Source organism: Tenrec ecaudatus, unplaced genomic scaffold (assembly GCF_050624435.1).
Source record: "Tenrec ecaudatus isolate mTenEca1 unplaced genomic scaffold, mTenEca1.hap1 Scaffold_138, whole genome shotgun sequence".
NCBI lineage: Eukaryota > Metazoa > Chordata > Mammalia > Afrosoricida > Tenrecidae > Tenrec > Tenrec ecaudatus.
This window is the reverse complement of record NW_027457907.1, coordinates 781839-926017: the sequence shown is the minus strand read 5'-3', so window position 1 is coordinate 926017 and position 144179 is coordinate 781839.

The window sequence follows — 144179 nt, the reverse complement described above, 5'->3', positions numbered from 1 at the left end:
TTTCTCTCCTACTCTGTTCAGGATCTTCGATTTTTACTAGAGTGGTAGCCAGGAACCTTCCAGTTCTCCTCGTCTTAAGGTTAGAGAGGTTGTGGGATACAGAAAGGTTTTCCCCAGGTTGTCACAACCTTATTATGACACATGGTAAATGACTGTACACTTGGAGGTCAGCTGCTTAGAGGGTATCTTGTCACAGGTGTATCCCCAGTGTTTCCCCCTTCCTATTGTGTGTGTATTCCTAGCTCGTCCCCTTCCTGTCACGCATAAACCTATTGTACAGCCCCTTCCTGTTACGCATATGGTTACCTGTCACTAGGGGGCTTGAATGTCCTCAAAATGTATATACAGCATGATTAGAAATATGATACATTTTCTCTCTGTGTGTGGACCTGGCTGTTGAGATCATGGCCGTCCTGAAGGTGAGCAATTGTATACTTTATTTTGTCTGTTGTCTCTTTAATTTTACCCCTCAATTACACAACTGGACCCGTTTGATTGTGGGAGTTGGTACCCCTCAGGAGGTAGGAGTTCATGTGGTCCAATAGTTCTTTAACCTAATTGTTTGGGTCTTTGATTTCAACTCTTTTCCAAATGGAAAGAGACTAACAGTTGGAACTTAACTGGTCACCACGCAAGCTTATAAGACTCCCTGTAACTGCTACTCATCCAAATAAAATGCAAAACATTCGGTTTAAAGACTGTTACACCAATTGCCCTAGACAGTCTCCAAACTATGGTCTTTACCCTTCCAGTCCAGTGCCTCAGAACTTGAAGGTGTTTTTGGATATGAATAAGTTTTCATAACTTTGTACCCTGTATGCTCTATCACATACGTGGACATATTGACATATTTACAGTACAAATAAGTATATCAAAATAGTCCCTGCCACACAGGTATACTCCCACAGACCACCGGTTCAACTCATATCTACCTATATATATACATACACTTATAAATTATTATTTGCTTTCACTGTTATTTCAAAATGGTGATTGGTATCTTTAAAAGGCATTTGAATCCAAAAACACAAGTAAATAGATAATGAATGATTGACTACAAGCTAAGCAACTCTAAGAATTGCTGGCAGTTCCCAAAAGCTGAGAAAAACGATATACGGACCTCCCTTATTTCAGAGAGAGAACAAGGTGCTGTCAACACTTGCCTTCAGATTTCTGGCCTCCAGAACCGAGAATAAACTTCCCTTTGTTTTAAGCTACCTTGCTTATGGCATTTAGTTGTTGCTGATGCACAAGTTTATTGATAGTCATGTGCCAGGCTAGCCATTACTGTCTGCCTTCGCAAATCAGATGATAAACAATTGTGGTTACACATTAAATATAGCAAGAGGTCTTACACATCATCGTAACTTGCTTGTGTGAAACATTAATAAATATTCAAGAATCTTGGGCTTCTTGGCTTCACCAGGAATGCTACAGCATCCCTGCCGAATGTAAGACCCATGAGGGTCTGCCTTCTTCTTGTACAGCCAAATGCAACTGTGTTTGGGGGGAAAAGAGGAAAAAGACTCAAAGGTAATTAACAAACCACTAATATAAAATGTTATATATATGGATAGAGATTACTGCAAGGATGAGAATTCTTAGGATTCTAATAAATTCTTAGAAATGAGCACTAAAACTATGTAGTCAAGTAATTCTGGTTTTACATAAAGAATGCCTGTAATTTTAACAATTAAACAGTGGTGTCAGGTAGATGGAAAGATGTACAGATGTCTCCAAGAGCTGGACTCTGTCTAAATGTGAAGCTATGACAGCACATGTTCCAGAATTCCTTGTCTGATTAACTGTTCACACTTCCAACGAGGTAAAAAATGCTGAGGGAAAAAAGGGACACAGAAAAGAAATTATTGGAAAATAACCTCTTGGATTATATTTTACATCAATAAAAAACAAACTAATAGCTTATTTTAAAATTCCAACGGTGATAGATCATAATCAACTCAACAGCAACAAGTAGTTAATAAGGAATTAAGTTAAGTTTACTATATTTATTGCTTTATTCAAATTTTGTTAAAGCTATTGGTATTTTAATCAGAATTACTTAAATGAATTGTATAGTTTAAATTAAATTCAATAAGAAACTTGTAAACACAGAAGTGGTTTTTTGCCCAACTTTAATAAACCCTGAATTTTCCAGGAGTGTAACTAGTATATATATTTTTTTAAAAAAAGAAGAACTTATGAATTAAGGACATCAGGTATAATGAATAACTATACAGACAACTTACAACAAAGATACAAGAGATCTAGTAAAACTAGGTAATCTTGGAACCTTGAGCTTCAGAAGAAATTATAGAAAAGTGGACTGAAAACTAACTAGAAGATGAAGGGAAACAAAAGTGGTGCAAGAACAGACAGGTGAATTGTCAGCTAGCCTGACGCATTCCATCCAGACAGAAGCCTGGCACATTGGTAGCTGGCACTAAGAAAGGATCCTCACTTGTTTCCCACACCCTCCTGATATCACAATTGCCAGCCCCTACCTTCACCCATACACCAGACAGAGATATCCTTGTAAGTCCATTTCTGCTTGAAGACAAAGCTATGCCCTCATGGTTTAACATCCCCATGCCTAGAGATGGATTATCACCCCCATGCCCAGAAATGCTTGAGATTCTCCTCATAGCACTAGCAAAAAATACAATGCTGGATCCCTCGCTGCTCTTGGACACGTGGAAAGTTCCCCCATGATTAGCCATTCTGACCCAGCTGCTTCTCTACCAGAAAGATTCCCCTCAGCTATCACCTAAGCTGTAAAAACACCCTACTGGATCAGGTACGTGGACCACAGAAAACAGATAGGCCTGCCAAGCTCCATCTGGAATCAATATTCAACCCCCTAGAGGCTGTGACCTATACAAAAAGGTCCTCACCCCAAGTTTTCTCTTTGTTTTTCCTTTTCCTTCACTTCCTTTTATTTATTTTAATCACTTCTGCACTCTGCTTTCTTCTTTATTTCTGCTTCTACTTCTATTCTTTCCATTTTAATTTACTTTTCCAGTTCCCTTCCTTTCCTTTTTTATGTTTTGATTAGCTTCTCTTTTATTTTTCTCTACCTTGGTTTTTGACACACACACACACACACACACACACACACACTTCTAGTTATTAAATTCCTTTCACTTGCTCTTGTTTGTCCGCTGTCTCTTGCTGGTTTCTTTTTCAAAAATTATTTCTTCGTTGGCAATTTTTTTTTGTCCCTTCCTGTTCTACCTGACAGTGGACAGCAATCGCAGGCCTAGCCACCTCTATGACTGTAGTCATACCTATACAGTGACAGACAATACATACTCCTGTACCACCTGATCATCTTTACGTAAGTGAGACCACCAAACAAACCATTGCTAACTGTGCTATAATAACAACAAACAGTACCACACACATTCTCAAATTATCCTTTACAACAACCAGTAGATAGGTGGAGTGTCTGCAGTCTCAAATACTAAGATCAATTAAACACAAAAACACTAATACTACAACATCTCAGTGGCAAAGGCAATTTAAGTTTATATGAAGAAACAAGACAGAACAGCTGAAGCACATGACCAATATAGAGCTAGAAGACCTTTTTTCAGGAAGAAAAGGCATTGAAATTACCTGATAAACTATTAAAAATTATACTTTTATACTATCAATGAACCGGGAGAAAGGAAAGATTGCGAAGCTAAAGAAAAACTGAACACACACACACACACACACACACTTTAGAGTAATTCAGGAAAGCACTAAAATAACACATCAATTGAAACTAGAAACCGTATACCACAGCAAAGAGAAATTCAGAAGATTAATACTAAGATGAGAGAAACAGATAACGCATTAGAAGAGCAAAGGACTTTGCGAGTAGAAGGAGGCAGGGGAAGGGAGTGGTAAGCAAACAACGCCAAAGACAGGGGAATAACTAAGGAATTAAAATCAACAATGAGGAGGACATAGAGATCCTGGTGGTGTTGGGGTAACAGCAATTTAGCTGAGAAGAACTACTAAGGTGGAAGAAGGGTGAGTGTGATGGTGAGGTAGAAGAAAGGTAAAAAGAAACAGGAAAGATCTAGGAAGCAAAGCTATAGATAGAGGTATAAGCATAAGTGTGTACCTATGTAAATACATTAATTCATAAAAATAGAGGTATTGGTCTATGTACATCATATATGGCAAGACATTGATGTAGTAGATGGACGTTAGGTCTCTGCTCAGGGCCTGCCTTCATACAAGAATACTTTGTTCTAAGAACCTGGCATGTTGTGATGCTCACCCTCCTGGCATGATCGGTGAAGACAAAATGGGTGCACAAGCAAATGTGGTAAAGAAAGCTGATGGATTGCCTGCAACAATGATGCAAAAATAGAGCGATACTGGGGATGGTTCAGGACTGGATGGGGTGTGCTCTCTTGTCTAGAGGGTCACTGTGAGGTGGAGCTGGTTCGACAGCACCCGACCACAACAACAACAGAAAACTAAGACTGGCTCTGACAAGTGTCAGATGCTGCTCACCCAGGCTTGGACATTAACTTTCCATCGCATTAAATGTAATCGCTTGGTGTCAGAGTTGGAGAAGCTGCTATTCATACTCTAGTGATCAAGTGTTATGTGAGAAAATTACTTGTACATTTACTAGTTTGCTATTCATACCTTATTTCAGTTTAGCTTAATAACCCATTCCCTTGTTTTCTTTATCTCTGGGGAAAATAAGTATCACTAATTGGAGCAGGATATGTGAAAGTACTGCAAAAATAAAACACACCATGCTAATATTAAAAAAAAAAAAAAGAAAGCTGATGGTACCTCTTCTATCAAAAGATATAGCATCTGGGATCTGAAAGGCTTGAGGTTAAACAAGCAGCTGTCTAGCTGATAAACAAACCCACATGGAAGAAGCACACCAGCCTGTGTGATCATGAGATGGGATCAGGTAACAGGCATCAGAAGACGCAAAACACACACACACACACCCCACACCCCCCCCCCCAAATCCATCTGTAGATAATGGAACATCTCCTTGCAAAAGGGTCACAAGGGATGAGTCAACTAGGATGCAGTATAACACCAATGAAATATACAATATTCCTCTGGTTCCTTGAGGTTCCTCACCCCCCACTACCATGACTCCAGTCCTGCCTTTCACTGCGGGCTAGACCAGAACATGTACACAGATACAGATAAGAGCTCGAGACACACACTGAATCAAGGAATAACAATGGAAGTAGTGATACCAGGAGGGCAGGAGAAAGGTGACTCCAATGATTGACACATAACCACACCCCCACCCCAGGGGGACGATCAACAGAAACCAAGGGTGATGGGAGAGAGTGGTTGGTTAAGATATGAAAATAATAATAATTTATAATTTATCAAGGGGTCAAGGTGGGGTGGGGAGGGAGGGGAAAAAGAGGGACTGATATTTTGACCCTGGCCTCTAAACCCCTGATAAGGCCTGACCGTGGCAGCCTGCTCTCTGCTGGCTCCTCTAAGCCCCATGTCCATCACATGGCTGGTTCATTTTCTGTCAGCGCCCACGTAACTGACATATCTCCCCCACTTGCCTGAAAAGACAGCCAGGAGATCACCTCGCTAGGGTTTGGGATCAACGGTGGCCCTCTCTCCTTTGGGGACTGCCTACACCAGTGGAGCTCTTAACACTGGTCTCACTTCATGCCCTGCCTTGCCCTAGGGGCTAACTGACCCTGGGGCACAGCAAGGCCAGTATCATCACAAGGGCATAAGGACTGCACCTCTTGGCCTCCTAGTACAATCCTGCCCCTTGAGAGTCCCTGGGGTCTAATAGTAAGGGCTCAAATAGAAAGTAAATGTTTAGAAAATAATCTTGGCAACATATGTACAAATATGCTTGATACAATTGATGTATTGATTGTTATAAGAGCTCTAAGAGCCCCTTTATTAGTCTAGGTACTTTGGAGAAGTAAATCTACAGCAACTTGTGTATAAGAGAGAGTTGTATGTAAAGGTTAAGTGCGCATCAAGAAAATATCCCAACCCAGTGCTGCCCAAGCCCACAAGTCCAACATTAACCCATTAGTCCAATAACAGTCCACAAAGTCCTGCTCCATCTCACAAAACAGACACAATGATGTCGACTGCAGAGGAAAGCTGAGTCAATGAATATGTAAGCATCTCAGCGCTGGCAGGGGTCTCCACGTGGGTGCTCCAGCACCCAGGGCTGCATCGGGGTATGTTCATGTGGCTTCTCCCTGGGGATGTCTTGCAGGAAGTCTGTCTTGCAAGCTGAAGCAGGGAACTGCGAAAGCAGTTGCACCCTGGTGTGACCACAAAGCAAGAGACCCGAGAACTAGAAAGGTGAGGCTCACTGAGCCATTTATCCCTCTGCCCTTCAATTAACCCCACATGTGTTTATCAGCCAGGTTGGCACAATAAACTAACTGAGTCCCCAGTAGTATGATCTTTTAATTTTAAAAAAGAGCAAATGGACTAGAATTGAATCAGAGAGAGTTCATCAGTGAGATTAAAGAAAATCTCTCAACCTAATTTGGTAAAGGAATAATTTTTAAAATAGACAAGAAAATCTAGAGAAAATCACAGAATTCTGTGGGACAACATCAAGTACATTATGTGTGATTGGACAAAAAAACAGGAAGAAACAAACAAAACAATCAAAAGAGCAGAGAGAAGGAAACTTCCTTAATATATCATGACATGGTAACAAATGTACTCATGAAGCTAAACAAACCAAAAGCAGGGCTGACTGAAATAAAATAATCATGACATATCATGATGAAAGTTACAAATGACAGGAATCCTGACAGCAATTGAGGAAAAATAAGTTACTTAAAAAGAGGAACTGAAAACAAAAATTGTCTTAGAAAAAGTGCATCCAGAAGGCTCTGTAGCAGAAAATGACGAGACTTGGTTTAATGTACTTTGGACATGTTGTCCAGGGAGACAGACCTTGGAGACGTGTCCCACGCATGATAAAAGTACCGGGTTTTAGAACCGAGGAAAACCTTCAACCAGATGGATTGACACAGTAGCTGCATCACTGGGCTCAAAGATAAGAACAATAGTGAGGACTGCACAGTATGGGGCAGGGTTTTGCTCTATTGTCCATAGGAACACTGAGTTGGAATAACTCCACAGCACCTTCCAATAACAGCAACAACACCACCATCTATCATACACGAACACACTGAAGCAGGAAAAGTAAACATACATATTGAAAAGAGAAACGAGTCATGCAATTAAAAACTCCCAATACATTCAAAGAAGAGTTGACACCAATTTTATTCAAACCATTGTAGGACATAATAAAAATGGAAAGTCCCCAAATTCATTTTATGAAACTTGTAAAATCATTATACCCAAATCAGACAGAAACATAGCCAGGAAAGAAAATAATACAGCAATATCCCTTATGAACATAAATGTAAAAATATCTCAACAAAACCCTACCTAATAAAGCCAACAATAAATATCTCAGTAAAGTAAATCATCATGACCAACATGAATTCATAACAAGGGTGCAATGATGGTTACATATTAGAAAAACAATCAATGTTATCCACTATATAAACAAAACAACAGGAAAGAACTTTATAACCATATTAGAAAAATTCAAATCCTACAATCCTGAGAAGAAAATGGGACCGACGGTTCCAGGGGATAATAGAAAGGGAGAGCTAGGGAAGGGGGAGGGGAGCCAACAGACCCACGGACAGGGAACAACAAGAGATCTAAAATTGATGGAGAGGAAGGTGTAGAATGCCTGGTGGGGTTAGATCAAGTGCAATGTAGCTGAAAGAGGAATTACTGAGAGCCAAATGAAGGTCAAACATGATAGTGGGACAGGAGGAAAGTAAAGGGAAATAGAGGAGGAAAGGAGGCAAAAGACATTTTTTTTTACATTTTATTAGGGGCTCATACAACTCTTATCACAATCCATACAAATACATACATAAATTGTATAAAGCACACCCCTACATTCTTTGCCCTAATCATTTTCAAAGCATTTGCCCTCCACTTAAGCCCTTTGCATCAGGTCCTCTTTTTTTCCCCCTCCCTCCCCGGTTGCCCCCTCCCTCATGAGCCTTTGATAATTTATAGATTGTTATTTTGTCATATCTTTCCCTATCCGGAGGCTCCCTTCCTCCCTTTCTCTGCCGTCCATTTCCCAGGGAGGAGGTCACATGTGGATCCTTGTAATCGGTTCCCCCTTTCCAACCCACTCACCCTCACTCTCCTAGTATCACCCCTCAGACCCCTGGTCCTGAAGGTATCATCCACCCTGGATTCCCTGTGTCTCCAGCTCCCATATGCACCAGTGTACATACAACCTCTGCCCTATCCAGTCCTGCAAGGTAGAATTCGGATCATGGTAGTTGGGGGAAGGAAGTATCCAGGATCTGGGGGAAAGCTGTGTTCTTCATCGGTACTACATCACACCCTGACTGACCCATCTCCTCTCCTAAACCCCTCTATGAGGGGATCTCCAGTGGTTGACAAATGGGCTTTGGGTCTCCACTCTGCACTTCCCCCTTCATTCACTACGGTATATATATATATTTTTTTGCATGATGCCTTTGGCACCTCGTGATTGCACAGGCTGGTGTGCTTCTTCCATGTGGGCTTTATTGCTTCTGAGCTAGATGGCCGCTTGTTCACCTTCAAGCCTTTAAGACCCCAGACACTATCTCTTTTGATGGCCGGGTACCATCAGCTTTCTTCGCCACATTTGCTTATGCACCCGTTTGTCATTGGTGATCGTATCATGGAGGTGTGCACCCAATGATATGATTTTTTTGTTCTTTGATACCTGATAACTGATCCCTTCAGGACCACGCGATCACACAGGCTGGTGTGTTCTTCCATGTGGGCTTTGTGCCTTCTGAGTTAGATGGCCGCTTGTTTATCTTCAAGCCTTTAAGACCCCAGACACTATCTCGTTTGATAGCCGGGCACCATCAGCTTTCTTCACTACATTTACTTGTTCACGCACTTTGGCTTCAGCAGTTGTGTAGGGAGGGTGAGCATCGTAGAGTGCCAACTTAATAAAAGAAAGTATTCATGCATTGAGGGAGTGCTTGAGTAGAGGTCCAAGGTCCTTCTGCCACCTTAAAACTAAACCTATAAATACAGAAACATAGATCTATTTCCCCATCCTCATATATATATTTGCATGTACATGTCTTTGTCTAGACCTCTATAAATGCCCTTTGACTCCTAGCTCTTTCCTCCATCTCCCTTGACTTTCCTCCTGCCCTACTACCAAGCTCCATCCCCACCTGGGTTACAGCTATACCTCTTCTTTATGTAACCTTACCCTTGATCATTCCCTACCAGGCCTGCCACTCCCTCCTCACTACCATTTTGGGTCCCATGTTGTTCCCTTGTCCCTGGGTTTGTTAACACCACTTCCTTACCCCCCCACTTCCCCTATCCCAAGCCCCCCCCGGAACTGTCGGTCCATTGTTTTTCCTCCAGATAGTTCATCCAGCCTGTCTTATTTAGACAGACCTGTGGAGACAATAACATGCACGAAAATAAGACAGAGGAAAACAAAGCAACAGTATACAACCAGACAACAAAACAACAACAAATCACTGACAAAGAACAAAACAAAACACATCAAGAAAGAAAACTTGTAGTTAGTTCAAGGATCGTTTGTTGGAGGCAAAAGACATTTATAGAGGTGTAAATATACACACATATATAAAAATATACTTATATAATGATAGGGATATGGGTCTATGTTCATATATTTATGTTTAATATCAAGGTTGCAGATGAATATTGGTTCTCTATTCAAGTCCTCCCGCAACGCAAGAACACTTCCTTCTAATAACCTGGCATTCTGTGATGCTCACCTTCCTGACATGATAGCTAAAGTCAAATGGGTGCATTAGCAAATGTGGTGAAGAAAGCTGATGGTGCCTAGCTATGAAAAGATACAGTGTTTGGGGTCTTAAAGGCTTGAAGTTAAACAAGCGGCCATCTAGCAGGGAAGCAATAAAACCCACATGAAAGAAGCACACAGCCTGTGTGATCACAAGGTGTCAACAGGATCAGGTATCAGATGACCCAAAACAAACCATCATATAGATATGAATTGGGGGGGGGGGTTTGGAGTGGAGACCCAAGGCCCATTTGTAAACAATTGGACATCTCCTCACAGAAGGGTCAAGTCAGTCAGGGTGAAGTTTAGCACCAACAAAATACACACTACTCTAGCTCTTTAATTGACCTTGGCACCCCACTATCCTGACCCCAGTTCTAGCTTACAAATCTGGCTTGACAGGAACATGTACCCTAGTACATATCAGAGCTCTTGGTACACGGAATCCAGGACAGATAAATCCCTCAGGAACAGTAATGGGAGTAGCAATACCATGAGGGGAAGGGGAAGATGGGAGAGGAAAGGGAGAAAAGGAAAACCAGTCACAATGATCGACATATAAGCCACTCCCCACCTGCAGGGGACAAGCAACAGAGTAAAGGGAGACTGCAGACAGTGTAAAATATGAAAATAATAATAATTTATAATTTAACAAGGAGTCATGAGGGTGAGGGAGGGAGGGAGGGAAATAAAAGAGGAGCTGATACCAAGGCCTCAATTAGAAAATGTTTTGAAAATAATGGTGACAACATATGTACAAATGTGCTTGATACAATTGATATATGGATTGCTATAAGAGGTGTAAGAGCCCCTAGTAAAATGATATTAAAAAATACATCTACCTCTCCGTCTCTCTGCCACCCCGAGTGTGGTGGTGCTCCGACTTCACCATGTCATCTCATAAGACTTTCAGGATCAAGAGATTCCTGGCCAAGAAACAGAAGCAGAATCTGCCCATTCCCCAATGGATTCGAATGAAAACCGGTAATAAAATCAGGTACAACTCCAAGAGAAGACATTGGAGAAGAACCAAGCTGGGTCTGTAAGGAGCCCCCTGAAGGATGGCACGCATGGCCGCATTTTCCCAGGCTCAAATCATGAATTAAGATTTTTGTCCCCATCTGATGAATTGAACTTCAATCGGCAAATAATCTGGTTTATTCCTTGTTTTTTTGCTTCCTAATCAAGTTTAACAATAAATAATGTAAGGTTGTTGTTGTGAGAAAAAAAATACATCTATACTACTATAATACCTCAAGTAGAAAAAGACAGAAAATGGGGTAAGATGGCCACCATATAACAAGCCCGGGAAGATGTGCTCAGCAACTACCAAAGAGTTTCCACTATGAGAGAGATTCTGCACTTCCTGGTAGCAAGAAATTCAACTTAAAAGCCAAGTTGACCCAAGTTTCTCAAAGTGGAAAGCAGCAAGGCCTGCTGACAGACTCCCCTTTACGGATGAGCAGCAACATGAGTTGCTTCTACAAGCATCGTGATTCTTCGTGGCCCCTGAGAAAAGACAGTCAGCCAGCCAACCCTCTACCTCCCTGGCCTCTAGGGACACAGATAGCTAGCAGATCACTTGGGCAGCTTGGTACACACATGCTCAGTACCCAAGGTATGCTTTGTACCATTTCCCCATCTTCCTCCTCTTTTCCTGCTTTGTTCTACAAGGCATTCCATCCCGTGTGCCAGCGCCGTGATACCGCATACATGTACACACAGACTACTAAAAGAGCAGGAATCCCCACCCACAAGGTAGCTTTATTATATATATTTTTGGATTTTGTACTTTTGTTCTATTTTAATACTCTCTCTCTCTCTTTTTTGATCTCCTACTTCCTCTTCTGGAGTGACTCCACCCTCCTGAGAATCCACATTCCTCCCAGGAAGAGACAGGTCTGTGTATCCCAGCATACCCACTCTAGCATGGGCTTTCCAGGACCTCCTAAGTGCACAGATATGCTCACATTCATTCACATTGCCACAATAGCAGAATCTGGTACCCACAACCATACCCAAGTCTTTTTTTTTGATCCTTGTACTTCTATCAATTATCTTTCTATTTTCTTGCTGTTCTCTCGTTAAATATCTTTCCATGAAACCTATTAATTGAGATTAACTCTCTGCCCGCAAGTGTCAACTCACAGTGATCCTATAGGACAGGGTAAAACTGTCCGGTGAGTTTCTGAGACTGTAACTGTTTATGGGAATAGAAAGTCTCCTTTTTTTGGCGGAGCAGCTGGTGGTTTTAAAATGTTGACCTTTCGGATTACAACTCAATACATAACCATTATATGACCAGAGCTCCTTACTGTGATTACCCCTCTGAAAATATTTTCCCATTATTTTTGCAAGTCTGTTGGCTTATTCACAGTCACTTATTACTATCATTACTTTATTCTTATCATTACTTTTATTTTATTCTATTTTTCCCAGCCACTATCCCCACTTAGGCACCTTTCCCCTTCTTTTCATTTCACCACTGTATGTTTTCCAGCTCCTATTAGAACTCACCTGTGTCACTAGACAAACTCTACCTCTGTATGACCAGCAACTCACACACCACAATGCTGAAGAAACAGCAGTCAAGCACAGAAAGCTTCCAAATTTAAGAAAAACAAACATGAACAACCAAGTAGCACTCAAACCAATGGAATAGTCTGAAGATGTGATTGTGAACCACCAGTAACAGAATTCAGAAGAATGATGCTTAGGTCAAGAGATCTGGGGAATGTTCATGAGAAAAACAGAAGAAATTGAGAAACTAAAATCCTTAAACCAAAGGATTCTAGAAGACAAGCAATGAGATAACTGAATTAGGCAACAATAGTAAAAGGCTAGAGGAATAAAATGGAAAAGGAAAATAAAATAAATGAGCTTGAAGACAATTACCCTCACGACAGTAGACAAGAGAAGCAATCAACAAAAAAACCCGGAAGCATCCAAATAAATCCTGTAGGACACTATCATAAGAACCCATCTAAGAAAAGAAAAAAGAAAAGAAATGCTGGGAAAAGAACACCACCAAAAAAAAAATCTACAGAGAATAGTACAAGAAACCATGGAAGAAAATTTCAACATACTATTCAACAAGCTGAGAAGAATGGACAACCAAAGAGAAAACATCAAGACATAAAGAAAAGGAGAGAATCTGAGGGCAGCTAGAGAAAAAGGAAAAGTCATCTACAAAGGAAAGTTGATAAGGATAAATTCAGACTTCTCAGCAAAAGACCTGCAGGCAAGAAGACAATGGAATGACATATATACAATTGTGACGGGTGGAAGGGGGGGTGGGGCGGAAGGAAGCCAGCCAAGAATATTATACTGAACAAAAATATCCCTCAAATACAAGGGAGAAATAAAGGTTATTTCCTGAGGAGGAAAAAATAAAGGAATTTTGAATTCAACAATTCATTTTCTCAGATCACAATGTTATAAAACTGGAAATCTACAACAGAAAGAAAAGGAACAAAAAGACAAACACATGGAGACTGAACAACATACCATTTCAAAATGACTGGACACTAGAGTAAACGAAAACGAGAAATTAAGAAACTCCTTAAAACAAGCAAACCTATAACACATCATACCAAAAACTCGGATACAACAAATGCAGTTATCTGAAGTCAATTTATAGCAATCAATACACACACGAAATATGAGAGAAATCCAAAACCAATACTAATAAAACACTTCCAAGAAGTAGAAAGAGGGAAACCACATAAGTCCTTCAACAATAAAGGGAAAGAACTAATAAAAATTGAAGCAGAAATAAATGAACTGAAAAATGGGGGGGAAATCAACAAGACAAAAAGTTGGTTATGAAAAGATTAACAAAATCGACAAACTGCTAGAAAACTTAACAAAGGAAAAGAAAGATGCAAATATCTAGAATTTGAGATGAAAAGGGTGCCATCACAAAAGATCCAAATGAAATAAAAAGATACATGTAGAGCAAAAGAAGAATTAGAGGTCACCAAGAGACTTCCAACCAAGAAAGATTCTAAAGAAGTATGTATGTTGCCTTCACAGGAGAATGCTAGCAAGTATTCAGGGAAGAGCCATAACTAATTCTGTGCAGACTATTCCAAAATATAGAAACTGACAGCAAACTCCCACACGCATTCTATGAAATGAGCATAATCCTCAAAACCTGATCACGATCATTTAGAAAAAATGAAAACAGGAAGTAGATAAGAGTGTCCCTCATCAATATTCTTATTCAACATTGTACTACAATAAACATCTTAGCCAGACAGACAGCAAAAAAATTTTAAAATAAAAGGAATATAATTGGGCAAAAAATAGGTCAAGCTGTCACTATTTGCAGATAGTATGATTTTACATAGTGAGAGCCCCAAGGACTCCACAGAAAGATTGTTGGAAAGTACTAACGAATCTGTTAAAGTAATGGCATACAAGATTAATAAGCAGAAATCAATTTTAATATGCTATTGAAGAGCTCCAAAATAAAAACATCAAGAAAAAAAATAAAAAAAGAGAAAACAATATCATTTATAATATCCATACAAAAGATGAATACCTGGGAATAAACTTAACCAAAGAAACAAAAGACCTGTACAAAGGAAACTACAGAAAAATCAAAATGTGAATATTACTGAAAGCAATAAATCTATAGATAGAACACAATTCTGATCAAAATCATTTTCTTGGGGGCTCATACAGCTCTTATCACAATCTATGCATCCATCCATTGTGTCTAGCACATTTGTTCATTGTTGCCATCATCATTTTCAAAACAATTTCATTCTACTTGAGCCCTTGGCATGGGCTCCTCATTTTTCCCTCTTCCCTTCTTCACGAACTCTTAATAATTCATAAATTGTTATTAATTTTTCATGTCTTACACTGTCCGAGGTCTCTCTTTACCCTCTTTTCTACTGCCCATGCCCAAGGAGGGGTTACATTGTGATCAGTGCCCCCTCTTGTTACCACTACTCTCACAGCTGTCTACAAATGGGTTTGGGGTCTCCAGTCCACCCTCCCCCTCAATCACATCAATAAGGCTTTTTGTTCTGGGTCTTTGATGCCAGATACCTGATCCCTTCGACACCTCTTTATCACACAAGCTGGTGTGCTTCTTCCATGTGGGCTTTGTTGCTTCTTAGAGAGAGTCACTTGTTCATCTTCAAGCCTGTAAGACCCCAGATGCTATATCTTTGCATTGCTGGACACCATCACCTTTCTTCATTACATTTGCTTATGCACCCATTTGTCTTCAGCAATTCTGGCGGGAAGGTTATCACAGAATGCCAGGTGACTAGAACAAAGTGTTCTTGCGTTGAGGGAGTACTTGAGTAGAGGCCCACTTAATTGGACCTTTTGGACCTACTTTCTATCCAGCTCTTGGTAATCCAGGGTGTGTGCTACAGACTCGTGGACTTAATATTGTTCTTTGGAGGCACACAATATCTTTCATAGGCCACACCAGAAAGAATCCTTGTGGAAGCTACATTCACTGGAGTTTGTAAACTGGGCTTTCATTCAAACTCATCAGGAGCCCTTTGATTTAAGACTGAAATTCATCAGTGTGAGAAGATGATGACTGCTATCCCAAGTTATGGAATTGGCAGTTATTGGACTTTGGTTTGACTCTCTGGCCTTCAGGGTGCCTAATGAATGGTGATCCAGGAATACCAAATATTTACTACTTTAATGCTCTTCTTATTTTGTTATGACATGTATTAGTCAGGTATGCATGTTGCTACCTTTTGGAATGAATTTTGTTGAAAGTTTTGTTCCAACATCAACCCTAATTATTTGTGTAAATAGTGTCCAGCCCAGCCTGTGTGATCACGAGGTGTCAATGGGATCAGGTATCAGGCATCAAAAAACAAAAAGTCCTATCACTGTGATGAGTGGGAATGCGAAATGGGGACACAAAACCCATCTATAGGCAACTGGACATACCCTTACAGAAGGGCCTTGGGGAGGAGACAAACCAGTCAGGGTATAGTATAGTAAAGATAAAACATACAGCTTTCCTCTAGTTCTTTAATGCTTCCTCCCTCCCACTATCATGATCCCAATTCTACCTTACAAATACGGGTAGACTAGAGGATGTACACTGGTACAGACAGGAACTAGAAACAGAGGCAATCCAGGACAGATGACCCTCTGAGGACTAGTAGTGAGAGTGGCGATACCGGGAGGGTGGAGGGAAGGTAGGGTAGAAAGGGGCAAGGGATTATAAAGATCTACATATAAACTCCTCCATGGGGGACAGACAACAGAAAAGTGGGTGAAGGGAGACGTTGGACAGTGTGAGATATGCCAAAATAATAATAATTTATAAATAATCAAGGGTTCGTGAGGGAGGGTGGGGGAAGGAGGGTGAAAATGAGGAGCTGATACCAAGGGCTCAAGTAGAAAGAAAATGTTTTGAAAATTATATGGCAACAAATGTACAAATGTGCTTGACACAATGTATGTATGGATGAATTGTAATAAGAGCTGTATGAGTCCCCCCAGAAAAGATTTTTTAATAAATTGTTCAGAAACTTGAATTTAATCTATATAAGTCAACAATTCAAGCATGAATTGATGTCTGAAACCAGCCTATACTTCTATATGCTTTTCTCAACCGTGTTTTAAATTCTGTATCATTAGCTAAATGAATAACACTATCGTTACCTTATGTCCCAGGAAGATGGTTTGAAAAGTTTTCGTTATCATAAAATGATAATGTTGTTTCTAAAGTGAACCAGAGACATATATAAACCACAGATATGTGAATGGATTTTGTGCTCCCATTTAAATCTAGCCCCAATCTAAGAACTATGCGTTCTTAGGATGTGGCCCTCTTTAATGCTTAAAGAAGTCACTAAAGATATAGGTGCTATAGAAAAAACAAAACAAAAGAGAATGAAAAAACAACAAACAAAGCCCAAGTAATATACTCATAAAAATTATATCTGTTTGTAATTAATAGATAAAAATTTTACTAGTACATTGCTTAGAACACATGGTAGATAAATGGAATCACAGAATGGAATTTTCCCACTTTTTGCAGTCCATTGTATATTCAATATTTGTAAGTCTTAACATTTACAAAAAGTACAAAACAAGGTGATCTATATTAAACATAATGCCTGTGCTATAAATTGTCATCACAAGGTAATTATTTTACTATTGATTCGAACATTTTCTTCATTCAATACTTTTATTGAAGTTCAAAGTATACATTCTTAAGACAATAAATACCTGGCTGTTTTTTCTTAGTATCACAGAGGTACCATCATCAACTTCAAATTCTCCATAGTCTCTTAGACACCGTACCTGAAAAGAAAATCAGATATTTTATCCAAATTACCTTTTAAAATATGCAGTGATCATAACATGAAGTGGGATTATATAAATGCCCGAACAGTAAAAGTACTGTATTTTATGTGTCTGTTTCCTCCTCTGTGTACTTAGGACCCTTACTATTCCCAGATATTTACTGTGGTCCTAAACCTAAAGATCTCAATTTCCTACGTCACCGGGAAGGGAAAAATAAGCTTTGCAAATGTATACATGGATGGTATTACCAATAAGGAAACCAGGGATTTAGATAAAAGGAGACTACATAGTTGGACGTTTTCCTCTCAAACAATGCACTATATTAATCAGAAGGAATAAAAATGAGGGACATAACAGTGGCAAACAAGAAAGAAAAGAGCATTTTACCTCAACTAGATTGACCAGATCCTTCCCATAATCCATCAGGATAAAAGAACATACACCTAAAAACAAACTGTTTTTCTTTTTAACAATTTATTGGGGCTCATACAATTCTTATCACAGTTCATACATATACATACATCAATTGTATAAAGCACATCTGTACAGTCTTTGCCCTAATCATATTTTTCTCTTTTCCTTTTTTACATTTTATTAGGGACTCATACAACTCTTATCACAGTCCATACATATACATACATCAATTGTATAAAGCACATCCATACATTCCCTGCCCCAATCATTCTCAAGGCATTTGCTCTCCACTTAAGCCCCTTGCATCAGGTCCTCTTTTTTATTTTTTCCCCCTCCCTCCCCTTTCCCCCCTCCCTCGTGTGCACTTGGTAATTTATACATCGTTATTTTGTCATATCTTGCCCTATCCGGAGTCTCCCTTACCCCCCTTCTCTGCTGTCCCTCTCCCAGGGAAGAGGTCACATGTGGATCCTTGTAATCAGTACCCCCTTTCCAACCCACTCACCCTCCACTCTCCCAGCATCGTCCCTCACACCCTTGGTCCTGAAGGTATCATCCACCTTGGATTCCCTGTACCTCCAGCCCTCATATGTACCAGTGTACAGCCTCTGCCCTATCCAGCCCTGCAAGGTAGAATTCGTATCATGGTAGTTGGGGGGAGGAAGCATCCAGGATCTGGAGGAAAGTTGTGTTCTTCATCGGTACTACCTCGCACCCTAATTAACCCATCTCCTCTCCTAAACCCCTCTATGAGGGGATCTCCATTGGCCGACACTTGGGCCTTGGGTCTCCACTCTGCACTTCCCCCTTCATTTAATATGGTATATATATACATATATACATATAAACATATACATATACATATATACATATACACACATGTACACATACATACACACATATCTTTTTTTTTTGCATGATGCCTTATACCTGGTCCCTTGGCACCACGCGATCGCACTGGCCGGTGTGCTTATTCCATGTGGGCTTTTTTGCTTCTGAGCTAGATGGCCGCTTGTTCACCTTCAAGCCTTTAAGATCCCAGACACTATCTCTTTTGATAGCCAGGCACCATCAGCTTTCTTCACCACATTTGCTTATGCACCCATTTGTCTTCAGCGATCCTATCATGGAGGTGTGCAGTCAATGATATGATTTTTTGTTCTTTGATGCCTGGTAACTGATCCCTTCGGGACCACTCGATCACACAGGCTGGTGTGTGGCCGCTTGTTTATCTTCAAGCCTTTAAGACCCCAGTCACTATCTCTTTTGATAACCGGGCACCATCAGCTTTCTTCACCATATTTACTTGTTCACCCACTTTGGCTCCAGACGTTGTGTCGGGAGAGTGAGCATCATAGAGTTCCAATTTAATAAAAGGAGATATTCATGCATTGAGGGAGTGAACAAACTGTTTTTCAAAGGAAATCAAGTCTTCCAATCTCTTGTTTCTCAGGAATACTTAAAAATACATTTAAAAGATTCAGTTTCATGCTCTTTCATTTTGCTTACACAGTAACTTAGCAATCAATTAATTTTCATTTAGTATTTTAAAAATAAAACAAAATTTATGGAAGATGGAATGTTAGATTACATTAAGATGCTTGAAATTAAAGTGCCAACATCCAATCATTTTTGACCTATAAAATATAAGCTTAATATAGTTCAGCTCACACATCACTATTACCTTAAAACTGTGAATCAAAGTTTGTTGCAGAGAGGGCACTATAAGTATTTCCATACTCCTGTCCCTCTATAGCAGTGTTTCCCAAAGTGGGGATACTGCAATGATCCAGGAGGAGTATAAAGCAGATAGCTACACTTTATCCTGGAGTATAGGCTATTGTATAAAAGTTTTTAATTTTACACACACACACACACACACACACACACACACACACACACACACACACACACCATAGTGAATGAAGGGGTAAGTGCAGCGTGGAGACTCAAAGCCCATTTGTCGGCCACTGGAGATCCCCTCATAGAGGGGTTTAGGAGAGGAGATGGGTCAGTCAGGGTGCGATGCAGTACCGATGAAGAACACAGCTTTCTCCCAGATCCTGGATGCTTCCTCCCCCAACTACCATGATCCGAATTCTACCTTGCAGGACTGGATAGGGCAGAGGTTGTACACTGGTGCATATGGGAGCTGGAGGCACAGGGAATCCAGGGTGGATGATAACTTCAGGACCATTGGTATGAGGGGCAATGCTGGGAGAGTGGAGGGTGAGTGGGTTGGAAAGGGGGAACTGATTACAATGATCCACATGTGACCTCCTCTCTGGGAGACAGACGGCAGAGAAGGGTGGGGGGGGTAAGGGAGACTCCGGATAGGGAAAGATATGACAAAATAACAATGTATAAATTACCAAGGGCACATGAGGGAGGGGAGAAAAAAAAGAGGACCTGATGCAAAGGGAAAGTGAAGAGCAAATGCTTTGAGAGTGATTAGGGCAAAGAATGTAGGGATGTGCTTTATACAATTGATGTATGTATATGTGTGGATTGTGATAAGAGTTGTATGAGCCACTAATGAAATGTAAAAAAAGAAAGAAAAAAAAAAAGAACACAGCTTTCCCCCGGATCCTGGATGCTTCCTCCCCCCAACTACCATGATCCTAATTCTACACTGGTGCATATGGGAGCTGAAAGCACAGGGAATCCAGGGTGGATGATAACTTCAGGACCAATGGTATGAGGGGCAATGCTGGGAGAGTGGAGGGTGAGTGGGTTGGAAAGGGGGAACTGATTACAAGGATCCACATGTGACCTCCTCTCTGGGAGACGGACGGCAGAGAAGGGTGGGGGGGCGGGGGGTAAGGGAGACTCCGGATAGGGAAAGATATGACAAAATAACAATCTATAAATTATCAAGGGCTCATGAGGGAGGGGGGGCAAGGGAGGGAGGGGGGAAAAAAAGAGGACCTAATGCAAAGGGCTTAAGTGGAGAGCAAATGCTTTCAAAATGATTAGGGCAAAGAATGTAGGAATGTGCTTTACACAATTGATGTATGTATATGTGTGGATTGTGATAATAATTGTATGAGCCCCTAATAAAATGTAAAAAAAATGATTAGGGCAAAGAATGTACAGATGTGCTTTATACATTTGATGTACGTATATATATGGATTGTGATAAGAGTTCTATGAGCCCCTAATAAAACAATTAGGAAAAAAAACAGGCCCAAAGAACAAAAGAAAACTGGGTTAGCAATATATATACATAAATTAAAATATCTATAAAGAGATTCTATCACCGCCCTCTAGTTGATTCTAACTCACAATGACCCTATATTGGTTTTCCAAGGCTGTAAATCCTTACAGAAACTAAGAGTCTCATCTTTCTCCTGAGCAACAGTTGGTAAATTTGAACCTTAAGAACCTCAGAACCCTGGTGGTACAGCAGTTAATCACTGGGTTGCAATCTGCATGGTCGACAGTTCAAAACTACCAGTACCAGTAGGAGAAAGCCTGGGCTTTCTACTCAGAAACCCATAGGGGATCCCTAGGAATCAGCATTGACTCCATACCAGAGAGTTTGGTTCTGGAACCTTATGGTTAGCAGTCCAATCAATGCCTATCCTACAATGTCAGCAGGGATCCTAAGAAAGAGATGAAGAGATGTAGTCAATGAATAAGGCCCATCTAGCCATCATCTCTTATGCATTGTATTATCAATTCTAGCCTATATGGCTATGGTTAAAATCCCATTTTGGAGGGATGGTTATGTGGAAAAGCCATCTCAGAAGCAGGAACACAGAGAAATGCTGGACCATCAAGGTGTAAGAGGCCCTAGTGGGACATACTTGAGATCTTTGTCTGAAGTGGTAGAGACTGAGATGGAGGCATCAAAGGCTGCAGCACAGAGACCATGGGACAGAACAGAGGGACTAGGCCAAGACCAGAGGCTGAGGCAAGGCGTCCATGACATAAAACAGAGGAGCAATACTGAGACTATGATACTTTGAGGCAGAGCAGTGGGCTGCCTTTCTGGCCCAAAGAGGCAAAGGGACTATGTGACTGAGAGGCTAAGGACTAAAGACTGACATGACTGCTGGATGACAGGAGAGGTACACTTACTGTTTCCTGATGCTGACTTGTGGTAACTAGTTACCTTCCTTAATAAGCCCACTAAATTGTGAATATTGTCTGTGAGTTCTGTGAGGCCAACTGGGACCGATAATTGAACCCGACAGAAAGGCAGTGTGTGAGGGAGGAGTGGGTGGTGTCAGAATAGATATTGAAGGATGAAGGATGGAGGCATGTCTGAACTCTGCCTCATGGAAACAGTGAAGCCAGAGAAAGTCAAATACGGCCCTCTGATATGTCTTCCTACATTTAAAGAAGCCAATCCAATTACTAGCACTAACAAATAAGAGAAACAACGTTACTGGATAACTCAACAGGATATTTGAGTTGGCAGAAGAACAGAACAGCTTATTGAGTCTGAGGAACAAAAGTAAAGAAACATGATCCCAAGGAACACCATCAAGCAAATCAATGCAAATATTATGGAAGTCCCAGAAGAGGGCAAAGGGTAACTAAATAAAACTTAATAGACAACAGCAGAACATTACCAAAACTTGACAAAGGACAAGAATGTACATATCAATGACACTTAAGAATTTCCAAATCAGAAGAAAGCCTGAGAGATCCACACCAAAATATCTTATCATCAAACTCTTTAAAAAAAAGATAAAATCTTGACAATATCAAATAAAATGAAGTACCAATTTACATATATAGAAACCCTGGAAACCAGGAGGTAATAGAGTCACATATTTAAAATAATGAAAGAAATGAACAGCCATCCAAGATTCCTATAGCCAGCAAAACTTTCCTTTATAAATGAGGATAAAATTCAAGAAAACAAATAAAACCTGAGGGAATGTTGAGACATTCCTTTAGATTGAAATACAAGGAGAGTAGATTGCAAGATGAAGCAATATAGAGAAAAAGGTGTTAGGTTCCTGGATTCAGGTACCTGAAAGAATTCACACAGCAGAAGCAGGTTTGTAATCCAAGTGATTTTATGGGGAAAAGGGAAGTTTCAGGTATTACAGCCTCAAATAATACACATTGTTTTAAGAAAGCATACAAGGATCCGCAGAACTGCACATGGGTTCACTGCTGAATGGGGAAAAAACACATAGAAAGAACAGGAACACGTAACCCAGCACGTGGAACCAGGAAATCCCAGGGGCCAAAAGGGCTCCCACCCCCCACTTGTGGAGAATGCTGGAATGGAAGGAAGTCAAGGCAGGGTCTTTATTCCCTCCTCTCCACAACGGCTGGGGGAAGCATGGTTGAAGGTATTGGTTGGTTCCACTGGCTTGAGTTTAGGCCCACCTGTGTGAGGTAATGTAACTGAGCCTAATCTGTGTGCCCTGGTGGACCTCCCCTCGGGGCGGAGGGAGCTCTTGTCTGAGCATGCTCAGTTTGATTGTTCTAAAATTTAACGGATGCCTGATTTCTTCCAATCCTTTTGCTTTAGCCTTATGCAGTTAGTGCGGAGACAACCCCCTTGTGGTGCTTATGTAATCTGATGTCAATTTGGGACTTGAGAGGATTAAGAGTGAAGTGGTGGAGTCTAGTTGGTCAATCAGGATAGCCAGTGAGGCCTCTGTGTGGGCATTGCCTTCGCCTGAGAATTCTGGGAACTCCAGTATTTCCTCCTTAAACAGGAGACGCTTCTCTCTCTCAGCTCACTTCCTTGGAGATGCTCTACTGGCAAGACACATGGCACTACGTCCTGGTAGCTGGGAAAGCCACACGGACCTACCCTGATGCAACAGACCTCTGGAGCCAGAGAAGCTACATAGAGAAGAACCCTGCCAGCGCTGAGATGTTTACAATGCTACTGGATCCAAAAACTTTCTACTCGCTGGTTCAAGATCGTCCTGCAATCGGAGTCATTGCATGTTTCGTGAGTCTGACGAGGCCTTTACAGATTGGTATCAGACATATGGGCTAATATTGGGCTCACGGACTTGACCTGGACTGGGCTGGGACGTTTTCGCAATATTCAGTTGTTCTTCTATATAAACCTCTTTCTTATAAACATGAGTTTCTATGAATTTGTTTCTCTTGTCTACCCAGACTAACACTCCCCCTTTATGGCCCCTATTCTGGCTACCTAACATATTTAGCCAACACCTAAGTTGAATGCAAACATTTTTCTTTGGTCTTCTTTATTCAATATTCACAAGTATACAAAAGAGGATAATAAAGATGGTTCAAAATCCAAAAATTAACTAAGCGCCAAAGTACGTGGTACTACTGGAAGAAATGAGGAGCAAAGAGAGGATAACCCACTTAACAAGTAACAAAATGACAACTATATGACAGGGACTTCAAGTGTGTGCAAATATGGAATTTAAAAACTGAAAAAAGTCCCAGAAACATTTGAAGCTCCTTGGTAAGTACTTCCTTAGTGGTAGTAACTTTCAATATGAAAGTATTAAAATGTCCAGTGTAAAAGCAGAGACCTTGTGATATGCATATGATACAACTTTGCTTATGGAAAGCTAAGAGGATTCAACACATTAATGAAGAACTGAGACTAAAGCTTTCTGTAGGGATTATGGCTCGATGGAAAAAAAAAAAGCCTCATGCTCGGGCCAATAAACACAATGATAAAAAGAGAAAAAAATAAATTGACACGGATTTCATTTATTTCAATGCATAATCAACATTCATGGAATTAGTGAAGAAATCAAGCCATGAGATAAATGCTGCAAAAGACTTCTTTAAAGTGTTAAAGAGCAGCAGAGTCAGCAAAATGACTGTCAGACAACAAACTCGGACAACTCTCAGCAATTATAGAGAAGGTCCACTAGGAGCGATATCCTAAACTTCATGGAAGAGAATCTCAATATGAAGTACATCCAAGCTTCTTAAACTGAGAGAGCAGTAGCAACTACTAACAGATTCCCCTCTTTGTTATAGGCTGTCCACACGCTGGGGAAGCGTCCCTCCTGCCTGGCATAGCCAATTTTTTCTGGTCCCTGAGCTAACCCAGCTGACCAAGCCTCTTGGCTTGCTGTCCTCTGGTGAAGAACAGCTTTGCAGAGTCAGCTTGGTGCAGACAGTCACTAGCCAAGCTTAACTTTTGCATTGTTCTACAGTTCCACCAGCCCTTGCTCAACATTCCTCACCTTGCCACCCCCAAGCAGGAAATGTGTTAGCAAAACAACACAATTAGGGGGCAAGGGGGAAAGAGAAGCCTAGCACTTCCCGCACCAATCTCAAAGTAGACTTGAGAGGTTTAATTTAACCCCCCCATTGGGTGAGAAATCCACACACCTGGCCTCTAGACCTGGCAGGAACCCCATCTTATCCCTCAAGGGGTGGAGTCAAGGGACAGAGTTTTTGTGGGTTTTGAACTGCGGACCATGCTGATCGCAACCCAATGTGTAACCACTGTACCACCAGGGGTCCTTTTATCTCAGTAAAACTATGAAAACTAGTCCTCGGTTTATCTGACCCCAGCCATGCTATTTTTTAATCACCTAATATGTATATGAAAGGTGAACAATGAATAAGACAGAGGTGAATTGATAACTATGAATTATGATATCGCAGAAAAGCACTGACAAAACATCAACAGCCAGAAGAGCAAACAAAGCTATGCTGGAAGAGCTACAGCGGGAGTGCCCCTTAAAGAGGCCGACTCCGTGTATATGTCATCTGGATGGCAAGTCCCTGGATGGTCAAAAAGAGGAAGCCTCTCAGTGGTACACATTGACACCATGACTGCAATAATGGGCTCAAACAGCAATGTTTGAGAAGAGGGTGCGGGGCAAGGCAGTGTTTCATTCTGTTGTACATCTAGTTACTATGAATAGGACTTGGTGGCACCTAACAAAACTATATTCATATCTCCTTCTTACATAATAGGAGCATAATCCACACATTCAATAAAATCCATTCTCAAGAGGTAAAACTTACTTCAATATATAAGCTTTGGGGAGGCTTCATATCCTGTGTTATGTCCAAACCTTCATTTCCTCCCAATGACCTCATGTAAGTAGCAAGGGACTTCTTATAACAATTGAACCATTCTATCTGAAAACAGAAAAATGGTCTTTTTACCAAGTGACAAAGAAAACAAGCTTGCCAACATTGTGTAATCGTGACTTCAAACAGCACATACGCCCATGTAGATCATGAGTGTGGCATTCCTGTATTTATATAGCGAACATTAATGGTTGTCTTCTACGAGTCAGGAACTGTCTGTGCACTTAGGATGGAGCATTCAACCAAAACAGACAAAATTCTTGTTATCACATAGCTTACAAACCAGTAGACCTAAGCACAGATCTAAAAAAACCATTCAACCAGAAACAACACTACGAAAAACACATGATTCAGTTATGGTCGCTTTAAATACTGCACGGACTCTTTTTATAAGAATGGAACAACATGCTTGAGCAGACAATGCAAATGTCCCCAAAGAGAAGGAAGGACAAGCAAAATGAGGAGTGCACACAATAGAAGATAGTGAGGCTTACTTTGGAATTCAGTTCTAAGTTGTATCTGACAAGGGTAAACCTTTATCACATGTAAAGTGGCGCAAGAGGTCACATTATTTTACGACTGCATTTGTAGGAAAGTCAGTCATCGGAATTCTATAAATGTAAAAAAGTAGATTAAGAGTTGCCAAAGGGCTGGGGGAAGGAAATAATAATAAAAGGCATTTGTTATTTTTTAAAGTCTATTATGGTTAGGGTGAAAGTTTACAGAGAAAACTCATGTTTTATACAATAATTTATATATATTTTGTTTTGTGACATTAGTTGCAATCTCCTCAGAATCTTATTTATGTATAATTACAGAAAGGTAGGCAAAACAAAGATGTACAGGTTAATGACATTATTAAGAAACAGCCTGGTCAAGGAGTAACACATCCTCAGCCCCAAAATGGAGACTTATCATTTTGTTCCATTCTGAAAATTTTACATTATCACCCAAGAATGCATCCCTAAAACACTAGTTTAGTGCTGTTCATTATTTGTACTTTAAATAGATCCACACAGTATTTATTATTTTGTGACAAATTTCTTTCACTAAACAGATTTTGGATTTCTGAAATTCTACTTTAAAGTGTTGAAGAGCAAGGATGTCACACTTTGAGGACTGAGCAATGCCATGGGATTTTCCATTGACCTTAGCCATGGGATTTTCCATTGCCTCATAAGCATATGAAAGTTGGACAACAATTAATAAAGACCAAAGAATAGATGCCTTTGAATTAGCATGTTGGCAAAGAACACCGAAAGTACCATGGACTGCTAACTGAACAAACAAATCTGTCTCGGAAGATCACAGCCAGACTGATCCTTAGAGATGAGTATGGCAAGACTTGTCTCACAAGTTTTGGGCATGTTTTCAGGAGACCAGTCCTTAGAAAACGACACAATACTTGGTACAGTGCAAAGTCAGTGGGAAAAACAAAAACAACTCAAGGAGATGAATTGATACGGTAACTCAACAATGGGTTCAAACATAACAATTGTGAGGATGCAGAGTCCAGTAGTACTTCATGCTGATCTAGACAGGGCCACTGTGAGGCGGAACTGACGAGAAGGCACCCACCACTACTATGTTGGTTAGTATTGGGTTATGTGTTGGCTAAAGCCAAGGTCAACAGTTTGACTCAACCAGTTACACCTAGGGAGAAAGGGGATTTCTGCTCCTATAAAGAAATACAGCTTCAGAAACCTAAAGAGCCAGTTCTACTTTGCTCATCCTTAAGGATTGTTAAAAGTCAATGGCAGTGGGTGTTTTACACAATTAATGTATGTATGTATGGATTGTGATAATAGTTGTATGAGCCCCAATAAAATGATTTTTAAAAAAGAAATTATGACATAAGATTATCTCTCTCTAAAGTGTCTTGGAGTCTCTAACTTGTAAACTACTATTTGTCTACCTTCATGGAAAAAAATAATACACTAATCTTTGTTAAAGATGGCATCACCTATCCCTTATCGGTGAGTTCAAAGTGAAATGTTCACATATAGAAACTGAATTTCGGTTTATGCTCTGAGAAGGAAAAGGCAGAGGCAGTGATTCTCTCCATAGACTAGACCTTGTAGAGACTCTATTAACACCGAATTTGGACCCCAGCTATAAGGGATTTCCATTGAACTCAAGGTCAAAATGAAGTCTAAAGTATGGAAATCTAATCTCAAGACTAACATTATAATTCTTAATTATAATTTTCTGGTTCGAAAATCAGCATCTTGAAGTCTTACTTGTGTGCCTTGTCATGACTACCTTGTACTAAACTAAAAAAGTTTATGCACGACAAGTTCATGTATTTATGTTTAAAATAAAATCCTCATCTATTGGTTACTTAAATTTTAAGATAAAATCCTACAAGAACTATTACTCTTAAACACTCTGTATGTTTTTAAAAAAATACTATAGCTATTGTTATTAGAGAAAGAACATGTTCTGTTCATTTCACCATAATAAAGAGGCACCCCTCAAGTCCACTTAATGTAAGATTCCGGCACAAAGACCATGGAAAAAGAACCTGAAAAATTAACTGGTAACGTAATTATTTAGTAGTTCCCTCAAGAAGCTGAGGTACTTTGTTTCTTTCTCCAGAACATGAACAGAATAAAAATAAAGCATGGAAATGTACTTAGCAATCCAAGATCAGAGGAGGCAATGGTATTAGAGATTAAAACCTGAGCAGACTGCGGATGACAGTGGAAGCCCAAACTCCATTTGCACAGTTCCCACACAGATTAAGCCTCCAGTGAATCTCCTTAGACCATGAACAAAGAATGGAAATAGTCTTGTTATACACTGAGTGCATTGGAAAGTAGATTAACACAGATAATTTTTAACGTTATTGTTTTTCTCTCTTTTGGTCCCTTTTAAATTTGTTCTAGTTTTTATATTTTCTTTTGGATTGAGGGCTGTTTTTTTTGCATATGATTTTCTTTCTTTTTTTTGGAGTTTTCAGTGGTTTCTTGAGCATTCAATATTTTGCCATGATGACTTAGGATAGTTAGGTGTTTTTTTTTATTTTGTGTTTTACATTTTATTAGGGGCTCATACAACTCTTATCACAATCCATACGCATATGATTTTCTTTAAATAAAATCTAGGATAGGACTTAGTTACTGTGAAGACTATAAATGGATTAAGTTTCTTTGGGTTAGGACAGGGCAGGCTGGGGCAAATGGTGAGTTTAAGACTGAAGAAAATGTTCTAAAATTGATGGAGATCATAACTGCACAGCTCTTTTTAATATATTTAAACCAGTGGGTTGTGTGGTATATGAATTATGTCAATTAAACTCAAGTTAAATTTTTTAAATGCAGTTAGCAAGTAAATTGTTTATAAAACTCATGGCAAATTTACTGAATACATGCCGTGGCAATTACATTATATCCTGTCAGCCTGTCAATAAAATTGCAGCTTGATGACCTCATTTTGAGGCATGACAGAAATAAGTAGCTCAATGGAGATCAAACCCAGTCTCTCTGCCTTCCTTTTCTGCGCTGAGACAGTCAGAGAGCTGGAGGAGACCCGTGCCAACACTGAAATGCATACACTGCCACTGGATCCACAAGACCTTCTACCCACTGGCCTGCGATATTCCTGCATTTGGCATCATTACATATACTGTGAATCTAAAGAGGAATTTATCGACTAGTACCGAACATATAGGCTAATATCGGACTTAGGAACTTGATCTGAACTGGGCTGAGATGTTTTCTCAATATATAATTGCTCTTTTATATAAAGTTCTTATACACATGAGTGTATGACTGTTCCTCTAGTCAACCCAGACTAACACTTTCTTTCATAAGTGATATACTATACCAAACTCACACAATAACAGCATTGATCACATTCCGTTCTATGCTATGTTCCAAATGGGCAGCCTTAATCATCCTGTAACAACCCTGTTAATACAGCAGTTCTCAACCTGTGGGTTACGACCTCTTTTGGGGTCAAAGGACCCTTTCACAGGAGTCACTTAAGACCATTGGAAAACATGTATTTCCAATGGTCTTAGGAACCAAGTCACTGCTCCTCTATCCATCTCCAGGAGGGTCTGCCCACATACGAGTACGCAGCGTAATGACATAATCAGACAACCCCATCACATTCAACTTGTACAAATAAAGGTGGATGTGACAGGGTTGGCACCACAATGTGTTTATGTGGACAAGTCACACATGCGTAGAGAGCAGCTGCTGTGTTAAAAGCAGCTACTGTGTTAAAAGCAGCGACAGTGTTAAAAGCAGCAGTATTGGTGGTAAATGACACTTCATGAATTATTATTTCTGGGTAAAATCATAAACTACTGCAAAAAATCGATATCTGTACCATGGGAACTTTATCTGGATGCTGATTGGTCTTTTTATATTCAGCTGTGGTTGATGTGAATACTGCTCCTTGTGATAGTAACAGGTATGTAAAAACACAACATAGAGAATGTTAAATCATAGGAAATTTTAATAAACTGTATTGACTAAATTGTGCCATGTATCATCTTTAGTACTATTTTTTTTTAAAATAAGAAATTTAAACAAGACGCTTGACTTGAAGGGAAAACTATCTAGGCTTCATTGAGAGTAATTTATGCCTACTTAAAGACAGATTGCCCTACATGTAATAGCTACATACAAAAATGTTATAAAACTGTCCTTGGTTTTACAATGATAAATGAAAAACATAAAAATTCTTCAATCGAACAAGGCATGCAAGGATTTTTTTCATGTCATTTTTTTTGTTTTTGTTAAACAGTGAGAGCAAAATAACCTACTGAAATACAAAGAGAGAAGCTGAATGAGCAAGCCACTGATGGAGAAGGGGAGCTTTCACAGAACCAGTGTTTTCCCCATCCCATCTCCACCTGATGTTGATCAAAACATACCATTGGTGATTTAGTAAACGAATAAATAAACAAAGGGAAAAATTTAATATGCTTGTGTACATGCACCAGTTACTTTGTGTACAATAAAGGAATGAGGAAGGGGAAATGAAATAAAGAGAAAACTATACTGTAGTTGTCAGGAGGTGGTGGAATCAAACTGTGGTTTTCTAATCGAGAATGGATTCTTGGTCGGCTGGAAGAGAGTTCTGGAGGAAAGGAGCAGGCTCCCTTAGAAGATGCCTCCTGTCTGCTGCTGGAACACATCAATTGTATCTTCATCCTCCATTTCCAACTGTGCAGGTGTGTCTGTTTCATTGATTGGCTGTCTGTCGAATCAAATCAGATCTGACTCATTGACAAACCCTGTTCACAATAGGCTTCCATTAGCTTACTAAGTGGGTGTGCCTCTGAATCTTAAACTGCACCACAGAACCATCCTGCCCTACCACCTTCAAGTTAATCTGATCATTGTTCTCAGTCTTGACTCCTCCCTTGAGTTTTTTGTTGGCCAGGGTGAATGCTGAAGTCTTCTCAAAAGAGGTACCAGGTCCGCACCAAACGAGCACACAGGCAGCTGCAGGAACAGCAGGAGGAGGTGGCAGTGGTGGAGGAGGGAGAGCCATCTTTTGTATTATTAAAGCTATGGTTATATATTATTTTCATTAGCCAACCATCCCATGACAATGGATCATGTAGAAGAACGTTAAGAAAAGATAGTGAGGATTTTTTATGGTATGGTTTTACTTCAATGACAGCAGGAACTGAGAAACTACAATGTCTTACTTGTTGTGAAGTTCTATTAGTTGAATCTATGAAGCTGAACAAACTAATATGCCATTTTGATAGCAAATATCCGAGCTTTGCTGGCAAGGATACCAACTATTTTAAAAGCAAAGCTGATGATAAACTCAAGAAAGCCAGACTTGACACTGGTGGCAAGTACCACAAACAAAACGTAGCAGTCATTGAAGTTTCATATTTGGTGGCACTCAGAATCACCAGCGCTATGAAACCCTACACCATTGCTGAGGATTCACTGTTGCCAGGGGCCAGTAAATTGTTCGAGTTATGATCAGAGATGAATTTGTTACAAAATTGAGCGCAATTTTCTTATCAAATGACACTGCCTGCAGAAGAATAGCAGACAAGGCTGCTGATATTCTTTATCAGATAATCCTGGAAAGTAAATCTGCTCCACTTCCAATATTTAGCATCCAGCGTGATGAACCTACAGACGTTGCAAACTGTTCACAGTTACTGTTTACCTGAGGCATATTAATGATGGCGACTTTAAATATGAGTTTCTTTTTTTGCAAACCTCTTAAAATGGCAACTACTACATGTGATGTATTTGATAGTTGGTTCATTCTGAAAGAGCATAAGATCTCTTGGGAAAAGGTTTGTGGTGTTTGCAGATGATGCTCCACTATGCTAGGATGTCAATCTGAATTTCAACGTTTGGTACTGAGTCACCGAAAGTCACCGGAACTCACTGTATAACTCCTCAGAAAATATTAGCAACAAATACACGGCCAAAAGAGTTACAAGAAGTAATGAGAAGCATCATAAATTCTGTCAATTTTGTAAAGGCGAGCACTTTAAACAGTCTACTGCTTTCGCAACTGAAGTGAGACGGTTGTCCAGAGGAAAAGTTTTAAAAGGTGTTTTTGAGCATGGTGATGAACTCAAAACGTTTTTTATCAGAAAACATGACCGCAGTTCAAAGCATTTTGCAGCGATAAAAGTGAGATACAGAAAATAGTTTGATTGCCATCTTTGCCATCTTGAATGAGTTACAATTTATTACTGCAAGGACAAAATGCAACATGCCTTGATTTATCTGAAAATATCTGATCATTCCAAAGGAAACATCAGCTTTGGGGGAAAAAATTGGATGAAAATAAAATTTACCAAAAAAATAATAAAAAGAAAATAAAATTTACATGCCTACCCTATCTGTTTTCTTTGAAGAACATGACACTGAACCAGACAAAAGGATTACAATTTCTGTGAAAGAACACTTGCATATGCTTGCAGATGAAATTTCATCGTACTTTCCAAATCTACCCGACACCTCATTTGCACTTGCCAGAAGCCCATTTGCAGTCAAAGTTGAAGATGTTCCTGAGATAGCACAAGAGACGTTTATTGAACTAACAGCGATGCAGCGAGAACTGATTTCTCTACAATGCCAGTTACAAAATTCTGGATCAAGTGTTTGCAGTCAGGTCCTGTTCTGTCGGAGACTGTGTTGCACCTTTTTCTTCCATTTCCAACAACTTATCTTTGTGAAACAGGGTTTTCCAGCTTGTTTGTTATCAAGTCTAAATAAAGAAGTAGATTTGTTGTGGAAGATGATCTTGTGCTCTTGCAAAGACTGGCTGGAGAATTTCTGATCTAGTGAGAAAGAAACTATCTCAACCTTCTGGCTTTTTACGCACACTGTCGCAAAATGTAGCAATGTAGTTCACTATTGTTATATTAAGACTGTTACTCATGCTACACCATGCTTCAAGACAAAATTTCATTTATTTATAATTAGAAATCAGTATTTCACAAGATATAATTACCTATTTTTGTGATTAATCACTATGCTTTAAATATGTTCAATTTGTAAACTAAAAATATATCCTACATATCAGATGTTTACATTATAATTCACAACAGTAGCAAAATTACAGTTATGAAGTAGCAACAAAAATGATTTTAAGATTGGGGATCACCACAACATGAGGAACTCTATTCAAGGGTCGTGGCATTAGGAAGGTTGAGAACCAAGGCTGTAGTAGGACACACTATGACCCCATTTTGTAAATAAAGGAGTGAACACAGAGCAATGAGGTTACTTGCCCAAGATTAGAAAGCAGTGTCAGGAGTTGAAACCAAGTGTTCTGACTCTAATGTTCTATCTTGAAATACTGGTCTAGCACCCTACCTTCAGTGACAAATACTCATCTTATTCTGAATATTTATTCATGCTGACTAGAAAACTACATATCTCCTAAGAATAATGTCGGCTTTTCAACTCCACTGATGAATCACTAATAAATAAAAGAAACTCCTTTTTTTATTGTTTGTCAGTTTTCCCTGTAGCACTAGAATTACTTACTACTACTCCCTTCCAGGAGGGTACCCCAGTGGCAGTTGCTACATTTGTCACTATTAATGGAAAGGTTGGCAATTTGAATCCACTTAGCTACTCTGTAAGAGAAAAATATGGCAGTTGGTTTCCATAAAGATTGATAGTGTATATGGATTATGTGCCAAATAAGACAGTTCAAAACAAAAATAATGTATAGCCTTATAAACCTCTGAGGCAGTTTTAGTCACAATCGACTTGAGAGTAATGAGTTTGGTTTTATACTTCCCATGCCTATCGCAGTAAGTACTAACTGCTTAAAAAACGCTGAAAACTTATTGCTGAAAAGGTGATCAAATCATGGATCAAATGATAGCAACTCAAAAGATTAGCTAGGAATCTTGGAGTAGTAAGCTTATGCTAGTGAGGAATAACTCAGAAAAGTATGGTAAGAATGGTTGCTTAATTCAAAAAGTATGTGTCAATAAATTATATATACAAACTGCTGAGTTAGTAGTTTATATTTACCTCTACACATTCTCACAAACAAAATATAGAAAATTTACATAAAACAGAGAAATACTAGTAAACATCATTGTAGAAAAAAAAAAGCCAGGATCTCAGTATTTTCCCAAAATCATTAACTTGAAAAAGTGCTAACTTACTTCTTCAGCAGACATGTGAAATCGTAAAGCATTAGGCAACACACTGCCATATTCCCACCTAAGTGCACGAATCCGCAGTAACCGGTCATACCTAGGACATTGAGAGAGTATTAGCATGCAAACAAGCAGGAAATCAGACACTGTTCTATCAGTAAGGACTCAAGGATCTTATCAACTAAACTGTCATTTGTGGATTTTTTTTTTTTAAGATTCTGATGCAAATAGATCTACTCTAAGAAGACATCTTTGGGACTACCAGAAATCGGGAATAGGAACTGGGCTGATGCCCCTAGCACTGTTCATTGTCGTAACTGTGATGGTGACACAGCAGTAATGTGGAAAAAGATCAGAAAGGCCCTTATTTCTTAGAGATGTATCCTAAAGTATATAGTGGTAAAATGTTATCTGATGTTTAGTACTTAGTTTTAAGTAGCCTAACATACATATGTCATAAATTATGGAAAATGTATTGTTAAATTTATAAGACAACTCCAGGAGCTTCACTATATTATTCTCTCTGCTTTCAAGAATAGTGCAATCTTTTACAATACAAATTTTAAACTGGAAAAACGAAGTTAAAATGCTTACATTAAATCAAACTTAAAAGAAATAACTCACTGCCACATGGAGTTGTTTGACTCATACTGACACTGTAAGGACAGGATAGAAGCGCACCAGTGAGTTTCCGAGATTGTAACTCTTTTTTAAGAGTAGAAAGCCTCATCTTTTCCCCGCAGAACAGCTGGTGGTTTTGAAATGCTGTTTCTGGTTAACAGTCCAGCGCATAAACACTGAAAACACTCTCACTTCCATCAAGCCAATGCTGACTCATAGCAAACCCCTGTGGGTTTCCAAGATTGTAATTATTTACAGGAATAGAAACACGGCCTTTTCCCCTCGGAACTACTAGTGGTTTTGAACTGTGGACCATGTAGATCACAGCCCAACAAGTAACCATGCTACCAGGGCTCCATGCATAACCACAGAGATAAATAAATCTGAGATCTGTTGCTATCAACCAGAAACTTAATTGAGAAACCCCATGGAAAACTCTTCTTTGTTTCCTGCTACTACAAGTAAAATCACAGCAGCTTACAAGTACGCAATAGTGCAGCGTCGATTTCTTAACAAAGAACAGTGCCGAAATTTGATGGTTGGTATCAAATTGCTTCTTCCGTCTGATTTTGCTTCATTACTAGGAAGAGAATTAAAGAGAAAATGGATAAATACACTGCAGAACAACAAAAAATTTTAAGTTTTATTGACATGTAACAATTCACATCAAACAATTCAATAGTTATTAAGAATTGTACAAAAAACTGTACAATTACCACTACAATCAATTTTAGAACATTTTCTTATTTCTTGTACTCATTGTTATTAGCTTCCTCTTTCCCACCAACCACCCCTACAATCCCCACAAGAAACCATTAAATCCAGTTCCTGGCACTACAGAACCAAAAAAATTAATTTTTCCATGATATTTTTCAAAGGACTGATACACGTACACATTTTTACCTATTTGTACGTAACAGTTTACCTAAGCAAATTGTGCTGCTTCTACTTCAGAACTTTTATTTACACATTACAAGATTAAAGTAAGAAAAAGCCAAGTTAACTAACTTGTCAATGCAATGATACTATAATAATTTAATCTCCTTTAACCAGTTGGTATTGTACAGTTTTGCACACTGATTGCTTTCTATTATTTCAAAAAACAAGTGTCCTATTTGTTCACTGAGGTAAGAGAAAACCTGACATCATGGCCCGAAGAAGGTGGTCTTACATGATGTTTCTATTGTATGAGCACTCCGCTTCTAGGAGCACTTCCGAATCCTCACCACACTACTGTAGCTGGACATGGAGTCAGCAGTTTATTCATTCAACAAATATTTGCTATTTCCCCATCTATATTTTTTACTATACTTTAGGGTTTTTTCATATACAGAGGAAGTAGTTTCACCCTATAAAATGCACATCTTCTTAGACACTTGATATGGATCACATTTTAAAACCAGAAGAACAAAAGGAGTATCTACTTTAGCATTTTAAAGCAATTAGATGAATATAAAAAGGGTCCACCATGCTTTGTTCCACATAATGCACTAGGCCCTGAAAACAGGAAAAATGCACACCCTGTGCTGTTAGGTTTTTCTATCTGCTGTCACTCTATGGGTACCAGATTATGGTCTACATTGTACAAACTAAGCACAAATACACCTAATACCAAGTACTTAAAAACATACATCAAATGTCCTAAACAAAAATCACATTTATAGGTGGGTAAATAAAAAGATTTCTTTTGATATATAATTTAACCAGACATTGCTTACAGTGATTGTTTTCTCAGAAGGACATCAGGAAGATGGGGGACAAATTTTTAAAACAAGAATTTACAAGTGTTATGAATACAAGAAAGTAGTTCAAAGTGGAACACATCCTGGCCCACCAAGCCCTGAGGACGATATTTCCACTCAGAGAAGTCAAAGCACAGAGAGGACCATATGGCCAGTCCACTATGAGACACGATGTACCTCATTGACCCATAGTGCTACCAGGGGACAACACTGGAAACACAGTGTGGGAACTGTGCCCAATCTGACCCTATCACACTGAGGCAAAACACTAAGAGCCATGCAACAGAACAGCAAAAGAAGCAGAGCAAAGAAGTCTTGAGGGAGTACAAAAAATAGACTTTGGGGCCAGAGTGTGCCACCCCATCAGACTCAACTGGAAAACACTCCTAAAGGTCAACAAACAGACCTTGAACTATTTACAGGCTTTTCTTTTTTTTTTGTCTTTTTTTGGTTTTCTTTTGTTGCTTCGTTTTGATCTGTCTTGTTTTTTGTGCATATTATTATCTCTGCAATTCTATCTAGAAAAAATAGGCGGGATAAACAATCTGAAGGAGAAAACAACGGACTGCTGGTTCTGGGGAGATATGGGAGCAGGGGAGGCGGGGGTGTGGGGGGAAAGGAAGTGGGTGTTAACAAACCTAGGGACAAGGGAACAATAAGTGATTCAAAATCAATGGCCAGGAGGGTGCAGGAGGCCTGGTAGGGCTTGATCAAGAGCAGTATAACCTAGAGGAATTACTGAAATCCAAATGAAGACTGAGCATGATAGTGGGACAAGAAGAAAGCAAAAGGAAATAGAGGAAAGAATTAGGAGTCAAAGAGTATTTAAAGGTCTAAATACAGGTGTGTACATGCCAATATTTATATATGATGATGGAGAAGTAGATCTAATGTGCATGTATTTATAGGTTTAGTATTAAAGGACATTGGGACTCTACTCAAATACTCCCTCAATGCAAGAACACTTTGTTCTATTAAATTGGCATTCCATGATGCTCACCTTCCCTACATGATTGCTGAAGACAAAACAGGTGCATAAGCAAATGTGAAAAAGAAAGCTGATGGTACCAGCTATCAAAAGATATGGCCTCTGGGATCTTAAAGGCTTGAAGATAGAGACCCACATGGATGAAGCACACTAACCTGTGTGATCACGAGGTATCTATAGGAACAGGTACCAGTCATCAAAGAACAAAAAAAATCATCATTGTGAATGAGGGGGAGTGCGGAGTGGAGACTCAAAGTCCATCTGTAGGCAAGTAGACATCCCTTTACAGCAGGGTCACAGGGAGGAGACGAGCCAGTCAGTGTGCAGTATAACACTGATGAAACACGCAAGATTCCTCTAGTTCTTTAATGCTTCCTCCCCCAATTATCATGATCTCAATTCTACCTTACAAATCCGGGTAGACCAGAGGCTGTACACTGATACAGATAAGAGCCAGAAACACAGGGAATCCAGGGCAGATAAACCCTTCAGGATCAATGAGTGCAGCAATACCAGGAGGGTAAGGGGAAGGTGGGGGAGAAAAGAGGAACCAATGATCCACATATAACCCCCTCCCTGGGGGTGGAAAACAGAAAAGTGGGTGAAGGGAGATATTGGACAGTGTAAGACATGAAAAAAATTTTATAAATTATCAAAGTTTTGTGAGGTAGGGAGGGAGGGAGAAGAAGGGTAAAAAATGAGCGGATACCAAAGACTCAAGAAGAAAGAAAATGTTTTGAGAATGATGATGGCAACAAATGTGCTTGACATAATAGATGGATTTATGGATTGTGCAAAGAGTTAGTTATACAAGCCCCCAATAAAATGATTTAATAAAATAAATAAACCTAACCAAACTCACTACCAAAAAAAAAATTTTCCTGTATCCATTGCTGGTAGGAATGTAAAATGGTATCGCTAATGTAGGTAGTAGTGTCGCAGCTCAACAAAAATCTGATCTACTACACCCAGATTTGAAAAGACATGCAAACAGACTTGTACACCAACATTCCTTGCTATACTATTTGCAATGGGTGAAGATAAGAACCACCTAATGCCCATGAATAGGAAAATGTGATATATATGTGTACACACTACTGCTGCTGCTGATGTTACTCAGCCAATCGGAGAAATGAAGAATTGGCACAATCTACAATATGGATGGGACTCGATGTCATTAAACTAGTGAAAGAAGTCAACCACAGCACGGGACTTGGTTTCAATCTCTTGCCACCAAGAACAGTGGCCCAGAACTACCAGTCTGTTTTAATGCTTCTTTGCTTTTTATGGCAGGTGTGGCTCTGCTGTTGTAAATATTATTGGAACGTTTGCCCTATCACCAACTCCTGTTGTTTCTGTAAATAGTGCTCAGTCACTTAAAGGTTTAATTTACACAAGTCAACAATTCATGTATTGCAGTTCACAGCTGGCCCATACTTGTATAATTTCCCTTTCTCGACAATGTTCTAAATTCTGTAACATTGGCTAAACTAATGACACCATCAAAGTGTACCGGCTACACATTAGACTCCTAAGTGAAACATCAGCAGTTTAAAGTCACCAGCCAAGTCTGTGGGGGAAGGATGAGGTTTTTTACTCCTGTGATGATGTGCAGGCTGGGAGACTCACAGGACAGTTCTACCCTGCCCTATAAAGTTGTCATGAGTCAGCAAGGGGATGATAATTGATAATGTTCTGTAACATAAAATGACAATGATGTCTCTTAGGTGAACCAGAGTCATTTATAAACCATGAGTGGATTTTAGGCTTGTACTTAATTCTAGTCCCAATCTAAGAACAGCTAGTTCTTATGACATGGTCCTGCTTGGTGGTTGCCCTCATGAAGAAATCACTGAAGATATGAGTCTACAGCAAAATGTGGTGAAGAACCTAGATGGTGCCCAGCTATTAGAAAAAATAGTGTTGGGGATTTTAAAGGTTTGTTTTCAAACAAGCAGCCATCTAAGTGGGGTGTCACATGGAAGGAGCACATCAGCCTGTGTGAACATAATCCAAATCTAAAGGCTGGAATGATATCAAAGCTTAAATTGTGAACAATTGGTTTGTAGAAGGCTATGGTTGTCAGTGGAAGCCCAAAATCCATTTAGAGGGTCCACAAAGAGATCAAGCCTCTTGTGAATTCCCTCTCGTTATAGCTGAGGGATGTGAAGAGCTCTATTATCAGACACTGTAAATCAATATGTCAGACATAGATCAAAATGCAGTATATCTTATTTGATTTTCCTTTGGACCCATTTTAAAGCTGTTTCAATTTAAAAAAAAAGTGAAGGGAAAATACTCATGAAGCAAACCCTTGGAGCCTCACTGTGACCATGGACGAGGGGTGGAGGGCCTCGCTAGCATGCAGAGCGCAGTGGATTCCTGCGGATGCGGTTAGGTTCAAACTCAGCACCCCACCATTTGCTCTCCCTTATGAGCCATCTAAATGTGTTCTAGTTCTTAAGATACTTGTAGCTTTCTTTTGACTGAGGTTTTTGTTTTACTTTCATAGTCTTGTTAGTGTTGTTTTTATTGTTTTCACTGTTTTTCTGTATATAAAATCCAAGATAGGTGAATCAGAGGCAGTAACTGGATTCATGGTTCCTTGGGGCAGGGCAGGGGAGGTGGGGAGGAAATGGGGAGCTAATAACAATGAGTCCAAGAATGAAGAAAATATCTAAACCTGATTATGGTGATGATTCTACAACGATATGTGAATTATATACCAATAAACTGTTAAAAAGTCCATCGCAAATTATATAATTAAATGGTTCAATCATATTAAGAAGAGTTGTACAATCATTACCACAACCGAATTTAGAACATTTTCTTCCTTCTTGTACTCACTGTTATTATTGTACTCACTTCCTTCAAACCGCCCCGGCCACAACTCAGGAACCATTAATCAAGATACTGTCTCAATAGATATACCTACCCTAGATTTCATATACACTAAAACATTTAAAAACAGCAAAAAACCTACTAAAAATAACAAAGTAAAACAAAAGTATCCCAACTGAAAAGATAGAAAATATAAAAAACTAAAATCAATTTAAAATGGGTCAAAAAGGAGATCAATGGCTATGGTGCTAAATTTTAAAGGAATTGCATCTGCAATAATCCACTTTCCAATGCACTCTGCATAACAGCAAGGCTAACCACAACACTTGTCTATGCTCAGAGAGGACTCACAGAGCTTTATCCATACATATTTCCCCTGCACTTTGTTTTTACTGAAGTAAAATGGGTCAAAACAGAGGTCAAATGATATCATGCTTTATTGTAATCATCTCTATAACACTCTCTGTCTGATAGCAAGACTACTGACATCCTTCAACTGAGTCAGAGAGGATTCACTGGAATCTTAAACCACTTGTGTGGAACTTGCAAATGATTTTGGATTTCCACTGTCATCTATATCCTTCTGCAAATCAGGTGTTCACAATTTAAGCTCTAATACTATTCCCTCCTTCATATTTGAGTTTTAATTATTCACACTCCTCTGGTCACAAAGGCTGATGTGCTTCTTCCATGTGGACTTAGGTGACATTTCACTCAGAAGGCTGCTTGTTGAAAAATAAGACCCCCATGCGCCATTCTTTCTAAAAATCATACCATCTAAATTTCTTTACTACACTTTGCTATAGCATCCATATCTTCAGTGAGCATCAAAAAGGGCCAAGTCACAAGAACTAATTCTCATATTGGGCTAGAATTAAATGCAAGTCTAAATCCCATTCATGTTATCTATGGTTTACGTACATCTCTGGTTAATCTTAAGAGACATCATTGTAATTTTATATTAGAGAACATTATCAATCACCCCCAGGGGCACATGGCAATTCTATTGATAGTGTGAACTTTTTGATTAAAGAATCTATAAACGAATGCTGATCAAAAGGGAAAAATTCAAAATTGAATTTCAAATTACCAAGAACTCTAGACTTTCTAGAGCCACGTAAACTGGAAAAACCCAAGTCCTAAAATAATCCTTAAACCAAAAATATCCTCCAAAGTGGGTCACTCCACAAAGAGGTGGGATATGGGATAAGACCATCCACCTGAAGGTCTACACCAAGACAAGGCTGGGGCAAATCCCCACAGAAATGAAAGAACCTTGCCAGGAAATCAAGTTTAGGCCAGGGGAGAGGAACATCACTGATAGTTCTGTTGGCGAGCATGGTAGGTGATTGGGGAGAAATATCCTCACATTGGGAAGGGGTGCTAAACAATGATTGTAGGGAACCTATAGGGACAGATTTTATGTTCCTGGGTAAACACTACAAATATGTCTCTAGCCAAAGCTCAATAAAACATGCCATGGACTAAACACCAAGATGTCACTGGATGCTGACCTTGTCGTACGGTAAACCTTGTGGTCAGCATGGCATCACTCGGGCTACACAAGCGCTTAACACAGAGGCCCAGCAGAATGAACTGAGCCTGGCCTCAAAGGTGCCTGTACCCTTGCACTGAGGACTGGGGTGCTTAGATAGAAGAGGAAGCAGAGTGGCTGCCCTGGACCTGTGGAAGTGATGGTCATTGGACCTTGGGGGGAACCCCATTTGGTTGGAGTCCATCAAAAGGGACTCAGAATCACCATATATTTAGTACCTTGATGCTCCCCTCTCAGTGATATGACTGGCTTTGATCTGTTGGGCAGGGATTTAAACTTGGAAGAATTGATCCAGGATGTTTCCCCTGGCATCGATCCCCCCTGCTTAGGGTAAACAGAATTCAACTGAATATGAGATCTAACTGTGTGGAGCAACAACTCATGGGTTTCGGCTCAAGTTAGAACTGTACTTGCAGACTCCTCAAACCTACAGCAGAATGATGTGTCATCGGAAAACTTGATGGTGTTGCCAGTGCAATCATCTTATACTCCAGGGGGAATGATTGACAATGTGTTACTTTTCTGTTTCTATGGGTTTTTTTCCTTGCCTTTCATTTGCTTGTTTTGTTTGTGTTTGTCTTTAGTTGTCTGCTAGTTGTTTTGTTGCTGTTGGTGGGGTAGTTGGTCTTACAGGGTATTAATTTGTCATAGTATGGCTGTCAAAGTAAACCCGAGCTATGCATATCCCAGGGACAAGCAGATGGATTCTGGCCCCAATTTAACTTTAGTCCCAATCCAAAGACAGTTAGTTTGGATAACATGGCCTTGCCCACCTCATGTAATGATCACTGAAGATAAGGGTGCTATAGCTAAGTGTGGTGAAGAAAACAAATGGTGCTCACTATCAATCGGAATAGTGTGTGGAGTCTTAAATTCAAACAAGTAGTCATCTAAACGAGGAGTGAACTATGTCCACAAAGAAGAAGCACACCAGCTTGCGTGACCCAAAGGCACGCAAAACAAAATTCAAAAATGACAAAGGGAAAAGTATCAGAGCCCAAATTTCGAAGACCCAATTTATAGAATGCTATAGAAGATAGGGGGGCCCCAAACCCATCTGCAGAGTATCTAGTCAGATTAAGCCACCAGCAGATCCCCTCTAGTCACAGGAAAGTGTCTCGAACAGCTTTTCTATCAGATAGAGATCATTGTAAGTGTGATTATGCTGGAATGAACTGGATACATGGTCAGATGACCTCCCTTCTAACCTGAACTTGTTCTTGGTCAGTGGTTTTCAACCTTCCTAATATACATTTACTACAGTCCCTCATATTGTGGTGACCCCCCCAACCATAAAATTATTTTTGTTGCTACTTCATAACTGTAATTTTGCTACTGTTATGAATCGTCATGTAAAACCTGATAAGCAGGAAGTATTTTCATTGTTACAATTTGAACACAATTAAAGCAGAGTGATTAATCACAAAAACATTTTCTATTGTGAAAGACTAATTTCTAACTACAAATGAAATTAATTTTGTTGTAAAGCATAGTGTAGCATGGGTAACAGTTTTCACGCCAGTTACTCGTATGTGGGCATATCTGCATATGGGCAGCCCTGCCTAGAGACAGCTAGAGGAACAGTGTCTTGGTTCCTAAGACCATTGGAAATGTGTTTTCAGGTCTTAGGTGACTCCTGTGAAAGGGTTGTTTGACCCCCAATGGGTCGTAACCAACAGGTTGACAACTGCTGTTTAGGTGAGAGCATTTCTTGCTTGTTCTAAGACAAGGTGGTCTTTTCTTTCTTACTCATTTTTGTAATTTTATCTCTAAAGAATTGATTGTGTTAATGATTATGTAAGTCTTCTTGATATGACTGAACTATTGAATTGTGTGATATATGTGGATTAAGTACCAATAAAACTGTTTTAAAAAAGGCTCAGAAACCCACACAGGCAGTCTATCCTGTCCCATAGAGTCACTATGAGTCGGCATTGACTCAATGGCAGTGAGCTTGGTTTGTTTTTTGACCAAATCACAGGGCACTATTACTTTGTCTTACAGCTCAAATTCTTCACTGTGCCAAATCCCAGGCTGAACTTTTACTATCTGTAAATCTAGAAACCTTTTGAGCTTTCTGCAGCACTAGTTCTGTATAAACTCCACTCCAACTATGAATAATCTCTACTGCGCCGATACTCAAACCAAACTCTGCCAGTGAGTTGATTTCCACCCAAAGCAGTTCTGCCCATAGGACAGGGTAGAACTGCCCCTCTGGATTTTTAAGACTGTCACTTTATAGGAGTAGAAAGCTTCATCTTTCCTCCTCAGAGTAGCTGATGGTTCCAAACAGCTGATCTTGCAGTCAGCAGCCCAACATGTAGCTATCATGTTGTCTATTGTCTATACTGCCTACTATATATTGTCTATTCTCTTTACTCAATGCATTAAAACATCTATTAATTTTTTTAAAAAGTAAAATGTATGTATTCCACTTTGTTAGTGCTTTTATTCACTTGTATCTCAATTTGGGTCTATCCTAATTCCGTCATATCAATCAACCAACAAATATGCATTAAAGCACCCAAAATGCAGATATAACAATAAGCAATATTAAGTCCTTTAGAGCTGGGCTAAATTATATAGTTAGAATATAATCAGGTGCACAGAGATTAAAAAAAAACCCAAATATGATGCAAAATCAACTAGCTAATATTATTTCTAATTAATTCTTAACTCTGATAACTTAAAAAAAATCTTATGAAAACTTACACATCGGATTGGTTTTGTTCATATAAAGCCTTCATCTCCTCCAGAATTTGTCTGAATCCATCCTCCTGGAATATATAAACTGCTTTTGATATATATCCATGGATTCCCCAATGCATTCAATTAATCCCCTAAGTCTATCTGTACTACATTTATCCTCAATTTATATATATAATTTATTTAAAATCCATAGCCATTGCATAAATTCTGGCTATTTATGTACCTATATCAAAAATAAAGGCTTAATCGAGCATGAAAGTATACATTTTCACTGCAAAAACAACAAATACAAGTTTTAAAATATTTCTCCCAATTTTTTCCCCCAAAGACACAGTTTTGGTTTGTACTGCAAGAAAAGAAAGGCCAAAGGAATTTTTCCTACCATCTACCTTAAGATAGAAATTTTTCACTTAGACAAATAAAATGTTTTAATTCTAAAATTCATAAATATTAATAATATAGTTGACCATTTGAAAAGAAGTGACATCACATATTCTTTCAGCCAAAATACAGTCTTGGGTTCAACCAACCCTGTAGCCAATTATATGTTGAAAATATTTGATGATGATGAATAGCCTTGTTTACTCTTGATGTCATTTATTACCCATTTCATCTCCACAATTCTAAAAGTTACAAGTCCTGCTAGTCTTCAATCACTTAAAAAACTAATTTATCAATATCTGTAGAATTGAGTTTCAATCATCCACATTTCTCACCACTAGCTCATCTCTCTGCCTCCATTAGTTCTTCTCTTCTGATGCATTTTCCATATTGCCAATAACCAAAACCACTTCCATTAAGTACATTTTGATTAAATGACCCTATAGGACGGAGAAAATTGCTCCCTATGGTTTACACAGCTGTAAATCTTTACAGAAGCGGCTATCTTTCTCCCTTAGAATGGCTGGTGTGTTTGAATTGCTGACCATTAGGCTAGCAGCCCAATGCATAACTCCAGGCCTCATTTTACTGCCAATAAGTACTCCAAAATATAAAAACATCCCGCCACACCCCTACCTGAAAACCTCTACCTGATTCCAAATGCCTGTGGAATAATGCCGAAGTTTTTCTAATCCTAGAACCCACCATTGACATCTCCATACATAATCTTTCCAGTTGTGATCATGAGTCTTAAGCCATTGTTTATCACCTGCCTGTGTGAGGGCTAATACTTCATACAAGGCTCGAACACCCACTCCCAACCCCCCAGTAGCATTTCTCTTTATGCTCCCATCTACGCAACACCAGTTTCACTTACCACATTGCATTCTATTCACTTGTGTTTCTTGGTCCTCTCACTGACATCTATCTAGTTGCTGCCCTATGATTGTTTACTACGATGCTTAAACGTACAGGCTCTTGAGCCAGACTTCCAGGGTTCAAGCTCTAGCTCTGCTCTTTACTGGCTATATCACCACTGACAAATCTCCTAACTTCAATTCTCCACTCACATGTTTGAGGTGGGGGGAGACAGCTCAGATCTCACACAATGATGAGGAGAGACAATTGCAAGCTAAGTGCTGAACATCATTCCTACTTCCATGGTATTGTAGTGGACAAATAATCATAATAGTAACAATACGACTGTTAGCACTATTATTATTTCTTGTAGAAACAGCATACAGGGACTCAGCCCTGGGTGTGTCAGGTACAGTTCCTCACTACACCAAGAGCTCTGTACCATCATCATGCCCATTTTTGTTGGTGAGAACACTGGACGCACAGAAAGCCTGAGTCCACAGTGATCGAACAGAGTATGAATCTCAGTCTGGCACCAGAGGCCTACTTCATCATCACATTTTGCTCACTGAGTGCGTGCGCGCACACTAACGCGCATAAAACGCTAGATCCAATAAAAACGACTGGTTCTGTGGGTTTCTGAGGCTGTCAATCTTTAAAAGAACAGAAAGCTTCCAGCTTTCTTCGGCAGAATGGAGGTGGATTCGAATTTACTTTAGTTCGTATTAGGCAACCTTTTACTTGGCTAAACAAAGGAAAAGCAACAAAGCTAAAAATGAAGCAAAACGGAAGGAAGTAGACTTTGAGGAAGCGCAATTGCTGAGTTGTACAGTAACTTCCTTCTTTCTCCCACAGTAACCTTTTGTTATGCTGTTACTTTCCCTTCCGGAACTTGGCTCACACCCTCAGGGGAATCTGAAGCAAACCGCGAAAAGAGCAGCCCAGGGGAGATCCCGCTCACCCTCCAGCCCCTTTCAGCCAAGCTCCCCGGACCTCCATCCCGCCCTCTGCCGTCCAGCCCGTCATATTAAAGGCGGGCAGCTGCCCTTCTGGCGTGTGGTGCAGTTCGCGGACCACCTCCGTCGCCTTTTCACAGAACATGGCGGGTAGACCTGGTACCGGGACCTCCTTGTCGGCCGCCCACTTGACCGAAGAGTCTGCGGGCTCCCTGCAGCCTAGTTCGCGCCGCGCTTATTAGCGCAGGTCTAGGAAATCGCCTGCGCTTTGGCGGTAAAAATCCCCAACCAATGGGAAGGCAAGGACGCAGGTTGCGTGGCTACGGTGGTTGCAAAGGGACAATTCCATACGCGGTAGAGAAATATGACCGGAAGTGGGGAGGCGGTGACCGGTGCCTTCTTCCGGTGGAACGCGGCCCTCCGGAAAGAGTCCTTGGGGTTCCATTTGACTTTATCCATGAGGTGAGACGAATTTTCCAATACTAATCTGAGCACATAGTTTAGGGAGCAGCATAGCTTGGAATAGATGTACCGCCCACACCCCCCGAAACTTCCTCTTTTCCCTTTTTTAAAAATAAAAATCATTCTATTGAGGGCTCATATAACTATCCATATGTACATACATTGTGTCACGCTCATTTGTACATTTTTGCCATCATTCTCAAAACATTTGCTTTCTCCTTACTCCCTTTATATCAGCTCCTCACTTTTTCCCCTGCTTCATGGAACCTTGATCATTTATCAATTATTTTGTCATGTCTTACAGTGCCCACATCTCCCTTCATCCACTTTTCTGTTGTGCAACTCCATGGAGGGGGTTATATGTAAATCCTTGTAATCAGTCCCCCCCTTTTTTTTAAATCATTTTATTGGGGGCTTGTACAACCCTTATCACAATCAATACATCATTCCATTGTGTTTAGGACATTTGTGCATTTGTTGACCTCATCATTCTCAACACATTTCCTTTCTAATTGAGCCCTTGGTATCAGCTCCTCGTTTTTCTATCTCCCTCCCTACCCCCTCCCTCCTAAACCCTTGTTAATATTGATAGGTTTAGAATTAAGGTAGCAGATGGACATTGGACCTCCACTTCTTTTCTCCCTCAATTGCAAGAACACTTTGTTCTATTGAACTGGCATGCCGTGATGCTCACCTTAAAAGCTTGAAAATAAACAATCCGCGATCTAGCTCAGAAACAGCAAAGCCCATGTGGGAGAAGCACACCAGCATGTGTGATCACGAGGTGTTGAAGGGATCAGGCATTAAAGAACAAAAAAAATCACATCATTGTGAATGAGGAAGGGTATGGAGTAGGGACGAGGCCAAAACCCATCTGAAGGAAAGTGGACATCCCCTTACAGAACGGTTGTGGGAAGAGAAGAGGTGTTCAGGGTGCAGTGGAGCAACAATGAAACATACAGCTTTGCTCTAGTTATTTTCTATTTGTTTATGTATTTGTTTGTATCATTTTATCAGGAGCTTGCACATCTCTTATCACAACCCATACATACATTGTGCCGAGCACATTTCTACATTTGTTGCCATCATTATTCTCAAAACCTTTGCTTTCTACTTGAGCCCTTGGTATCAACTCCTCATTTTCTCCAACCCTCCCCGCTACCCCCTCCCTCATGAACCCTTGATAATTTATAAATTATTATTTTTTCATATCTTACACTGTCCGACTACTCCCTTCACCCACTTTTCTGTTGTCCTTCCCCCAGGGTGGAGGTTATGTAGGTCCTTGTAATCGGTCCCCCCTTAATACCCCACTTTCCCTCCACCCTCACGGTATAGCCATTCTTAGCACTGGTCCTAAAGAGAGCGTCTGACCTGGATTCCCTGTGTTTCAAGTTCCTATCTGTACCAGTGTACATCCTCTGGTCTAGCCAGATTTGTGCGGCAGAATTGGGATCATGATACAGGAGGGGGTTGGGAGAGGAAGCATTTAGGAATTAGAGGAAAGTTGTATGTTTCATCATTGCTACACTGCACCGACTGGATCATCTCCCGACAACCCTTCTGAAAGGGGATGACCACTTGCCTACACATGGTTCTTGGGTTCCCAATCTTCACTGCCCTCATTCACAATGATATAAATTTTTTGTTCTTTGATGCCTGATACCTGATCCCTTTGAAACATCATGATCACACAGGCTGGTGTGCTTCTTCCATGTTGCCTTTGTTGCTTCTGAGCTAGATGGCTGCTTGTTTACCTTCAAGTCTTTAAGAGCCCAGACGCTATCTCTTTTGACAGCCAGGATTTGTTTCACCACATTTGTTTATGCGCCCATTTGTCTTCAGCAATCATATCGGGAAGGTGAGCACACAATTATATGACTTTTTTTGTTCTTTGATGCCTGATAACTGATCCCTTTGGCACCTCATGATCACACAGGCTGGTGTGATTCTTCCATGTGGGTTTTCTTGTTTCTGAGCTAGACAGCTGCTTATTTACTTTGAAGTCTCTAAGACCCTATATCTTTTGATAGCCATTTGTCTTCAGTGATCAGATCATTACACACCTCTTTTTAACAAGTTTAAACTATTGTATTATATGACATCTGAATTATATGTCAATAAAACTGAAAAAATTTTAAAGATTAAAGGAATATATGGAGTTGCTATACTAAAAAGAACTAGTCAATATTGCATCATGTTAAGAGGTATCATATAAGAACCAAAGGTACTGAAAGAAGAAGTCCAAGTTGCACTGAAAGCATTACTCAAAAACAAGGCTCCAGGAATTGTTGGAAAACCCACTGTAGGCAGTTACATAATCTAATAACTTGAGAAAGGGTAAAGTCTAGCCTGTCAATAGGGTCACAGCGAATGAGGCCTCTGTGGGGCCTGGCTTTCTCCAGAGGATTTTGGGTATTCCTGTATTGCTATCTTGTGGTGGAACACACTGTCTCTTTTCTACACAATCCTGTTGACAAACCACATGGAGACACACTGAGAGAGCCAGAGCCCTGGAGCTGGAGGAGCCACATAGTGACCCCTGCCAGCACCAAGATCCTTCACCGCTACTGGATCTACATGACTTTCCACCCACTGGTCTGTGATATTCTTGCATTTGGCATTATTGCATGGCTACATGAGTCTAAAGAGGAATTTATTGACCAGTATTGGACATAGGGGATAATATTGGACTTACGGACTTGATCTGGACTGGGCTGGGATGTTTCTCAATATACAATTGCTCTTTTATACAAAGCTCTTTCTTATACACATGAGTGTCTGTGAATTTGTTTCTCTGGTCTACCTGGACTAACACATTATGCTACCTGGAGTGGTGTACTAGAGAAACAAATCACAAAGATGGAGAGTGGATGCTTGTTTGACGTCTGCTCATGGTAGTACTTTTTTGGCTAGCCAGAGGTTAGATCTGGCCATTCAGTTTGCTGGGTTGTTTTATGGAAAAAATACAGGAAGTTAAACTTTTTATGATTTCCTTTGATTGCTGTCTTTGGTGATTCCTGTACTAACTGGTAAAAATGAATGTGATTAATGCATATTTGGAGCTCAGGGGTAGAAATCCAGATTGGAGACTGGAAAGTCAACTCGGTGCTCCTCAAGGGGACAGGCACTCCCCTCTCTGGATCTCACTTTTAACATCGATACACAAAGGTCGATTCTGTGAGGGTCACAGACTGGGGACTCCCATGGCCAAATGAGGACCTGTGTGGACTCTGGTTGGCCTGCTTATTCACTGCCATCTAGAAGATTCCAACTCACAGTGACCCTGTAAGACCGAGCGGAACTGCCCCTGTGGGTTTCCGAGGCTGAAATTCTATATGGACTAGAAGGTCTCATCTCTGCACAGCCCCCCACCCTATCCCCCAACCCCCGCTCCCCCAGTGTGACTGGTGGTTTCAAACTACTGACCTTCTAGTTAGCTGCCCAACACATAACCCACTGTGCCATCAGGGCTCTTTGGCCTACTTGGCTTCTATCCAATGTTATTGAATCGCCTTTGAAAAAATCAGGAGGTTTTTAAGAAAACAGGAATTTTGACTTTCTCTAGAAAAATCGATCTGGCATCACTGGAACCTAAACTAGAGGATCCACAATTCCACGTGGCTCTGGGAATCTCAACATTTCTTCCTCCTGCTCAAAGTAAAATGGTTTAAGGGGACCTTTCACAGCTGGTGGGCTGGTCTCCTTTCTAGAAAGTTGCCTCTGTAAAGAAAATGCATCTTTCTTCCCTTTTACCTAGTTGGGGGTGGTGAGGGTAGCAGGAGCTATTGGGTTAAGAAAAAACAGTCCAGGTAGCTTCAGTCTGCCCTGCCAGGGCTTTAGAGGCCAAGCCTTTTTTGCTCCAGCTGACTGACCTGCTGTTTCCAGGGCAGCCCCACCATCTGTTCCCAGATGCAGGGAGGGAGCCGACTTTCCTCCATCACACCTGCCCCAAACTCAGGCCCAGAACTACTGTCTAAACACAGAACAACTTTTGTCTGTGGCCAAATGTGGGACCCCAAATTTCTTCCCTCTTTCCCGATACTCCTTCAGTGACTTGATGACCTGGGCCAGGCTGAGATGAATTAGCTTGCTCCTCACAGCTGGCTGCTGGGTTCCAGTCAACTCCCAGAGGCCACTGGCTGTGCCCATCAGTAGAAGTGGGAGTTGAGAACCCTCAGCTCTTGGCTGAGCAGCTCTGTCAGTCTGTAGCTGTTGACTGTAGCTGCTTCTGACAGCCAGTCTAGCTGGTGCTTTAAGTCATTTCAGTCGCTCCACCTCAGCTGTGATTAGTCTAGTCTCTGTAGCCTCAGAGGGAGGGGAAAACAAAACACCTCAATGACTTTGAATCAGAGTGGGTTATCCTCTTTTAAAAGGCAGAAAGTCTGAATTGGAGGATATTTTTGGGGGGTCTCTTTTATGCATTTCACATTTATGAAATAAGAACTAACAGTATTTGTTCCAGTAAGTGGATCAGAACCACCTAAGGGCACACTCCTCCCACCAGGCCACGCCTCACTAAGAATAGAGGTCCATCACTTGTCTGGCATTTTGTGGTACTGTGGTGACTTTTGTTTTGTGAGATACTGGGAGCTATGTGATTGGCATTTCATATACCAGCAGGGTCACCCAAAGAGCTTCCAGACAAAGAACAGACAATGAAGAAGGAATTGGCTGCCTGCATGGGAAGAATGAGCCATTGAAAACCCTATGGGTAGCAGCAACACTGTCAGTTACTAGACCCCCCATGAACAACAGAAGAACATTGTCAGAACGTGTGCCAGAAGATGAGCTCTTCAACTTGGAAAGTACTCAAAATACGGCTGAGGAAGAGGAAGAGCTGACTTTTCATAGGCAAGTCGACCATAATGATGCAAATCGAGTATAGCCATCAGGACCTTCATTTGCTGATGGGGCACAACTCAAAATGAGGAGAAACAGTTCAAATCGTCATTAATAATTGAAACTTGGGATGTATGAAATATGAATCTAGGGACATTGGAAGTCATTAAAAATGAAATGGAATACATAAAGATTGATATTGTAAGCATTAGTTAGCTGAAATGGACTGATATTGACCATTTTGAAACAGAAAATCTTACGGTTTACTCTGCTGGAAATGACACAATCAAGAGAAACAACATTGCATTCATCATCAAAAGGACATTTTAAGATCTATTTTAATGTACAATGCTATCTTTGATAGGATGCTATCTATGCCCCTTCAAGGAGAACCAATCAATACAACTATTGTTCAAATTTATGCACCAACCACCCAAAGCTGGTGATGCAGAAATTGAATAATTCTACCACCATATTCAGTCCCAAATTTGTCAGACTTGCTATCAAAATGCTATTGGAATGCAAAAGTTGAAAACAAAGAGGAAGGATCAGTAGTTGAAAAATATGGTCTTGGTGATAGAAACCAAGCTGGAGATCGCATGACAGAGTTTGCAAGACCAATAAATTGCTGATAGCATATACTATATTTTCCAACTTCTGTTCTTTCCTCTTTGGTTCCAACATTTGCACTCCAATCACCAATAATTACCAATTTATCTTGATTGGATGTTAGAATTTTGCATGATTAATGATTTCTTCAAACATTTCATCAACAACAAAAAAGGTGACCATAAATGTGGACTTCTCCAGATGGAATACATGGAAATCAAATTGACTACACCTGTGGGAAGAGACAATAAAAGAAGCTCAATATCAGCAACTGAAACCAGTCCAGGGACTGATTGTGGAACAGATCAGCAATTGTTCATATGTGAGCTCAAGTTGAAGTTCAAGAAAATGCAAACAAGTACACGAGAGTCGATATACAACCTTGATAATAACCAACCAAATTTTGAGAACATCTCTGAATAAAGCACAGTGTCATTATAAAAAAAAGGAAATAAAGAAAAGATACAAGTGCATGTCCAAAGAGACTCTGAAACTTACTCTTAATCAGAGAGTAGCTAAAGCAAAAGGAAGAAATGATGAAGTAAAGAGCTAAATAGAAAATTTCAAAGGACAACTCGAGAATACAAAGTAAAATATTATCACAAAATGTGCAAAAGCCTAGAGTTAGAAAACCAAAACAGAACATATTCAGCATATCTTAAACTGAAAGAACTGAAGAAAAATGTCAAGTCTTGAGGTGCAATATTAAAAAATTCTATGGGCAAAATATTGAATGATGAAGGAAACATCTGAGGAAGATGGAAACAATATGGAGTCACTGTATCAAAAAGAATAGACCAACATTCAACCATTTCAGGAGGTAACATATGAGCAAGAACCAATGGTCAGGAAAGAAGAAATTCAAGATGCATGGAAAGCACTAGCCCAAAACAAGATGCCAGGAATTGCTGGAATATCTATTGAAATGTTTCCACAAGCTGATAAAGCACTGGCAGCACTCACTCATCTATGTCAGGAAATTTGGAATACAGCTACTTGGCTGACGGACTGGAAAAGATCCATATGTGTATACATACCAAAGAAGGGAGACCAACAGAATGGTCAAATTATGTAACACTATCATTGGCATCACATGTGAGTCAAATTGTACTGAAGCTAATACAACAACAGTTGCATTGATTCATTGACAGAAAGTTACCATATTCAGCATTCAAGAGCCATCGTGGCACAGTGGTTACAGGTTGGATTGCAAACCCCAAGGTCAGCAGTTCAAAACCACCAGTCACTCCGTGGGAGAAAGGCAAGGTTTTCTACTCCCATAATGAGTTACAGTCTCAGAAACTCACAGGGGCAGTTAGTTCTACCCTATACTATAGGGTCAGGATGAGTTGTCATCAACTACAAGGCAGTGAGTTGGTTTCCCAGAGATTTAAGCCAGATTCAGAAGAGGATGTGGAACAAAGGATATCAGATATCAGATGGATCTTGCCTGAAAGCAGTGAATACCCTAAAGATGGTTACTTATGTTTTATTAACACCCAAGCTATCTGACTGTGTGGATCATAAGAAAACATGGATAGTTTTGAGAAGAGAATTCCAGAACACTTATAGAACAAGGGTAGATTGCATGGTTTAAGAACCAAGAAAGGTGTGCATCCTGGTTGCACCCACTTATTATACTTTTTCAATTGTATGGTGAGCAAATAATCAGAGAAGCCAAATTATATGAAGAAGAACACAGAATCAGATTTGGAGGAAATATTATTAACTACCTGCTATATGCAGACGACACAGTTTGGCTTGCTGACAAGGATGGGGGACTTGAAGCACTTGCTGGTGAAGATCAAGGATTGCAGCCTTCAATGTGGGATACAACTCAACACAAAGAAAACCAAAATCCTCACAACTGAACCAATAGGTAACATGATGATAAATCGAGAAAAACCTGAAGTTGTCAAGGATTTTGTCTTGTCTGGATCCACAAGCAATGCTCCTGGAAGCAGCAGTCAAGAGATGAAAAGATACATTGCACTGGGTAGATCTGCTGCATAAGAGCTCTTTAGAATGTTGAAAAGTTAGGATGTTACTTTAAGCAGGAAGTACACCTGATCCAAACCATAGTATTTTCATTTGCCTCATCTGCATGTGAAAAGCTTGCCATAGAGTGAAGAAGACCCAGGTAAACTGTATGAATTTGAACCATGGTACTGGCAAAGAATATTGACAGTACCATGGACTGCCAAAAGAACAAACAAAATCTGTCTTGGAAGTACGGCCAGAATTCCCATTAGAAGTAAGGATGGTGAGACTTTGGACATGTTGTCAGTGGAGACCAGTCCCTGGAGAGGCATCATGCTTAGAAAAATGGAAGGGCTGTGAAAAAAGGTTGAAGGCCCTTGAAGAGCTGGATTGACACAGTGACGACAACAAGAGGACTGAGCATAGGAACACTTGGGTGGATGGAGGAGGAGCTGTTATTGTTACATTCTGCTGTGAATAGGTTTGCCATGGACCAGAACCAACTGGATGGCAAACTAACAACAACAACAACAACAACAGGGAGAGACATTAAAAAGCCAAACTCACTGCCATTGAGTTGACCTTGATTCAGAGCAACCCTGGAGGACAGGGTAGGACTGGCACCCGTGAGTTTCCCGAGAGTGTAACTTTTCACAGGAGGGGAAAGCCCCTTTAACCTACTACTTAGCAGCCCAGCCCATCACCAGGGCTCCACAAGGATAGAGAGAAACACTGTTAGGGCTGGATAGGGCAGAGGCTGTACACTGGTACAAATGAGGGCTGGAGGTACAGGGAATCCTTGGTGGACGATACCTTCAGGACCAAGGGTGTGAGGGGCGATGCTGGGAGAGTGGAGGGTGAGTGGGTTGGAAAGGGGGAACTGATTACAGGATCCACATGGGACCTCTTCCCTGGGAGAGGGACAGCAGAGAACCGGGGAAGGGAGACTCCGGATAGGGCAAGATATGACAAAATAACGATGTATAAATTACCAAGGGCACATGAGGGAGGGGGGGAAGGGGAGGGAGGGGAAAAAAAGAGGACCTGATGCAAAGGGCTTAAGTGGAGAGCAAATGCTTTGAGAATGATTGGGGTAGGGAATGTATGGATGTGCTTTATACAATTGATGTATGAATATGTATGGATTGTGATAAGAGTTGTATGAGTCCCTAATAAAATGTAAAAAAGGAAAAGAGGAGAAAAAAATTATTAGGGCAAAGACTGTACAGATGTGCTTTACACAATTGATGTATGTATATGTATGAACTGTGATAAGAGTTGTATGAGCCCCTAATAAATTGTTAAAAAAAATGATCCTCAATTCTATCTGAATCCTTGCCAGAGCTGCAAGTTGCCTTAATAAACACGTGCAAAAAAAGTACCTCTGGCAGCAGACCGCTCAGGTTCAAATCCAGGCTCTCTAACTTATTGACTATGTGACCTTGGGCAAACCTGGACCTCTCTGTGCTTCCAAAGACTCACTTTCCAAAAGGGAAGTCATAAGCCAACTTTTCTTATTCCTCACTGGGTTGCTTTGAAGATGAAATGAGACATCTGTCTAAAAATGCTTCTGACCATCCCTTGGTTCTCAGAGCTCCACAAATGCTATGGATTATTGTTATAAGATTATGAATGATTTTTTCCAAGGGTAGTGCAAAGATTAACATCAGTGCTACTTCTCTCTGACAAAATATCAATCCAAATTTCTAAATAGCAGGGTCTGAACGGATGCGCTGTTAACAGCATCTTGCTTTTCTCCCATCACTTGTCACAGTAAATCTGATAAGAAATGCTGGGCTAGGGCCTGCAGCCAAGCCCCTCACTGGCAGCGTGCAGGACCTCAGGTTGTTGCCAGGCCAAGGGACATCACAATGGCAAGAGGAGACTCCACAAAGGGCCCCTGCTTCCTCCCCCACGCCACCCTTCCCCACATTCAGGGTGAAACGTCAAAATACAATTTTTTTTGTCACCTGGTGAAATAATGAGCCCCCATTCCCGTTGCCTTGGTATCATCAGAGCGCAACAGCCACGTGGGGTAATCGCTGTCTCCGTGTTAATGCTGCTCAGTTCAAACATTTTCACAGGCCCTGGCGAAATGAAACCCGTGCTTTCTACCTAGGTAGAGTTTGAGGCGATTCAGCCCATTTGCTTCTGCTGAAGAGGCTACCTCAGAAAAACAGGAAATAAAAACATAGAGGGTGCCATTGACATTAGGTTTCTCGTTTTCTTCCTTTCTTCCTTACCTTCCTTTCTTCTTGCCCTTCTCTTTCTCTTTTCTTCCTTCCCTCCCTTTGCTCACGTCTTCCTGCCTGCCTTCACTTTCCATCTTCCCTCCCAAACTCCTCCATTTCTTCTTCGCTCCTCTCTCCCCACCGCCACCTTTCTCCTTTCCTTCCCTGCCTTTTCCCTTCAGCCTCCCAGTTTCCCTCCTTCACTCTCTCCTTTGCTCCTTCCTTCCCCCACCTTGTTTTGATCCAGTGATTTGTACTCCTTTCTTCCTCTCATCCCACCCCTCCCCATTGCTGGAGAAACATCAGTTCCTTGTGGTGCTGGTTTCTTGGCGCCAGACCCTGTTCTTTGGGTGTTCACAAGTCTGTGTCCTGTGTGCAAACATAAGACAGACATATGATCAGGATTGGACAGAAGATGGGATTTGACAGGTGTTCTGCATCCCAAATCTCCAGGAGGCAAAGGTAAAGTCAGGCTCCTGCCTTTAAGGTTATGTCTCCCATTGTAACTGCATCCCACAAAGGCTCCTGCCTCCTGGCCACCTGAGGCCTGCTGCCTGCCTTCCTCTAGCTCCTGGGGAATTGGGGCAGCAGTGGCAAGAACAACAAAAATCCCCAGGAGTTGACAAGAAGGGAAGCTGCCTTGCTCGAGAGACGGCCCCTCACCCACCTGCATGATGTTGAGATACAGGTTCTCATCCCTGTGACTGGGCAAGAAACACCCCCTCCCCAAACGCAGTGGCTTCAAACAAGGACCATCATCGTGTGGTTGCTGGGAGGCCACTGGGTCGTGCTTGGAGTCTCCCATGAGTTGGCAGTCTCATGGGAGCTGGGGCACTCAGAGGGCTGGCAGCTGAAGCTGGCCGTTAGCTGGGTGCTTAGCTGGGTTGTTGGTTGGAGTGTCTCCACGTGGCCTTTCCAGGCAGCTCAGGCTTCTTTCAGCATAGTGTCCGGGTTCTGAGAAGTGTCCTGAGAGGTAGCACGTGGAGCCTGGACATTCTAAGGGTGAGCACTCAAGAAGAAGTCTTTGAAGGGATTTTTCAGAAGCTGTGAAGCACTTTGTGGGAGGGAAGGGGGTTGCCCAAACTAGATGTCACAATGTCATCTTCTCCATAATCTATTGGTCACAGAGGTCATGAAACATCCCAATTTAAGGGGAAAGGGCATAGACTCTACCTTCCTATAGGTAGCCTGTCAAGGAATTTGGGGGTCACATACGAAGACTGGGAGACCCTGGGTGGCACAAATGGTTAAGGACTCAACGTATCAAGAGGTGGGCAGCTGCACCCCTCAGAAGAAATAACTAATGGCCTGCTTCTAGAAGCCCACAGGCTTGAGAATCCTGTGATGTGTAGTTTCTCCCTGGCACCCAGGGGGTCCTCGGGAACCAGAACCAACATAAGAGCAATGGGTTGGGTTTTTGTTGGTTTTGTTTGGGCTAATATTAAAACGATTAGTATGAAATTATATATGTATTGTGTTTAACTCTCAGGACTCTGATTATGCTGAAGTTGAACAAAACCGTCTGCCTCTTCTATGAACGCCAGCCGATGGAGGCAAAGGGTGAGGGTCTAGAGGAAGAATGAATGTCCCATTCCCGTCCTTATGTTTCAGTTGTCCTTAAAGGGCACAGGGGACAAACCAGACGTCTTTGATATGATTTTAGCCTAATGATGTGCTAGTATGATGATGAGCAGCCTGAAAAGTGGTTTTAACTAATGTGATCCAATATTTGAAAAGTTGACGATTTCACATCGAATTTTATATTCTCAGCATCTCAGTTACAAACAGAAAATCAGGCCCTAAAATCCTTGCATTTCCCCAAGGCAACAACAGTCTGGAGCTAGAATTTGAATGTCCCCTGTGGATGAGCTGACACGTGCCTGTTAACCACAGTCTCCATCCATCCCTATTGCCCCCAAAACAGAGGTTGGCTACAAGTATCCTTTATCTATATGGCTAAATAGGTTGGTTTGTTTGGATTGGGTTGCTAGTTTTTCCTGTTTTGTTTTGCTTACTTTTGATTTTTGGGGGGGCTAGGAAATGGTGTGTATTTTGGTACCATGTCTTCCAAAGCGAGAAAACCAAACCCAGTAAGCCAAGAAGGTCAAACAGTCTAGATTAATGATGAAAGGAGGAGCCCTGTTGGTGAGGTAGATTATGAGTTGGACTTCTAACTGCAAGATTAGAAGTTCGAAACTCCCCCCACCCCCACTCCACAAGAGAAAGATGAGATTTTCTACTCCTGTAAAGATTTACAGCCTTGGAAACCCACAGGGGCAGTTCTATACTCTGTCCAAAGGGTTGCTATATGTCAGAATTGATTCCAGGGTAGTGAGGTTTTCTTGATTGATATAAATAATTTTTGGTGAGTATTGAAAAAACCAGTCAATATTATTTTTAATACACATCAAAAAGGTCCACATTAATTGTTCCCACAACCCTGCCACCTTCTTTCTTTATTCCCTTGCCTCCCACTCTCCTTTCTTCCTCCCTATGGTCTTTTATCTCATTCGTTTTCTTTCAAGGGTTAGCCTAGGAGTGGGAAAGTCTGACTAATTCTTAACCAAAAGACTAAATTGGTGTTATTACTTGGGTTAAATTTTTTTCTTTTCTCTTCTTCTATTGGTTTGTGTCATGTAACCCAGAAAATGGGGAAACATTTGGAACATCAAAACACTATCCTTTCTCAGTAGACTACAAGCATTAAAGGCAACAGAGATAAATACTCCAATAATAACAATAACATACAAGGATAGCTAGAGAGATAAATAGATAGATAGAAAAACCACAAAATCTGAGCAGTTGTGGGAAGGAGAATGGGAATAGCCCCATGAATAAATATAGGTTTGCCAGAGAATAGTTCTATATACATATTAGCATATACTACAAATATGACCATGAATATAATAGTGCATCCAGGAGGCATAGTTAGGAAATGTCTTAGCTAGAACAAAACCCCTTGAGGGAGCGTGTCCTAAATATCGGGGATCAGGAACATAGCTCTGAGAGACCTCAAGATCAATTGGTACAAACTAGCTCACAAAGACAATGTTCTGTATCCATCAGGGAAGTGACTGGGGTCTTCAAAAGCTAGTGAGTAGCAAACTAAAAGTCGGTTCTTGGTCTCACCCTATGTGTTGGACAGGGTTCTCTAGAGAGACAAAACCATATTGCTAGTAATTATATATAAATATATTTATAAAGCTAGATATGCAATACAAGAAATGAACCACTAAATTATATACAGATAGATAACACAAGAAACTAAAAGTTAAATTATAAAACAGTGAGACACTAGCAGTCCTTTAAGGCTTCAGAGCCGCCAGTTGCCAGTCCCATTCTGTAGAGAGAGCTGGGCTATATATACCCAGGCAGCAAACAGCAAGGCAATTCACCAACTGTCACCAATTGTCGGTCCCCAGCTCCAGAGACGAACATTCCAATCCTGTGGGATTAAATGGACCTCAACTTACAGCGACAGAGTCCACAAGCTAGGCATCCCACAGGTAGTGTACCCCTTTAAATTGAGGCACAGAACAAGCAAGGCGAGGCTCACGAAGCCATTTATCCCTCTGCCCTTCGATTAATCCTACTTGTGTTTATCGTCCAGGCTGGCACAATAAACTATTGCACCCTGTCTGGAGCAAATACCATTGAAGAAGCTCAAGATGCCTGGCAACAATTAGTCCAAATCAGTAATGGACTATGCGTACCTCAGCCTCTATGATGCTAAGGTCAGAAGAACTAAATGGTGCCTGCCTATCACAAACAGCTGCTCTGAAAGGGATCATGGTACATGATCCTAGATAGAGTAGGGAGTAATGTGTAAGAAAACTGAAAGTCATACTACTACTACCAATAGTAATAATAATAATGATAAAAGATGAGGTTTATTGGTTAGATAGACTAGTGAGATCCCCACTACTATGGTCCTTCATCACCCTTCAGGTCTGGAACTGAATTCAACCCCCTGAAAAATAGACAGGTTTATAAAGTGAACCTTATGAGAAAAGATTGCAGCCCTCAGTATGGATTACAACTCAATGTCAAGAAGACACACATCCTCACAACTTGATCAATAGGTACCATGATAAATGGAGAAGTTTGTTGTTTTTTTTACTTGTTGTTATTTGTTGAAGTTGTCACGGATTTTTTGTCTTGATGAGGTCTATAATCAATGCTCTTGGAAGCTGCAATCATGAGATCAAATGACGCATTCCATATGGATACATTTGGTGCACAATACGTCTGTAGAGTGCTAAAAAGCAAGGATGTTACTTTGAGGACTAAGGTGCACCTTACCCAAGCCATAGTAATTTAAATTGCCTCATACGTATGTGAAAGTCAGACATTGAATAAGGAAGGCTGAAGAAGAATTGATATGTCTGAATTGTGGTGCTGGTGAAGAATATTGAAAGTAACATGGACTGCCAAGGGAACAAACAGATCTGTCTTAGAAGAAGTATGGTCAGAGGGCTCCTTAAAGGCAAGGATGGTGAGACTTCCTCTCACATACTTTGGTCATGTTCTTAAGAGAGACTAGTCCCTGGAGAAGGACATCATGCCAGGTGAAGTAGAGGGACAGTGAAAGAGAGGAAGCCCCTTAAGGAGATGGATTGACAGTGACTGAAACAAGGGGCTCAAGCTTGGGAACAATTAGGAGAATTATTCAGGGCTAGGTAGTGTTTCTGTCTGTTTGGCATAGGGTCAATGTGGGTTGCAACTGGCTCAATGGCACCTGATAAGAACAACTACACCAAAATGAATCATAGCACTGAGGAGCACACATTCCTCAGAACCATCAACCATTCAAAAGCTAATAGGCAGTATTTTCCCAAGGCCAAATTCAAAAGGCAGGCAAGGTTAGGGGAGAAGGGTGAATGAAAACAGGAAGCAGAGTTTCAATGGCATGAGTGATATTACATTGCAGGAGATTGTCATCAATGTCACATAACAAAACGTGTATAAATTGTTACGTGCAAAGCTGATTTTCTCTGTAAACCTTAACCCACCTTACAATAAAAAGTTTCTTTTTTTAAAACAAAGACACCATCGTTCATATTATAGACACAGCCAAAGAAAGATCTCCTGGACAATCCTAAAAGGATCTCCCAAATGATTTGGGTAGTTAGCCCTCCCCAGGGAGTTCTACCCATTGAAACGCTGGGCGGTTATGGCTGCAATTATATTTCAGGCCAGAAGAGGCAGCAGAGGCCTGGTTGTTCAAATGCTACAAAACTACCAGACAATGGGCAAACAGTTTCTTTCCACGGACGACTAGCGGCTCTGTCATATCCATGTCTGGTGTTCAACACTTGGCGACAGAATCCAGCCCGCTGGGTTTGGGTGGGGTCTGTTTCTCACCCATGCTTGGCTTGGGATTGTTCTATGGCATCCACAAAGTGGAGTCCTTTCCTTTCTGATGTCCCGAGAAAGCTGTTTTCTCCTTTTTCTCTCTCTGGCCCTCTTCCCAAGAACCCTGGGGTTCACTCTGCTTTCCTCTGGTTGATGTTTCTCAGGCAGTTACTTGACCTCGGTTCATCTACTGCAGGTGACCATTAGCAAGTAACTGTACCGTCCTTGGATGGTATTGTTCATGAGCTAGGCTGCGAACTACGGGTTAAAGGTTTGAGTTCACCCAGAGGTGCCTTCCAAGAAGGGCCTGGTGCTATGCCTCTGGAAAAAAACCCACCCCAGCCATGGAAAATTCTAGGGACCGGACTTCTCTAACACACTTGGGCTCTCCATGAGTCCGAGTTGACTCAATGGCAATTGGTTGCTGGTATTCCTGTAAGTAGAAGACAACAATCTTTAAGCAGTCCCTCTTGGATTCATGGGAGGAGGATGGCTTCCTCTGAGAGAACTTCTCAGGGCTCCAAGGGCTCAATGATCTTACAAAAAATGAGAGAAATGATGAGCCTGATGACAGATGATATTGCTATGCAGGCCTCGTTTCAGGATGCTCAAGTTTCCAGGTCTTTCCCTGACTCACAGTGTAGCCCTGTGAGGTTCCAAATAGAAGGGCACCCTTGCTCCCAGGACCTGGAGCCTTGTAGCTGAGCAGAGCAGTCATGATGAGAAAGAGGACCCAAGGGGGAATTCAGGGGGCTGCTTCACTTGTCTCAGTGTCAGGCAAACAAATGTTTTGGCAGGAAATTTCTCTTCAAGAGTGTTCTGATTTCTTGAAGGAAATATTTTTCTGAACCATTTCCTCAGGGGAAAACCACTCAACTACCTCGGGAAGGAAGATTTTTCTCCTTCCAAGCTTACCAGGCTGTGCTAACTCACAGAGGAGGTGTGACTAGCAGGCAATGAAACTGATTTCCAGACTCCTATGAAAATCAGCAAGTGCTCGGCTGCTAAGTGAAAGGTCGGCAGTTGGAAAACCCCAGCTGCTCTGCAGGAGAAAGTGGTGGCTGACTGTGTCTGACAAGATGACAGCTTTGGAAACCCAATGGGGCAGTTCTCCTCTGTGTTCTACAGTTGCTTTGAGTTGGAGTGGACTTGACAGTGATAGATCTGATCTTTTTCCCCATGAAAATCAACTTTCACGAATACATGTGCATTCATGGATGTCTGTGTCTGCTTTGGCATGCATGTGCACATATGTGCCTATTTACACGTGGATGAATACGTCTGTGAATGTGGGCGTCTCTGTTTACTTTGCCGTGTGTGCACATGTCTGCCTTTGTCAGTATGCATGCGGGCTCAGGCAGCATAAAGAGATCACAGAGAAACTTGGAGAGAAAGAGAAAAGTAACCTATTTTCTCATGGGTCTCCCATACCTGACGGTCTACTGGCATCCACCGCCACGAAGACCAGAGGTCACTTCATGCCATGTGTCCAGCTGCACATTGCTGGTTGAGGTCAGTCACCAGGGAGGCAAGTGAGACTGGCCTCGCCAACCTACCACCCACCTGCAGGAGTGATTCCCACCATCTGTCCTGGAGCCCCTCCCACCTTACTCAGCCTCCCTAGACCTTGAGTGAAAGGCGTTTCCAATGTTTTTACATAAAGATTTCTGAGATTGACTGAAGAAATGATTTCATTTGACAAAACAAGAAGCTTTGAATTTAAAGATTTGAGGCAAGTGCCCTTCAGAGAGGGGCCACAGGACGGGGCCATGCTCCCTTCCGGTATGCACAGGGGTTGCTATGAGTTGGAACCAACTTGATGAGCACCTGCCAGCAACAACAACAACCAGAAGTTGTCCAAACTTCTGTGGCCTCAACTCGGAAATGAGAATATTATTATTGCCTCCTAGAAAGAACTCAAGGTATGTACAATTGGTTAATAGGCGTTTGGAAAGTGAGTACATTAAGTGGACTGATGACATTGATAAGGCAATAAGAAACTGAGAAGGCTTCACTAACAGGTGCTTTCACATCTGCAACCAGTAGATTCCTTCCTTCTTCATCTCTTGCCATCTTAATCAGCTCCCACACTTTCCAGGCAGCTTGAGGGGTTAAATGTTCAGTCTGATCCTATTATAAGCCTCAGCCTCAGAATCAGAGGCTTTACCTGAGGTTTGAGGAGCTATACTGGGAATGAGGGAGAGTAACCTGTCTTTTCTATTGCTCTCCTATCGCTCCCTCTTCCCTAGCCCTTCCCTGTCTCTGGGCCTGCCTTTCCTCCCTAGAGCATTGGCTTCCGGGAGAAGGGGATGGAAACAATGAGCACAATGAGCACATTCCTGACCAGGCCTCTTACCATGCTATGTTCCAACCCTCTCTTGGAAGGGCCTCCACGAAGTCCTCTTATGTCATCTCACAATAACTTGTTAGATACCATTGAGTGAGCTCCTGACTCATAGCAAAAGTACACACAAGAGATTGAAGCACCACCTGGTCCTGCACCGTCCTCACAATGGTCCTTGTGTGTGAGCCCATGGTTGCAGCAGTGTGGAGGAGATCCTGTCCAAGAAGGCTGCCAGTGGGTGGGAGGGGCTGCAGCTTTCAGAGACTTTGGAGGATGCCAAGGTGGATAGTTCACGGCGTATCATATGAGGTCAGCCAGCGGGCCTTGGGGCCCCTTCCCATTATCCATAGATATATGAAATAAATGGAGGCCCTCAGCAAGATGGGCTGCAGACACCTCCAGGACTCACTTGATCCTTAGCAAGCTCCCTTAGCCTTAGGACACCACCTGCTGGAACTGTGGCTTTGCTGCCTCTCCTGGCTCTCAACTTCCCTCCTAGAGGACTCCAGCCACCCTTCTCCTTCCAGATCCTTCCAGCAGGAGGCAGATATTGGTCTCTATGCTTTTGCATGTGGCCAGTTTTCTAGGGACAGATCAGCCTCTCCCAAGAATTTGGGTTCACCAGAGTGAGCGTGCCCACAAGTCTGCAGAGCGTACGGCCAGGCCTCTGAAGAGAGAACTGCTGGAAGATTTGCCCCTTTTCAAAAGCGCTAATTCCACAGTTGAGAGCTCGTCTCCTGGGGACTCAGCTTGAGTCTCAAGGAGCACATCCCCTTTGACACTGCTGGCAACTCGAGGTACTGTGGGTCATTTTCTTGCCTTTGAGGAGTGCAAGGGAAATGCTACAATATGTCCCTTCACATGAACCACCAATCCTTATTTGGAGAACTCTCTGAGATGACAGGGATGAGAGGGAGATGTTCCTGGGGCACGCTTTCACCTGCACATCTCTCAGGTGAGTCAAACATTTGACCCCCAAAAGTTGAGTATGATGGTGAGAGTTCAGGCTGGGAGATAGAGTGTCTGGGTTCAAATCAAGAGACTGCACATCTCAACTCCCATGGTTCTCCTGCATAAAACCCAAGCCAAGCAGTTTATCACTTCCCGGCTGAGTATCCTACTGAGGCCAGCTAAACTCATTCTTTGCTGATGACAACGTTGCTTGTACCAAATGGCTTTGCCATGTAGCCCTTAGCAATGGCCAGAAGGGCTGCTCATCAAACCGCAGAGCAGGGCTTCTGGCACACACGTTAAGAAGGGGGCTATTCACAACAAGGTCAGTAGTTCAGAACCCACTAGCTGTTTCTCTGGAGAAAAACTGTGGCTGTGTGCTTCCATAAAGATGCCCAGCCATGGAACCCCCCTGGAGAGGGCCATGATGAGCTGGAGTGAGCTCTACAGGAGTGGGATTTTTTACTGTGGATGTAATCCCACCTGGGCAGAGATTTTCTTTGTGACTTAAAGAGGCTGTACCTTACACCAATGACTTGGCTGATACAAAAGGATTCAATTCAACACTGAAGCAAACCAACTCCAAAGGAAGAAGGCAGCTGCCATGCAGAGAGCTCCAAGGACCACCAACCATGGAGGTTATTGAAGCCAAAACAAGAATACCGCCCACCAGCCCTCAGCCCCCAGGGATGGACAAAGAGAGCGTGCCCATCAAGCTGGTGCACTGGCATGATGCTGTCAGCCTCCGGTGCTGTGAGAACATTGACTTTGGTGTGTTAAAGGCACCCACTTGCGGTATGTTTGTGATGTCAACGTGTGGAAACTATGGCAAGCCCCCCTCCCTGCCTCACCGCAGCAAAGCCTCGGCATTAAAACCCCGTGCCTTCTGTGGCGCTTGCCAGCTGTGAGAGGGCAGGAAATGCCCTTGGCTTTTCTGCTCCTTGTTGCGACCTCCCTCTGAGGCAGGGAGCAGAGGATGTGATGTTGGAATCTGTTTTGTTTCATCACTACCCTTTGTCATCTCTCTGAACACTGTCATGTGCTCCTCACCAGTGCTTCGCCCTCTCTATCACCAAGCCATGTGCTCTTTAAAACATGCACACACACACACACACACACACACACACACACACCTAATGTTCACATTTTGAGGCACATTTGTCTTTAATTCACTAATAATAACAATAATTATTCAAAGTCACTTTACCATCTGAAAAGAAATCACTATGCATACACATAGATCATGGATGCCAACTGCCTTCTTAACAACATTTCCCAATGAAATATTCAGCAGCGATTATTTTAAGCCTGAAGCTGTTCATCCAGTTTGTGTTAATCAAAACAAAAACAAGAGACGAAAGGATCCAAAAGGACATGTAAGATCATAGACTGAAAGTAGCCCCATCGAGCACCAAAGGCTTGTCCAGAAGGGCAGAGCCACAGGTAAAAGCTATGTCTCTCTGGAGTTGCTGGCATTTAACTAGATGCAAAATGTCAGCGCAGGAAATGGCTTGCCCAATGCAAATACTAACAAGGGAGGCATGTGTTCCTGTGTAAATGGAGCTTTAGCCAATCCGGGCCTTCAGGATCCAGCTCCCATCGCAGCATCCACGGGAAGCACCAGGGGAATGTTCCGTTTGCTTATTTTCCCTCTCTTTGCTAAGAAGAAAAAGAGCCTTTGTGGCCTAGTGGCTACAAGTTGGGCAGCTAATTTCTATATCAGCAGTTTGAAACTACCAGCTGCTTTGTGGGAGAAAGATAAGGCATTCTGCTCCCATAAAGAGTTCGAGTCTCAGACACTCACAGGGGCAGTTCTACGCTGCTCTATAAGTTGGCTGTGAGTCAGCATGGATTCGATGGCAGTGAGTTTTCTAAGAGTAAGAAGTATCTAGGGGTGTAAACAGTTAATGAGCTCTGCTATTAAGGGAAAAGTTGTCATGCCCAACCCACTTAGAGGAGCTGTGAAAGAGAAGCCTGGCAATCTTCTTCAGAATCCTCGGCCATTGAAAAGTTTATAGAATGTATTGACCTTGGTTTTTAAATAGATCCAGGTATATGGTGGAGCATACAGGGACCAATGTCATAAAACGGGGTGGGGGTGGAAAAAATCTCTGAGACAGATGCAAAAACTGTGAGGGAATGAGTTGTGAGGCTGGGGGATCAGGACCATCGTCTCTGGGATTTTCAAAGTTCCTGAGCAATCAGGAAAGGGGCAACAGTTGGTCTCTCCCCATCCAGAGGACAGCAGAAGAGGAGAACTGATTGGGCACAATGAATCAATGACTATTGACTCAAGCAACGATCACCCTCCACCACTGGAGACCAGAAGAACTAGATGGTGCCTAGCTCTCACTATCGACTGCTATGAAAGAGATCACATTAGAAGGGCTTGATTAGAGTAGAAGGGAAATGTGGGGCAAAACTCAAAATCATGATTGTCGCGTGCCAGGTCTCGCCAGCAAGAAAAGACGCACCACAACAGGATTCTTCCACAAGCATTTAATTTTTCATAATGCGGTAAAAGACCCCGAAACCCCAAACTACTGCTGCTTATATATGCTCTATGGGGACGTGCTGTGCCCTGATTGGTGCATTTGCCAAAACCTCATGCATTGATTGGTGAGTTCGCCAGAACCTTCGTTTGCATACTCCAGGGTGGAGTTATGACTACGTCATCTCAGCATCGCGCATGCGCTAAGTGGTTGTTTATCACTTAGTTGGACCACCGCCCTGACTGCCCGGCGCCATCTAGTAATGGCAGCGAGAGCTGCGGCTACCCACATCACGAGAGCTGTGGCTTCCCACATCTCGCGAGAGCTACGGCTTCCCACACATGATAAAACACCAAGCTTACTGTTTGGATAAAGGCTGGTGAAATTGCAAGACTATGGTGCTTAGTTACCCTGCAGGTCTAGAACTGAACTCATCATGGCTCGATGTTCAACCAAACAATAGACAGGTCTATAATGGGAACAATGACATTAGAGACATACAAATACCGTAGAATAATAGATCACATGAGATCAAAAGACAGCATTCCCCCAAGAACGAAGTTCAAAAAAGTTGAGAATGAAGGAAGCTTGGAGACAAGAAACAAGAAGATGTGGGGGAAGTGATGGTACATTGTGGGAATTGCTATCAATGACATGAAACAAAATGTGTATGCGTTGCTCAATGGACAGCTGAGCTGCTCTTAAACCTTCACCCAAATCACAATAAAAATGTTTTTAATCAAAGAAAACTTCATGGTTCACTTCTACTCTGACACACACGGGGTGATGAGGAAATAGTGTCAACCGGGTTTGCTGTGGTCCAACCACCAGACATGTGCTTATGGGAGAAAGAGCATGCTGACGCTGGCAATACCGAGCAGGACCAAGATGGTTTTATTTGCCTGCATCATGAAGATGGTAGCCCTGGTGGTGAGATGATTCAGAGCTCAAGTGCTAACCAAGAAGCCACCCAGTTTAAACTCACCCAGCCCTACTGAAGGAGATTTCCCTCCTCAAAGGTGTTGTTGGTTGTTATGTGCCATTGAGGCGATTCTGACTCCCTGTGACGGGAAGGAAAGGCACACTGTGCTATAGTGTAAGGGTTTTCAGCGGCTACTTCCTCTGAAGTGGGCAGTGGAAACCTTCTTTGTATTCTGTTCATAGCCTGGAAGTTTCCCTGACACCTCTTCACTTGAGGTAACCCTGCTGGCATTTGAAATACCAGTCACGTGGCTTCCAGCATCACAGTAACACACAACTCACCACAGCACCACAAATGGACAGACAACAACAGGATAGGAGTCTTCATGGGAGCAGGCAGTCACGTCTTCACTCTCTCGATGGGGATCAGTGAGTTCAAACTGCCAGTCTCTCTGTTACAGCCGCACATGCAACCACTGTGCTGCTAGGTACATTTCCTTAAAATTCTGCCTAGAAAAATCTGTGGAACAGTTCTTCTCTGTCACAGAGGGTCACTGTGAGCCAGGATGGGCTCTGAGACACACAAATGCAACACCATGAAGCCACCTTACTCTGTCCTGCTCTTATTTAACTCTATTCTTTTCTGAGCTATCTTTTCCATATATTGACAAGAGACTAGCACTGAGCAGTGTTAATTCCACCAAGGCCAGGAAGGAGGTCAAAGAGTCACAAAGGACTATCTCTTTGCTCTCATGCCACTGCACTAAGGAGGCTTGGGTGGCAGCTGGAAGCTGCACATTTCACTCCCTGTCCCTACACTCCTGGCTGAGTCTCCTCAGAGTGAGACTGCCCCTTTACCCAGCTCACTGCATTGGCTGTCTTGCTCTGAAAAGAGAATTCGCACATGTGAGTCTGACGGGGTGACAGATGGGAATCTTAATGCTGCTCTTTGGAATATGAAAGGCCTCGGATCAGAGTGCTGCAGGGGAGTGATATCTGCAGAAGACCTGCTGGTCTCCCAGTTAGAAAGAAGCCTTCCCCTTTGCCTCAGAGGTGCGTTCACTGTGGGTGGCAAGTCAGATCCTTGGGCTGGCACTCTCAGTAAACAGATCATATGGGCACCTTGAGAAGCGCTTGCTCACTGACCCAGCTCCCCAAGGATGTAAATATACCAACCAGGATGACTAAGGACACCAGTGCCAAGAATGATCACATTCTTTGCATGTGTACAAATGAGGTGGGCAGCCACCTTCGCTGATGGTGGCTGCACAGTGAGTGTCTGGAATCACACCTGGCTAGGTGGACCATTGAAAGAGTTGGTGACATGATAATAGGGAGTACACCCCCTTGCCAGTAAAGCTGAGGAAATGGCATTTGAGGAAGCAGGGGCAGCCGGGTCGCCAGCATGAAGTCAGCGAGAACTTTGCTTGTGCCTCCTTTGTTCACTGGTGGCTGCTGGCATCTGGGTAGTGAGGACACCATGGCTACTGCCAGAATTCTCCACGGTCCCTGGTTCCACTCTCAAGTCGCTGGCTTCATCACTACCACTGCCATCGAGTCGATTCTGACTCACAGCAACCCGAAAGGACAGAGTAGAACTGCGGCTGGTGGGTCTGGGGGGCTGTGGATCATTATGAGAGCATTTCTATCTCGCAGTAGCTAAAGGGTCCAAAATGCTGGCCTTACGGTTAGCAGCCCAACATAACCCACTTGGTCATGAACCCTTGCCAGCTGATCCAGGGAGTCCATTCCCAAGTGCATATCTAAAAGAATGAAAGACGAGTACCCAGATGGATGCTGCACTAATCACTATGGGCAAAAGGTAAACAATAAGCCAACAATACCCATCAGTAGAAGAATAGAGAAAATATGATCTACACAGAGTGGGATATACATATAGTCTGCCACAAGAAAACTAAGGCCTTTGATTCGGACAGACTCTGTAACACAGGTGAACGCAAGACATGAAGTGAAAGACACCAAACACCAAATGCCATGTATTGTGAGTCCATTTAGAGCAAAAATGCTGGACAGGTAAATCCCGTAGAGCCATAGAGTAGATTGGTGGTTTCCCAGGGTGGGGCGGGAGGGGCAATGGGGAATGACTGCTTAATGACTGCAGGGTCGATGAAAATGTTCTGGAACTGGATGGTGGGAAGCTTTCACAGTGTCCTTAAAACTACTCTTAAAAAGGGGAGAGAAAGAATCTGCAGAAAGCACAATTCTGATTGACTCACATGAATGTGGTCACCAAGAATTGGAATCCACTAGAATTGGAATGGCAGCTAGACTATTGTTTCCTTGGGAGGTGCCTCCAGGAAGGGCCAGTAGAGAAGGGTAATACTGATAGAGCAAAGGGAAGGGGCCGATAAAGAAATGTCATTGAGTAGGTTCCCAGAGACAGTATAAATCCTCTTGTAGTTGTCCCACCCAAAGGCTGAGGGAACTGGAGTGTGGCTCCACCTATCCCCATGTGTCATTGGTTAAAGTGGCATTAAGTTCTGGAGGATGTCAACTCCCCTGTCTGCTCAATGACTGTTCCCTGTGTGGGGAGTTACATGTGCTTCCTGTGAGACCATTGGCATTTATGGGAGTGGTGGGTGCCAAGTGCTAATACATGGGCACATTAGCAGCTGCTACAGCAAGTGCTGTACATTTTTAGCTGCTTGAGTGACAGGTGGGCCTTACCTCCTGCCTATATTCAGTGGTAGGGTGTTCAGATGGGGGCATCCGAAAAATAATAAGGCCCTATTCTTTGCAAATAGACATTATTATTATTTTAATCTGTCCCAACCCCCTTTCTTATCTGTCCCTGTGAACTACCTCACTGGCTGAAACATCAGTTCCCTGGGGAAGACACCACATTTCAATATGGTCACAAGGCTGTTTTCATTGACCCAGTGGAGACACTTACATAAGATGGGTCAACTAGACGCTTTTTCTGGAGCATTTCCAACCAAAAAACAAAAAAAGATAGTCCCGCTTTTGCAAGTGGCCTGGCATCTAAGAAGCATAATTCAGAAGCACATGTCCCGCCATGTGGAGGAGGCGGTCTATGTTGCGAGATTACAGCATGTGCCCTGAGAGACAGACACAAAGAACACAGGAACATGCCAGTGGTGGTCAGGAACCGTCGACAGAGCCAGCTGTCCTCTTGTTCTCCCCACCTTTCCATTTTCCTAGGATTCTCTCTTCCAAGTATTGGTCTCTGTGCCTGTTTACAACCAAATGAGCCCCAAATAAGATCCAGATCATAGAAATAGAAGGAGGAAGTTGGATGGAGACTGCAGTTCATACTCCCCGGAAGCCATTCAGACTCGCTGGAAGAAGGAGACCCTGTGATGGAATTAGCTCTGGATTCCTGACATTTATTGAGGAATGCTCAGGGAATAAGCACCTGTGGGGGGAATCAAGGAAGGGCACAAGAGGGAAATCTCAACAGAGGTCTCAGCCCTGCCTATGGAGAGTGTCATAGTCAGTGTTCCCTAGAGAAACCAAACCAGTTATATAGCTGTAACTGGAGATATCGATATATCCACCAGGGCTCCTATGGTTAACCACTGCACCGGCCACTCATTGCCATCAAGGTGGACTCAAAGTGACTGTGTAAAACAGTATAAAACTGACCTTTTGGGCGTTGGAGACTGTAACTCTTCAGGAGATTACGAAGCTTCATCTTTCCCTCAAGGGGCCCTTGGTGTTTTCAAACTGATGTCCTTGCTGTTGGATGCCCAAAGGGCCACCCACTACGACACCAGAGCCCCAGAGAGTGAGGCCTATTTCTAGCAATTGGCTCACATAGGGGAATGGCAAGTTCCAAATTCATAGGTCAGGCAACAGCCTAAAGAGCTCTGTAGATGTTCATCCTAAAATCCATAGGTTAGGTGATGGGAAAAGACAAGAATAAGAATGGTCAGAACACACCCTAGGGTGTGCTGAAGGCCTTTGGCTGATAGGTTTACCCCTTCCCACATTATGGAAGGTATTCTATTTTGCTTGAGACCCACTCCTTCATAAGAGCAAATAGATGAGGTGAACAAGCGGCCATCTAGCTCAGAAGCAATAAAGCCCACCTGGAAGAAGCACACCAGCCGGTGCGATCATGAGGTGCCAAAGGGACCAGGTATAAGGCATCATGCAAAAAAATAGAATATATATATATCTGTGTGTATATGGATATATATACCATAGAGAATGAAGGGGGAAGTGCAGAGTGGAGACCAGAGGCCTAAATGTCGACCACTAGAGATCCCCTCATAGAGGGCTTTAGGAGAGGAGATGGGTCAGTCAGGGTGCGATGTAGTACCAATGAAGAACACAGCTTTCCCCTAGATCCTGGATGCTTCCTCTCCGCAACTACCAGGATCCAAATTCTACCTTGCAGGACTGGATAGGGCAGAGGCTGTACACTGGTGAATATGGGAGCTGGAGGCACAGGGAATCCAGGGTGGATGATACTTTCAGGACCAGGGGTGTGAGGGGTGATACTGGGAGAGTGGAGGGTGAGTGGGTTGGAAAGGGGTAACTGATTACAAGGATCCACATGTGACCTCCTCCCTGGGAGATGGACGGCAGAGAAAGGGGGAAGGGAGACTCCGGAAAGGGCAAGAGATGACAAAATAACAATCTGTGGATTATCAAGAGCTCATGAGGGAGGGGGAGCGGGGAGGGAGGGGACAAAAAAAGAGGACCTGATGCGGAGGGCTTAAGTGGAGAGCAAATGCTTTGAGAATGATTAGGGCAAAGAATGTACAGATGTGCTTTATAAAATTGATGTATGTATATGTATGGATTGTGATAAGAGTTGTATGAGCCCCTAATAAAATGTTTAAAAAACAAGAGCAAATAGATGAATGCTTGTTTGACAAAAAAACTGGGCACCATAGCCTCGCCACATTGATATGCAAAAGGAGCCATCACAGGGAGCTCTGTAACTGGGACCTGGCCAAGTGGTGACCAGTAGCCTGGGACTTTGTAGCCTAATACGTTGCAGCGAATTGCTTACTAGTTCTCCTCTAGCTATAGTCTTTGTAACTCCTACCAATGACAGGGTGGAACTATGCCACCGAGGGAAGTAGATAGCATGCTAATAATATCAGTAAAGTGCATGGCATCCTCGAAGAGGTGAGACCATTCAAATAAGACCTGTAGACTGCTAATGTGGGGATTGGTCGGTATGGTCATCCTGGGTGAGTTAACTCAGAAACAGAAAGTGGAGTTTCAAGAGCACCGAGAAAGACGAGCCAGCAGTGGAGTGTGCTCTTTGGACCCAGGATTATTACTCTGAGCACCACCTCTGTCCAGGAGACAGAGATCCCTGACACTGGATGCATCAGGAGACAATGAAAAACAGTGGCAGATAAATAGCTCATGGAAGCAGAGGCAGCAGCACCAAGACCCCAGAACAGGGAGCTCGCCAGCACACAGAATGAGAAAGCTGAGTGTCTTTGGGCCAAGGCTTCCAGACAAAGCGGGCTGCCTCAACGCACTTATCAGCAGAGCTGAAAGAACTTTGCACACGGTCCCAAGCAGAGCAGAGGTCAAGGAGCTGCAGGGCAGAGGCCAAGGACCAGAAAAAGTTCTGCCTCTGGGCACCACTTGGAAGAGACTGTCCTGACTGGAAGATCTATATCCCCAGTCATTTCTGATCCTGAATTGTCACCTGCTAGGTCCCCAATTAACCCCAGAAACATAAGTATTGTTTGCGAGTTCTGTGTGGCCATTGCCACTTAAGGATTATCAAACCCAGCAGAGAAGAAGAGAGTGTCATGGTAGGGAAGGTTGGTGTCAGAAACTGTGAAAAGAAAGGAGGGCGGAGGCATTTTGATCTCTGTCTCATAGGAATCAGCCTTGGGTTGTTTATCTTGATTTTCCTCCATTGCCTTTTGTGAAGTTACAGGGGGGTCAAATGCCTCCACTATGCCATTTATACCCCTACATTGACAAGTCGTTGGATGAAGGTTAGTTTGGGGAAGGAGCAGACCTTGGATGAGCTCTCATCAGCTGAGGCAATCCTGATAGGGGCCAGACAGCTGGGACCTTTTCTATCAGTGGCTCTCTCGGCAGCTGGGGAAATCAGTCTCTTGGCCCTGAGAGGAATCTGGGTGACACACTCATCTATGACAATACCCTGAAGAACAAGCTCCCACAAAAACCTGGCTGAGAACTCTCGCCTAGATCACAGGAGTGCATGCCTAGCTAATAATAGCCATTTACTGAAGGCCCTATGATTGGAACTGTGCCTCATTTACAGATGGAAAACTAGAGGAAGGGATTTAAGGTGGCTAAGTTAATAAGTGACAGAGACAAGATTCAAATACAAGTTTGAAGCTGGTACTGTTAGCCTTTTTTCCAGGGCTGGGTTTTAGATGATGCAAATGAGACACTTGTCAGGCACACAAGGTAAAGAGGCCTTCCCTCTCCAGTGTGACTTTCCCCATAAGTCTGAATCATGGGCCTGGTGTGTCTTATTTGCCTTCCCTGAGTCTCAGAACCTGGTCTAGTCTGATTTGCTACTTTGAGGAATAAGCCAGAATGCTCAAGTACTCTGAGTCAAGACCCAATCTCCCCTGGAATTGTTCAGTGGGACTTACCAGCCTCTTCCTTCATGTTTCACTTTTCTAGAAACCTCCATGGAGGACTAGCTCTCATGAAGAGAGCTTCAAAAAGCTCATGGCAAAATTCCATTATTTTTTCGTATCATTTTTCCACACGCTTTTGGAAGCTCCCTCTTCATCCCTTTCCACAGTCTTTCTCAAGGAAAGAGACTGTTGCTGGTTGATGTCAGATGCCCCTGAGTCTGTTTTCTACTCAGAATGCTCTGCACAAACTCTATCAACAAATGACGTAGAGTCAAACGTGCTGTGTGTCTTTAAGTTGATGTCAGCTCATAGTGACCCTACAGGACAGAGTAGAACTGCCCCCAAAGGTGTCCTAGGCTGAGATCGTTATGGGACCAGCTCGTCAAGTCTTTTCCCCTTTAGAGCCCATGGGTAGGTTCAAACTACCAGCCTTTTGTTTAGCCACCCAGTCCTTAGCCATTGTACCACCAGGGCTCTTTAAAACAGGGATTAGGTTGATTAATTTTATAATCTCCAGGCACATTTGAAAGCTGCTTCCCAGAACACCCTTCCCCAGATTGTTGATTAAGACGGGCATTTGGGGACTCATTTCTTTCTCATTTGTGTAAGTGCACTCTATGAGAGGGGTTTCCCTTCATAGATAGGTGATCACATACTATTTTTCCAAATTGAACCACTCTTGGTGGTATATTGGGTTAAGAGTTGGGCTGCTGCTAATGGCAAAGTTAATGGTTCAAACCCACCAGCTACTCCTTGGGAGAAAGATGAGGGTTTTCTGCTCCCGTAAAGATGTGCAGTTCTGAAAATCAGCAGAGCCAGTCTATTGTGCCATATATGAGGTCAACCCCATGGCAGTGGATTTGGTTTTGGTTTGGGTCTGTGGGGGAAGTCCTTAAGAAATTCTTTAGTCACATGGAGGAGTCCCTGGGTGGTGCAGTTGGTTAACATACTGGCAACAAAGCCCTGTCACTCCTTACCTTAGGATTTACTCACTCTTTGAAACAGGCATTTATTTACACACAGTTTGACCTCATGATGGTGTTCAGTAGATGTGGATCTTACTTATTTGCATTGTTCTGTGACAGTTGCAAAATTCGTTAGTGGCTCAGGGATCAATCCGCTGTGGACTGCCCCGAAGCTAGATGTAGCAAGCGGGTTCTCCCTGATTCATCCTCCCTCCTTAGCAATGCTTGCTAGTCAGGATAACATAGTGCCCATTAAAGAAACTGCCTGTGTCACTTTAAATTTGTGACCTGGGCGGGAGGGAGGGTCATGATCACAAGTGACAGAAACTGATGCTTGACTAACTTAGGGGAAAAGGCCTAATGGTGGATAAATGTTGGGAAGACAAGAAAATGTGGCAAATGCCTGGGCAATCTCAGGGCTGTGAAGCAGGTAATGGCGAAACACTCCTCCTGAGGCCAAAGCGTGCCCTCTGTAGTACATTAAATCACATTCACACACACCCATTCATGTTCACATGGGACCTGAGGCTATGGCCTTACTTGGAGAGGAGGTCTTGGCAGATGTGCTTAGATAAGTATTTCAAGAGCTCCATCTTTCTGGGTTTAGATTTCAGATGGATACTACATGCACTGATTGGTGTGTTCTTATAAGAAGAGGAGTGGGCACACAGAGACCCCGTGTGAAGACACTGGCAGAGATTGGATCAGTGCATCTATAAGCCAAGAAATATCAAGGATTAGCAGCAGTGACCGGAAGCAGAGAGAGGCTACTTTGATTCTCCTTCAGAGTTCTCAGAAGGAATGAATCTTGCCCACACCTTAATTTTAACCCATTGTCCTTCAGAAAAGTGAGAGAACAAATGCCTGCTGTTTAAGTCACTCGATTGGTAGCCATTTGTTACAGCTACCCAAAAGAACCATTATGGATTGATCTGTAGCCCCCTCAAAATATGTGAGAAATTTGAACCTTGGTGGACATGATCCTGTTTGAAAAGAAGAGAGTTCTTTTGTAATATAAATGAAGCCGTATGGCCACTGGAGATCCCTTCATAGAGGGGTTTAGAAGAGGAGATGGGTCAGTCAGGGTGCGAGGTAGTACCGATGAAGAACACAGCTTTCCCCCAGATCCTGTATGCTTCCTCCCCCCAACTACCATGATCCAAATTCTACCTTGCAGGGCTGGATAGGGCAGAGGTTGTACACTGGTGCATATGGGGGCTGGAGGCACAGGGAATCCAGGGTGGATGATACCTTCAGGACCAAAGGTGTGAGGGGCGATGCTGGGAGAGTGGAGGGTGAGTGGGTTGGAAAGGGGGAACTGATTACGAGGATCCACATGTGACCTCCTCCCTGGGAGATGGACAGCAGAGAAGGGGGGGAAGGGAGACTCGGGATAGAGCAAGATATGACAAAATAACAATGTATAAATTACCAAGGGTACATGAGGGAGGGGGGAGCGGGGAGAGAGAGGAAAAAAAAAAGAGGACCTGATGCAAAGTGCATAAGTGGAGAGCAAATGCTTTGAGAATGATTGGGGCAGGGAATGTGCGGATGTGCTTTATATAATTGATGTATGTATATGTATGGATTGTGATAAGAGTTGTATGAGCCCCTAATAAAATGTAAAAAAAAGAAAATGATTAGGGCAAAGAATGTACAGATGTGCTTTATACAATTGATATATGTATATGTATGGATTGTGATAAGAGTTGTATGAGTCCTAATAAAATGTTAAAAAAAATGAGGCCATATGAGAATAGGCTTGAGCCTAAACCTAAACACTTCTGAGTTAAAGGCCAGGATAGACCCAGTAACACACAGTACGGGGAGAAAGATAGAGAGGAATGCCAAGGAACTTTCTGGTATCCACAAAGAAGGACCCTGACCTAGAGTCGCACCCCAAATTTGAACCTGTAAGCTCCAAAGCAGGGGGAAAAGTGTTTTAAGGCTACTGACTTGTTGGATAATTTTTGGTTAAGGAGATTAAGACAGGAACTTAAGACATCCTCCAATCCTTCCTCTGGCTTCGTTCCATTTTTCTCACATTCAAGAGTCCTCCTAGAGGATTCAGTCAGGTTGTTGTTGTTGTTGTTGTTGTTGTTGTTGTTCAGTGTCATAGGGAGGGTTTGGATTCATTGTGACCATACATACAACATAATCATACACTGCCCGGTCCTGTACCATTCTCACCGTTGTTCTTAAGTTTGAGCCCATTGTTGCAGCCACTGTGTCAATCCCATTTGTTGAGGGCCTTCCTCTTTTCATTGCCCCTCTACTTTCCAGAACACGATGTCCTGCTCCAGGGACTGATCTCTCCGGACAACATGTCAAAGTTAAGGCGAAGTCTCATTATCCTTGCCCTGAGGAACATTCTGGCTGTACTTCATCCAAGTTAGATGGGTTTGTTCTTTTGGCAGGCCATGGTACATTCATTACTCTTTTACATCACTACTAATCAAATATATCTATTCTTCTTTGGTCTTCCTTATTCAGGTTTCAACTTTCACATGAATATGAGACAGTTGAAAATACCATGGCCTGGGTCAACCCGCCCCAGTCCTCAAAGTAATCTCTTGCTTTTCAACACTTTAAAGAGGTCTCGTGTAGCAGATTTGACTAGTGAAATGTGTCATTTGTTCTCTTCTCTGCTGCTTCCATGAGAATTGATTGTGGATTCAAGCAAGACAAAATCCTTGACAATTTCGATCTTTCCTCCATTTATCATGATGTTATCAATAGGTCCAGTTGTAAGGGTCTGGGCTTTCTTTACATTGAGTCATAATCCAAACTGAAGGCTTTAATCCTTCATCTTCATCAGCACGTGAATCAAGTCCTTCTCATTTTCAGCAAAATTGTGTCATCTGTATAATGCAGGTTGTTAATAGGCCTTCCTCCAACCTGATGCTCCATCAGGCACTGCCCCTTAATGAGTTTAGGTCATGAAGGATAGTCCTCCATAGGCACATTGATTATTACACTACCACCCTCACATAATAAATTCAGAGAGAGAAAATTTCCCCAAAGCAATGGAAAGCTTACTAGAGAAGTGGAGGGTGCTAAAAGCCAAAGGTGACACAAACTGGAAATCAATACTAGTTTTCAATACCTGCAGTCATCTAATAGTTCACTGCACTATCTAAGGAAAGGTGAGGAGAACTGGGGCAATTCCATTAAAAAAAAGACAATGCAGGGTATATAAGTCCGTCATTCCTCTGGAGAAGAAAAACACATAGTTGGGTTGTAGAGCTTTGTTTGCTAATCAACCGAATGTAGTTGTAAGGCAGGGGTGTGTGTGTGCGCGTGTGTGTGTGTGCGTGCGTGTGTGTGTGTGTTGAAGGGAGGGGCTTGCCATTCTATTTCATAGCCAGGAGAAAGATGAGCCTCTTCCCATATCTTTTGCTCTGTGGCAAGTTACTGATCTACAAGGAACTTTTATTTGACAAGGACATTGCCGAGCAAAAAACGGGAAGCTTGTGTTCATCTCTGCTGAGAGGTGGAGTCAAAGAGATGGGCTTTATGACAGACACCCTGATCGTGCAACCAAACTATGAAATGGCCTCATACATTCAACACACATTTGCTGCACCTTCCCAGTGTGCTGCCCAGATATTACCAGGCAGAGTGTTTTATGGGCAGCATTTTAGAGTTAGGCAGGCAGAGGGAGTGTCTTTGTGGGTGTTGCCTTTACCAGTCCTTGGATTGTTCTGGGACAGGCATGTCTTTTTCCTCTAAAGTAACTGATTGCGTGTAAAGAAGGAGTCTCCTCAGTAAGACGGGTTGAACCAAACCCAACCTATGACAATCATCTCAATTGGAACACATAGCGACCCTATACAAATACCTGTAGGGTTTCCAAGTTTGTAACTCTTTTGGGGGGGTCAACTACCATATCCTTCTCTTGCAGAACCACTACAGAGTTGAGTGTTGTGTTAGCAGCTGAATGCTTAATCACTGTGCCCATTTTGTTTGCTGAGCCGCCCTCAAAACACTGAACAGGTTTTCTGGGTACCAAGCATGTCCACTTCTATATCATGCCTAGGGTGTTTTCTCCAAGTTGATAGGAGGTGCAAATCAGTTACTAGGGGTTTGGCAGAGTCAGTATGGAAACTGGGAGGGTGTGTGAAATTTGAACCAGAGTAGAACAATTCCAAGACACTTCCTAGGGATTCCTGGCATATAATATGCAAATGATAGTCAAGATATATAACTGTGTCTCTGTTCTTGGTTCTGTCAGTACCTGGTGTGGCCACAAAGGAGAAACCTGGTCTCCTGCTATTTTGAGCATCTAGTGTGAATGACAGGAGATAAGTCACATGCTAATGAACCCTGGTGGTGTAGTAGTTAAGCACCATGGTGCCCGGCTATCAAAGCATATAGCGTCTGGGGTCTTAAAGGCTGGAAGATAAACAGGGGGCCATGTAGATAAGAAACAACAAAGTCCACATGGAAAAAGCACACCAGCCTACACCAACATGATCGCTGAAGACAAAGCGGGTGCATAAGCACATGTGAGCATGTTTTCTTGATGTGCACTCACCCTTTACATACAACTCTCTTATACATACGTGTTTCTGTGGATTTGTTTCTCGAATGCACCCAGACTAACATAAGCAGCGTGGAACGCATTTTAGAAGCCTAGACAAGGGCAGGGCAGGATATTCAGAGGGACTGGATCCAGAATTAGAGAGGAAGGAGCCCTGGTGGCAAAACGGGCTGCTAGCTCCCTGTCCCAAGGGGGACAATGAGACTGCTGGCTCCCATGAACATTTACAGTCTTGAAAACTCCATACAGGGTCACTGTGGTTGGAATCCACTGGACGGCAGTGACCTTTTGGGATTGAAGGTGGAAGCCACCAATGACTTCCTGCCATTGAGCCAAGGAGCCTCCGGAGAGTGTGTGAACTTCTGGAATGCAGTGAACAACCTCTGCACATCTGCTTTTCGTGCTGCCCAAGTCATGCCCTTGGCCTTTGCTTAAACATATTCATCCAGAAGTGAACCATCACAGCTGCTCCCTCGGAAGCTGGGGGCTGAGCTCTCTGGTTCCACTCTGTCAGCATTTCTGGTACGGGTACCTCCCCTCTGCCCCGGCACAGGCAATGTGCTTTTGGAAGCAGTGCTCCCTGAGTAGTGGGTGTGATTTGCCTCCTCTGGCCTAACATGATGAATGCTGAGAGGGGGTGGATACTAGGGGGTTAAACTCCCTGAACTTTACCTAGCCCAGGGGAAAACTTATTATTTAAAGTAAGCTTTAGACAGAATCTTTAGAAAGAGAAATGGTTAACTTTATGTACACAATTACTCCCCAACACATAGGCTCAACCTCATAGGCTGTGGATGACCTTGAGCAGGTGCTCAGTCACAATGGGTTTCTATCAGGATTGAGAGTTCAGCTCTCTCAACTCTCCAACTGGTTATTGGCACCATAGTCTCGTTTCTATTTTTGTATTTACTTTGTTTTGAGGGGGAAAAGACTCCCAATCCAACTATATTTTATTAGGAACTCCTTTGCTAAGTTTTACACAAGAAAAAGGCACAAACTGCTGTTCTGGATGAAGGAGAGGATCCGCATGAGGCCACAATGGTGTCGGAAGGACCCACAGCCACAGTGACTTAAATAAAATGACACCCATTCTGTCCTGCTGACTCTGACTCATAGTGACTCTGTGTAGAGATCCTGAAGTTGCTACCTTTACAGGAAGCAATAACCTCATCTTTCTCCTGTGGAATGACTAGTGGCTTTGAACCAGCGACCTTGCTCTTAATAGTCCAACACTATCCAGTATTACCACCTGGGCTCCTGAAAACTTAAATAAGAAATAGAAAACAAACAACTTTGTCACAAAATTGTGACTGAAGACAGATCAATTCATGGAGTTTCAGGAGGGCCTGTGAGAGCATGAGCGGGACCTTCATTGGGATGTGCACACTACCGTATATCGTTGAGTGTGGCCCGGGGAGTGGATGCAAGCACACTGCTTGAGGGACAAGCTTTCCACTGCCAGTCAGCAGTAAGAAAGAACTCAATGGTGGCTGAATCTGTGGCCCCTCAAAATGGATGTAGCGTCTCCACATAGACTCTCACTGTGAGCCACAGCCTATTGCTCAAAATTTAAGCTCAAATACGACTTAAACGTCAAACATTCTGTTTCCTTAAAATAGGGTACTGCCAGGAACAGCTAGAAGTCTGCATGACCTATCAGATCTCAACGCCGATCTCAAATCACTTCACATGATCCATTCTACCAGGCATGTCAAGGACAACTAGAGGTCTGCATGAGCGAGCCCAAATCGCCTCCTCACTTACCCATTCCAGAGGCTGTGCCTGTATAACCTATCGACTAACACATTCCCATATGCCGTGGTTATGAAACCAACCATCATGCTGGAATAAGGACCAATCACGATGCAAGGGTCAGGGTCAATGGGAAAGCAAAATAGGGGCTGAGGGGAGCCAAGAGGGGTCGCTTCACTCAATCCCTAAACCTGATCTAATGTCACTAGACTGGGGTCTTCCTCACATCTCAAGGGCACCTGATTCATGATTGAAGTGAATTGTGCTTATTCAATCTTTGTTCTGCTTGCTGTCCTGCTGTGCTGCATCCTCTTCTTGCTTTTTTGTGCATGGCTCCCTCTGTTGTGGTGACAAATGGCTTGAGAGGGATTTGACATAGGGAGAAAGCCCACCCACATCAACTGTCACCAGAAGCAGACACTAAGTCCATTTCTCTCACCTCACAGAACTATGCACACCAGACACTGGTAGGGCTGTCTGGGAGGGGAACACTTAGTGCAGTGGTTCTCAACCTGTGGGTTGCGACACCTTTGGGAGTCATATGACCCTTTCACAGGGCTCACCCAATTCATAACTGTAGCAAAATTACAGTGATGAAGTAGCAAGAAAATCATTTAATGGTTGGGGGAGGGGGGCATCACCACAACAAGAGGACCTGTATTAGGAAGGTTGAGAACCACTGCCCGAGTGTGTTTAGGACTTTGCTGCCCTCAAGGTCATCAGACATTCCTGATGGCAGAGCCACTGCAGGAAGCCCTTCTGGGAAATGCCCTGAAGACAGGTCTCAACCAACTCCACCCTCACCCTCTGAGATCCTAATCATAGGATGCATGGAAATGCTCCCTGCCTCTTCAAAGGCTGTAAGTCCATGGGAGCAGAAAGCCTCCTCTTTCTCCCTTGGAGTGGTGGCTGGTGAGTTCAAACTGCTCACTTTCTGGCTAACATAACCCACAGACCAGCTCCCCCTGAGCTCAGTTTGGTTTGCCGCACAGCACACATTGTTTGGAACCTTCTGAAATAGCTATGCACATGTGCAGGTTGGGGGGATTTCGCACAAGATGCAGTTTTCCACCCTCTCTTGGCAAAAATAATTTTTTCAAAAGGCTTGTATTCTCTTCTGGATCTGAGTAGCAGCTACTCTCATGAAGTCATAGCACATACATTCATGCTACAGTCCTCCCAACTCCCAAATGTCTTACGCCGAGTCTGCTCCATGCTTTTCTGTGTCCTACATGGCAGCTGTAGGCACCCAAGGCATGGGCTCTGCAGCCTGGGTCCAAATCTCTCCTTCCCACTTCCTCACTGTGTGGTCCTAGGGTCATGACTTTAGAGTTGTATGAGCCCCTAATAAATTGTTAAAAAAAAATGATCCTCAATTCTATCTGAATCCTTGCCATAGCTCCAAGTTGCCTTAATAAACACGAGCAAGAAAAGTACCTCTGGCAGCAGACCGCTCAGGTTCAAATCCAGGCTCTCTAACTTATTGACTATGCGACCTTGGGCAAACCTGGACCTCTCTGTGCTTCCAAAGATTCACTTTCCAAAAGGGAAGTCATAAGCCAACTTTTCTTATTCCTCACTGGGTTGCTTTGAAGATGAAATGAGACATCTGTCTAAAAATGCTTCTGACCATCCCTTGGTTCTCACAGCTCCACAAATGCTATGGATTATTGTTATAAGATTATGAATGATTTTTTTCCAAGGGTAGTGCAAAGATTAACATCAGTGCTACTTCTCTCTGACAAAATATCAATCCAAATTTCTAAAGAGCAGGGTCTGAACGGATGCGCTGTTAACAGCATCTTGCTTTTCTCCCATCACTTGTCACAGTAAATCTGATAAGAAATGCTGGGCTAGGGCTGGCAGCCAAGCCCCTCACTGGCAGCGTGCAGGACCTCAGGTTGTTGACAGGCCAAGGGGCATCACAATGGCAAGAGGAGACTCCACAAAGAGCCCCTGATTCCTCCCCCACGCCCTCCTTCCTCACGTTCAGGGTTAAACGTCAAAATACTATTTTTTTGTCACCTGGTGAAATAATGAGCCCCCATTCCCGTTGCCTTGGTATCATCAGAGCGCAACAGCCACGTGGGGTAATCGCTGTCTCCGTGTTAATGCTGCTCACTTCAAACATTTTCACAGGCCCTGGCGAAATGAAACCTGTGCTTTCTACCTAGGTGGAGTTTGAGGCGATTCAGCCCATTTGCTTCTGCTGAAGAGGCTACCACAGAAAAACAGGAAATAAAAACATAGAGGGTGCCATTGACATTAGGTTTCTCATTCTCTTCCTTTCTTCCCTACCTTCCTTTCTTCTTCTTGCCCTTCTCTTTCTCTTTTCTTCCTTCCCTCCCTTTGCTCACGTGTTCCTGCCTGCCTTCACCTTCCATCTTCCCTCCCACACTCCTCCATTTCTTCTTCGCTCCTCTCTCCCCACCGCCACCTTTCTCCTTTCCTTCACTTCCTTTTCCCTTCAGCCTCCCAGTCTCCCTCCTTCACTCTCTCCCTTTGCTCCTTCCTTTCCCCACCTTGTTTTGATCCAGTGATTTGTACTCCTTTCTTCCTCTCATCCCACCCCTCCCCATTGCTGGAAAAACATCAGTTCCTTTTGGCGCTGGTTTTTTGGCGCCAGACACTGTTCTTTGGGTGCTCACAAGTCTGTGTCCTGTGTGCAAACAAAGACAGACATATGATCAGGGTTGGACAGAAGATGGGATTTGACAGGTGTTCTGCACCCCAAATCTCCAGGAGACAAAGGTAAAGTCAGGCTCCTGCCTTTAAGGTTATATCTCCCATTGTAACTGCATCCCACAGAGGCTCCTGCCTCCTGGCCACCTGAGGCCTGCTGCCTGCCTTCCTCTAGCTCCTGGGGAATTGGGGCAGCAGTGGCAAGAACAACAAAAATCCCCAGGAGTTGGTGAGAAGGGAGGCTGCCTTGCTTGAGAGACGGCCCCCTCACCCACCTGCATGTAATTGAGATGCAGGTTCTCATCTCTGTGGCTGGGCAAGACATGCCCCCTCCCCAAACGCAGTGGCTTCAAACAAGGACCATCATCGTGTGGTTGCTGGGAGGTCACTGAGTCGTGCTTGGAGTCTCCCATGAGTTGGCAGTCACATGGGAACTGGGACAGGGTCCTCTGGTGACTCCAGTGCCTACACGTGCACTCAGAGGGCTGGCAGCTGAAGCTGGCCGTTAGCTGTGTGCTTAACTGGGTTGTTGGTTGGAGTGTCTCCACGTGGCCTTTCCAGGTGGTTCAGGCTTCTTTCAGCATAGTGTCCGGGTGCTGAGAAGTGTCCTGAGAGGTAGCACGTGGAGGCTGGACATTCTGAGGGTGAGCACTCAAGAAGAAGTCTTTGATGGGATTTTTCACAAGCTGTGAAGCACTTTGGGGGAGGGAAGGGGGTTGCCCAAACTAGATGTCACAGTGTCATCTTCTCCATAATCTATTGGTCACAGAGGTCATGAAACATCCCAATTTAAGGGGGAAGGGCATAGACTCTACCTTCCTATAGGTAGCCTGTCAAGGAATTTGGGGGTCACATACGAAGACTGGGAGACCCTGGGTGACACAAATGGTTAAGGACTCAACGTATCAAGAGGTGGGCAGTTGCACCCCTCAGAAGAAATTACTAATGGCCTGCTTCTAGAAGCCCACAGGCTTGAGAATCCTGTGATGTGTAGTTTCTCCCTGGCACCCAGGGGGTCCTCGGGAGCCAGAACCAACATAACAGCAACGGGTTGGGTTTTTGTTGGTTTTGTTTGGGCTAATATTAAAACGACTAGTATGAAATTATATATGTATTGTGTTTAACTCTCAGGACTCTGATTATGCTGAAGTTGAACAAAACCGTCTGCCTCTTCTATGAACGCCAGCCGATGGAGTCAAAGGGTGAGGGTCTGGAGGAAGAATGAATGTCACTTTCCCGTCCTTATGTTTCAGTTGTCCTTAAAGGGCACAAAGGACAAACCAGATGTCTTTGATATGATTTTAACCTAATGATGTGCTAGTATGATGATGAGCAGCCAGAAAAGTAGTTTTAACTAATGTCATCCAATATTTGAAAAGTTGACGATTTCACATCGAATTTTATATTCTCAGCATCTCAGTTACAAACAGAAAAGCAGGCCTTAAAATCCTTGCATTTACCCAAGGCAACAACAGTCTGGAGCTAGAATTTGAATGTCCCCTGTGGATGAGCTGACACGTGCCTGTTAACCACAGTCCCCATCCATCCCTATTGCCCCCAACACAGAGGTTGGCTACAAGTATCCTTTATCTATATGGCTAAATAGGTTAGTTGGTTTGGATTGGGTTGCTAGTTTTTCCTGTTTTGTTTTTGCTTACTTTTGATTCATTGGGGGGCTAGGAAATGGTGTGTCTTTTGGTACCATGTCTTCCAAAGCGAGAAAATAAAACCCAGTAAGCCAAGAAGGTCAAACAGTCTAGATTAATGATGAAAGGAGGAGCCTTGTTGGTGAAGTAGATTATGAGTTGGACTTCTAACTGCAAGATCAGAAGTTCGAAACTCCCCTCCCCACCCCCACTCCACAAGAGAAAGATGAGATTTTCTACTCCTGTAAAGATTTACAGCCTTGGAAACACACAGGGGCAGTTCTATACTCTGTCCAAAGGGTTGCTATATGTCAGAATTGATTCCAGGGTAGTGAGGTTTTCTTGATTGATATAAATAATTTTTGGTGAGTATAGAAAAAACCAGTCAATATTATTTTTAATACACATCAAAGAACGTCCACATTAATTGTTCACACAATCCTGCCACCTTCTTTCTTTATTCCCTTGCCTCTCAGTCTCCTTTCTTCCTTCCTATGGTCTTTTATCTCATTCTTTTTCTTTCAAGGGTTAGCCTAGGAGTGGGAATGTCTGAGTAATTCTTAACCAAAGACTAAATTGGTTTTATTGTTGGTGTTATTACTTGGGTTAAATTTTTTTCTTTTCCCTTCTTCTATTGGTTTGTGTCATGTAATCCAGAAAATGGGGAAACATTTGGAACATCTAAACGCTAACCTTTCTCAGTAGACTACAAGCATTAAAAGCAACAGAGATAAATACTCCTATAATAACAATAACATACAAGGATAGCTAGAGAGATAAATAGATAGATAGACAAACCACAAAATCTGAGCAGTTGTGGGAAGGAGAATGGGACTAGCCCCATGAATAAATATAGGTTTGCCAGAGAATAGTTCTATATACATATTAGCATATACTATAAATATGTCCATGAATATAATAGTGCATCCAGGAGGCATAGTTATGAAAATGTCTTAGCTATAACAAAACCCCTTGAGGGAGCGTGTCCTAAATATGGGGGATCAGGAACATAGCTCTGAGAGACCTCAAAATCAATTCGTACAAACTGGCTCACAAAGACAATGTTCTGTATCCATCAGGGAAGTGACTGGGGTCTTCAAAAGCTAGTGAGTAGCAAACTAAAAGTCGGTTCTTGGTGTGTGTGTGTGTGTGTGTGTGTGTGTGTGTGTGTGTGTAAAAAGACACCAAGTAAGACACCCTCCAGAGATTCTACCAGGGTGTGTGTGTGTGTTTGTGTAAAAAGACACGAAGTCAGAAGCCCTCTAGAGATTCTACAAGGGTGTGTGTATGTGTGTGTGTTTGTGTAAAAAGGACACAAAGTTCGAAGCCCTCCATAGATTCTGCAAGGTGTATGTGTGTGTGTGTGTGTGTGTGCATGTAAAATCACACGAAGTCAGAAGCCCACTATTGATTCTGCAAGGGTGTGTGTGTGTGTGTGTGTTGTGTTTGTAATAATTACACCAAGTTAGAAGCCCTCCAGAGATTCTGCAAGAGAGTGTGTGTGTGTATGTTTGTGTGTGTGAAAACGATACAAAGTCATAAACCGTCTGGAGATTCTGCAAGTGTGTGTGTGTGTGTGTGTGTGTGTGTGTGTGTGTATGTGTGTATGTGTGTCAAAAGGACAAGAAGTCAGAAGCCCTCTAGAGATTCTGCAAGGGTGAGTGTATTGTGTTAAAAGGACACGAAGTCAGAAGCCCTCTAGGTTTTCTGGAAAGGTATGAGTGTGAGAGTGAGGGAGTGTGTGTGTATAACAAGGACATGAAGTCAGAAGCCCTCTAGAGATTCTTCAAGGGTGTGTGTATGTGTAAAAAGGACACAAAGTTCGAAGCCCTCCAGAGATTCTGCAAGGGTGTATGTGTGTGGGTGTGAGTGTGTGCGTGTAAAAATCAAACGTAATCAGAAGCCCACTATTGATTCTGCAAGGATGTGTGTGTGTGTGTGTGTGTGTGCGTTGTGTTTGTAATAAGTACACCAAGTTAGAAGCCCTCCAGGGATTCTGCAAGAGAGTATGTGTATGTGTGTGTGTGTGTGTGTGTGTGTGTGTGTGTGAAAATGACACGAAGTCATAAACCGTCTGGAGATTCTGGAAGGTTGTGTGTGTGTGTGTATGTGTGTATGTGTGTCAAAAGGACACGAAGTCAGAAGCCCTCTAGAGATTCTGCAAGGGTGAGTGTATTGTGTTAAAAGGACACGAAGTCAGAAGCCCTCTTGGTTTTCTGGAAAGGTATGAGTGTGAGAGTGAGGGAGTGTGTGTGTGTAATAAGGACACGAAATCAGAAGCCCTCCAGAGATTCTACAAGTATGTGTGTGTGTGTGTGTGTGTGTGTGTGTGTTTAAAAAGGACACGAAGTCAGAAGTACTGCAGAGATTTTGCAAGAAAGTGGCTTTAGGTTGTGTGTGTGTGTGTGTAAAAAGGACATGAATTCAGAATCCTTGTAGAGATTCTACAAGGGTGTATGTGTGTGTATGTGTGTGTGTGTGTGTGTATGTAAAAAGAACACCAAGTCAGAAGCACTCTAGAGATCCTGCAAGTGTGTGTGTGTGTGTGTGTGTGTAAAGAGGAAACGAAGTCAGAAGCACTCCAGAGATTGTGCAAAGGTGCTTGTGTGTGTGTATGCGTGTGTAAAAAGATATGAAGTCAGAAGGCCTCCAGAGATTCTTCAAGGGTGTGAGTGTGTGTGCGTGTGTGTGTAAAAAAGAAAAGAATTCAGAAACCCTCTAGAGATTCTGCAAGGGTGTGTGTGTGTGTGTGTATAAAAAGGACATGAAGTTAGAAGCCCTCCATAGATACTAAAAGGTTGTGTGTGTATGGTTTTGTTTGTTTAAAAAGGACAGGAATTCAAAAACGCTCTGGAGTTTCTGCAAGGGTGTGTGTGTGTGTGTATATCTGTGTAAAAAGGACCCGAAATCAGAAGCCCTCTTGAGATTCTGCAACGGTGTGTGTGTGTGTGTGTGTGTGTGTGTGTTTAAAAAGGACAAAAATCAGAAGCCATCCAGAAATTCTGCAAGGATGCATCCATGTGTGTGTGTGTTTGTGTGTGTGTGTGTGTGTGTGTGTGTGCGTATAAAGGACATGAAGTCAGAAGCCCTCCAGAGATTCTGCAAGAGTGTGTGTGTGTAACAAGGACATGACGTCAGAAGCACTCAAGAGATTCTGCAAAGGTTTGTCTGTGTGTGTGTGTGTGTGTGTGTGTGTGTGTGTGTGTGTGTGTAAAAAGGACCCGAAATCAGAAGCCCTGTTTGTGAGCCCTGGCTCTGTTCCTTAGTGGTCCTTATCTCTCAATTTTGGACTCCCAGATACCTGAGGGTGTCATGGTTCTGTGTCGGGGTTCTAACGGCAAGGACAGCAGCTAGACCCCACCAGGCACTCCAAAGGAGAAAGATGACACTTTCTGGTCCCCTAGATAGTTCGTATCGGAAACCCACAGGGGCGGTTTTGCTGTGTTCTGCGGGGTCACTGTGAGTCAGAATCGACTCAGTGACAGTGAATGTGGTTGAGTGTTTGAACACCTTCCTTTCATCCTCTGTGCAGGCAGCTCTGTTTTAGAGGAGTTAGGCCAGTCCCATGTATTAGACTCTCCTTCAGAGCAACTGGGCAGGTGTGTGTCTGCGTGTTTCTAAGGTCATCTTGTTTTTCTCATTCAAGGAATGTGGAGAGCAGCGGTCTTCAAATCGGTTTAAAGAGAGAAAGGGGATAAAAAAGAGAACAAAGAAAAAGAGGGTGAAAAAGGATTGGAGGGGAGGGGCTCTGAGGAGAAGAGGGTGTTGCTCAGGCTTCTAAGGCTGTCAATCAGCCTGGTAGCCAGCTGTGAGCTTACCTGGTGTACCTCCAAGATCCCAGAATCCCTAGTTGACAGTGGAATTTGCATAGCGAACTGGCTCATTGAGCCGAGCCGGAGGCCTCTGTCTGCAGCAGAGACCAAGCCCTGTGCGGCACCTCCTGCTCCCATCTGCAAGCAGTGGGGTCCAGATGCGGGTCCTGCGGTCTGCTTCCTGTTGTAAAAGGCAGGGTTGGGACAAGTAGCCTTCTACTGAGTCTCTCCCCCATCTACCCAGTCGACCCCCTTACCTGGGGGAGCAGGTTCCAGGCTTGCTGTGGCCAGCTAATAGCAATTAGTAGGCATAGCGCTAATGAAGAGAGGGGACAGCTGGGCAGAGGGCCTAAACCTGCTGAGCACCATGGCCCCTGAGACACTGGCGAGCTGTTGGCTCCCAGCTCCTTGTCCCTGACTCTTACCTGCCTCCCTCTCTCGAGTTCACTCTTGAATTTCAGTCTCCATCCAATCTCACCCAGCCTTGCTGCCTGACTGGAGAGGGAGCCTGGAGGGTGTTAGAATGGCGCTGCTCAGGCTCATTGGGCTAAAGAGTCTGACGTGGGCCAGCAACTCCATGAAGTTCCCTCCCTCAGGCAGTTTTCTGCCCCTCCATCCCACTTAGTCTCCCTGCAGGCCTGGCCCTGGGCCCTGACCTTCCACTTGCTTCCTCATCCAACATGTGGTGGGCTAGCTCTTGCCAAGTACACACATGGGTGCAGACATGAGAGATCCCACTCTCTCCTGGAAACCAGGTCTGTAAACAAGGCCACAGCTGAGACCTGTTCTTACCCAAATCATGTGCATCCTTCTCTCTGCCCTCTGCCCTGGGGTAGGGACGAGAGCTCTGGGAAGACCGGCCACCCCATCGCTATGGGGCATGTCCCGACGGTGCTGGTGCACAGAGCACTGGGCAAGCAGGGCTCCCTACAGGACCTTGCGCCGTGTGGGGCTACAGAAGGGGAGAAAGGCAGAAGAGTGCTGTCAGAAGCCAGCTGCACTCTGGCAACGTGGGGTCCTCTGGGCTGGGCCGCTGAGGTGGGGTGCTAAGTCTGTGCTCCACTCTCCCTCTCCCTCTCCCTCTCCCTCTCCCCAGGTGTGTGGTTGTGCTCTTCAACCCCCAGAAACACAAGCAGCACCACATCCTCAACAGCTCCAGGTAAATGGGCTCTGGGGCTTTGGGGAGTGCCACCTTTCCCCAGGGACGGCCAGAGGGGTGCCACCTGCTTCTCTGTGGCATTGGGCCCTGTTGGGCCCCAGGCATATGAGGGAAGCAGCACAGAGACGGCGGGTTTGCTGCCCTTGTTTTGAGAGAGGACTGTGAGAGGCCAGACCTGGCCCAGGCTGCCAGTGCTCCTCTTGAGCCTGCCCGATTCCTTTCAGGAAAACCATCACTGCCCTTGCCTTCTCTCCTGATAGCAAGTACCTGGTCACCGGTGAGATGAGTGAGGAAGGAAGCTCAGGCACTGCAGAGGGGGTGACCTGGCCTTAGCAGAGAGTGACAGCCTGCGGCCCGCATAGGACTGGTGCCAATTTTGACTTTCTGTACTGGTGTCCACTTTGGGTATTTGGTCTGCCCTAGAGCAGTGTTCTTAGGCTGTAGCCTGCATCAGAAGTGCCATGGTCACCCCTTAGTACAGACTGCTGGCTCTGGGGTTCTGCAGGTCTGGGGTGGCTCTCTTTAGTTTGCAATGCTAACAAGTAATTCCCGGTGAGGCTGAAGCTGCCAATTTGGGAACCACATTTTGGAAAACACCTCCTTAAAACATCCCTTATCCCTGGAGTCCCCCTGCTGGTCACAGTGTGGAACAGGACTGCCCTCCCATAGACTTGCCCTGTGAGGCTGTGAGAGCAAACCGCAGGAGTGGTGGTTCTTGCCCATCCAAATCACGCCAGGAGCCCATCCCTGAGAGTCCCTGTTCCCCAACACTGATCACATTCCCTCCGGGGGTGTCCTTGATTCATGTGCAGGTGCATTAGGTTAGGTGTCCTTCATTTATGTGCAGGCTCTTGTCCAGTGGCTGGGAGGGCCAGGCCTCCGTGGATGGGGAGGGAGCTGGCTGCCTCTGGCCTTTACTTCGGGGTCTTAGGTCCCTGCAGAGTGGACACATGCCTGCTGTTCGGGTATGGGATGTGTCAGAGCGCAGCCAGATGGTGGTGCTTCAGGAGCATAAGTATGGCGTGGCATGTGTGGCCTTCTCACCCAGCGCCAAGTACATTTTCTCAGTGGGCTACCAGCATGACATAATCGTCAATGTCTGGGCCTGGAAGGTGAGTGGGCTGCTGGCCTCAGGACAGGCTGGGCCGGGAGGGGAGCCAAGAAATTGCTAACCGGTGGCCTTCACTTCCGCCTGCTGGCCTCAGTCCCTTTCTAGAGAACTCTGAGCAGAAAGGAGCAACTGGGTATCTAGGACGCTGAAGAAGGGGCAGAAGGAGAGGTCAAGTTCACAGCTTGTCTAACCTACTTCAGTGTGTAAGTTTCTTTTCCCTCAGCTCCTAGAAGCAGAGCCTTGATTTCCCTTGACTTTTACTCCAGAAAAACATTGTAGTGGCTTCCAACAAAGTGTCCAGTTGGGTGACAGCAGTATCCTTCTCTGAGGACTGCAGCTACTTTGTCACTGCAGGCAACTGGCACATCAAATACTGGTACCTCGATGACAGCAAGACCTCAAAGGTGAGGCAGCAAGTAGCCACTAGGGTGGGGTCTGCTCAGATCTGTTCCACCTGCGCCCCCTTCTGCATGCTCAAAAGCCCCTTGGAAGTCTCAGCTGGGCCAGGTGCTATGTCAATCTGCAAGGGAAGCCTTCTCCCTCTCTCCCCAGGGCCTGCTTTCCAGGGGATAGCCTGCAGGGTGGGTGGGTGGCACCTGTGGTGGGTCTCCACAGGTGAATGCCACTGTGCCCCTGCTGGGCCGCTCTGGGCTGCTGGGGGAACCTGCGGAACAACCTGTTCACTGAAGTAGCCTGTGTCCGCGGGAAGAAAACTGACAGCACCTTCTGTATCACATCCTCAGGGCAGCTGTGCGAGTTCAGTGACCGGCGACTGTTGGACAAGTGGGTGGAGCTGAGGGTAAGTGAATGCTTTGTCGGCACCCTCCTGTCTGTCACTTCCAGGCTCCGGGGCACCTGAGTCTGCATGCACGCTGGGGGAGGCCCCAGGCGGAGGAAGGTGTTTGGGAACCTCTCTGCTCGCTCGTGCTCTCTGTCTCTGCCTCTTCCTCTGCTTTCCTCTTCTGCTCAGCACACAGACAGCATCACAGTAAGTGTGCTGGCCCTGTCCGCTGCCTCTGCTGCCTTTCTCTTGGCCGGCCTTTTCTGGGTGTGTCTTTGCCCAAACCTCAGGTGCCTTATAAGGCTTGCTGACTCCTTCCCCCTAATTGCACAGGGCTGTGAGCCCTCTGGCCAGCTGCTGTTAGAGGGAGGGGCATTGAGGGGCTCCAGCCAGGGCAGCTGGCCTGCCTTGCGCTTGTCCTTGCCTCTTGGCTCATGGCTGTTGAGGTGTCGGGTGAAGGAGTGGGCAGACGCCCTTGCTGACTGGGGCTTCTGTGCTCACAGACCACAGTGGCCCACTGCATCTCGGTGAGCCAGGACTACATCTTCTGTGGCTGTGCTGATGGCACCGTGCTCCTTTTCAACCCCTCCAACCTGCACTTCCTCAGCACGCTGCCCCGGCCCCATGCCCTGGGGACAGACATTGCCAGCATCACAGAGGCCAGGTGAGCGGTGTGGGTGGGCCCCTGAGTCCTGTCAGAGCCCCACTCTGTGCCAGGCCATCCCTGGCATGCTGCAAGGAGAGGAGGGCACACATAGACCTCTGGGAAGACCCTTGCAGTCAAGCACAGGTGGGTCCTTTAGCATTTGTTGCTCACTGTGGGCAACCGTGGTAATCTGAGTCTGCACTGTGGTAATGCATTGTCCTGTAAAGACCACAGCTAGGACAGACGGGCAGTTCCTTAGGGTTTCTGAGAGAGACTGGAAACCTGACGGAGCAGGCCTTTCTCCCTCAGGGTGGTCCTGGGTAGCAGCTGCGGTAGGAGGGTCTTATTGTAGCCTCGGGCCTTGGGTTGGGTGATTGCAGGAAGTGAAGTTTTGCTCTGGTTTCAGTGCTGTCAGGAAGCGGGGCAGTTCTGCAGTTGGGTATATTAATTTCTCTTTCAGGGCAGGAGGGGGCTAAATCTGCAATTGGCAGGAAATGATATATGACCATGATTGTGGTTTGCACAGTGCCCTTCCTTGTCCTCTGACGTGAGTCTAGAAGGGCCTGACATCTGCTTGGCTGCATCACGGCCACACACTGTCCCCGCCTGACGTTGGGGGCTATGAAATAGCTTGTGTTCTTTTGGAGAGCCCCATGGCAAGGAATGCCAAGCCAGCTGCTGTGTTCTTTCTCCAGTGACTGCTGGCCAACCTGCTGCTCCTCCCTTTAGTGCCCCATTTCATTAGCGCTCACTCACCAGTTTGCCCTGTCTGCCCAGGACACCCCGCTCCCCTCTTTCCTCAGTCACCTTTTCGCTGGAGTGGCCAATGTGAAGTATCGGGACACCATCGCCTTGACCTTTGATCCTGCAAATCAGTGGCTGTCTTGTGTGTACAATGACCATAGTACTTATGTCTGGGATGTGAAGGACCCCAAGAAAGTGGGCAAGGTGTATTCAGCTCTGTATCATTCCTCCTGCATCTGGAGTGTAGAGGTACGTGGGCCAGGTCTGCTGAGACTGACCGTGTTTCCTGGGCTACCATTAGGAGCTGGGGTTCCTCAAGTGTGGAATTTGTTTCCTCCAGCACCCTTGCTCCCCCAGCAGTGCCCCTGGGTCCCTTCGTATCTGTTAATTGGCTCTGAGGATGCGAGGGGATATTAGTGCTGACTCATCTCAGACGTTTTTCAGTATGCCCCTGTGCAGTCTTAGCTTGGCCTCTTTGGACATGTTCCTGAACTTGACCAAACCTTAGTTTCTGCAATTGTGAAATGACATACCTGATGCATTTGATTTTTACGAAAAGGAGACAATGTAAGTGGGAGATTTAGAATGCCTAGTACTTACTAGGTGCTTGGTTAATGTATATTCCTTTACTTGTTAAAGACAAGAGCTAATCATTATGACTTGCTTGCATATGGGATAAGCCTGGGGCTAAGTCTTGACCAGCCTTTTCTCTACTCTCATTCCGTCCCATCTCTGTGGGCAGCCAAGGTCTGACCCGGGTCCCTCTGGTCCTTGTGCTCCTCCAGGTCTACCCTGAGGTGAAGGACAGTCAACAGGCCTGCCTGCCCCCGAGCTCCTTTATCACCTGCTCTTCTGACAGCACCATCCGCCTGTGGAATACAGAGAGCTCTGGGGTGCATGGCTCCACCCTGCACAGAAACATCCTCAGCCACGTGAGCCTGGTGCCCCCACACCACAGTCTCAGGATCTGGGTCTCCAGACCAGACTGTTCAAGATGTTGTTTGGCCAAACTCTGACAAGGATGTCCCCTTGGCCCGCATTTCTCTCCCTGACAGGTGTCCCGTATCAGGCCTTCCTCACCCACCTCTTCTCCTGACCTGTTTCACTATTACCTCATTAAGATCATCTATATGGATGGGAAAATGCTGGCCCTGCTGGTCACCGAGCTGCCTGGGGGAGACAAAGCCGATGGGTCCCTGATGGACCCCCATGTGGGCATCCGCTCTATGTGCATCAGCCCCAACGGGCAGCATCTAGCATCAGGGGACCGTATGGGCACGCTCAGGTAAGGCCATTTGTGGAGTGCAACCCGTTGCCTCCAGGGGACAGGATGGGGGAACTTTAGGCCCCCAAGGACAGAGGTTCAGGAGGCTTTAGCTCAAAAGGGTTGGGGACAAAATTTATTATCTTCAAGGGAAAGATACTAACTTGACAATGAAGAAACGGCAAAACCCACCCTTAGCCAAGTCATTAAGGTTAACATCCCGTGGCAGCAGCATGAATCTGGTGAGAGGGTACACTGAGAGGCTTCAAAATGTTCCCAGAAAATGTTATGACTCTTAAGAACTCCCAACAAAATGTTGAACAACAACCAAAGTTGATGGAAAGTTTCTTTTAGTTCTGTTTTTCCATGCAGCCTCCTCCTAGCATTGTGTCTGGTATTCTTGACCCAAATGTATAAGGAACTTAGGATAGTCATGAGGAAACATCAGGCAAACTTCATTTGAGGTACACCTGCCAGATTAACTTATCATACTCTCCCAGGTGTCACGGTAGGAAAGACAAGCAAAGACTGAAAGCCATTCTAGACTGGGACAGATGACACCCATGTGCCGTGGGGGCTCCTAGGATCCTGGAGCAGAAGAAGGACATTCATGGGATAAACAAACTCATTGGCATTGGGTTGATTCCAACTCAGAGCAACCCCCGCTGGTGACATTTAAATAAAGTCTAATAATGTTGTACCAGTGTGACCTCCGTGGTCCTTATCACTGTGTACTGTAGTACATAAAACATTAATACGAAGGTAGACCAGGTGAGAGAGTTGAATGTGACACATCTTGACTCATTTTTCTAAGTCTAAAGGTTCAACCCAAAAGGTAAAGTAAAACAGCTCTTGATGGAGAGGAAAAGGTGGAAGGGGGTGGGTGATGATTCTTGCCCCCGCTGCCTGGCACTGAACGGCCTCTCCTCTCTTCTCATTTTGCAGGGTCCATGAATTGCAGTCCCTGAGTGAAATGCTGAAGGAGGAGGCCCATGAGTCAGAGATTCTGTGCCTGGAGTACTCGAAGCCAGACACAGGTACCTGGCCCTGGCCTAGAATGGCCTTGAGTGAGCCCCTCCAGTCTGGCCAGAGCCACTGATACTTGTCCTGCCTCTTGACTATGGGGCTGATCGTTCTTTTGGCTACCAAAAGAGTTAGTGATCCTTCTTGATGTCTCTGAAGGCTTTGGGGAGGACTGCATCTCAACTCTGCCCGACTCCATGGCTCATGTGGCTTAAGGATGTGGGGCTCAGTTTCTCTGGGTGCTCTTTGCTGGGCACTCATCAGCTGACGGAGTTCATCCCATCCCAGGTCTGAAGCTGCTGGCCTCAGCGAGCCGGGACCGGCTGATCCATGTGCTAGACGCAGGGCGGGAGTATAGCCTGCAGCAGACGCTGGACGAGCACTCCTCCTCCATCACCGCTGTCAAGTTCGCAGGTGTGGGCAGAGCACTTAGACACACTCTGCCACCTACCACCCCTGCCACCTGCCTGCCACGCCCAACACTCCATAGATTCTGAAAGGGTGTGTGTATGTGTGTGTGTTTTTGTGTGTGTGTGTGTAAAAAGGTCATGAAGACAGAAGTCCTTCAGAGATTCTGCCAGTATGTGTGTGTGTGTATGTGTGTGTTTGTAAAAAGGACACCAAGTACGAAGCTCTCAAGAGATTCTGCAAGGATTTATGTGTGTGTGTGTGTGCGGGTGTAATAAGGTCATGGAGTAAGAAGCCCTCCAGAGATTCTGCAAGGGTGTGTGTGTGTTAGTGTGTGTGTGTGTGTGTGTGTAATAAGGACACGAAGTCAGAAGCCCTCCAAAAATTCTACAAGTGTATGTGTGTGTGTGTGTTTAAAAAAGGACACGAAGTCAAAAGGACTGCAGAGATTTTGTAAGAGAATGAGTTTTTCGTTGTGTGTGTGTGTGCGTGTGTGTGTGTGTGTGTGTAATGAGGACACGAAATCAGAAGCCCTCTAGAGATTCTTCAAGGGTGTGTGTATGAGTGTGTGTTTGTGTAAAAAGGACACAAAGTCAGAAGCCCTTCAGAGATTCTGCAAGGGTGTGTGTGTGTGTGTGTGTGTGTGTGTGTGTGTGTGTGTGTGTAAAAAGGACACAAAGTCAGAAGCCCTCCAGAGATTCTGAAAGAGTGTGTGTGTGTGTGTGTGTGTGTGTGTGTGTGAAAACGACACGAAGTCATAAAACGTCTGGAGATTCTGCATGGTGTGTGTGTGTGTGTGTGTGTGTCAAAAGGACAAGATGTCAAAAGCCCTCTAGAGATTCTGCAAGGGTGAGTGTGTTGTGTTAAAAGGACACGAAGTCAGAAGCCCTCTAGGTTTTCTGAAAAGGTATGAGTGTGAGAGTGAGGGAGTGTGTGTGTGTGTGTAATAAGGACACGAAATCGGAAGCAATCCAGAGATTCTACAAGTGTATGTGTGTTTGTGTGTGTGTGTGTCTGTGTGTGTGTGTTTAAAAAAGGACACGAAGTCAGAAGGACAGCAGAGATTTTGTAAGAGAATGAGTTTGGGTTGTGAGTGTGTGTGTGTGTGTGTGTGTGTGTAATAAGGACACGAAATCAGAAGCCCTCTAGAGATTCTTCAAGGGTGTGTGTATGTGTGTGTGTTTGTGTAAAAAGGACACAAAGTCAGAAGCCCTTCAGAGATTCTGCAAGGGTGTATGTGTGTTTGTGTAAAAAGGACACAAAGTCAGAAGGACTGCAGAGATTTTGTAAGAGAATGAGTTTGGGTTGTGTGTGTGTGTGTGTGTGTGTGTGTGTGAAAACGACACGAATCATAAAACGTCTGGAGATTCTGCAAGGGTGTGTGTGTGTGTGTGTATGTGTGTGTGTGTCAAAAGGACAGTATGTCAGAAGCCCTCTAGAGATTCTGCAAGGGTGAGTGTGTTGTGTTAAAAGGACACGAAGTCAGAAGCCCTCTAGGTTTTCTGGAAAGGTATGAGTGTGAGAGTGAGGGAGTGTGTGTGTGTGTGTGTGTGTGTGTATGTGTGTGTGTAATAAGGACACGAAATCAGAAGCCCTCCAGAGATTCTACAAGTGTATGTGTGTTTGTGTGTGTGTGTTTAAAAAAAGGACACGAAGTCAGAAGGACTGCAGAGATTTTGTAAGAGAATGAGATTGGGGTGTGAGTGTGTGTGTGTCTGTGTGTGTGTGTGTAAAAAGGACACAAAGTCAGAAGCCCTTCAGAGATTTTGCAAGGGTGTATGTATGTGTGTGTGTGTGTGTAAAAATCACACGAAGTCAGAAGCCCACTATTGATTCTGCAAGGGTGTGTGCGTGTGTGTTGTGTTTGTAATAAGTACACCAAGGTAGAAGCCCTCCAGTGATTCTGCAAGTGTGTGTGTGTGTGTGTGTGTGTGTGTGTGTGTGTGAAAACAACACGATGTTATAAACTGTCTGGAGATTCTGCAAGGGTCTGTGTGTGTGTGTATGAGTGTGTGTGTGTGTGTCAAAAGAACAGGATGTCAGAAGCCTTCTAGAGATTCTGCACGGGTGAGTGTGTTGTGTTAAAAGGACACGAAGTCAGAAGCCCTCTAGGTTTTCTGGAAAGGTATGAGTGTGAGAGTGAGGGAGTGTGTGTGTGTGTAATAAGGAAACGAAATCAGAAGCCCTCCAGAGATTCTACAAGTGTATGTGTGTTTGTGTGTGTGTTTGTATAAAAAGAGGACACGAAGTCAGAAGGACTACAGAGATTTTGTAAGAGAATGAGTTTGGGTTGTGAGTGTATGTGTGTTGTGTGTGTAATAAGGACACGAAATCAGAAGCCCTCTAGAGATTCTACAAATGTATGTGTATGTGTGTGTGTGTGTGTGTGTGTGTGTGTGTGTAAAAAGGACATGAATTCAGACTCCTTGTAGAAATTCTGCAAGGGTGTATGTTTGTGTGTGTGTGTGTGTGTGTGTGTAAAAAGGACACCAGGTCAGAAGCACTCTAGTGATCCTGCAAGGGTGTGTGTGTGTGTGTGTGTGTGCGTGCGTGTGTTTGTGTAAAAAGGACACAAAGTCAGAAGCCCTCTAGAGACTCTGCAATGGTGAGTCTCTTTTGTTAAAAGGACATGAAGTCAGAAGTCATCCAGAGATTCGGCAAGGGTGTGCTTGTGTGTGTGTGTGTGTGTGTGTGTGTGTGTGTGTGTGTGTGTGTTTAAAAAGGAAAAAAGTCAGAAGCCATCCATAAATTCGGCAAGGATGCATCTATGTGTGTATGTGTGTAAAAAGGACAGGAAGTCAGAAGCCCTCTAGGAATTCTACAAAGTTATGAGTATCAGTGTGAGGACAATGTGGTGCTTCAATCTCTTGTGTGTACTTTTGCTATGAGTCAGGAGCTCACTCAATGGTATCTAACAAGTTATTGTGAGATGACATAAGAGGACTTCATGGAGGCTCTTCCAAGAGAGGGTTGGAAGATAGCATGGTAAGAGGCCTGGTCAGGAATGTGCTCATTGTGCTCATTGTTTCCATGCCCTTCTCCCAGAAGCCAATGCTCTAGGGAGGAAAGGCAGGCCCAGAGACAGGGAAGGGCTAGGGAAGAGGGAGCGATAGGAGAGCAATAGAAAAGACAGGTTACTCTCCCTCATTCCCAGTATAGCTCCTCAAAACTCAGGTAAAGCATCTGATTCTGAGGCTGAGGCTTATAATAGGAGCAGACTGAACATTTAATCCCTCAAGCTGCCTGGAAAGTGTGGGAGCTGATTAAGATGGCAAGAGATGAAGAAGGAAGGAATCTACTGGTTACAGATGTGAAAGCACCTGTTAGTGAAGCCTTCTCAGTTTCTTATTGCCTTATCAATGTCATCAGTCCACTTAATGTACTCACTTTCCAAATGCCTATTAACGAATTGTACATACATTGAGTTCTTTCTAGGAGGCAATGTTAATATTCTCATTTCCGAGTTGAGGCCACAGAAGTTTGGACAATTTCTGGATGTTTTTGTTGCTGGCAGGTGCTCATCAAGTTGGTTCCAACGCATAGCAACCCCCGTGCATACCGGAAGGGAGCATGGCCCTGTCCTGTGTCCCCCTCTCTGGAGGGCACTTGCCTCAAATCTTTAAATTCAAAGCTTCATGTTTTGTCAAATGAAATCATTTCATCAGTCAATCTCAGAAATCTTTATGTAAAAACGTTGGAAACGCCTTTCACTCAACGTCTAGGGAGGCTGAGTAAGGTGGGAGGGGCTCCAGGACAGATGGTGGGAATCACTCCTGCAGGTGGGTGGTAGGTTGGCGAGGCCAGTCTGACTTGCCTCCCTGCTGACTGACCTCAACCAGCAATGGGCAGCTGGACACATGGCATGAAGTGATCTCTGGTCTTCGTGGCGGTGGATGCCAGTAGACCGTCAGGTATGGGAGACCCATGAGAAAATAGGTTACTTTTCTCTTTCTCTCCAAGTTTCTCTGTGATCTCTTTATGCTGCCTGAGCCCGCATGCATACTGACAAAAGCAGACATGTGCACACACATGGCAAAGTAAATAGAGACGCCCACATTCACAGACGTATCCATCCACGTGCAAATAGGCACATATTTGCACATGCATGCCAAAGCAGACACAGTCATCCATGAATGCACATGTATTCGTGCAAGCTGATTTTCATGGGGAAAAAAAGATCAGATCTATCACTGTCAAGTCCACTCCAACTCAAAGCAACTGAAGAGCACAGAGGAGAACTGCCCCATTGGGTTTCCAAAGCTGTCATCTTGTCAGACACAGTCAGCCACCACTTTCTCCTGCAGAGCAGCTGGGGTTTTCCAACTGCCGGCCTTTCACTTAGCAGCCGAGCACTTGCTGGTTTTCATAGGAGTCTGGAAATCAGTTTCATTGCCTGCTAGTCACACCTCCTCTGTGAGTTAGCACAGCCTGGTAAGCTTGGAAGGAGAAAAATCTTCCTTCCCGAGGTAGTTGAGTGGTTTTCCCCTGAGGAAATGGTTCAGAAGAAGATTTCCTTCAAGAAATCAGAACACTCTTGAAGAGAAATTTCCTGCCATAACATTTGTTTGCTTGACAACGAGACAAATGAAGCAGCCCTCTGACTTCCCCCTTGGGTCCTCTTTCTCATCATGTCTGCTCTGCTCAGCTACAAGGCTCCAGGTCCTAGGAGCAAGGATGCCCTTCTATTTGGAACCTCACAGGGCTCCACTGTGAGTCAGGGAAAGACCTGGAAACTTGAGCATCCTGAAATGGGGCCTGCATAGCAATATCATCTGTCATCAGGCTCATCGTTTCTCTCATTTTATGTAAGATCATTGAGCCCTTGGAGCCCTGAGAAGTTCTCTCAGAGGAAGCCATCCTCCTCCCATGAATCCAAGAGGGACTGCTTAAAGATTGTTGTCTTCTACTTACAGGAATACCAGCAACCAATTGCCATTGAGTCAACTCGCACTCATGGAGAGCCCAAGTGTGTTAGAGAAGTCCGGTCCCTAGAGTTTTCCATGTCTGGGGTGGGTTTTTTCCAGAGGCATATCACCAGGCCCTTCTTGGAAGGCACCTCTGGGTGAACTCAAACCTTTAACCCATAGTTCGCAGCCTAGCTCATGAACAACACCATCCAAGGACTGTACAGTTCCTTGCAAATGGTCACCTGCAGTAGATGATCCAAGGTCAAGTAACTGCCTGAGAAACATCAACCAGAGGAAAGCAGAGTGAACCCCAGGGTTCTTGGGAAGAGGGCCAGAGAGAGAAAAAGGAGAAAACAGCTTTCTTGGGACATCAGAAAGGAAAGGACTCCACTTAGTGGATGCCATAGAACAATCCCAAGCCAAGCATGGGTGAGAAACAGACCCCACCCAAACCCAGCGGGCTGGATTCTGTCCCCAAGTATTGAACACCAGACATGGATATGACAGAGCCGCTAGTCGTCCTTGAAAAGAAAATGTTTGCCCATTGTCTGGTAGTTTTGCAGCATTTGAACAACCAGGCCTCTGCTGCCTCTTCTGGCCTGAAATATAATTGCAGCCATAACCGCCCAGCGTTTCAATGGGTAGAACTCCCTGGGGAGGGCTAACTACCCAAATCATTTGGGAGATCATTTTAGGATTGTCCAGGAGATCTTTGGCTGTGTCTATTATATGAACTATGGTGTCGTTTTTTTTTAAAAAAGAAACTTTTTATTGTAAGGTGGGATAAGATTGACAGAGAAAATCAGCTTTGCACATAACAATTTATACTCGTTTTTTTATGTGACATTGATGACAATCTCCTGCAATGTAATATCACTCATGCCATTGAAACTCTGCTTCCTGTTTTCATTCACCCTTCTCCCCAAACCTTGCCTGCCTTTTGAATTTGGCCTTGGGCAAATACTGCCTATTAGCTTTTGAATGGTTGATGGTTCTGAGGAATGTGTGCTCCTCAGTGCTATGATTCATTTTGGTGTAGTTGTTCTTATCAGGTGCCATTGAGCCAGTTGCAACCCACATTGACCCTATGCCAAACAGAAAGAATCACTACCTAGCCCTGAATTATTCTCCTAATTGTTCCCAAGCTTGAGCCCCTTGTTTCAGTCACTGTCAATCCATCTCCTTAAGGGGCTTCCTCTCTTTCACTGTCCCTCTACTTCACCTGGCATGATGTCCTTCTCCAGGGACTAGTCTCTCTTAGTAACATGACCAAAGTATGTGAGAGGAAGTCTCACCATCCTTGCCTTTAAGGAGCCCTCTGACCATACTTCTTCTAAGACAGATCTGTTTGTTCCCTTGGCAGTCCATGTTACTTTCAATATTCTTCACCAGCACCACAATTCAAACATATCAATTCTTCTTCAGCCTTCCTTATTCAATGTCTGACTTTCACATACTTATGAGGCAATTTAAATTACTATGGCTTGGGTAAGGTGCACCTTAGTCCTCAAAGTAACATCCTTGCTTTTTAGCACTCTACAGACGTATTGTGCACCAAATGTATCCATATGCAATGCGTCATTTGATCTCATGATTGCAGCTTCCAAGAGCATTGATTATAGACCTCATCAAGACAAAAATCCGTGACAACTTCAACAAATAACAACAAATTAAAAAAACAACAAACTTCTCCATTTATCATGGTACCTATTGATCAAGTTGTGAGGATGTGTGTCTTCTTGACATTGAGTTGTAATCCATACTAAGGGCTGCAACCTTTGATTCTCATAAGGTTCACTTTATAAACCTGTCTATTTTTCAGGGGGTGGAATTCAGTTCCAGACCTGAAGGGTGATGAAGGACCATAGTAGTGGGGATTTCTCTAGTCTATCTAACCAATAAATCTCATCTTTTATCATTATTATTATTACTATTGGTAGTAGTAGTATGACTTTCAGTTTTCTTACACATTACTCCCTACTCTATCTAGGATCATGTACCATGATCCCTTTCAGAGCAGCTGTTTGTGATAGGCAGGCACCATTTAGTTCTTCTGACCTTAGCATCATAGAGGCTGAGGTACGCATAGTCCATTACTGATTTGGACTAATTGTTGCCAGGCATCTTGATTTTATTCACTGTTATTTGCTCCAGACAGGGTGCAATAGTTTATTGTGCCAGCCTGGCCGATAAACACAAGTAGGATTAATCGAAGGGCAGAGGGATAAATGGCTTCGTGAGCCTTGCCTTGCTTGTACTGTGCCTCAATTTAAAGGGGTACACTACCTGTGGGATGCCTAGCTTGTGGACTGTGTCGCTGTAAGTTGAGGTCCATTTAATCCCACAGGATTGGTATGTTCATCTCTGGAGCTGGGGACCGACAGTTGGTGACAGTTGGTGACTTGCCTTGCTGTTTGCTGCCTGGGTATATATAGCCCAGCTCTCTCTACAGAAAGGGACTGGCAACTGGCGGCTCTCAAGCCTTAAAGGACTGCTAGTGTCTCACTGTTTTATAATTTCACTGTTAGTTTCTTGTGTTATCTATCTGTATATAATTTAGTGGTTCATTTCTTGTATTGTATATCTAGCTTTATAAATATATGTATATATAATTACTAGCAATATGGTTTTGTCTCTCTAGAGAACCCTGTCCAACACATAGGGTGAGACCAAGAACCAACATTTAGTTTGCTACTCACTAGCTTTTGAAGACCCCAGTCACTTCCCTGATGGATACAGAACATTGTCTTTGTGAGCTAGTTTGTACCAATTGATCTTGAGGTCTCTCAGAGCTTTGTTCCTGATCCCCCATATTTAGGACACGCTCCCTCAAGGGGTTTTGTTAGAGCTAAGACATTTACATAACTATGCCTCCTGGATGCACTATTATATTCATGGACATATTTATAGTATATGCTAATATGTATATAGAACTATTCTCTGGCAAACCTATATTTATTCATGGGGCTAGTCCCATTCTCCTTCCCACAACTGCTCAGATTTTGTGGTTTTTCTATCTATTTATCTCTCTAGCTATCCTTGTATGTTATTGTTATTATTGGAGTATTTATCTCTGTTGCCTTTAATGCTTGTAGTCTACTGAGAAAGGATAGTGTTTTGATGTTCCAAATGTTTCCTCATTTTCTGGGTTACATGACACAAACCAATAGAAGAAGAGAAAAGAAAAAAATTTAACCCAAGTAATAACATCAACAATAAAACCAATTTAGTCTTTTGGTTAAGAATTAGTCAGACTTTCCCACTCCTAGGCTAACCCTTGAAAGAAAAAGAATGAGATAAAAGACCATAGGGAGGAAGAAAGGAGAGTGGGAGGCAAGGGAATAAAGAAAGACGGTGGCAGGGTTGTGTGAACAATTAAGGTGGACCTTCTTTGATGTGTATTAAAAATAATATTGACTGGCTTTTTCAATACTCACCAAAAATTATTTATATCAATCAAGAAAACCTCACTAACCTGGAATCAATTCTGACATATAGCAACCCTTTGGACAGAGTATAGAACTGCCCCTGTGTGTTTCCAAGGCTGTAAATCTTTACAGGAGTAGAAAATCTCATCTTTCTCTTGTGGAGTGGGGGTGGGGAGGGGAGTTTCGAACTTCTGATCTTGCAGTTAGAAGTCCAACTCATAATCTGCTTCACCAACAGGGCTCCTCCTTTCATCATTAATGTAGACTGTTTGACCTTCTTGGCTTACTGGGTTTTATTTTCTCGCTTTGGAAGACATGGTACCAAAATACACACCATTTCCTAGCCCCCCAACGAATCAAAAGTAAGCAAAAACAAAACAGGAAAAACTAGCAACCCAATCCAAACCAACTAACCTATTTAGCCATATAGATAAAGGATACTAGTAGCCAACCTCTGAGTTGGGGCAATAGGGATGGATGGGGACTGTGGTTAAAAGGCACGTGTCAGCTCATCCACAGGGGAAATTCAAATTCTAGCTCCAGACTGTTGTTGCCTTGGGGAAATGCAAGGATTTTAAGGCCTGATTTTCTGTTTGTAACTGAGATGCTGAGAATATAAAATTCGATGTGAAATTGTCAACTTTTCAAATATTGGATCACATTAGTTAAAAACACTTTTCAGGCTGCTCATCATCATACTAGCACATCATTAGGCTAAAATCATATCAAAGACATCTGGTTTGTCCCCTGTGCCCTTTAAGGACAACTGAAACATAAGGACGGGAATGTGACATTCATTCTTCCTCTAGACCCTCACCCTTTGCCTCCATTGGCTGGCGTTCATAGAAGAGGCAGACGGTTTTGTTCAACTTCAGCATAATCAGAGTCCTGAGAGTTAAACACAATACATATATAATTTCATACTAGTTGTTTTAATATTAGCCCAAACAAAATCAACAAAAACCCAACCCGTTGCTGTTATGTTGGTTCTGGCTCCTGAGGACCCCCTGGGTGCCAGTGAGAAACTACACATCACAGGATTCTCAAGCCTGTGGGCTTCTAGAAGCAGGCCATTAGTTATTTCTTCTGAGGGGTGCAACTGCCCACCTCTTGATACGTTGAGTCCTTAACCATTTGTGCCACCCAGGGTCTCCCAGTCTTCGTATGTGACCCCCAAATTCCTTGACAGGCTACCTATAGGAAGGTAGAGTCTATGCCCTTTCCCCTTAAATTGGGATGTTTCATGACCTCTGTGACCAATAGATTATGGAGAAGATGACACTGTGACATCTAGTTTGGGCAACCCCCTTCCCTCCCCCTAAGTGCTTCACAGCTTCTGAAAAATCCCTTCAAAGATTTCTTCTTGAGTGCTCACCCTCAGAATGTCCAGCCTCCACGTGATACCTCTCGGGACACTTCTCAGCTCCCAGACACTATGCTGAAAGGAGCCTGAGCCACCTGGAAAGGCCACGTGGAGACACTCCAACCAACAACCCAGCTAAGCACACAGCTAACGGCAGCTTCTGCTGCCAGCCCTCTGAGTGCACGTGTAGGCACTGGAGTCACCAGAGGACCCTGCCCCAGCTCCCATATGACTGCCAACTCATGGGAGACTCCAAGCACGACCCAGTGGCCTCCCAGCAACCACACGATGATGGTCCTTGTTTGAAGCCACTGCGTTTGGGGAGGGGGTGTTTCTTGCCCAGTCACAGGGATGAGAACCTGTATCTCAACATCATGCAGGTGGGTGAGGGGCCGTCTCTCGAGCAAGGCAGCCTCCCTTCTTGTCAACTCCTGGGGATTTTTGTTGTTCTTGCCACTGCTGTCACAATTCCCCAGGAGCTAGAGGAAGGCAGGCAGCAGGCCTCAGGTGGCCAGGAGGCAGGAGCCTCTGTGGGAAGCAGTTACAATGGGAGACATAACCTTAAAGGCAGGATCCTGACTTTACCTTTGCCTCCTGGAGATTTGGGGTGCAGAACACCTTTCAAATCCCATCTTCTGTCCAACCCTGATCATACGTCTGTCTTATGTTTGCACACAGGACACAGACTTGTGAACACCCAAAGAACAGGGTCTGGCGCCAAGAAACCAGCGCCACAAGGAACTGATGTTTCTCCAGCAATGGGGAGGGGTGGGATGAGAGGAAGAAATGAGTACAAATCACTGGATCAAAACAAGGTGGGGAAAGGGAGAGAGTGAAGGAGGGAGACTGTGAGGCTGAAGGGAAAAGGCAGGGAAGGAAAGGAGAAAGGTGGGGGTGGGGAGAGAGGAGTGAAGAAGAAATGGAGGAGTGCGGGAGGGAAGATGGATGGTGAAGGCAGGCAGGAAGACGTGAGCAAAGGGAGGGAAGGAAGAAAAGAGAAAGAGAAGGGCAAGAAGAAGAAAGGAAGGTAGGGAAGAAAGGAAGAAAACGAGAAACCTAATGTCAATGGCACCCTCTATGTTTTTATTTCCTGTTTTTCTGAGGTAGCCTCTTCAGAAGAAGCAAATGGGCTGAATCGCCTCAAACTCCACCTAGGTAGAAAGCACGGGTTTCATTTTGCCCGGGCCTGTGAAAATGTTTGAACTGAGCAGCATTAACAAGGAGACAGAGATTACCCCACGTGGCTGTTGCACTCTGATGATGCCAAGACAACGAATATGGGGGCTCATTATTTCACAAGGTGACAAAAAATAGTATTTTGACGTTTCACCCTGAACGTGGGGAAGGGGGGAGTGGGGGAGGAAGCAGGGGCCCTTTGTGGAGTCTCCTCTTGCCATTGTGATGCCCCTTGGCCTGCCAACAACCTGAGGTCCTGCACTCTGCCAGTGAGGGGCTTGGCTGCAGGCCCTAGCCCAGCATTTCTTATCAGATTTACTGTGACAAGTGATGGGAGAAATGAAAGATGCTGTTAACAGCGCATCCGTTCAGACCCTGCTATTTAGAAATTTGGATTTATATTTTGTCAGAGAGAAGTAGCACTGATGTTAATCTTTGCACTACCCTTGGAAAAAAATTATTCATAATCTTAAAACAATAATCCATAGCATTTGTGGAGCTCTGAGAACCAAGGGATGGTCAGAAGCATTTTTAGATAGATGTCTCATTTCATCTTCAAAGCAACCCAGTGAGGAATAAGAAAAGTTGGCTTATGACTTCCCTTTTGGAAAGTGAGTCTTTGGAAGCACAGAGAGGTCCAAGGTCACATAGTCAATAAGTTAGAGAGCCTGGATTTGAACCTGAGCGGTCTGCTGCCAGAGGTACTTTTTTTGCTCGTGTTTATTAAGGCAACTTGCAGCCCTGGCAAGGATTCAGATAGAATTGAGGATCATTTTTTAAACAATTTATTAGGGGCTCATACAACTCTTATCACAGTTCATAAATATACATACATCAATTGTATAAAGCACATCTGTACAGTCTTTGCCCTAATCATTTTTTTCTCCTCTTTTCTTTTCTTACATTTTAATAGGGACTCATACAACTCTTATCACAATCCACCCATATTCATACTTCAATTGTATAAAGCACATCCATACATTCCCTACCCCAATCATTCTCAAAGCATTTGCTCTCCACTTAAGCCCTTTGCATCAGGTCCTCTTTTTTTCCCCCTCCCTCCCCTTCCCCCTTCCGTCATGTGCCCTTGGTAATTTATACATCGTTATTTTGTCATATTTTGCCCTATCCGGAGTCTCCCTTCCCCGGTTCTCGGCTGTCCCTCTCCCAGGGAAGAGGTCACATGTGGATCCTTGTAATCAGTTCCCCCTTTCCAACCCACTCACCCTCCACTCTCCCAGCATCGCCCCTCACACCCTTGGTCCTGAAGGTATCGTCCACCCTGGATTCCCTGTACCTCCAGCCCTCATATGTACCAGTATACAGCCTCTGCCCTATCCAGCCCTAACAGTGCTTCTCTCTATCCTTGTGGAGCCCTGGTTATGGGCTGGGCTGCTAAGTAGTAGGTTAAACAGGCTTTCCCCTCCTGTGAAAAGTTACACTCTCGGGAAACTCACGGGTTGCTCTGAATCAAGGTCAACTCAATGGCAGTGAGTTTGGCTTTTTAATGTCTCTCCCTGTTGTTGTTGTTGTTGTTGTTGTTGTTGTTAGTTTGCCATCCAGTTGGTTCTGGTCCATGGCAAACCTATTCACAGCAGAATATAACAATAACAGCTCCTCCTCCATCCACCCAAGTGTTCCTATGCTCAGTCCTCTTGTTGTAGTCACTGTGTCAATCCAGCTCTTCAAGGGCCTTCAACCTTTTTTCACAGCCCTTCCATTTTTCTAAGCATGATGCCTCTCCAGGGACTGGTCTCCACTGACAAAATGTCCAAAGTCTCACCATCCTTACTTCTAATGGGAATTCTGGCTGTACTTCCAAGACAGATTTTGTTTGTTCTTTTGGCAGTCCATGGTACTGTCAATATTCTTTGCCAGTACCATGGTTCAAATTCATACAGTTTACCTGGGTCTTCTTCACTCTATGGCAAGCTTTTCACATGCAGATGAGGCAAATGAAAATACCATGGTTTGGATCAGGTGCACTTCCTGCTTAAAGTAACATCCTAACTTTTCAACATTCTAAAGAGCTCTTATGCAGCAGATCTACCCAGTGCAATGTATCTTTTCATCTCTTGACTGCTGCTTCCAGGAGCATTGCTTGTGGATCCAGACAAGACAAAATCCTTGACAACTTCAAGTTTTTCTCGATTTATCATCATGTTACCTATTGGTTCAGTTGTGAGGACTTTGGTTTTCTTTGTGTTGAGTTGTATCCCACATTGAAGGCTGCAATCCTTGATCTTCACCAGCAAGTGCTTCAACTCCCCCATCCTTGTCAGCAAGCCAAACTGTGTTGTCTGCATATAGCAGGTTGTTAATAATATTTCCTCCAAATCTGATTCTGTGCTCTTTTTCATATAATTTGGCTTCTATGATTATTTGCTCACCATACAGATTGAAAAAGTATAATAAGTGGGTGCAACCTGGATGCACACCTTTCTTGATTCTTAAACCATGCAATCTACCCTTGTTCTACTTGTGCTACTGCTTCTTAATCCATGTACAAGTTTCACATGAGCAAGACAAAGTGTTCTGGAATTCCCTTCTCAAAACTATCCATGTTTTGTTATGATCCACACAGTCAGATACCTTGGGTGTTAATAAAACATAAATAAACATCTTTTGGGTATTCACTGCTTTCAGGCAAGATCCATCTGATACCTGATATCCTTTGTTCCACATCCTCTTCTGAATCTGGATTAAATCTCTGGGAAACCAAACTCACTGCCTTGTAGTTGATGACAACTCATCCTGACCCTATAGTATAGGGTAGAACTAACTGCCCCTGTGAGTTTCTGAGACTGTAACTCATTATGGGAGTAGAAAACCTTGCCTTTCTCCCACGGAGTGACTGGTGGTTTTGAACTGCTGACCTTGGGGTTTGCAATCCAACCTGTAACCACTGTGCCACGATGGCTCTTGAATGCTGAATATGGTAACTTTCTGTCAATGAATTAATGCAACTGTTGTTGTATTAGCTTCAGTACAATTTGACTCACATGTGATGCCAATGATAGGGTTACATAATTTGACCATTCTGTTGGTCTCCCTTCTTTGGTATGTATACACATATGGATCTCTTCCAGTCCATTAGCCAAGTAGCTGTATTCCAAATTTCCTGACATAGATGAGTGAGTGCTGCCAGTGCTTTATCGGCTTGTGGAAACATTTCAATAGATATCCCAGCAATTCCTGGCATCTTTTTTTTGGGCTAGTGCTTTCCATGCATCTTGGATTTCTTCTTTCCTGACCATTGGTTCTTGCTCATATGTTACCTCCTGAAATGGTTGAATGTTGGTCTATTCTTTTTGATACAGTGACTCCATATTGTTTCCATCTTCCTCAGATGTTTCCTTCATTATTCAATATTTTGCCCATAGAATTTTTTAATATTGCACCTCGATACTTGACATTTTTCTTCAGTTCTTTCAGTTTAAGATATGCTGAATATGTTCTGTTTTGGTTTTCTAACTCTAGGCCTTTGCACATTTTGTGATAATATTTTACTTTGTATTCTCGAGTTGTCCTTTGAAATTTTCTTTTTAGCTCTTTACTTCATCATTTCTTCCATTTGCCTTGGCTACTCTCTGATTAAGAGTAAGTTTCAGAGTCTCTTCTGATAAGCACTTGTATCTTTTCTTTATTTCCTTTTTTTAAAAATGACACTGTGCTTTATTCAGAGATGTTCTCAAAATTTGGTGGGTTATTATCAAGGTTGTATATTGACTCTCGTGTACTTGTTTGCATTTTCTTGAACTTCAACTAGAGCTCACATATGAACAATTGCTGATCTGTTCCACAATCAGCCCCAGGACTGGTTTCAGTTGCTGATATTGAGCTTCTTTTATTGTCTCTTCCCACAGTTGTAGTCAATTTGATTTCTGTGTATTCCATCTGGAGAAGTCCACATTTATGGTCACCTTTTTTGTTGTTGATCATATGTTTGAAGAAATCATTAATCATGCAAAATTCTAACATACAATCAAAATAAATTGGTAATTATTGGTGATTGGAGTGCAAATGTAGGAACCAAAGAGGAAAGAACAGAAGTTGGAAAATATAGTATATGCTATCAGCAATTTATTGGTCTTGCAAACTCTCTCATGCGATCTCCAGCTTGGTTTCTATCACCAAGACCATATTTTTCAACTACTGATCCTTCCTCTTTGTTTTCAACTTTTGCATTCCAATAGCATTTTGATAGCAAGTCTGACAAATTTGGGACTGAATATGGTGGTAGAATTATTCAATTTCTGCGTCACCAGCTTTGGGTGGTTGGTGCATAAATTTGAACAATAGTTGTATTGATTGGTTCTCCTTGAAGGGGGCTAGATAGCATCCTATCAAAGATAGCATTGTACATTAAAATAGATCTTAAAATGTCCTTTTGATGATGAATGCAATGTTGTTTCTCTTGATTGTGTCATTTCCAGCAGAGTAAACCATAAGATTTTCTGTTTCAAAATGGTCGATATCAGTCCATTTCAGCTAACTAATGCTTACAATATCAATCTTTATGTATTCCATTTCATTTTTAATGACTTATAATGTCCCTAGATTCATATTTCATACATCCCAAGTTTCAATTATTAATGACGATTTGAACTGTTTCTCCTCATTTTGAGTTGTGCCCCATCAGCAAATGAAGGTCCTGATAGCTATACTCGATTTGCATCATTATGGTCGACTTGCCTATGAAAAGTCAGCTCTTCCTCTTCCTCAGCCGTATTTTGAGTACTTTCCAAGTTGAAGAGCTCATCTTCTGGCACACGTTCTGACAATGTTCTTCTGTTGTTTATGGGGGGTCTAGTAACTGACAGTGTTGCTGCTATCCATAGGGTTTTCAATGGCTCATTCTTCCCATGCGGGCAGCCAATTCCTTCTTCATGGTCTGTTCTTTGTCTGGAAGCTCTTTGGGTGACCCTGCTGGTATATGAAATGCCAATCACATAGCTCCCAGTATCACACAAAACAAAAGTCACCACAGTACCACAAAATGCCAGACAAGTGATGGACCTCTATTCTTAGTGAGGCGTGGCCTGGTGGGAGGAGTGTGCCCTTAGTTGGTTCTGATCCACTTACTGGAACAAATACTGTTAGTGCTTATTTCGTAAATGTGAAATGCATAAAAGAGACCCCCCAAAATATCCTCCAATTCAGACTTTCTGCCTTTTAAAAGAGGATAACCCACTCTGATTCAAAGTAATTGAGGTGTTTTGTTTTCCCCTCCCTCTGAGGCTACAGAGACTAGACTAATCACAGCTGAGGTGGAGCGACTGAAATGACTTAAAGCACCAGCTAGACTGGCTGTCAGAAGCAGCTACAGTCAACAGCTACAGACTGACAGAGCTGCTCAGCCAAGAGCTGAGGGTTCTCAACTCCCACTTCTACTGATGGGCACAGCCAGTGGCCTCTGGGAGTTGACTGGAACCCAGCAGCCAGCTGTGAGGAGCAAGCTAATTCATCTCAGCCTGGCCCAGGTCATCAAGTCACTGAAGGAGTATCGGGAAAGAGGGAAGAAATTTGGGGTCCCACATTTGGCCACAGACAAAAGTTGTTCTGTGTTTAGACAGTAGTTCTGGGCCTGAGTTTGGGGCAGGTGTGATGAAGGAAAGTGGGCTCCCTCCCTGCATCTGGGAACAGATGGTGGGGCTGCCCTGGAAACAGCAGGCCAGTCAGCTGGAGCAAAAAAGGCTTGGACTCTAAAGCCCTGGCAGGGCAGACTGAAGCTACCTCAACTGTTTTTTCTTAACCCAATGGCTCCTGCTACCCTCACCACCCCCAACTAGGTAAAAGGGAAGAAAGATGCATTTTCTTTACAGAGGCAACTTTCTAGAAAGGAGACCAGCCCACCAGCTGTGAAAGGTCCCCTTAAACCATTTTACTTTGAGCAGGAGGAAGAAATGTTGAGATTCCCAGAGCCACGTGGAATTGTGGATCCTCTAGTTTATGTTCCAGTGATGCAAGATCGATTTTTCTAGAGAAAGTCAAAATTCCTGTTTTCTTAAAAACCTCCTGATTTTTTCAAAGGCGATTCAATAACATTGGATAGAAGCCAGGTAGGCCAAAGAGCCCTGGTGGCACAGTGGGTTATGTGTTGGGCAGCTAACTAGAAGGTCAGTAGTTTGAAACCACCAGTCACACTGGGGGAGCGGGGGGGGGGGGATAGGGTGGGGGTTGTGCAGAGATGAGACTTTCTAGTCCATATAGAATTTCAACCTCGGAAACCCACAGGGGCAGTTCTGCTTGGTCTTACAGGGTCACGGTGAGTTGGAATCTTCTAGATGGCAGTGAATAAGCAGGCCAACCAGAGTCCACACAGGTCCTCATTTGGCTATGGGAGTCCCAAGTCTGTGACCCTCACAGAATCGACCTTTGTGTATCGATGTTAAAAGTGAGATCCAGAGAGGGGAGCGCCTGTCCCCTTGAGGAGCAACGAGTTGACTTTCCAGTCTCCAATCTGTAGCAGACACTCCCGGTGCTCCTTCTCTTCACTCCCAAATTCCTGATTCTGTGTACTCGCCTCAGTCACCAAGGGCCAGCTCTGAAGGTCCCTTTGCTGGTGCTAGCTGAATGTGCTGAGGAACATATGCCCCTGGGAACAGCCCTGACCAGACCCCTCACTCCTTGGATGGCAAAACTCTGAGAGGCGTTTGCTACACCCTACCCCTGGAGTCTTCCTAAGTGATTAAGCAGCAGTTTCCCAGGTTTGTAATTGGATTCACAATCTATTTGTTATCGGTGGCCCTTCCCTCCACTGGCTCACAACCCCACATCATTACCTGCATGCTCAGAGTTTCCTAAATAAGCTCATTGCCTTTAAGTCTTTGACCAGGGTCTGCTTCAGTGAGAACCCAAACTAAGCCCAGGTCTGAATCGTTATGTGTCCTTCCTGCCATCCAGTTGATGCCGACTCATGGCAACTCTATAGTTTGGGGTAGAACTGCACCTGTGAGTTTCTGAGACTGGAACTCTTTTTTTTTTAAACATTTTATTAGGGGCTCATACAACTCTTATTACAATCCATACATATACATACATCAATTGTATAAAGCATATCCGTACATTCTTTGCCCTAATCACTCTCAAAGCATTTGCTCTCCACTTAAGCCCTTTGCATCAGGTCCTCTTTTTTTTAACCTCCCTCCCCACTCCCCACTCCATCATGAGCCCTTGATAATCTACAGATTGTTATTTTGTCATATCTTGCCCTCTCCGGAGTCTCCCTCCCCACCTTCTCTGCCGTCTGTCTCCCAGGGAGGAGGTTACATGTGGATCCTTGTAATCTGTTCCCCGTTTCCAACCCACTCACCCTCTACTCTCCCAGTATCGCCCTTCACACTCCTGGTCCTGAAGGTATCATCCACCCTGGATTCCCTATGCCTCCAGCTCCTATATGTACCAGTGTACAACCTCTGCCCTATCCAGTCCTGCAAGGTAGAATACGGATCATGGTAGTTGTGGGGAGGAAGCATCCAGGATCTAGGGAAAAGCTGTGTTTTTCATCAGTACTACATCACACCCTGACTGACCCATCTCCTCTCCTAAACCCCTTTGTGAGGGGATCTCCAGTGGCCATAAATGGGCTTTGGGTCTCCACTCTGCACTTCCCCCTTCATTCACTATTATATATATATATATATATTTATATATATATTTATATATATTTACACATATATACCATATACATACCATATATATGGTATATATATATTTTTTGCATAATACCTTATACCTGGTCCCTTTGGCACCATGTGATCGCACAGGCTGGTGTGCTTCTTCCATGTGGGCTTTTTTGCTTCTGAGCTAGATGGCCGCTTTTTCACCTTCAAGCCTTTAAGACCCCAGACACTATCTCTTTTGATAGCCAGGCACCATCAGCTTTCTTCGCCACATTTGCTTATGCACCCGTTTGTCTTTGCCAATCGTATCATGGAGGTGTGCAGCCAATACTGTGATTTTTTTTGTTTTTTGATGCCTGATAACTGATCCCTTCGGGACCTCGTGATCACACAGGCTGGTGTGCTCTTCCATGTGGGCTTTGTTGCTTCTGAGCTAGATGGCCGCTTGTTTATCTTCAAGTCTTTAAGACCCCAGACACTATCTCTTTTGATAGCCGGGCACCATCAGCTTTCTTCACCACATTTACTTGTTCACAAGCTTTGGCTTCAGCAGCTGTGTCGGGAGGATGAGCACTGTAGAGTGCCAATTTAATAAAAGAAAGTATTCATGCATTGAGGGAGTGCTTGAGTTAAGGCCCAAGGTCCTATCACCACCTTAATACTAAACCTATAATTATAGACACAGAGATCTATTTCCCCATACATATATATATATATATAATATATTTGCATGAAAATGTCTTTGTCTAGACCTCTATAAATGCACTTTGACTCCTAGCTCTCTCCTCCATCTCCCTTGACTTTCCTCCTGTCCCACTACCATGCTCCGTCCCAACCTGGGTTACAGCTATACCTCTTCTTTACGTAATCTTACCCTTGATCATTCCCTACCAGGCCTGCCACTTCCCCCTCACTACCATTTTGAGTCCCATGTTGTTCCCTTGTCCCTGTGTTTGTTAACACCACTTCCTTGCCCCCCCCGCACCTCCCCCTATCCCAAGTGCCCCCGGAACTGTTGGTGCTGTTGTTTTTCCTCCAGATAGTTCATCCAGCCTGTCTTATTTAGACAGACCTGTGGAGACACTAACATGCACGAAAACAAGACAGAGGAAAACAGAGCAACAGTATACAACCAGACAACAAAACAACAAAAACAAACCACTGACAAAGAACAAAACAAAACACATCAAGAAAGTAGAGCTTATAGTTAGTTCAAGGATCATTTGTTGGACCTTAGGAGTGTTTTCCAATCCAGTCTGTTGAGGCACCACAACCTGGCCCCAAAGTCCACTTTCAGCATTCCCTGGGGACCTTGACACTCCATTCCCTTGCTGTTCCACTGCACTCCACCACACTTTGCCTCGGTGTGGTGGAATCAGGTTAGGTGCAATTCGCACACTGTGTCTCCAGTGTTGTCCCCTGTATCACCCTTGGTCACTGAGGGGCATCATGTCTCATAGTGGGGCCAGCCATGTTGTTCTCTTTGTGGACTGGCTGCTCTGAGACTAGAACTCTTTAGGGGAGTAGAAAGCCTCATCTTTCTCCCTTGGAGTGGCTGGGGATTTCAAATTTGCCATTTCAGACATTGCGTTTAGCAGCCCAACACATAACCCCTATACCCCACCATAGCTACAGAAAACAATAAAGAAACAAAATCCAACAACACTCATTGCCATTGGGTGCATAACAATCCTATCGAGAGAAAATACTCTGGCCTCCTGGGTTTCCAAGGCTATAACTCTTTGTAAAAATAAAATTGTGTTATGTTTACAGTGAAAGTTTACATAACCGATTAGATTCTCATTTAACAAATTCTCTACTTGGTTAGTGACATTAGTTACTTTTTTCAATAAAAAGGAAAGCAGAATATTAAAAAAAGAACAAATGAAAACGTGTTAAAAGTAAAGACAAATGATAAGATGTTAATGTTTAACCTAATCATATCTGCAACAATACACTTTCTGATGTACTGACGGTGAGCAGGGTTTAATCCCATCCCTGGTGAATGGTCCCAGGGGATTTAATGGAGGCTTATTCTCTGTGGAATCTCTGCCAATGCATTTTGAGTTTTTATACTCATCTAAGGCTATAACTCTTTATGGGAGAAGAAAGCCTCATCTTTCTCCAAAGGAGCGACTGGTGAATTCCAACTGCTGACCTTGCAGTTAATAGCCCAACACATAACCCATTATGCCACCAGATGAGAGATTTGTCTCTGGGTGCCTTCCAATGCAAGCACTACAATTATGCAAGGAGGATATTTTTTTCTGTACTGGAGCCAGGCCAAGTCAGAACCAGTGTGTCCATGGTTTGCAGCGAAATCAGAGGAAGAAGAGGGTAGACTGTCTATAACTTCTCATAGTCCAGGGAAATGCTAGGCCTGGAAGGGGGCATGCTGGCTCAACCATGTTCAGAAAGTCTGCACACTAACCTCCCCGGCTCAAATAATTACCAGCACCATGTCTCTGAATATCACCTAAAAGCAAAATAGTGAAAGCACCATTTCCATTTCATAATACTTTTATTAAAAGTAAAGTTCAATTCAGTGATGTGAAGAAGCTGGGAAAATTATCTTTTCATTTCTTTCTTTTTCTTTCCCTCCCTTTCCCCTTCTTCTCCACAGAACTGAGAGGCAGAGGGAATAAAGGCAGCATGGCACCAACTGGAGGATACCGTGGGGTCAAGGTCACCATTTAACTCATGCTTGTCCAGTTTGGAGGGGCAACTGGATGTCCTCATTTGTGAAATTGCTTGTTAATCTTTTTGAGTTAACAAGGTATGGTAAAAAATGATTGTTGGTGTTTTTGTTAGGAAACTTCTAGTCCAGTCCAACTCATAGTGACTCAATGCATCAGTGCAGAGCTCTCTAGACCAATGGTTCTCCACCTGTGGGACCCTTGCACAGGGTGACTGTAACAAAATTACAGTTATGAAGTAGCAATGAGAATATTTTTATGGTTGTGGAGGTCACCACAACATGAGGAACTGTATGAAAGGGTTGTGGCATTAGGAAGTTTGAGAACCACTGCTCTAGGCTTTTCTATGCTGTAATCTTTACAAGAATGAGTTGCCTGGCTTTTCTTCCAAGAACAGAGCCACTGGTGGGTTCAAACCTTCAACCTTTTGGATAGCAGCTGAGCACTTAACCATTGTGCCTCCAGGGCTCTTTGATAAACTCTATTAGAGGGTCTTAACCATTGCAACCCCATGGATCCTTTTGGCATTTAGGAAAGGCTATGGAACACCTGCCCACTCCCCAGAATAATATTTCCAAATACCTCCAATGAAATACAGAATCACAAAGGCACAAATTGTATTGAAATGCAGTGATAAAAATAAAAGACATTGGATTTGTGGCAAATATACATGTTAATAAAAACATTAAATATGATCTGATAGTGGGTCTAATAAACCAAACCAACACCATTGAGTTGATCCTGACTCACTGTGACCCTATATAAAATTCCTCAGGCTAAATCTGTACAGGAGCAGATCATCTCACCTTCCTCTCAGTGAACAACTGGTGCCTTTGAACTGCCAACCTTGAGGTTACCTGCCCAACGGCTCACCCACAGCGTCACCGTGAGTTCTAGATAGTGATGAGCATGAACTGTACTCAACGATGGCTGCAACGACTAGCATGGGGTGTGAAAGCATGTAGAATTTCTCTCGGTGGTAATCGCATGGCTATTCTGAACACAGCTGTGGACATGCTAAACTGCCCTGCGAGCTTAGGGAAACTAACTCAACCAGGATTGTCCCTCATCCAATTTGACATTGCTCCCCAGCCTGCTGGGGCTCAGTGGCTCAGTGTTAGGGTCCCTTGTCTAGATACCAGGGCTGGCATGGAGAAAGTCATTCCTCTGCAGCCTTCTAGTGTGTGGGGGAAGATATTAGTGTTAAGCCTTGGCAGGAAATTGCTGGATTTTCCTGGCAGCCACATTCTTAATAACCATTTACTGGATACATATTATATTCTGAGGGTAAATTGGTGGTTCAGTTGTAGAATTCTCCTTTTTCATGTGGGAGATCTGGGTTTGAGTCCAAGACAATAAAACTCATGTGCATCCAACACTCATTTGTCAGGGGGATGCTTGGTTATTGCTGAGGTACTGAACTGATTCTGTGTTGCTATGATACTGAAATGGGGAAGCTTGGTTGGGTGCGGCTTTGAGACTGAACCTGTTTCTGTGATGTGTCCAGGCTAAGATGAGCGATGAAGAAAAGCGTGGCTTTATTCTTCTGAAAACCAGTTAACGAAAACCCCTGTGAATCACAATCTGATGCACAACCAAAGAGATGGTGCAGGACCAGAGAGAATATTGCCCATGGAGTCACTGGGAGCTGGTTGTCACAGTGAGTTGGAATGGAGGCTGACTCAACAGCAGCTAACAACCATTGTGTTCCAGCCACTCGATTTGCTTTAAAAATCTAGCTCAGCCTTCTGGTACATGGAAGTGATTAATCATGCCTACTTTATAGCACACCGTGAACCCTGATCAATGTCAGGCCCTGCTTGTGTTTTGTCCCTCCTTTTCCACATTCACATCACTTCCATTCCCCTCTTCAGACTAATACCCTCTGCTGGGTGCTTGGTGTGTGTGTGTCCTTATAGGCATACAGCCATGTGCACTAGACCATGCTGCTTGGTGAATGGGCTTTCAGCTTCCATGAATGGTACTGCAATATAAATCTCATTCCGTTTTTGACCTTTTCAACTCCTTGCAATGTCATTAAGAGTTATTGCCATGCTGCATATCAATTGTATGTGCTGCTGCCTGCCACTTGGTCATGAGCAATCATCATCTTTCTTTTGTTTCCTTCTTCAGTTGTCTGTTGATTGGCATCCAATTCAGCTCCAACTCTTCTCTACTGCAGGTATCAGTGTGGTGACCATTCTTGTAAAAATGTCCCAAGGGCCCTGTGAATTGGATAAATAGCTTGGCCTATATACCCAGGAATTATGTGTTGGGCTGCTAACCCCAAGGTGAGCAGTTCCAACCCACCAGCTATTCCATGGAGCAAAGAGAGGCTGTCTGCTGTCGTAAGAATTTAGTTTTGTTAACCTAAAGCAGCAATTCTACTGTGCCTTGTAGGGTTGCTAATGAGGAAGAATCAACTGGGGTTTTGTTTGTTTTTCTACATCCAGGAGAGAGCTTTGATGGGGGAGATATTAAGTGCTTGGCTGCTAACCCAAAGGTCAGTAGTTTGAAGCCGTCTTCCACGCACTGTGGGATAAAGGCATGGCTGTCTACTTCCCAATAGAAGCCTTGAAAACATCATGGGACCATTCAGCTTTGTTTGATATGGTCACGAGGAATGAAAGTCAACTCAGTGACTGCGCTTCTTTGGTTGTACGCCCAGGAGGGGCTCACTAGGTCCTAGGGTCCATTCAATGGACTTTCACTAAGCTCTGCCAGATTGCTGTGCAGCAAACCTGCATCATTAGCAGTGTTTCTCTGCTTTCTCCGGATCTCCAATGACACTTGGTATGTTTGACTTTCTAACTGTTGCCCGTTTGATGGTTTTAAAAGGCCAAGCACAATAAACTCATCTATCCCAGGCACTTTCTGGTTCTGTAGCAGATTCTTAGGGTTGCCATGCCACATTCCTTTGATCCATCTCTGACACCATCTCACTGCCTTCCAGTCAATACCGACTCATAGCGATCCTGTGGGGCAGTGTACAATTGCCCCCTGCGAGTTTCAAACACTACAACTCTTTATTGGAGTAGAAAACCCCATCTTTCTTCCTTGGAGCTAGTAGTTTTGAGCTGCTGACCTTGAAGTTAGCAAACCAACTTGTAACCACTGCACTTCCAGGGCTCCTCCTGATATCCATCATAGCAGTGGCGAACGGCTCTATGTAAGTGCAGGCTCCTGCTGAAATGGTGTCTTATCACAACTGTGCAGCATGCAGCTCTCCATGTCCTTCTGACTCGAAGCCTTTTCAAAGGCATGGAAAGCCAAACCCAGGAAGGTAGGAGAGGTCACCTTACTAGGAGGAATGCTCAACACCACTACAGGCGAAGAAGAGCCCAGCCTCCTGTTTCTGGTAGACAATTCTAGGACAGAACCCATGTTCCTCAGAAGTCCTGGGGGAATCAAGCCCCTGTATCCTACATTAAAAGCCTCAACACCCCGTTCCCATTGTGATTGCTTCTCCCCCTAACTCAGTCTTGCGTCCGCTTTCCTATTCCCACTCCCTGCCATCAGATCTCAAATAGACTCCCTGCACCCAGGCCTGAGGAATAAGCTCGGCATGCACGGGCACTCAGTCAAAGACACACATATTACTCTGAATCTCCAAAAGAACCCTGTGGGCTACGTGTGTAATCCCCAGTTCACAGATGAGAAATGGATTGAAAAACAGTGACACACCAATGATCACACAGGCAAGGGTTCAAGTCTGTGTCTATCAGTTATTCTTTTATTCAAGTATGCCTGAGAAGACTGGGTCTTAACACTTGAGCAATCTTCTTGGAAGAATAAGGCAAACTACAGAAAACACAAAATGAATATCGCTTTTGTTCGTTTATCCATTTGCAAAAGACATAATACCTATAGTGCTAAGAATAGTATTCAAAGTATCTATTACTACCCCCTCAAAGCTTACATACTAGTCACCAAACTCAAACAAATACAATGCTATCAAGTTGATTACAACTTATAGCAACCCCATATAGGGCTTCCAAGACTGTAAATCTTTACAGAAGCAGAGAGTTTCACTTTTCTCCCGCTGAGTGACTGGTGCATTTGAACTACTGACCTTGTGGTTAGCAGCCCATTGCTAAATGATTAGTTCCATAATCATTACGCTTACTTAACTCTACATTCTTTTAATTATTTCTCTATCAGTCCAAATTGCATCTGCATACATGGGAAAAAAACAAACCGACTCTAGTGGTCTAATCACAAAAGCTTCATTTTTCTTATATTAACAGAAAAAATACCAAACCAGTTGCCACTGAATTGATTCTGATTTACAGTTACCCCATATGATTCAGGGTAGAACTGTGCTCCATGAAGTTTTCAAGGGCTGAATTTTTAAATGTAGATTGCCAGGTTTTTCTTCCAAGGCATCTTTGGCTTAGCAGTGAATTGTGTTAACCCTTTGCACCACACAGGGGTTTGTCTTATACAATAGTAAGTTGTGAAATAGGTAGCCTAGGTCTGGCATATTTGCTCAGGGACTCATCTTGGATATAGGAGAATGCATGCTTTTTGGTCTGCCAAACTCATGTAGCCTATGTGACTCTCCCATCTTTCAATATTCTGACTAGGGAGCATGACAGCAGAAGAGCCAAGGACAAAAATGAAATGGGTTATGCCAGACAAGTGTTTTGCCTTAAACAACAACAAAAACTTTCTGGGGAGTCCTACTCAGTATCTTTCACCTACACATATTTGGCCCAAACTGGGTCAAATGTTTATGCATAGCTGCAAGGCAGCCTAGGAGTGAGCGATTTAAGTAGGTACATTATCACCCTAAACAAAATTGAGCTTCTATTAGTAGTAAGAATGAGAAAAATGGATACTGTTTAGGCATATAGCAGGGTTGGGTAGAATTCTATTTTGTGTCTTAATTTATATTTTGAATGAACTCAGAAAAAGTCATAGAGAGTAGAACAAAGGGATGGATGTGCATCCAACCACCTCAACTACTCATTTCTTTTCATGCTCTCCCTCTAGCTTCCCTGAATAGTTCTTGGTTACACATTGGGCTGCTAATTGCACGGTCGGTATTTTGAAATCACCGGCTGCTCTTCGGGAGAAAGATGGGACTCTACTCTGTAAAGAGGTACAGTCTCAGAACCTCACAGGTACAATTTTACCCATGTCCTGTAGGGTCGATATGAGTTAGCATTGATTCAATGGCAGTGAGCTTGGTTTGGATAGATCTGTAGAATCTTAGGATGGAATAGTTTGAATACACAGAAAAAAATTCAGTGGAATCATAACCCTCCAAATAATTACCCTCTAAAGCCACAAAGATCAACTGTGTCCAGCATGGTGACAGTTTAGCATATGACATGGGGACATTGCTCATATCCCAGTGTTGTTAATCAACAAAAACTCACACACTGCCACTTATAGTGACCCTATGCACAATAGAATAAAAGCCTTTCTAGTCCTGTGACATCCTCACAATGGTCATATTTTAGCCTATTGTTACAGCCACTGTGTTGATCCATCTCATTCCGGGTTTACCTGTTTTTTGATGATGCTCTACCAAGTATTTTGTCCTTTTCTAGGGACTAATTTCTCCTGATACCATGTTCAAAGTATATGAAATGAAGTTTTACCATCCTCACTTCTAAAACACATTGTGGCTGTACTTCTTCAGGGACAGACCTCTTTGTTCTGCTGGGCATTCGTGGTATATTCAATATTATTTGCAACATCATATTTTAAAGGCATCATATTTTCTTCAGTCTTCCTTAATTATGGTCCATATTTCACATGCATATGTCAAACATTACCATCAAGTCTATTGTTATTCATAGTGACCATATAGGGTTTCCAAGGCTGTAAATCTTTACAGGGTCAAATAGCTTCCTCTTTCTTCTGTGGAGCAGCAAGTGGGTTGAACCACCAACCTTGCTGTGAGTCATCCAACCCATACCAGACACTGAAATTAAGACTCCTTTCACATGCATCTAAGGTGATTAAAAATATCAAGGCTAAAAGCAGGCATAACTTGCTAATCCCCAGAGTAAAACATTTGCTCTTTCACATTTTAAAGAGGTCTTTTACAACAGATTTTTCCAATGAAATACGTTGATTTATTGACTGCTGCTTCTGTGAGTATTGATTGTGGGTCCAAGTAAAATAGAGTTTAGCTACATTTCTCTATTTGTAATGATGTTGTGTGTTTATATTTGTCAAGTTGAGAAGACATTTGTATTCTTAGTGTTGAAGACTAATTTATATGAGCTTTATCAGTAAGTACTTCAAGGCCTATTGACTTTCAGCCAGTAAGATTGGGTCATCTGCATAACACAGGTTGTTAATGATTCTTCCTCCAATTCAGATGCCTCAACTTCTTCATACAGAGCAGCTTCTCAGATTATTTGAATAAGTATAGTGTGATAGATAGGTAGGTTTATAGTGCCAACCTGGCCAATAAGAACATGTGGGATTAATAAGTTCGCAGTTTGATTCGTGGGCAAAGAGATAAATGGCTCAGCAAGCCACACCTATCTCTCAGTTGCTCTCTGGTGATCAGACCAGTGTGTGGCTGCCTTACCTAGTTCTGCAGTTTGCTGCCTGGCTGTACTGCCATATTTACTGTTGCATGGAAGTGAGTTAAACTGAGTCCTCTGTACTGCTATGTGGACTAATTAGCTGTTATATTCCTTCGTGTTCTATCTATCTATCAAATCATAAATGTCCTGGTTTTGTTTCTCTAGAGAACCCTGTCTAACACATATGGTGAAAGGATATAACCACAACACACACTCTCCTGATTTTAAACCACGCAGTATCCCCTTGTTCTATTCGAACCACTTCCTGTTGGTTTATGTACAGGTACCACAGGAGCACAATTAAATGTACGGGAATTCCCATTGTTCTCATATGTATTCATATGCTACCCAAAGTTTGTTATGATACACAGTAAAATCCTCTGCATAGTCAATAGTACATAAGTAAGCATTTTCCTTGTATCCTCTGTTTTCAGCCAAGGTCCATCTGAAATCAGCATTGATATACCTTGCCTCATGCCCTCTTTTAATACAGCCTGGATTTCTGGCAGCTTCCTGTTGACATATTGCTATAACTACTTTTAAAGTTATCTTCAATAAAATTGTACTTGCATGTCATATTAATGTTACTTTAAATTAATTTGCAGATTTTGTTGCGTCATATTTCTTTAGAATGGACACAAATATTAATTACTTCCAGTTGGTTGGCCAGATAGCTATCTTCCAAATTTCTTGACATGGACTATCACTGCATGAGCGTGTTGAAATATTTCCATTCCTATCCCTTCCTTGCTTTTCACTAATGCTTACATTGCAGCTTCAACTTCTTCTTGGCCTTTTGAACTAGTAGAACCTCAACTAATTCTTGGGTACAGAGACTCTGTATACTCCTTCCATGTTCTTTGGATTCTCCCTGCATCATTCAATAGTTTGATAAATAATCCTTCAACATTTTTAGTCCAAGGCTTGGATTTTTTCTTCTGTTCTTTCAATTTATGATATGCTGACTGTACTAATTCCTTTTGCTTTCCTAATTCCAGGTCTTTACACGTTACAATATAATTCTTTACTTTATCTTCTCAAGCTGGCCTTTCAAATTTTTCTGTTCAACTCTTTTATTTCATCATTTCTTCCATTTGCTTTAGCTGCTTTAGGTTCAAGAGCAAGTTTCACAATCTCCTCTGATATCCACTGTAGTATTTTCTTTCTTTCCTCTATTATTAATGATCTTTTTGAGGAGCCCCCAATAAAATAATTTATGATAAATAAATAATAGCCCCAGTTGACATGACAAAAAAAAAAAAGATTGATGACCTTGATGCTATTTCACAAGTCTTCTGGTAGCTGATCATTAATGTTCAATATGTCCGAACCATTCTTGAGATAGGCTCTAAATTCAGGTGAGATATTGTGATAGTAAGGTTTGGTGTCAATTTAGTTTGACCAGGATCTTCAGAAGGTGCAGGTCACAGTCTCCTTGGGGGTGTGACCTATTTCATAGCTATAAGTAGACTGTGGAGAATGGGCTCACTCTTTTTCTTCCTGATGAAAAGACCCTGGACCCTACGTCTGGCTTCTTGGGATGGCAATCACCATGAGACCTGCTGACCCTAAGAGCTGTCTGTGGCCTGCCAACTGCCTGTTGACTTTGGATTCTCCCAACTCTGCCTCCACCAACCTGTGGTTTTCCTGTTTCTTGGGCTATTCCTCCAACAGCTTCATGAGTCTGGAAGGGCCTCTAGTTTGCATCTGATTTATGGGCTGGAGTTGGACTGGGGTTTCTTGTTGTGTGGACTTCTTAATGTAAAATTCTTTATTGATATAAATTTCCTTCTTCTACATGTATCAGTATCACTGGTTTGTTTCTCTAGAAACCCCAACCGACCACAGATATAATGTAGGCTGTATTTGGGCTCTTTTGCGTTCTTATTTTAATTTTCTTCAGGTATGACTTGAACTTGCATATTAGTAATTGATAGTCTGTTACATAGTTGGCCCCTGGTCTTATTTTGTCTCAATGATATTGAGCTTCTCTATCATGTCTTCCCACAGATTTAATCAGTTCCATTCCTGTGTATTCCACATGTATATATGCCGCTCCTGTTGTTGAATAAAGATGTTTGCAACGAGGCAGTTATTGCTCTTGCAGAATTTTTTCATGCATTCTTCAGCTTCTTTTCGATCCCCAAAGCCATAGTTTCTAATTACTCTTCCTTCCTTTTTGTTTCCATGTGTGCATTCCAATTGTCAGCAATTATTAATGCATTTTCAGTACATGTGTGATCAATTTCAGACTAAAGAAGTTGGTACAATTCTTCATTGGCTTTAGTGGTTTGTGAGAAAATTTGAATAATGGTTCTATTAACCGGCCTTCCTTGTGTGTGAAGATAGATATTATTCTGTCACAGGCAGCATTGCATTTCAAGATAGATCTAGAAATGCTCTTTTTGAGGATGAAAGAGACATTCTTTTGAATTTGTCATTGTCAGCATAGTCATTCTTATCATTTTAAGATTCAAAGGGACTATTTCAACTCACCAATGCCTAGGATACTGATCTTTATAGGTCAGATTCCGTTTTTTATGATTTCCAATTTTCCTAGATTCTTAATTTGCACGATTCATGTTCTGATTATTAATGAATGGTTGCAATGATTTTTCTCATTTTGAATTATAATCCATCAGCAAATGAAGGTGCCAGAAAGCTTTAGTACACTTTGTTGCTAGATGCCTTCAAGTCAGTTCTGTCTCATAATAATGCCTACACAACAGAATGAAACATTGCCTGGTCCTGCTCCATACTCAAAAATTTTGTTATGTTTGAGCACATTGTTGTAGGAATTGTCTCGATCCATTTGATCGGGTGTCTTCCTCTTTTTGCAACCCCTCCACTGTAATGTGTATGATGTCCTCCAGGGACTGGTCTGTCCTGATAACATCTGCAAAGTACAGGAGATGAAGTCTCGCCATCCTATCTGCCAAGGAACATTTAGCTGCACTTCTTCTCAGACAGATTTGTTTGTTCTTCTCTCCACCCATGGTACTTTCAGTATTTTTTTTGTCAGTACCTTAATTCAAATGCACCAGTTCTCCTTCAGTCGTTCTCATTCAATGTTCAAATTTCACATGCATAAGATGTGGCAGAAAATACCATGCCTTGGGCCAGGCGCAACTTAATCCTAAGTGAAATTCTTGATCTTCCGTACTTTAAAGTGGTTATGTGCAGTAGATTTGCCTAATGCAATATGTTATTTAGTTTCTTGATTGTTGTTTCCATGAGCATTAGTTGTGAATCTAAGCAACACCAAATTCTTGATAACTTCAATATTTTCTCCATTTATTATGATGTTATCTCCAGCTCCTGTTGTGAGGTTTTGAGTTATCATTAAGGTGGACTCTACTTTGAGGAAGCTCTCTTTCTCGGTGATATTTTGATTGTTTTGCAATCTGAGGGGCTCATTTTCTGGCATTATATCAGACAATATTTTACTGCTATGCAGAAAGTTTTCAATGGTGAATCCCTCAGAAGTGGACTGATTGTTTTGTCGTCCTGTCAGTTCTTAGTCTGGAAGCTGTGTTGAAATCTGTTCACCGTGGGTGATCCTGCCTGGTATTTGAAGTACTAGTGGACTAACTCCCAGCATTACAGCAAAGCACAAGCTACCACAGTGCAGCAAATTGACAGATGGGGCGGGGGAGGGGAGTTGTCATTGTTAGACACTGTTAATTTGGCTCTAACTCATAGCACCCACATCCTGTTTCCTCACAGTGAATGTTGGAGACCGTTTTTGCAGCCAGTATGCCAATTCATCCCATTGAGGACCTTCTTCTTTTTTTCACCACTCCAATTTATCAAGTATGATATCCTTCTCTAGGGACTATGCTCAGCTGTTAACATGTCCAAAGTATGTGATATGAAGTCTTGCCATTCTCACGTCTAGGAAGCATTCTGGCTCTACTTCCGCCAAGAAAGATTTGTTCCTTCTTCTGAAAGTCCATGGAATATTCAATATTCTTCACCAGCATCATAATTCAAAGACATCAACTTTTATTTTACCTTTCATAATTATTGTCCATTTTCAAGTACATATGAGGTGATTGAAAATGCCATAGTATGATAGTTATATAATTTTATGTCAGTTTGAAGATATGTAAAAGTGTAAGGTTGGTATCCAATCTGTCAATCACACCATAGCCTGATGGTGCCTCTTTGTGGCCATGGCCTTCTCATAAGGAGGGCCCTGGGAACCTCCCCTTCTTTTTGCATTCACCTGACTGCTCCCTGCCCACGTTGAGAGCTGCCAGAGTCTTGCCATGCTTCCATCGACCTTGGGTCCACAAGACATTGCAATCACTGGCCTTTGACATCCCTGCATTCTGCATCATTGCATGTAACTGCGTAAATTGGAAAGGAACTTATGGGCTAGTGTTGGACTAAGGACTTGAGTTGGACTGGCCTGGGATATTTCCTTGAAATAGAAATACTATAATGACTTCTTTATAGAAAACTATTTATTGCACATATATGAGTGGCACTTGATTTGTGTCTCTAGTCAGCCTGGCTTACATCCAGTTCACTGCCATCAAGTTGATTCCAACCCTTAGCAACTCTATAGGACAGGGGAGAGATATCCCTGTGGGTTTCCAATACTGGAACTTTGTATGGGAGCTGAACTGTTGATCTTGTGTTGAGCTACCCAACTGGGTTGGTTCTGACGCATTATATTTGTAACCACTATACCACTAGGGCTCAGCTGTGCCTTATTCTTCAAAGTGACATCTTTTAACACTGGAAATTGGTTTTCAGCAAGATCTACCAGTGTACTCGGTCATATGACTAATTTTCTTTTTACACTGTTTTGATTGTGATGTGAGGGAAAATCTACAGAGTATATTGATTTTCCTTACAATTCATGCAATGTTTTATGATATTGATTGCAATACCTACAATGCAATACTACTTTTCCTATTCCCTCCCTTTGTTTGTCGTTTCCATTGGTCTTTCGTTCCCATTCCTTCCTGCCTTCTGAGTAACTCCCTGACAAATGCTGGGCTCTGAATTGTACATCGTTGACAGTATAGGTCTCCTATTTGGGGGCTGAAAGTTGAGCCATGGAGGTGAGGTCAGGTGTCAAATGGGAATTCCACTAGTGCCTATCATATCCTAAGGTTAGTCTTCTTATTTTGAGTTCTACATTTTCCCAAGTTGATCCAGGGCCTACTACTGTGAGTACCCTCAGAGCAATCTGCAGTGAGAACCCTATGCTATCTTGGTCTTCTGGACTCAGCGCTGTGGAGCCTGGGCTTCATGTGGTCAGTGAATCCCTTTCATCTTCTTTTGATGCTATCTGTGTAATTCTGTATTTTGAATCTCTTCAATTTTTTCAGCTAGTGAAATGCACATGCTTTTCATTTTTGCTGTCCTAATTCCAGGTCTTTGCACCTTTTAATATAATTCTTTATTCCATCTTTTTGAATTCCCCTTTGAAATTTTATGTTCAGCTTCTTTATTCAGCGTCTTTACGTCATCAATTATTTCTATATTTCTCTCTCTCTCTTTTTCGTACTTCATCATTTCTTTCATTGGCTTCAGCTACTCCACATTCAACGTGACATCCATTTTGTCTTTTCTTTAGTTTCTATCTTTTTAATTATCTTTGAATTTCTTTATTTATGATGTTCTTGATATTATTGCAGAACTCGTATCATCTCAGGTGATTTGTGTTCAATGTGTCAACTTTCTTCTTGAAGTATCCTCTAATTTAGATGAGATATACTCAAATTCATACTTTGACTCTTGGGGACTTGTTTCAATTTTATTTGAATTCAAGTTGAATTTGCCATTGATGGTTTGTTCCACAGTTGGTCTCCAGTCTCGTGACTGATGATATTGAACTTCTTTATACCGTAAATACTTGAGTATAAGCCGAGTTTTTTTCTGCACATTTTTTATGCTGAAAAAGCACCCCAGCTTTGGGGGGTAAAATTAGTTGCCTTGGGTTATACTCGAGTATATATAGTAGTTTATTTCAACAGATGTAGTTGATTTAATTCCTGTGTATTTCTATCCAATATACATGATCCATGTCTATGGTTACTGTTTACATCACTGAAAAATAAATGTTCAATCAATAAGCCATCCTTATTGGAATATTCTGTCATGAGATCTCCCATGTGGCTTCCATCCCCATGGCCATATTTTCTAACTAGTGATCCTCCTCCTTAGTTTCCAATTTTTGCATTCAAGTCATCAGTAATCTTGATTGCATGTTTCATCAATTTCAGACTGAAAAGGTTGGTAAAAATCCTCAATGGCTTTATTGTTAGCATTAGTGGTTGGTGTGTCAATTTGAATAATAACTTTATTAATTATTCATCCTTGTAGGTGTAATATATCCTACACCTAACAATGGTGAACATTGGAATCGATGTTGAAACATTCTCTTTTTTAACATGAAAGTCATCCATTCCTTTCAAATTTGTTTCTCTGGTATGTAAACCATATTATTATGACATTCAAAATGGCCAATACCAGTCTATTTCAGTTCAATAACACCTAGAGTGTTTGATCTTTATGTGTTCCATTTTGTCATGGGTTCCAATTTTTCTAGATCCATATTTCATGCATCCCATCTTCTTGTTAGTGGTTATTGCAGTACTGCTGTTTCTTCTCATTTTGAGTCATTGCCACATCAACAAATATAGGTCCTGAAAACTTTATATCACTAAGGTCAACTCTACTTTGAGGAGACAGCTCTTCCCCAATTATATTTTGAGTGTCTTCCAACTTGAGGGGTTCATCATCCTGCACTATATGAAAAAATATTCCACTGCTATCAATGTGCTCCACAAACACCACTATTTTTTTCAGATGTAGATTGGCAGGTTATTCTTTCTAGTCTATTTAGCTTGTAAGCTTTTCTGAAAATTTTCCACCACGGGTAACTATGCTTGTGTTTGAAATACCAGTGGTATATCTCACAAGTTATGATAGTGCAAGAACCTGACATGTCTGACAACTTGGCATGCTAGCCTAATTCCGAATGGCCAGCATATCTCTCTTCCTGCTTTCTCTAGTTTCTGTAGACCACTGTACCTGAGCATGCATGGCTTAGGAGGTTGTGGAGTTAATTCTTGCTTCCTGGAGTAACCCTTAACCAATGACCCATAGGAGTTGTTGGACAAATAGCCACACTCCCTCACATTCTGGGCAGAATAACTAGTGGATTTTCTAGAGTGTCTCCAATAAGATTAACCTCCAGTTGCTCACTATTTTAAATTGTTTGATAATGTACTTTTCATTGGCTGCCTTCTTTCCCTTTTCTGTTTCCCATTTCCTTATTGATATCTCCCCCCAAAATGGCTTAATTAAAACCTTTGTCTCAGGATCTAATCCTATGGGGAACCAAAACTCAATCACACAAGACATTTGTCAAATCATGGACTTAGTGGTTATATCTATTATATGTGTAGGTCATGGAAGAGGAGAATTCATACCATCACTTTGAATAGTCATTCGGAGTGCCAACTGGGTCCCCAGCATAGATCCTGGACATCAAAACTCACTGTTTCCTGCATCATAACACTTCCTTTTAGACTTCTGTCATTCAAAAAACTCAACAAATAGCTTGCTGTCTCACTTCAAATTGTGTAGTGTGCAAATATGGCTATGTTTTCATTGTGTGTTTAGCACTGGACAAATCAGCTTTGACCAGGAAGGTGAAGTCATGTGGAGAAAAAAACCAAAAACACTAGCAGCTGTGTGTTGTGGAAGAAAACCCTGTGGATAAAGTGCAATTTTTAGGGAACAGAGACCAGCAAGAAAAACCAATAAGTGTCCACTGTTCTGATGTTAAGGAGAACCCTGGTGAGGCAGTAATTAAGCACTTAAGGGCTAATCAATCAGCAGTTCAAACCCCCCATCTTCCCCAAGGAAGAGTTACGATGTGGCAGTCTGACCCCCTTAAGATTTACATTTATTACCACTACCAACTGATCTGAGAGGGATAGCATTAGGGAATCCTGAATAGCATTCTTAACGAGCTCTAATGGCAGAGTGGACTCCTCATTGAGCTCCTAAACACAAAGTAAGTGGTTCTAACCTATCAGTTGGTCCATGTGAGATATATGAGTTTGTCTGCTCTGGTAAAGATTTAAGCCTTGGAAAATGAAAGTGTGAAGTTCTATTCTATCTTGTAGGGTCTCTATGAGTCAGCTTCAACACAATGATAATGAGTTTGCTTTGGAATTTTGGGATAGAAAGGAGAAATATGTGCAACAAAGTTTAAACTTATTTTAAAAGTTCAGGGGTATTGCTCAGAGAGAGATTCTTGGAACCCACAAGACTGTTGTCCTTAGGCACCTTCAGATCTGGAACTGAACTCACTCCCTTGGCTCAATCTTCAGCCAAACAATAGGTAGATCTATAAGGTAAAAAGTAACACTAATCAACTATTTGAATCAAAAGGATATAATTTATTCAAAGATAAAGTTCAGAACGGTCAGGAAAGAAGGGGGAATGGAAACAGGAACTACAAGGAGGAAGTGCAATAAGTGATATTACGTTGAGCAGACTGCAGTCAATATCATGAAGCAAAATATGTGTGAACTGTCACATGGAAAACGGATGTATTCTGTAAACCTTCACTCATCTCACAATAAAGAGATTTTTTTTCAGCCTTGGAAACCTATGAGGCAATACTATTCTGTCCTATAGGGTACCCATGAGTTGAAATCAACTCAGTGGCAATGGGATATTGATGCTGATGCTTTCTTCCGATTCTAAAAAATAGGGTTATTAGCAATTATTGTGGAAATAGCATGAATGAGACTATGTAAATGGGGTTGGTTACAGATAAATTCTTGTAAATGTTAAAGGATAAGTGATTCAGGATGGACTTACCCAAAAAGAGAAAATTATTGCAAGATTTTGTTCCAGGGATAAAATAAAAATAGGCTTCCTGTGGGTAAGACTTAAGCCTATAGATATGGAATTTAAGGAACTGGTATTCCATGATGGTCACCTTCCCGACACAATCACTCAAGACAAAAAGTGGGTGTATAAACAAATGAGGTGAAGAAAGCTTATGGAGCCTATCTATCAAAAGATAGTGTAGGGTTTTAAAGACTAGAAGGTTCAAAAGTGGCCATCTAACTCAGAAGCAATAAAGCGCACATGAAAGAAGCACACCAGCCTGTGTGATCACAAGATGTAGAAGGGATCAGGTATCAGGCATAAAGAACAAAAAGAATCATATCATTGTGAATGGGGGGGTACAGTTAGGGGATCCAAGATCTATCTGTAGGCAACTGGACAACCCCTTACAAAAGGGTCGCTGGGAAGAGATGAGCCAGTCAGGATGCAGTGTAGCAACGATGAAACATATAACTTTCCTCTCGTTCCTAAATTCTACCGCGCCCACTATCATGATCCCAATTCTACCTTACAAACCTGGCTAGACCAGAGAATATACACTGGTCCATATAGGAACTGGAAACACAGGGAAACCAGGACAGATGACCCCTTCAGGACTGGTGCTGAGAGTAGCAATAACAGGAGGGTGGAGGAAAGGTGGGGTAGAAAGAGGGATCTGATTACAAGGATCTACATATAACCTCCTCCATGAGGGAGGGACAACAAAAAAGTGGGTGACGGTAGATGTCATACAGTGTAAGATAGGACAGAATAATAATTTATAAATTATCAAGGGTCCATGAGGGTGGGGGAGGGGGAAGGAGGGGAAATGAGGAGCTAATACCAAGGGCTCAAGTAGAAAGCAAATGTTTTGAGAATAATGATGGCAACAAATGTACACAGTGGATTTATGTATAGATTGTACTAAGAGTTGTAGGAGCCCCCAATAAAATGATTCTTTTTAAAAAACCTCAAAGAGCAAAACACACTATGGTTTATTGTACACCAATGATACTTAAATAAAATTACATAAAAGAGCGGAAAAAGAAATGGAATTTAAGGTAAAGAAAGTATTCCCTTTGAAGACCATATTGCAAATATATATTTAGGCAGGCAATTAGATAAAGACATTTTAAGTCTGGGCTTCTATACCTGCCATCTGTCTGTTATGAAAAGTATAATTAGCAACTAGAATCTCTCATACAAAATCAACTCAATATGGTCTTTCTGGTCTGACTTCCGTGGTGTTCTACTGTGCTTTGATGGAGCTCATCATATCATGACTCTATAACAAGATTGAGGAGTTATTTGCATTCTTATGTGGAAGGTAAATCTGTTTGGCCATTCTGTTAGACTAGTTCATTTTCTTTCCTACCATCCCATCTGCCATTTTAATTCAAAACAAGGAGAAAGGCATGTATGTGCCTTTTGAGGAAGGAGAAGATTTTGGTGTGGAAGAAATTCTCTTCTAGACTGCAAGGTAAGTATTTACCCCCTCTAGCCCTGTTGGAGGAAGGGAAAAGGAAGAGAGACAAGGCAAAGAGAACAACCTAGTTAGCTTCGTGCCTCCTTACTTTACCTGGTGATTGAGGGGAATATCAGTGACTATGGACCTGTTGTGCTCCCCATTTGGAAGCATGAAGAATAGAGGCTGCCAGGCAGAGCAGCCCTATGGGAAGTCACTGAAGACAAACATATAGAGAGTGCCATCAAGTCTACTGTGATCCATGGAGACCTTATATGAAATGGAATGGAGTGCTGTCTTATCTGGCACCATTGTCACACATTCCTGAATGTTGAAGTCCATTGTTGCAGCGATTAGGTCAATCTGCCTCAACAAGGATCTTCCCTGTCCCTCTATTTCATCAAATATGGTGTCTTCCTCTAGCAATTGTCCACTGATAGTGTGTCCAAAACACATTAGTCAGTCAGTGTTCTCTTGTGATCCATAAGGTTTTCTTTCAGTAATTTTTGGAAGTGGACGGTCAGGCCCCTCTTCCTTGTCTGTCTTAGTCTAGAAGCTTCACTGAAACCTGTCCACCATGGGCAATCCTGCTGGTATTTGAAATTCTGGGAACAGAGCTTCCAGCATCATAACAATACACAAATCATTATAGTACAACCAACTTTCAGATGAGTGGAGGATATCTATATCTAAATCTATATCTAAATCTATATCTAAATCTATATCTAAATCTATATTTAAATCTATATCTAAATCTATATCTATATCTATATCTATATCTATCTCTATCTCTATCTCTATCTCTATCTATATCTATATCTATATCTATATCTATAGATAGATAGATATATGGAGGGAGAGAGTAAAACTGGCAATGCAGTCTGATTAGGCAGTATTCTGATGATCTGCTGCTAACAGAAAGTATCCCCACAATTAAGATCTTAAAGTAATGATAATATCAATTTTGCTCACAAATCTGCAATCTGGGCAGAGCTCAGTGAGGACACTAGTTTTGGCTTCATCAAGCATTAGCTGGGGTAGCTCAAAGACAGAGGCTGCAGCTCTCTTAAGACTCACTCCCTCACACGACTGATACTTCTATTGGTTGGAGCTCAAGAAGAACCCTATATGTGACATTTTCATTTGGCTTGGTCTTCCTTGCAATATCCTGACAGGGTCCCAATGCTGAACAACCCAATACGACCAGGTGGAAGTCACAGAGCAACACTTCTGCCATAGTCAAAGGCCTGCCAAGATGCAAGGAAGAGGGAAAGCAGGCCCTATTTCTGGAAAAATGAACACAAATTCATCTTGTAACAAGAGAATGTGCGATGTGCAACATTAGGACAGTCATCTTTGAAGGACACAACCTGCCACGAGCCAAGATACAGAGACAGATTTCTACGAAAGCGGAAGGGCAGGACTTATACTTAAAGATAAAGCCACAGACTTCATAGGACAATAGCAATAGGGAGACAAGCAAAGGAAAGCTCTAGGATGCAAGCCTAACATGGCTAAAGATAGGGACAATATCAGGACTGAACTGGAAGCAAGCAGACACCTGTGCAAGGCAGAACCCGTGAAGTTGTGAGTGCCTTCAAAGCTAAGTCAAAGTACCTTGGGGCGTAAGAAGGGAAGGAGCAGGAGAAGGAATGAATGGGTAGGTTTATGGAATTTGTAAGTCTGGGGACAGAGCATCAGGAATAGCTGGGTTCTGGCACTCAGTTGATACCATCAGAGTTTGAACCTTTTCCTTTCAGTGCTGTTTCCTTTTGAGTTTCACGAAGGCTTCCTGATGACAGCTGTAGTTTTATCTAGAAGCTCAGGAATTCTATTAGAGAGAGGCTCTTTTCCTTTCTAATCATTGGTGGTACTATCAGGTAAGCATTGGATTGCTAACTGCAAGGTTGGCAGTGCTACCCTACCAGCTACCTCAGAGGGAAAAAGATGGAACTTTCTGCTCACATAAATATTTACAGTCTGAGAAACCCCACAGGGGCCTTCTATGATTCAAAATGGACTCATTAGCAATGGGGTAATTGTTTCTGGGGCATTTTTAGGGTTAGATATCATTAACCTAGCATGATTCACATACTGAGTCTGACCCAGTCCCTTTGGACAGAGGAAAGTCATGCCCTGACTAGGCAGGCCTGGAGCTGGCAGATTGGAACAATGCCAGCAGAAGCATGGAGATGGAGCATGGTGGAAGAGTGATCCCAAAGATACAAGCCATGTGCTGAGAGTGGAAGAAGGGCAAATGAATGCTGCATTAATTAACCAGTTATTGACAAAATGAGGTTGCATAACAAATTGCTCCAAAACCCAGCAGTTCAACAAACACCCCAACCCCTTCCCTCCCACACACACAGTTCTTAAAATTCAGCATCAGGGAGATTAACTGGAACTGTGAACTTGGCACTTCAGGGCTTGGAAGAGATGACAGTGCATGTAAAGGCCTTGGGGCAGGAGAGATCTTGGTGTGACTGAAAGCCCAGAAGAAGACTAATTTGGGGGAGGTGAGATAATAGGATGGAGTTTTCAGTGAGCATTTCCTTGAGAGCCTTCAAGCAAAGGCGATTTTTCTATATTCATGTTTTAGAAGTAGATCTCCACCCATTGGGTAAAGCTTTGGGTAATGGATTGGTGTCGGTATGCAGGGAAAAAATAAATGGGCTTGTTATGGACTAGGAGCCTGTGGTAGTCACCTAATCTTGTGTCGAGTTAAGGATTAGGAGTGTAGGCGTGGAGTCTAGGCTGCCAATCTGGAGATAGTCAGTGAGATTTTTATGGGGGCATAGCCTTCTCCTGAGAACTCTGAGAAATCTGGTACTTCCTCCTTGGAGGTGGAAGACACCTCTCTCTCTCTCTCTCTTTCTCTCTCTCTCTCTCTCTCTCTCTCTCTCTCTCTCTCTCTCTCTCTCTCTCTCTCTCTCTCTCTCTCTGCTACTCGTTGGGAGACATCACAGAAGGCAAGCCAAATGGATGCGACCAGACCTCTGAAGCCAAAGAAGCCTCAGAGAGATCGCTGCCAGCACTGAGATGCTTACAATGCCACTGGATCCACAAGACTTTCCACCCATTGGCCTGTGATTATCCTGCATTCAGCATCACTGCACAGGTTTTATGGGTCTGAAAAGGAATTTATAGATTGGTATCAGACATATGGGCTAATATCAGACTTATGGATTTGATCTGCACTGGGCTGGGACGTTTGCTTAATGTACAATTACTGATTGATATAAAACTCTCTCTCTGGACTTATAAGGTAGAATTAGACCAGAACATGTACTCTGGTACAGACAGGAGCTGGAAACACAGGGAATCCACGACAGATGATCCCTTCAGGACCAGTGGGGAGAGTGGCAATACCAGGAGGGTGGAGGGAAGGTGGGGTAGAAAGAGTGAACCAATTACAAGGATCTACATAAAACCTCTGCCCTGGGGGACGGACAACAGAAAAGTGGGGGAAGTGAGATGTTTGACGTGTAAGATATGCCAAAATAATTTATATATTATCAAGGATTTATGAGGGAGGGGGAGGAGGATGGAAGTGGGGAAATGAGGAGCTGATACCAAGGGCTCAAGTAGAAAGCAAATATTTTGAGAAGGATGAGGGCAACACATGTACAAATGCACTTGACACACAATGGGTGGATGGATGGATGGATGGATGGATGGATGGATGGATGGATGGATGGATGGAATGACTGTGATAAGAATTGTATGAGCCCCCAATAAAATTATCAAGGGTTCATAAGGAGGGGGGAGTGGGGAGGGAGGAGAAAAATGAGGAGCAGGTGCCAGGGGCTTATGTGGAGGGCAAATGTTTTGACAATGATGAGGGCAATGAATGTATAAATGTGCTTTATAATGGATGGATGGATGGATTGTGATAAGAGTTGTATGAATCCCTAATATAATGATTAAATAATAGGGAAATGATTTTTAAAAACCACCAACTCTCTCTCATACACATGAGTCTCCCTCGATTTTCTCTAGCATACCCAGACTAATACACAGTTCGCCCCTGTCCTATAGGGCGTCTATGAGTTGGCATGGACTTGAGGGCAGTGGGTTTGTTAGGGCTTTGGAGTTCAGCAGGCCTTTGTTGGTGTGTTTGAGTCTATTTTTGTAGCTGTTGTGTGCAGGTCAGTGGCTCATCTTCCAGCACTCTATAGGACCATATTTTGTTGTGACCCATAAGGCTTTCATTTGTTAATATTTGGAAGTAGATCACCAGGTTTTTCTTCCTAGTCTGCCTTAGGCTAGAGCAGTGGTTCTCAATCTGTGGGTTGTGACCCCTTTTGGGGTCCAGCGACCTTTTAACACGAGTCACCTGATTCATGGCAGTAGCAAAATTACAGTTATGAAGTAGCAAGGAAAATGATTTTATGGTTGGGGGTCACCACAACATGAGGAATTGTATTAAAGTAAGGTTGAGCACCACAGGGCTCGAGGTTCCACTGAAGCCTGCCCATCATTGCTGACCCTTCTGGGGTTTGTCATATCGGTGGCACGGCTTCCAATTTCACAGCAACACTCTAGCTACCACTGCACCACGAACTGATAGACAGGTGGTGGACTGTTCTTAAAAGCCACCTGAGTTACGATGCTTTGTTTTGACAGCCCTGGAAAATGGATACAGAATCTAGTTTCATAGTCAATGCAAGACACACCTTGGGGCCGTAGGGATGGCATGAAGTGAATAGATTCAAAGTATATTTTAGGGAGAGGAAGGTTGACAGTTAATGCCTGGGGGGGTGTGCAAGAAGGAAGGAAGCAGAGACACCATTGATATTAAGTGCCTGAGTTACGACAGGAATTTCCAGGGAAGCTGGTGAGTCATGATGGGAGAATTTCACACTCCCCTGGGACAGGGGGAGCATTGATTAGTTTATATGTCTGCGCATCTTCTCAGACAATAGAGGCTTTGTCATCCTCAAATGAAGCATGCAGTTGGAGCTCAGAGAAGGCATGCAGTGCAAATGAAGACTGGGTTGGTTGAGATGGGTGGACCAGGGCCACTAGTCAATTCTGAGGAGCTTCAGCAAACCTGCCCAGTGTCTCTTGGAGAGTGGGCATGTCTCATAGCCACAAAGGGCCTTTTAATGTTTTACCTCCCACTGCAGCAGCGTGAGGCTCTATCAGCTCATCCTGGAAAGGAAACATACTACCTGCCATCAGGTTCATTTCTTCAAAAAGGATTGAAGAATACAAATGAAAGACTACAATTTGAAGGGGTCTTAGGCAGACTATCAGGCTCATTAAAGCTTCATTTATTAAAACTTCATTATTCAGAGACATTCTCCCAGTAGGATGTATGCTGGGGTGGGGGTGGGCATGAGGAGGAAGGCTTGGAGCAGGGTAGGGGAACAACCCCACACCCCCAAAAAATACCTTCCCACGAAGCATTTCCAGTGGGCACAGATTAGATAGAAGTTTCATCCTCTGGTCACTTGATGTTTGTCCCTCTCTTTTATCTGAATGCTCTTTCCACATTGCTCAGATGAAGCATCAAATTTATATTAAAATGCAAGTTAGGAAGCATCATCCCCAACCAACCCTGTTCATCAAAATGGTAGTGCTCTCGCCGGGTACCCTGAGTTCAGTTTGTCAACTAGTTGAAGCAGTTGAGCTGGGGCTCTGTGAGGCCCAGGAGCATGAGTTCATTAATATCCGACCCATAATGCCTTGCTGTGTTTGTGCCAACAAACACCTGTCACTCCTTACCTAAGGATTTACTCACTCCTTGAAACAGGCATTTATTTACACACAGTTTGACCTCATGATGGTGTTCAGCAGATGTGGATCTTACTTATTTGCATTGTTCTGTGACAGTTGCAAAATTCGTTAGTAGCTCAGGGATCAATCCTCTGTGGACTGCCCTGAAGCTAGATGAAGCAAGCGGGTTCTTGCTGATTCATCCTCCCTCCTTAGGATTGCTTGCTAGTCAGAATAACATAGTGCCCATTAAAGAAACTGCCTGTATCAGTTTAAATTTGTGACATGGGGGGGAGGGAGGGTCATGATCACAAGTGACAGAAACTGACGCTTGACTAACTTAGGGGAAAAGGCCTAATGGTGGATAAATGGTGGGAAGACAAGAACATGTGGCAAATGCCTGGGCAATCTCAGGGCTGTGAAGCAGGTACTGGCGAAACACTCCTCCTGAGGCCAAAGCGTGCCCTCTGTAGTACATTAAATCACATTCACACACACCCATTCATGTTCACATGGAACCTGAGGCTATGGCCTTACTTGGAGAGGAGGTCTTGGCAGATGTGCTTAGTTAAGGTTTTCAAGAGCTCCATCTTTCTGGGTTTAGATTTCAGATGGATGCTACATGCACTGATTGGTGTGTTCTTATAAGAAGAGGACTGGGCACACAGAGACCCCGTGTGAAGACACTGGCAGAGATTGGATCAGTGCATCTACAAGCCAAGAAATATCAAGGATTAGCAGCAGTGACCAGAAGCAGAGAGAGGCTACTTTGATTCTCCTTCAGAGCTCTCAGAAGGAATGAATCTTGCCCACACCTTAATTTTAACCCTTGGCCCTTCAGAAAAGTGAGAGAACAAATGCCTGCTGTTTAAGTCACTCGATTGGTAGCCATTTGTTACAGCTACCCAAAAGAACCATTATGGATTGATCTGTAGTCCCCTCAAAATATGTGAGAAATTTGAACCTTGGTGGACATGATCCTGTTTGAAAAGAATGGAGTTCTTTTGTAATATAAATGAGGCCCTATGGCCACTGGAGATCCCCTCATAGAGGGGTTTAGAAGAGGAGATGGGTCAGTCAGGGTGCGAGGTAGTACCGATGAAGAACACAGCTTTCCCCCAGATCCTGGATGCTTCCTGCCCCCAACTACCATGATCCAAATTCTACCTTGCAGGGCTGGATATGGCAGAGGTTGTACACTGGTGCATACGGGGGCGGGAGGCACAGGGAATCCAGGGTGGATGATACCTTCAGGACCAAAGGTTGAGGGGCGATGCTGGGAGAGTGGAGGGTGAGTGGGTTGGAAAGGGGGAACTGATTACGAGGATCCACATGTGACCTCCTCCCTGGGAGATTGACAGCAGAGAAGGGGGGGAAGGAAGACTCGGGATAGGGCAAGATATGACAAAATAACAATGTATAAATTACCAAGGGTACATGAGGGAGGGGGAAGCAGGGAGCGAGAGGAAAAAAAAGGAGAACTGATGCAAAGGGCTTAAGTGGAGAGCAAATGCTTTGAGAAGGATTGGGGCAGGGAATGTGCGGATGTGCATTATACAGTTGATGTATGTATATGTATGAATTGTGATAAGAGTTGTATGAGCCCCTAATAAAATGTAAAAAAAAGAAAATGATTAGGGCAAAGAATGTACAGATGTGCTTTATACAATTGGTGTATGTATATGTATGGATTGTGATAAGAGTTGTATGAGTCCCTAATAAAATGTTAAAAAAAATGAGGCCATATGAGAATAGGCTTGAGCTTAAACCTAAACACTTCTGAGTTAAAGGCCAGGATAGACCCAGTAACACACAGTACGGGGAGAAAAATAGCGAGGAATGCCAAGGAACTTTCTGGTATCCACAAAGAAGGACCCTGACCTAGAGTCGCACCCCAAATTTGAACCTGTAAGCTCCAAAGCAGGGGGAAAAGTGTTTTAAGGCTACTGACTTGTTGGATAATTTTTGGTTAAGGAGATTAAGACAAGAACTTAAGACATCCTCCAATCCTTCCTCTGGCTTCGTTCCATTTTTCTCACATTCAAGAGTCCTCCCAGAGGATTCAGTCAGGTGGTGGTTGTTGTTGTTGTTCAGTGTCATAGGGAGGGTTTGGATTCATTGTGACCATACATACAACATAATCATACACTACCCGGTCCTGTACCATTCTC